At 47.1% G+C, this 142,557-nt stretch overlaps 2 protein-coding genes and 2 long non-coding RNA genes across 15 annotated transcripts in view; 2 read left to right on the top strand and 2 right to left on the bottom strand.

Annotated features, from left to right (window-relative positions):
* ZNF532 (zinc finger protein 532) overlaps positions 1-43,135 on the top strand; it is a 104,403-nt gene extending 61,268 nt beyond the window's left edge. For 8 of the 12 annotated variants that reach the window (XM_032882398.1, XM_032882391.1, XM_032882397.1 and 5 more), the window contains 7 exons: positions 1,503-1,684; positions 5,887-6,063; positions 12,445-12,607; positions 16,279-16,560; positions 37,251-37,363; positions 39,385-39,532; positions 41,073-43,135. In XM_032882398.1, the coding sequence (XP_032738289.1) occupies positions 1,503-1,684; positions 5,887-6,063; positions 12,445-12,607; positions 16,279-16,560; positions 37,251-37,363; positions 39,385-39,532; positions 41,073-41,567 (1,560 nt within the window). In that variant the 3' untranslated portion in view covers positions 41,568-43,135. The remainder of the gene's footprint in view (positions 1-1,502; positions 1,685-5,886; positions 6,064-12,444; positions 12,608-16,278; positions 16,561-37,250; positions 37,364-39,384; positions 39,533-41,072) is intronic. The other 4 variants (XM_032882399.1, XM_032882401.1, XM_032882400.1 and 1 more) reach the window with 4 other exon arrangements.
* LOC116882179 lies at positions 29,509-38,589 on the bottom strand. The gene is made up of 3 exons (XR_004385572.1): positions 38,579-38,589; positions 35,571-35,573; positions 29,509-29,584 (listed from the first exon to the last, which is right to left on the bottom strand). It is a non-coding gene; the product is annotated as an uncharacterized LOC116882179 (long non-coding RNA).
* A 9,729-nt stretch (positions 43,136-52,864) lies between the features above and the next one.
* On the top strand, positions 52,865-116,457 carry LOC116882248 (O-acyltransferase like protein). The gene is made up of 15 exons (XM_032882558.1): positions 52,865-53,018; positions 71,035-71,174; positions 72,514-72,592; positions 81,200-81,341; positions 82,538-82,746; positions 86,776-86,955; positions 87,732-87,834; positions 92,887-92,988; positions 98,481-98,646; positions 100,187-100,266; positions 106,143-106,256; positions 107,778-107,910; positions 110,443-110,629; positions 115,853-115,995; positions 116,268-116,457. Exons 1-15 carry the CDS (start codon positions 52,865-52,867, stop codon positions 116,391-116,393), a joined length of 2,058 nt encoding a protein of 685 aa, XP_032738449.1. The 3' UTR covers positions 116,394-116,457.
* On the bottom strand, positions 90,478-108,703 carry LOC116882249. Its single transcript, XR_004385595.1, has 3 exons — positions 108,694-108,703; positions 100,167-100,171; positions 90,478-90,632 (listed from the first exon to the last, which is right to left on the bottom strand). It is a non-coding gene; the product is annotated as an uncharacterized LOC116882249 (long non-coding RNA).
* Positions 116,458-142,557: the final 26,100 nt, after the last annotated feature.

The raw sequence follows: 142,557 nt of genomic DNA, 5'->3' as shown, positions 1-142,557 counted from the left end.
TCTGAGGTGTGTGTGGACATGCACGTGTTATGATTCACTGCTTGGGATTAACGGCCATGTGGCCAAAGCAAATAGAAGACCTGAGTTCAAAGGAACCAGTGATTACCTGTGATAGCGTAGACATCAACAAGATCTTCGAATGCACAAAGGTGCAGATGGTTTTTTTTTTGTTGTGGCTTGTTTTAACCTTGGCTGTCTGTGTTGTTAGACAAGGAATGCTTTTTTTTTTTTTTTTTTAAATGACGCTGGCCTCATCAAAGCTGCCTGTAATGTTCTTTATTTTATGATTATAATAAACATTTTGTGAGATAACATTTGTATTTAGTCCTTTTAGGAGGAAAACCGGACAGATTTTTTTCAAGCAAGTTTCTGGTTTTCCATAGTTTTAGTTGCTCAGAAGTTTAAGGCCTTAATTTTGGGGACTGGATTCAAAAGCCAGAAGAAAAAGAAATCTTTTAAAAATTTTATAATTCCTCAGCATAAAAGGTCATTTTAAATCTTAGCTAGAGTCTGTATTTTGAGGATTTCTTTAACTGACTTTAGTGTAAGTTAGACATTTTAGAAGGTGATGGATTCTTGTTACATTAATGGCTAACTAGAATTTGAATACATTCTATCTTGTGCTGTGTTAGGTTTATTTTTGGAGTGGATGCAGTAAGTCCTCACTTTATATTTACCTTAAGTTTGCTGTTTCTGTGTTTGAAAATATGCCATGTTTACTGCTTACATTTAAGGGGACGAAAAACAGTGTGTTTCAGTTTTTCCTAATTAGTTAAATGTAGGGCCTTTTCCAAAGAGCATTTCTGTCTTTATTTTATATGGGACTAGACTTTAAGCTTTACAGAGTTTCAGTTTAATATCGAAATTTATGTGTCTGAATTTGAGTTCACTGATTTTATTATAAATCCTACAGTGTCCAGCTCATCCACTGAAAGACCAACTCAAGTAGAAAAACAACAGCTAATTGCTGTGGGTCATTCTTTTGTATTCCTGTATTTTAGAGTTCAGGTAACTGAAGTGACTGGGAAAAGAAAGAAAGAAAAAAACCAACAAATTGGATTAGTCTCTATTTTTTATTATTCTGAAGAAAGTTTTTTATGGGTTGTGGGAACTGGCTACTCTTGAGATAGATGCTTGCAAACATGTAATTCTACATGAAAGCTGACTTGCTAACGTAATTTGCAAGATTACCTCCTCCAACATCCCTCCTCTGCACTGAACAAAATGTAAAAGTTAACAGAATTGAAAGTTGACCTGAAACTGACATTCTCTTTACCTCATGCTTTGGGGTGGACCCTGATTACCTAGTATATTCCAGGGTAAGGGATGTTCGGTTTAAACGTTTAACTTTCAAGATTTGCTTTCTCCTTGGGCTTAGAAGCCACGAGAGCAGTATTTGACATGAGCAATGTGCCGTTAATTGGGGATTTTAACCACGCTTCTTTGCATATTAGAAAGTCCATCGTAGGACCAACCCTGTCTCCCCCCTTTGGTTTATCTAGAAGACTTGCACTATCTGCCAGATGCTGCTTCCTAACCAGTGCAGCTACGCCTCACACCAGAGAATCCATCAGCACAAATCTCCCTACACCTGCCCCGAGTGCGGGGCCGTCTGCAGGTCGGTGCACTTCCAGAGCCACGTCACCAAGAACTGTCTGCACTACACACGGAGAGTTGGTTTTCGGTCAGTATCTTGTTTGCTTACATGCAAGTAAAGCCCGCTCGCTTGTCACCGCGCGGCATTTCGAGTTCTGAGGGGTCCATGCACACCGTTTGCGGGGTCATACAGTGATACCTCAATTAACAGATCCTCTGGGAACCGAGGCCATGTGCAGTGGTGTTGATCTGTTTGGATCCTTGTGGGATTAGCCTTCTGGTCTCCTACTCCAGAGGGTAGATGGAGCCCGTCCTCCTGCAAAACCGTGCATGGGCCAGCGGTCAGCTTGGATGAACTGTTAGAGCTTTTCCTTTCTGCACCCTTTCCAGCAACCTTCTGCTGTCACACTCTCTGCGTTTGAACCCCTCTAAGAACACCATGCATTTCTGTACCTTTTCATACGTCTCCTCTGAGCAAAACAGGATGCATGGTCCCTTTTATTTCGTCCTGTGGAAGGATTGGGTGTTTGCCCTTTCCTAACATCATCGTTCTTTGTGGAAGAACCTTCTACCCCAGGTAATCTTCCTCTGTCCCTTTTTCCTCGTCACCCAAGTCCAGGCGTTTCCCTCGTCTCTGTACATCCTAGCTGTGGCCCCTTTTACTGCGCCTTGAGAATCTCAGATAACATCTGTTACAACATCTGGCAAATCTAATGTTCATTTAGGGAGCATGGAGTGATGATATACTGGAGCTTTGCCTTCCATGTGGTGACCTTCTGAAATGCATTCCTGTGCCTTTTCTATTCTGACCCCACGAAGGTCAGCCAAGAAAGCACGCTGTTGCCACACAGTGTCTTTGTTAATAGAGGTATTACTGTACTGTGTGTGTACCTTAAAATTAAGTGTTTGCTTGCCTATAACTTAAATGTTAGACGGTTAATAGACAGTGATATGTTCTAGTTGCAGAGTTAACGCTATTTTATAAAAATGAAGTCTAGTCAGTATGATTTGATGGTTTTATTTCCATTACATTCAGGTCACAGCAGTATCGATGGCTCTGTCCATTTCTCTAACCCTAAGAGAGACCTCGTTCACGTTCTTATCACATGCCTCCAAGCCTGTGACGCAGGAACGCTTAATGCATTGGGATCCACCCTCATAGGACACGTTCGGTTTGGAAATTAAGGAACTAGAGATTTGGGGTGGTAATTCTGTCCCGTGGTGCCTCTGGCAACGGCGCCGTGGAGCCTGCTCTGGCCAGCACTGAGATGCCCCAGAGAATGCAAGTGCATGCCCGCGGGCTCCAGGTGCTGAGGAAAGTCACACATTGAAGGTGCCCTTGATTCTACAAAGCCCGTACGAGGGTACCTTGGTTCTTACCCCAGGGTTTAAAACTATTATTACAGGGTTCTTTGTTTAGTCATGGGAAGCAGTTCTGCCCCATTTTTCGCTCTGCTCCTCTTTTAACAGATGCCAAACTTTCCTCAAGTGTTTATTTTTTTGAGTATAATGAAAGTAAACTTAGGGGGGAATGAATAAAGGAAGTAGGACTTCTGCAATTCTCACTATTCCTGGTGCCTTTCCTGAATTAAAACAAGCTCTGCACCCAGGCTGCTAAAAGCAGTCAACTTAGTTGGAAAAGCAGATCCCCTGCCCCCCATTTGGCACTTGGAATTTTAAAAAAATTTTGCATTTAGTACAGGTTTTTTTCCCTTGGACTGGGGGCTTAGAAGAGCTATAAAAATGCTTCTGTGTGTGTATTCTGTGTAGTTCGTGTTTACCTCTTTAGTTGGGAGAAAAAATATTTGACCTTAATTTTTTTTTACCTGCTGCTTTAAATAATGCCTGGTATTTGCCAGGGACTTAGCAGCCCCTTGGCCTTGTTATTTCTCCCAGCTCTGTATGGAGAGAAGGACTTCTGGCTCTCTACTCCCATCATTTTCCCTGTGGTGTGTTTTTTTTTTTTTTTTTTGGTCAGAGAAGTCTCTGAAAAAGCTCTCATGCCTCACTTGTCCCTTCATGACTCAGTGAGCCTGTTTCTTTCTCTTCTTGAGCATACTGCCTCTCCCGGATAGTGACAAGTGGTCCCTCCTGGCTCCTGGTCGATGTGGTAAAAGTCCTAGGTTTCTATGAATTTTCCTACTTCTTGATCCATTGGCTTTGCATTTCAAAAGGGCGTCTATAGGATTGTATATTATAAACAGTAAAAAAATATATATATTTTTAACATGAAGAGAAACTTTATTGGTTCCCAGAGCACAAAGGACCTCAGGTACATGAAATATTTATTAATAGATAGGATTTTTGTAGCATTAAGATACTGTGTGACTCCTTCAAATTCTGTCTTCTATTTGTTTGTCGTCTTTCCGTTTCCTGTTGACCTCTGTGCCCCGGAAACCTTTCTTCCATCTGAGGGCAGGTATTTTACAAAACTCTTTCTTTTCTTAACTGGTTTGTGAATTCTCTGCTTTCCTTTCTCACGTTAAGGACGGTTTTCCCTTGGCCATGTTGGTACTTTTTGGGCCTTGTCCTTCCACTGTTGTCTAGATGCTTTACTTTCCTGTTTATTTTCTGTAGGATTAAATCTTCCTTCCCAGTCCAGACAAAATCAGAGAATTCATTCTTTGTGTCTTTCTGCCCTTCCTCATTCTTCGCCCTTTGAACACCACGTTGCGGCCTTTGATGAGAAAATGTTTCTGTGTATGGCGCTGGGGGAGAGGACCCTTCTGTCCATTAGTGACCCATTTTTGTTTGATGGGATCCTCCTCCTAACGTAGGAATCAAGCTTGTAGGGTTGGGAAGAACTAAAAAGTGACTTGAGTTCAACTGTTCTCCTTTTACACATGAGAAACGGACCCAGAGAGGATCCGTGACCTGTTGAAGACAACACAAGTTCAGGTTAACCCAAACTAATTTCATTGTGCATGGGTGGCTTTATTGCCTAAAATATCACTTCAAGTAGATAAGCTAGAGGCGCTTTCCTTAATTATCCTCCTGATACGATTTAGTGTATTTTATAATGTATATGCTGCTGAATATTATGCCTTAAATCATTTAAAATGCTAATACACGAGTTACAATTTATATGGACTGCTGGCAAAGCTTAACAAGGCATGCTTTATGGAACCCCCATGTGTCAGAGAATCCCGCCCCTGTGTGACTTGGGAAGCATTTCCATGAATCCGGAAGGTTCTAGGAATAAAAGTACCTTAAATTCTTGCAGGCTTAATGGAGCACTGCCTACTGGAAGGCGGGCCCTGTCTGCAGTCCCCCTTCCCCAGGTACCCTTTCCCCAATTCCAGCCCCACCTTCACGTCCAGGAACGGCTCCGCTCAGGTGGGTTTCGGGTTTACCTCCACAGACTCCGTGTCTGCAGAGCCCACCCTCAGGTTAGTTCTCAGGTGTGAAGATGGGGCAGTCCGGTCATCAAGCAGTCATGTGAGCAGTGTTGCCCAGAGTCCCTGCAGGAGAGAGAAGAGCTTGGGAAGAAGCACATCTAAGCGTCAGAGCTTGTTTCCCAAGGACTAGATGAGATCCGTTCACGAGCTAATTAAATGATCACACTTTCAAGAAGTAAAGAAGTTAATTGGAAAGATTATTTAGTGATGTTGATATTTCAGGAGTTTATAATTCAGGTTACTTCTTAAAACAAATGTAAGTGTACATGAACTTATTTTCTAGGAGACAGACAATTTAGGTGGTTAACCTTCTCTACCCAACAGGCCCCCTTCATTGCACATCCATTGAACACATCAGTGTGTCCCTGGAGACCATGGCCATGGCTTCGAAGCCAGTACTGATAGGTTCTCTGCGCCCCTCTGTTGATGGCATGTAGGTTGAGGCAGTGAAGAGTTCTTCCATTGGAAATGCCATTTAGGCACTGGGGGGTAGTTAGGAGTCTCAGGGGCTGGGGTTTGAATCCAGCATGTGGGAGTATTTTCCAGAGTCACGAGACATAGGGTCTTGCTGTGTTCCCTGGGCTTGGTACCGCCCCCACACTCCGTCGGTCTCCCCACACGCGGGAGTCTGGGTTTTAACTCCCGGCAGTGTCGACGATGCGCAGGACATGGGGTAGTTGAGTTTTGTTTTCCTTCTCATGGTCTTCCTTCTTAAGTATATAAAAATAATTTTACCTGTTCTAAGTAGAAAACAAAACAAGATTTACTTCCTAAAGGCCATGAGAACCCTCAAGAGGCCATTGACAAGATGCTCATTTTCGCTGACTTTGACAGTGAAGGTGCCCCCGTGTGATGGTCCCGTGCTGACGACCGCGTGTTTGTTTCCTGGCAGGTGTGTCCATTGCAATGTCGTGTACTCTGACGTGGCCGCTCTGAAGTCTCACATCCAGGGCTCTCACTGTGAAGTCTTCTACAAGTGTCCTATTTGTCCCATGGCGTTTAAGTCTGCCCCAAGCACACATTCCCATGCCTACACACAGCATCCCGGCGTCAAGATAGGAGAGCCAAAGTAAGTCCTGCCGCCTTCTGACTTCGTGCCACTGCCTGCTCAGGGATTTAGAGGACGGGGCAGTTCTGCGGAATAAAACTTAAGGTATAAAGAAGGACCCACTGCGAAGAGGTCGCTGCAGCAGGAGGTCTAGCTGGTGGCTTGTCACTCCCGGCACCCTTCGCGGCTCCTTCCGGGGGAAGCCTCGGCCCAAACTGTCACTTCCTGCTTATGTCCTTCAGCTGTTCAGAGCAAGTGAATATTTATCAGTTTTGTCCTTTTCCTGAAGATGATTTTAACAAATTAGTTGAGGGAATGGTAAAATACTGTCATCTTCCCTTTTTGTTTTAAACCTGGTTTCTTAAAGGGTACCAGCGTCCGTTTAAAACGCTGGTCAGTGAATTTAACGTCATAGCCAGTATGTCCTTGATTAGCAAAAGCAAATTTCATTTTTGTCTTAATCTTGCTCTTATTTTAGTCAGTTTTTGCTTTGTGAGTCTTTAATAACAAAGTGGCCCTGGAGCAGACCTGGGCCTCCCGCCTGGGTCACGGGCAGCTTAGCCAAGAGGAGGGAGTGTGGGCTTTGGATCCCGAGGCCTCCCCCCACTCCTCCCCTGCAGCTGTGAGGTCTGGGACTGTCACATGCTCTGTTTCAACATCCATTTTTCTCCCTATAAAGTGAGGGTAGGGCTTACGGCCCAGAGTTTGTGTGAGGCTGAAGGGAGGTGACATTTAAAATGTGTGGCACACAGTCCCTCTGTCCAGAGCACGGAGGGGCTCGGTGACTGGTCCTTTCCACATTTCTTCTTTGTTGTGTACATAGCACTGGGTTACAGCCTCGCGGTGAAGCTCATTTCATTCCCATATCATTTATGGCAACGTGGAATTTGTTGTGTGAGGTTAGTCTGTGCACAAAGCTGTTGATGTGTTTTGCCCGTAACTCCGTGATCACGGAAGTGTTAGAGGGAAGACGTGCAGACGCTCCACGTTATGCGTGCCGGCCTTTTACGGTAACATTTAGTTTGGGGAAATATTAATGACGGAACACTATAGGAGCATTTATTAGAAAATGAGGATAAAGTTTGGAATTCTGTTCTAGGAAGACCTCCCCTCTCTGGTCTCTGTGGATCCTTGGAATTGAAGCAAACTGCAGATCAGGCGACCCGTATATAACCCGGTATCTTGGCCCCGAAGACACACTTGAGTGAGCTCTGAGGTCCTCGCTGTTCATGATAGTAAAGCTTCTAGGTGCTAAGGGGGTATCTTGCCCCATTAATACAGTTTTTAATTGGGTTCTTTTTTTTTTCCTTAAAGATTTTATTTATTTATTTGACAGACAGAGACCACAAGTAGGCAGAGAGGCAGGCAGAGAGAGAGGAGAAGAAGCAGGCTTCCCGAAGAGCAGGGAGCCCAGTGGGGGGCCTGCTCCCAGGACCCTGAGATCATGACCTGAGCCGAAGACAGAGGCTTTAACCCACTGAGCCACCCAGGCACCCCTAATTGGGTTCTTTATTCAAATAAATAAATAAAACTTTACTGACATCTGGAATAGTACTTGTTACCTGGGAATACAGGGCAGCAACTGATTAAGGTAAGCTAAAATGGTATTTTTTCCAGTTTGAGTAATGCATAGGAAGAAATTACTCCAGTATTTTCCTAAAATTATTTTTGCTACAATTGTTCTTTAATAATAAGTACCAGCTCTAAAGATGGGCATCGACTACTGTGTTTTAAATTGTAAAGCCAAAGGGAAAAAAAATTAGGGATAAAATACAGCAAAACTGCCAAACCAGGCAGCTTTAACTCAGCCGCATCCATTCATTGAATGGCAGTGCTTGGCCGAGCCGAGTCGCCACCTGCGGCCTGGCTGGGACCCCAGGTGCTGCTCGTCAGGCTCCGAGTGGCACGACTGTATCACGGGGGGCCTTGAGCTCGCTCTTCCCTGCCACTTTGCCCCGTTCGGCCTCCTGTAAGGCCCTGCTGTGCCTTACTTGGCACCGGACACTTACTTGGCCTGCACGTGATTCAGAAGCTTCCTTTTGACGTTAAATCCGTCTCTGCTCTGTTGATGTAAGCCCCCACCCCCCTCCCAACTCAGTAGCCCTGACTACACTGGAGACTCAGGTGTTGAAATCTAGCAGGATTGGGCTCACAGGTGGTTATGCAAATGACAAGGTTATGCAAATGGTGGGCATTAATTTTTTTAAAGATCAGTATAAAAATAACCCTCCCGCATTTTCTTTCAAGACTATATGAGGTCTAAAAATAGAGCGCCATAGAGTCCTGTTGTCCCAGCACCTCAAACTGAAATGCACAGATTCTGCTTCCATATTTTTTTTTTTTAAGATTTTTGATTTAACATTTATGTAGTGTTTCTTATGTGCCAGGCACTGTTCCAGTGCTGTGTTTCTTGCTTTTCAGTGTGTGGTCAGGCTTGTTACCCTGCTGTCTTAAAAGAAAGCAGTGAGCCCTCTTTTATCCTTTCTGGGTGATTTCCAGTTCATTTTAAAATGCCTTTTCCTGGATTTCATGGTGGTAGAGGTTTGTGTCTATTTTCGTCCTTTCCTTGACGTCTGATGAACAGCAGGGTTTTTGCTATTTTGTGCCTTCCTCTTACTTGCCACTCTAAATGTGTGTGAGTGTAGAAGTGAGACCTCCAAAGTCTAGGATTATGTAAGAGACAGAGTTTCTGAATCAGTCCAGCGTGTACTAAATTTTAAGAGCAGGACGACGGGAGGCTTTGGAGTGAGATGAGGCTGAATTTGAACAGTGGCCCTGGGATCTGTGCAGCATCCAGCAGATTCTCTTCACCCCGAGCCTGTCCGTGACATGGTTCACCTGTTGGAGGCGTGCGGCTGGTCAGTTGCTCAGGACAGTGCTTTGCGCTTAGTTGGATTCAGTCAGTGGTAATGAAGGAGGTGGTTTGTGGTAGGGATTTCTGAGCTTAGCATCTTTGGTTCCATAAACTTTTACATTTGTTTCAAGGGATACGCACTATTCTGGAGAGTTTGGGTTGCTATAAGTTGGACCTGAGTGTGGGTATTTGGTTTTAGCTTTCTTTTTTCTCTTCCTTTCCCTTTTCTTTCCCCTCCTTTCCCTCCCCTTCCCTTTCCTTTCCAACCTTCCTTCCTTCCTTCCATTAGGCGTTTTAATTAAGTTAGGATCCAGCATGGAGCCCAACATGGGGCTGGAACTCGTGAGCCTTCGATCAAGACCTGAGCTGAGATCAAGAGTCATTCAACTGAGGAGCCCACCCAGACTGGTTTTAGGTTTCAGTTTCCTTTGTCCCCCCTCTTCCCTGCCTCTCCCCACTTCTCTCCAGTTCCCTCTGCCCCTGCCCTTAGTCTGGTTACCCACTATACCCTCAGTCTTACAACTAGAGTAGGATTCAGTCAAACATACAGGTTTGGCTTTCAGAGCCCTTTGCAACTCTGCAGGACCTCCCCCACCATTCCCACAGCCTGGGGACCCAGCCACACTCTTTGTTTCTGTTCCCTCACCACGCCTTGCCCAAGCGTTGGCCTGTGTACACGCGGGCCTCACCCTCACCGTCCTGCCTGGCTTCCCTCCCCTGCCTGGCTACGTCCCGTGGTTTTCAGCCATTGTAGTTGGAGAGTTTGCTCGATCTTCATGTCCTAACTCTTGTGTCTGTGAGGTTCATTTATTTGAGCTTTGTTTTTTAACATGAGCACCATTTGAACATTTCTCAGTAGTTTCTGTCCTACGGGAAAGTTGGAAAACTCTACAGAGGATATCCCTTTGCCCACATTCCTGACATTTACTCCCACCATTTCTTTCTCCGTCTCTCTCTCTCTCTCGTTGAAGAATAATGGGGCAGCATGACGTTAAGTATTGGAGTGTGTTCTGCCTCTCCTCCCAAAAAGGTCACCCACGTAGGGCACCCCCTTTTGAGCCCTCCCAGTCAGAAATTGGTGTGATTACATTACTGCTCAATGCGTTTCTCTAATAGATGAGAAAATGCCCCCCCCCCCCCCCTTCAGGTTCAAAATCCTATCCAGGAACATGTTTTGCATTTAATCGCCCTGCCTTGTCAGGGTTCTTCAGCCTGGAACAATTGCTCGGTCTTCCCCCGCCTCTCATGTCTTTGGCCCCTCTCATTCTCAGGAGGACCCCCGTCCGTCGTGCTTTCTTGCAGCTGGACGCAGGATACGTCCTCTTGGCAGGAGGCTTCTTGTGTCCCATTAGGGACAGGCAGTGCCCATGCGTGCTTCTAGCGGCGATGCTGACCTGCGCCGTCTCATGAGGCTGGTGCCCGCCAGACCTCCCCGCCATATGGTCCCCGCCTCCCCCTTGATAAGCGCTAGCAGTTCGTGGAGTAGTGTTCCAGTGTTACACCAGCAAACTGTTCCTCAGAAGAATGCTGAAGTAAATAGTTTTTCTCCTATTTTATACTTTCTTTGCTATTCCGTGGAAAGCAAAAAAAAAAAAAAAAAAAGTCAAAGCAAACAAAACCCCACCCCAAAGGAATGTAGCGCGAGGAAAATGGGCCATGCCAGTTTTCATGCAATAGTTCTTCCTAAAAAATGTAAGAATAGAATCCTGAGAAAAATTCTTAGCCTGGATGGTTAATCTTCATTCTTTCCCTGAGGCTGCCCTTTTTTCCCCTCTTGCTCTGCAGTAATTACAGAAAAATCAAGAAGTGCGGACAAGGCAAACAGTAAGAGCATGTATAGTATCGTCTGGCAGAGATGATGGCAGTCGTGTGACCTTCCGTGTCTTCTCTACGCCCTTGAAAAAATGTGAACGTGTCGTATACACGGTCTTGTTCCCTGTTGTTTGAATTTTCAGGAAAATCTCCCCACGCACTGGCGTGTGTCTGTTGCACGGTCTGAAAAATGCCGTAGCTGTTCTTCCTTCCCTGCTTGACAGGACTGCCGGTTTGGGCTCTTTTCAATTCTAAGCTGTTTTAAACAGTGAGGAAGTGACCGTCCTCGTCACACTTGGTACCGTTCACAACGGCACATCATCAGGGTGCCTCCTTTGAGCTGTGTGGTGACGTCCCCAAGTCCTTGAAAATCCCCTCCTCTCCCCACAGGTGCCTGTGATCTGCGCTCAGTTATTAATATGTCAAGACCTCGTAAAAACGTGTGCCGCTCATCCAATTAGATTTATACATTTTATGTGGGAAAAGGTGAAAAAAAGCTAAGTCTGCCATTTATTGACAGAGAACTGGAAAGCGAGATGGGCTTTCTTAGGAAGAGCCTGAGAGGGAAGACCTGTGGTTTCCAGAAGCTTTCCTTTCTTTGGCCTTGCTGTGCAAGCAGCAAACGGAATCTCCGCTCTGCTCTTTCCGTCTCTGACTTGACCTTCAGTCCAGGTTTGTCTGCCATTTTCCTGAGCTGCTCCCTCGGATTCTTTGTGCCTGTCCTCACAGTGCTTCAGAGGAGGCACAGGTGGTGTCTCTAGGCCTCCGCTGAGGACCAGGAAGACCCGGGGCAGTTACGGGAGAAAGGGGACCCCCGTGGGCGTTCTGAGCGAGCAGTGAAAGCCCCTGTGGGCGGAGGTTGGTGGTTGGGGAGTCTAGTCCTTCCTCTCCAGCCGGAGCTTCAGTGGACGGTGTTAGTGGTTGGAAGGGGTTGTGTGCAGAAGGCTCAGGTCTGAGTTAGCTTAGGGAGGCTGCCTGGCAGCTAACCATGGGTAGGGAAATGGTCTGTAGTGGACGGTATTTTATACCATTTTAAGCTCAGTAGATGTAAATTGAAACAACAGTGGTATGGACTTTCTTTTTTCTTTCTCTTTCCCTCTTTCTGTCTGTCTCTCTCTTTTTGGGGGGTGGGGGGTGTATAATTGTTGACTGTGTAGGGCTTTCTGTGTTGAGAACATGTAGGGAAATACTGCAATCCAAGTGTAAAATTTCCCCCAACTTGAAAAGAAAACTTGGGACAAGTAAGAGCTTGTGCCGGCTTTGGAGTTGAACAGGCCTACTTAGTTCATTATCAAATGCTTTTTCAAGTTAGGGGACCACCTCCCAGCTGCCTTCCTTGTCTTCCCTTAAAGAATACTTAAAAACAAACACAAAAACAAAAAACCAAAAAACCAAGATGCTTTTGCTTTGTGTTAAAGTAACTAACAGGTGAAGGTCTTGTACAAACAGGATCCACTGTAGATCTGTAAGTCGTAAAATGGTCATTAATTTAGACTTCCATGCAGATGTGGTTGAATGCATCTTTACTCGAAATGTTAAGATGGATCTGCCCTTGAGTGATGCTGGTTGCCTCCAAAAGTTTGTTTCACAGCTAAACTGTTTTGTTCTTTTTACCGAGTTTATGTGTTCTCACTGCTCCTGCTGCCTGAATTCTTGAGATGAGATGTAAAGTAGCAATTCCTTTGGCTTCCGAGACGAGGGCTGACTGACATTTCCACACACTTCTTCTGTTTTAGAATAATATATAAGTGTTCCATGTGCGACACTGTTTTTACCCTGCAAACCCTGCTGTATCGCCACTTTGACCAACACATCGAAAACCAGAAGGTGTCTGTTTTCAAGTGTCCAGACTGTTCTCTTTTATATGCACAGAAGCAACTCATGATGGACCATATCAAGGTGTGTGCGCATCTCTCATGTCCTTTAAGTCAATCTCAGACCCATTCATTGATTGTAAGTTAGGGCTGAGCTGCAGGTGAAGAAAAGGCATGCCTGCTCTAGAGGGAAGGGATGGATCCTGGTTGTTGGTACAGAGCAGTTTACAGAACGCTGCCATCATCCACTTGACTGATGCTTTTTATCTGCGTCCTGTGACAGGTCAGTGCAGAGTAACACATGCATGCTGTGGTTCTCAAAGAGAAATAAGCATTAGGGCTCTTCCTGTCCCTGCATGTGAAAATGATGACTGTGAAATTGACTTTTTTTGAGAAGTCCGTGTTGTAATGGACTTAGAAATAGACAGGGACTCTGACGCGTTGTGTTAATTTGTTGTAAATATCGGTGTATTAGAAAAATGAAGGTTTTCCTTTGAAATTATGTAAGCGATTAAATATATATGATAATTGATTCCCCTGGGTCTATTTTTTTTTAGTCTTTTTTTCTATCAAGGTTGCATGCAAATCGAAGGTAAAATGTGTAGGATAGTAGAGTGGCCCCTGGCAAGTGTTCAGTTAACGAAATGAATAAATGTCCAGGTTGGATAATTCTCACCCTCCAAACCCCAAAAGGGGCACCTAAATCTCTTTACAGCCTTTAAAGCTCATGGAGGGCAGTGCTTAGTCTTAGCCTCCTAACGGCCCACTGTGAAAGGGTAAGCAGTTTTATTCCTGTGTGATAAGGACATAATATCTGGGAGCTCTCAGAGTTTAAAGTGACTTGACTTTTTAAAAAGAGAAGGCAACAGTGTCCTGATACCATGAACTCCCATCTCTCTTCCTCTTAGTTCTTCTCTTTTTTAATATGGAATACAAGAAAGGTGGGCCAATCAGGTCTCCCGAGTTAGTCCCGTCTCATCTTAATTAGATGAATGGGCTGTTAATCCTTGAAATTCCCTGTGTTGAGCATATGTGAGCTCACGTAGCATAACTGCCTATTGCAAAGAACCTAACGCCTGCTCGTTGGAGGGTCTGCTCATTGGCGGCCGGGCTAAGGTAGTGGCTCTGTGGCATTTACTACAGTGAATCAGTGCATGGGAGATACATTTCATCATTATCACTTAAAAGGACAGTAAAATCCTCTTAAGATATTTTAAAGGTTTTCACTAAAATCACAAAACTATCTTGACAACAAATACTTAATGATTGACTGGGGGGAAAAAATACCCCAAACCCTAGAAACTGCTCATAAAAACATAGTGACATTGGAATTAGACCCAAATATTTTAGCATACTTTTTACAGGGGGAAAAAAGAAAGAAAGGTTAACTTCTTAAGAGACTTTTAAGGTATTTGCTTTCTGGAACTCATGTTTACATCTGGAAGTGGGGTCCTTGACATTGTGGTTAGGGTCTTCCTTGTGTTAATAGTGAATTTGGAGGAATACAAGATTCCAAGAGTAGAGACTGAGGGGAGTGGCAAAATCCTGTGGCCACAAGGACGAAAGGATTGTTTTTATTCATCTGAACCTTTACAAGACCACATGACACGAAAAACAGTGGGAATATTCACTTATGTTCTCATTTCGAGTATGTCCTATACATTTAAAATATCCTGCCTTTTTGTGTTTGGGGATGGGTAAGAATAAAGATGAAGTTTTAGGGGCACTCTACTTTTGTTTTCAATTTTAAGATCTGTACTAGTTCTTGTGAGTTTATTTATATCACCTGATACCTGTGCTGTTCACTTTTTCGTGAAGAGGAAATTAAGAGAAAGCAGGACAGGAGCCCCCATACATGTTCTTTTCAAGGTAGATCTTTTTTTCGCCTAATTTAATCAGTTTGTAGCATTTCTTCTTCCAGAGTATAGCTTGATTTCCTGTGTGCATGTTGGCATTTCCATAAAAAGCAAACTTTCAAGTTACAGTTGTTCAAGTTACTTGTTACAGGATCTGAGGAAAAATCAGTTCTAAAAGAATTAAGTGGTATTTCTTTTATTTAATAAAGACTTTTGCTTTTAATAAACGATACTATTTTTACTTCATGATGTGAAAATGGAATGAATAAAGTAGAAATTCCCATTGTAGCACCCATGACCTTGCCCTCTTGTCAAGGCAGAACTTTTTGCTGCTTCTCTGTAATTCCTGTAGCACCGCAAGGTCATCTCACCGAAGAATAGTTATTAAATACATGATCCTCTCCTCAACTTTCTAGTTTGTAAAAATGTATTTGCCTAGAAACTTATGAAAAGTTTACTAGAAGATTTTGGGTTTTTGTTTTCTTTGGGTTTTAAATGGTTAAAAAGGTAAACACTTGGCTTCTGTTTTGAAAAAGGCCATTGGAAACCCAAAAGCCTCTGCCCTGTGAGATGGCAGAGAAGCCAGTGCTCGGCTTTTTGGCTGTCCCGAGCTCACGCCTTGCCTCCCTGCAGACCTTCTTGTGCCAAAGAACATTAGACATTTTCCTCCCAGACCACTTTTTAGAGACCAGTTTGAGGGTCCTCTGGATAGACTTAACACCTCTGCTCACGGGAAAATTACAGAACCCTCTCTTTCTTTTTGGGGTAAGACGGTAAGGAGGGTTGGCAAATTCATGGCACCGGTTAGAGGTGATCTTGCCTGGGAAGGTGTGACAGAGCACCCTGAGGGAGCCGCTTCAGACTCCGACACTCAGGAAAGAATATGCAGTGGAGATACACCCAGTGCGAATCTCTGGGACGTAGGAGGCATAGGGCGCTTGGGAAATGTGTGTCACGTTGTGCCTTTCTGTAGGTTTTGTAGGTTCAGGACTCTAGCCTGAAGGCCGATAGCACGAGAAGGCCCGTTTAAAGATAAATTCTACACTGAGGCACAGACTTACTTGCCTCCTTTTTTTTTTTTTCCTGGACTCTGTTTCTAGAACGCAGACGAAAACCAAAGGCACGCTGCTCTTTAGGATCAAATGGCACCTGCTTTCCCTTAGTAGAATTTGGAGTCCTCTGAGTTTGAGTGGGATGGACGTTGTGGCTGTCATGTTAATGACAGTAAAGCTAAGCAATTGTAAAAGGCTTTTTGAGTCTCTGCTGTATACAGCCTAGAAGTCTGGGTGTTGTTGGGAAGACGGGACAGATCAGGATAGGATGTGGGGGTCCTGACGGTACCCCAAAAAACCCCAACGAAAACCCAAACTCTTACACGTGTCCCAAGAATGTGGAGGGTCTGAAAGGGAGGGAGAAGGCCTGCTCTTGTCTCAGGTGTTTGTGGAACAGTGCTTCGCTGGGGCTCTTAAACACCTGCCTGTGCGTCAGCCTAGCCCCGTGTCTCTGGGTAGATGTGAAAGTAAGCATCTCCTTCCCCAGGAAGAGTCTGTTGCAGAGAGAACTCACTGGTTCACTGGGGGAGGACAGAGCCGGGAATAATTTGGACTCAAAGCAGAAGGCTTTATTTTTTAAAGAATTTAAAAATGGCACAAGCAAATAAGCTTTCAGAAGTTACTTGGAACTAGGAATGCATAATTCCGAGCAACCATAAAAGTTAATTCCCCTCTGTCTCTTTTTAAGTGTCTGTTTGCATAGGTTTCCTTTTTGCTCTATTAAGAAATGTTTCTGAATGAATATAAAATCCTATTGGAATATCTGTAACGTGTCAAGAATAGTCCACGTGTGCTTTTCTCCATGGTAACCATTTATGATAGATCTTTCTTTTCTTTTTGTAACATAGTCTATGCATGGAACATTGAAAAGTATTGAAGGGCCTCCAAACTTGGGTATAAACTTGCCTTTGAGCATTAAGCCTGCAACTCAAAATTCAGCAAATCAAAACAAAGAGGATACCAGATCCATGAATGGGAAAGAGAAATTGGAAAAGAAGTCTCCGTCACCTGTGAAAAAATCCATGGAACCCAAGAAGGTGGCCAGTCCCGGCTGGACGTGTTGGGAGTGTGACCGCTTGTTCACGCAGAGAGATGTTTACATTTCCCACGTGAGGAAGGAGCACGGGAAGGTAAGAGCAAGAGGCCACCCGTGGGTGTGAGGAAGAGCACAGGAATGGGCAGACGTCCAGCACTCGGGAGCTTGGCTCTGCCAGTAATTAACAAATAAGGAAGAAAGGAGGAGAAAGAGAAAGTGATGTTTGGAAAACTATTAGTATTTGTATGACTTAATGTGATTCTTTCCTGAGTTTGGTAGTGGGAAGGGATACTGCATCCTTCCTGAAGCTATCCAGGAGAAGCTCAGTAACTCAAAAGTCACTGAAAAATCTGATTTGGAATATTTATATGTATATATGTATATACATATATATATACATATATATATGTATATACATATATACATATATATATGTATATACATATATACGTATATATATATCTTTCTCCTTTTTAAATAATAAGTACACATCTCCAACTAATAGGGATTTTTTTAAGCCCATTATTAGACCTCATGAAACTAGCAAGACAATTTTGTAATATGGTTTCAGGAGTCTTAAAGTTGGATTGTTCCCGTTAGGATCCGGAAAGAAGCTGCATTGTATTTGGTTTTTGTAGACCTGTAGTCTCTTATTCTATAGTAGCCCTCCCTCTATTCTGTTTAACTTTTTAACCTGTTGATTTCTTGGAAAAATTGGGTTACACGTCCTGTAGATTATTGTGCGCGTTTCTGGATGTGGGTAATTGTTTTCTTTTGACATTGTTTAATTTGCTTCTCTTTATCCCATAATTTCTAGAAATTTGATTAGATCCAGGTTGGATTTTTAGATACAAATAGGTGCTACACTGTTTTTGTATCAAATCCTGAGGCACCTACTAGCAGCTTCTTTCTCTCAGTGATACTATGATCCATCTTTGGGTTCCGATGCAGCATACTTTTAAAGAAACCACTTAAATTGCTTTAACTTAAGGCAGTAGAACCAAATCGTTTTCCTTGGGGAACCTGTGTAAAAAGTACCTAGGAATTGGCTTGTGATTAGTACATACTAGATCCTTGAAAAGTTCATTAAGTGAGGGGTGCCTGGGTGGTTCAGTCGATTAAGCGTCTGCCTTCCGCTCAGGTCATGACCTCAGGGTCCTGGAATCAGCCCTACATCAGGCTCCCTGCTTAGCGGAGAGCCTGCTTCCCCCTCTGCTTCTGCCGTCCCCTGTTCACGCTTCTGGGTGCGCAGCATGCACTCGCTCACACTCTCTCTCTCTGATGCATAAATAAAATCTTAAAAAAGTTTGTTAAATTAAGTGTTCAAACATGACTTCATAATCTCATTGATACTGTTTTATTGGAGCGGCTCATGTAGCTGACATGTCTTTATTTGGTCTGACACAATTTATTGTCCCTTTGTGTAAACATTACTTACTTACAGAATATATATGGCTCCAGTAGCACATGGCTTATGTTAATCATCTCACGTCCAAGCGTGCCACGCCGGCCGTCGCGTCTCCGAATTCGCTCGCAAACACCGGGCGTTCTTGAGGGGCAGCACTCGGTTAATCTCCGTATGAATTCGCTGCCCGTAGCGGTCTTGCCAAGCCTGATGTGCTGATTCTGGGAAAAGGCTTTTTTTCCTTGGACCCAAACTGGATTTTACAAATACTAAAACAGGAGCAGACCTCAGTCTAGTAGCCCACGGCTTTCATTACATATACATTTGAGATTTTTGTATCCAGCTTGGAACATTTCAAAATTCTTTCTTTTCTTCTTCTTCTTCTTCTTTTTTTTCTTTTTAACTGCCTTTATCTTGCACATCCAACAATTTTTGGATCTAGAATATAAGTTGAAGGACAGCTCCGAGACAGATGTGGTGGGGGTACATTTAACACTGACTCCGACTACCTGCTCTCGGACGGAGGCCGGTGCTGAGCTGGCCGGGGAGCAGGTACGCTGTGCGCGGCGCGTCTGTTTCCACTGGAGGCAGCCCTTCGTTCTTCCAGAGGAAGTGTTAGGCTTAGTGGGATTTTGGGATTAGCTTTGAAGAAGCTGAGATGCCGCCTTTTGGAAGGAGGCAGATAGATTAGATTGCAGTGTCCATGCTGCTCCCTCGGCCTCTGGAGAGAACTAAAAGGAGGTGGGGAAGGGAAGGAAAGAAATGTCTTCATACAAACCAGTGAAATGAATGGAGGGCTGACCGTGCGTCAGAAACCAGGGACCAAGAGAACCATGTGAGCCAGACCGGAACCCTGCACTCCTGGACAGCCTTCCTACAGACTCCTCGTCTCTGTTCCCGTTCTTTTCTTCTTCCCTCCTGTCTGAATATTCATTTAACCCCACACTTCAAATCTCCTGCCTTCTGCCCTTTCCTCTCTTTCTGATGGCCATGAAGGTACCTTGCCAGCTTCACTTTTCCACTCCTGTTCCTCCCCCACCTTGGCCACCTGTGGGTGTCAGCTCTCACCACACCCACCTCCTTATTGTCAAGGCAACTGGACAAGTTTCGTCTTTACCTTGACCGAAGCCTGACCCTCCCCTGCCCTCACCCCTGCAATATTTCGCATGATTGGCAGGTCTTCCTAAAAGCATCTTCTACCCTAAGTTTGAATACTGCTCTCCCTCCTGGGTTTTCTCACGGTTCCTGGAGTGCCCATCAGGTGTCTGTCCTGGAAACAGTCCCCCCAGCTCTCTCTCGCGGGGAAATTTCGGTTACCCTCGTGGCTTCACTTCCCGTATATATGGGCAGATAACTCCCACATCTCTGTCTCCAGCTGTGGTTTCTTGCCTGCATTCCAGTCCCCCAATCCAGCCACTTTCTCAGCTGTTTCAGCTTCTTGGACAATTCACAGGCGCTCTTGGTCTGCCCGACAGGGAACCCAGGCTTGACCCCAGCCCCCAGCTTCTGCTGCCCAAAGCCTGGTGTCCAGCCTGGCTTGACGCTTCCTTCCATCTTTGTTCAGGCCACTCTGGCTTCAGAGAGACCTCCCCGAAGTGCGTTCCCACTGGCCTCAGCTGCCCGGCGGCTCCCCAGGTCTCCCCAGTCTCCCTCCCTCCAGCCGTGTCTCACGTGGGGTGCACTGGACAAATGAGATTGCTCCACCTGCTTCATTTATTTTTTTAAAAGATTTCATTTACTTACTTATTTGAGAGCGAGCACATACGCGAGCATGTGAGCCAGCAGCGGGGCAGAGGGAGAGGGAGAAGCAGACTTGCTGCGCGGTCCCGGGGCTGCATCCCAGGGTCCCGGGATCGTGACCCGAGCCAAAGGCAGATGCTTAACCAACTGAGCCACCCCGGGGCCCCTGCCCCACCTGCCTGAGACACTGTTCTCCCGTTCGTCTCTGGGGCTTTACAGGAGTGTGCTGCCCTGGTGCTAACTGCTCTTAGTCCTCCCGGTCTCAGCTTCGACCTCACCCCATCTGGAAAGCCTTCCTCGGTCCCTTCCCCTACGTGTTTCCAGGGCAGCCCGTGCTTCCCTTACCCTGACTCATCCCTCTGCGAAGGCTGCCTCTTACCTCTTTCTCCCAATAGCTGCTTCATGCTCTCTTCCTCTCTTCAGTTCCCATCCAGAACAACTGGGGGCCTTCTGCCCCTAGCCCACAGCACACCGATAAATATTTCTCGAATTAATGGATCAAGAATGAGTGCTGACTTGGATGACATCTTATCCCCCGTTAGACTTAATTTCTCTTCTTTAAAATGGGAGTAATCACATATTTAGTGACCGCACAGTGTCGTGTGCTGTAGGTACCTAGAGGGAACTGCTGTGAGGTGATCAGTGGCCTCCAGTCCTTTTGGATTTAAGGTGAGACATAAATATGAAATGATGAGGGATTTGAAAATGGTATCTGGCTAAAGGTCCCAGAAGAGCATAATTTTTTTATTTCCACCAGGCGAGAAATTATTGGAAAGATCTGATTTCATCAGATTATCCAGTGAAATACCATTATGTAAATGTTCTGACCCAGAGCGCTATGAAGGGATACTTCATTTTAATACTGTAATCATGCCTAAAAAAATAAGTGTGTGTGTATATATAATTTTGAGAATAATGTAGCACATTCTGCCAACCACAGCACAGCGGTTTGCTTTAGGGTTACTGCTGCTAATACAGTTATTTTGGAGAAAAGGTGTTGAGTTAGGAGTAAGCCTACTTGGCATAAATTAAAAACTCCTGTCTGGGTAATACACTGCTGCCTCTTTTAAGATGGCCTCTTTTGGTCTCAATAATTGTTTCTGATTTTTTTTTTTCTCTCTACTCAATTCCTATCCAAAAAATTTTTACTAAAAATATTGTATGGAGTTCCACATCAAAACAAAGATCTTCAGGAGCGTTGTCTTCAGGGTTCAAAACCATAGTTCCAGCTGTGCTAGTTACTTATTTTTAGTAGCTAGTTTCTTTATTTCACTAATGTATGTATATATATTTTTTACTAATACACATGCACTATCCACTTCCAGTGGTTTTTAAAATTTTTTTAAAGTAATTTGTTTTAATTAGATAATAAGTCAAATAAATTTGAAAAAATTGGGGGCAGATAATCCATAAAAATCTACAGAGATGTAATAATTTAAGAATAATTTGCCACGTTATTATTTTAGCCATTAAAAAAAGAGTAGTTAAAGCAGCCTGATTGGATGGATGGATTGATTATCTAAGATTTTATTTACTTATTTGAAAGAGAGTGTGAAGCAGAGGGAGAGGGACAAGGAAGATGCTATGCTGAGTGACGAGCCCGACTTGGGGCTCGAACCTGTGACAGGAAGATCGTGATCCGAGCTGTAACCAAGAGTTGGAGGCTTAACTAGCTGGGCCTCCTGCGCGCCCCAAAGCAGCCACATTGAGAAACGATTTTTTTTTTTTTAAAGATTTTATTTATTTATTTGACAGAGAGATCACAAGTAGGCAGAGAGGCAGGCAGAGAGAGAGGAGGAAGCAGGCTGCCCTCGGAGCGGAGAGCCCGATGCGGGGCTCAATCCCAGGACGCTGAGATCATGACTTGAGCTGAAGGCTTAACCCACCCACCCCCCTCTGCCTGCCTCTCTGGCTACTTGTGATCTCTGCCTGTCTAATAAATAAGTCTGCCCTTTGAGAGCACCCCCCCCCCTTTATCCTGTGTGGCAGTAAAACCCCCTAGAGCCCACTGATTTATGCAGTAAACGTTTATTCTTGCACATGTCGTTTGCTGTGAGTTTCGGCACTTCGGTGGGGCAGCTGTCCTTCCACTGATGACTCCGTGATCAAGGTGATTTCTTTCAGCCCCGCCCTCTCCACAGAGGTGTCACTGTGGGGGCGGGGGTGGGGAATCCCATCCCGCCCTTACGCGCCCTTATTATGGATGTGACACGCAGTGCGTCATTGGTCAGAAGGAGTCATGTGACCAGCCCCAGTTGTAGCCAACAGAGAAGTGTGTGGTCCTGTGTGCCCCAAAGGGGAGGGAAGGCCAGGCAGTGTTGTTCACACCTGTACAGTGGCTGCCGAATGATCTGGGGTGCTCAGGGGCCCACCGCGCCCACTTCAGATGGAAAGGAGGCAAAGTCAGCGATGCCGAGAAGGAACTAGGAGATGTGGCACTCTGAATCAAAGATGAAATGACAAGTGGACGACTCCTTCCCATGTCTGAAATTTACTGACGATTCCATGAGGGACAGAAAATGAAGAAAAATAAAATGCTTTTGAGAAAGATTAATTAGTTATTTAGAAAATGTGACTCAAATAAGAATATATTATTCCAATTTTATGGCCAGAATAGATGTTTTTTTTTTTGTTTTGTTTTGTTTTTTTTGGAGTCTTAGGAAGATTTGCTTTTAGGGTGAAATGTCTGTATGCGGTCAGGGGTCTGTTATAGCCATTTTAGGAGGCATTTTTCTATAAAATCACTGGAGGTTTCGCCAAACAAGGCTGAAGGCTGCAAGTACTTACTTGCATACACCTAGTTACCTAGTCTAAGAAAAAGACCTTACTACCACGCTGTGCATGTTTTCTGATTACACTGTGGGACAGGGCATGTTACCACACACCCTGTTGGATGTTAAGTGTAAAACCCCAAATCCGGGGGTGTACAATAAAATTAATAAGACAGAGTGGTAGGTGGGTGTGTAAATGTTTTGAGCCCCAGTAACCGGACCGGTGGGCTTGCCTCTGGAAGTCTGTTAGGATTTAGGCACTGGTGGGGCCTGAGCCGAAGCTGCTGGGGGTACTGGTTGGAGCCCCGGAGCTGATAACAGAGCTTGGAGCTGATAACAGATCTCGCTAGTAGACCCCCACCCAGCTGCGGGCCTGATCTCTTCAGAGTACAAGTCCGTCTGTCCTGCGTGGACCCTCCCTGTGTGTGTTTAAGGTGGAGTCCAATGCCCTTCTCACGTGCAGCTTCTCTATACCTGCTCCGCTGTGCCTCTCCTTGTGGTTCCAGCCATAGAGAGCTGCCCGAGGGCCCTCACGTACACCTTTCTTCCTGGACTCGTTGCCTGGTGTGCTCGGGTAGACCGGATTCAGCTAGTCATGGCCGGTAGAAGTGCCCGAGCCTACTCGGCCCCTTTCTATTTCTCCATGCACCTGTGACTGCTGCGTTCCAGGCCTAACGTGGGAATCCCGTCTTCATTGTGTTCTGCCTTTGACCACTGTGATCTCCTTGAGGGCAGGGGACTCCCGGTGCGGAAAAGGAGGAGCCCGTGGAATGAATGAAAGCGCACAGCGGGCCTGCCGTGGTGTGCTGGTTATCTAGGCTGTTGTGACCCTCCGTGTGGCCCAGTCACGGGCGCTACAGATACCAAGTTGTACCTTTGCACTTGAAGTAGGGCGCCTATGGTGCTCTTCTCAAAAGCCAGCCCCCAGCAAGGTGCGCAAGCAGGTGCTGGTTCGAGCTGGGTGCTGCCCACCACCACGGAGATGTTCGTGGACATCTGGGCCACTGTGGTACGTTGCCCAAAAGGCCTGCTCTCTCTCATTTTGGAGTCTGAGGAGGATGCCTCGGGCTTTTCCTGTTTATCACTAGAGCTAAAGCTCCCTGGAGGCTAGGCGGGTGCTGCTGCTGAACGGGAGAAAGACGATTCTCGGCTTGTTTGCTCCAGGTGCCGGGTGCTGGGAGCTGGGTACCAGGCCCTGCTGGCTTAAGAAGCTTTTTCATGGAAAATATCGCCTGCAGCCAGAGGCTTAATTCCCTCACTGCCACAGATGGAGCAGTTTCCATTCTGTCTGCTTCCACCACCCCAGACTGATGGCCGCCACAACCCTTCCTCTTATCTGTCAAAGCTCCTGTCCCTTCCTGTGCCCATGGGGCTCGGGGAGGAGACTGGTTTCCTCCCAGACTTGAAGTTCCCAGATCTGCTCTGGGGTTAGGTTTCTCCGTCCAATCAGTGCTGAACATGTTCATTAGGCTTTAGAATATTGGTACGATGTTTGGATCTGCTGTATTATGTGGGGAGACTTTTATGTTCCTGTCCAGGATTGCAGCATGGATTTGTAATTTCTTTCTTTCCGAAAAGAAAAAAATCCAAGTGGCAGACCAGATTTTTAGATTTTAAGAATTTAGTGTAGGAGGGGCGCCTGGTTGGCTCAGTCATTAAGCATCTGCTTTGGTTCAGGTCATGATCCCAAGGTTCTGGGATTGAGCTCCGCATGGGCTCCCTGCTGAGTGGGAAGCCTGCTTCTCCCTCTCCCACTCCCCCTGCTTGTGTTCCCTCTCTGCTGTGTCTCTCACTGTCAAATAAATACAATCTTAAAAAAGAAAAGAATTTAGCATAGGATTCTGTGTCTAAGTTAATACTCCCTCCAAGCCCTGAGCAAGCAGAAAACAATTTCTACATACTGTTAAGTGGGGGGAGGTGAAAGAAAGAAAAGCCATTCTAGCCATTATTGACTTCTGAGGGACCCTAAAATGGCTCTAGAAGGTAACTGAGAGCTCACGAAACCTCACTCAGTTCAGTTAGTAGACGGGAAGACTTTAGACCCAGAAGGAGTGGGGCAGTTTTCAGACTAACTTGTGCCAAGGGCTAGAACCCAGCAGCCCCTCCCTCCACCTCAAGGTCGGAGTGTGGGGTCTCCAGGTTAGGGGGGAGAACAGATCTTATTTGGCAGAAGAAGAGCCAGTGCCCCAGGCGAGACTGGAGCAAGGAGGAAGATTCTGCTGCTTGATTCCATAATTCATTAATTCAGCAAGCCCCATGGCTTTCCTGTGTCCACTGCCCGTGCTTGTTGCACGGACGCCTTTGGAAGGGCCGTCAGGGGAGAACGTGGGACTCTGTGTGCACAGAGGCCTTTTCTCTTCAGAGCCCCTCAGAGCCTAGGAATTGTAAGGCTGGAAATCAGCACCAAGCAGGCACCCACAGAGGAGCCTTTCAGGGGCCTCATGACGTTTGTCCTCACTCCGGGACGCTGCGGGGTCACGCAGTCTGGGACCTTCAGCCTGAGCAGTTGATGGTGCCGGGCCGCAGGACCTCATCAGTACACTTCACCAGACAGCCGGGAGGGTTAGCGTGTGCCCGAGGCCTGGAGTCGGTGGGTTTTAGTGGTAGCTCTTGGGATCTTTGTGCTTGCTTGTTGAGCGTATTTACAGATGTCTAACAGATGATCGGATAAAACCCAGTGATTATCTGGAAGAGGGATGTCTGGTTTCTTTTGTCTTCTGATTTGTGGAAATAAATGATCGCAGAGGGAGCCAACTCAAGTCTTCAGACACTATGTTTTAGTATCTTTATTCTGTAGTAACATTTGTACTTTTGTAACAGTGATTGGAGGGGACATATCGTTCACAGTGACTTTTCTCCTACTCAGGTTGCTTTTTAAATCAAAAGGGCCAAAAGATGGTATTAAAAATGTTATTAGAAGGGGAAAAAAAAACCACTATATTCTTTCTTGTGGTCCCCTCTTAAGGACTGGATTCTCTGAGAACAGAGACAATAGAGAAATAATGTGTCCCCCATGTATACGCATGTATCTGAGGAAACAGAGGCTGAGAAGATGGGGCAGACCTTTTTAACTAGGAGATGGGGAGCGAAGCTGGACCAGACCCAGAAGAAGCTGGCAGCAAAGGTTTTCTCGTACTCATGTGGCCTTTGAGTCCTGAATGTCCTAGAGTCGGTGAAATGTCGCCGCGCAGAGCCCACGGCGCCGCTGCTGCTGTTTCTCTCATTGTGAGTGGGAAGGGTTGCCTGGGGAGGACCTTTAATGAAGTGGGTGTAGGAGCGTGGAGGCGAGTGAGTCTGCTGACAGGGAAGGGACATGGGGTCTGTTTGGGTCTGTACACGGGAGCCCCAGAGCTGCACTGCGTGTCCCCACTGGTCACTTGTGGTAGAAGCAGAGGCCCCGGGCTGACAGGTACCCGTGGTGACCCCACGACACCCCAGCAGGCATTTTGGAGTTCCGGCGCCACAATCCTGGCAGCCTGTCAGAGTGTCTGTCATTCGCTTGGCGTCCCCCTTGCCCCCGGCCCCAGGGTCTGATGTGGCTCCGGGCACAGAGACTGCCGTGGGACACGTTTCTTTCCTGTCTGCTCTGGGTTTGGCCTTTCATTACTCTGCCTCAGTCACGGCTCTGGGTTTTCCTTTTCTGGTTGTACGACGTCATCAGCATACCACCTAGTCCTACAACCAGAAAGTTAGAAGACTGGTTTTGGTTTCGTTTGTTGTTGTTTTATGTTTTTATTTATTTGTTTTTAAAGATGTTATTTATTTATTTGACAAACAGAGATCACAGTAGGCAGAGAGGCAGGCGGGGGGGTGGGGGAAGCAGGCTCCCTGCTGAGCAGAGAGCCCGATGTGGGGCCAATCCCAGGACCCTGAGATCATGACCTGAGCCAAAGGCAGAGGCTTTAACCCACTGAACCACCCGGGTGCCCCTTATTGTTGTTTTAAAGCCTTATATATTTAATGAGAGAGAGCGTGTGCACAAGCCTGTGCAAGCCAGGGGAGGGGCAGAGGGAAAGAGAATCGGAAGCAGGCCCCACACCCAGTGCAAGCCTGATACGGGGTTCGATCTCTCCTGCCTGGGATTGTGACCTGAGCTGACATCAGGAGCCCGATGCTAAACTGCCTGAGCCACCCAGGCGCCCCTGTTTGTTGTTGTTTTTAAGCGAGCATAGCAACTAGCTATGGCCGCCGTGGCCTCAGTGACCTAGAGACAGTACTGTGATCCTGGCGGTCCCCAGGACATAGCCTGAGCATGCCGTAGGAAAAACAAACCCTTCTTACTTAGCGTTCCAGCTTGTTGTTTTCCTGGATTGATCACCTACTCTGTTAACTAGATTTGGTTCTGACTTACTGAGACTTGGCTCTGTTTTCTCCAAGAGTGTAAGACTGTGGTCTAAATCGGGGTTCTCAAACTATGGTTCACAGGCTGGCCACCCATTTTGTAAATAATTTATTGAAACACAGCCACACCCACTCATTTATGTATCATTGTGGCTGCTTTTGAACTGCAAGGCACAGTTGAGTAGTTGCAACAGACTTTATGGCCTGCGAAGCTTAAAATATTTACTGTCTGGCCCTTTACAGAAAACGTCTGCCAACCTCTGGTCTAAATTTATACTCTGTGTTTAAATATTTCCCCAAAACCACTCCGTTCCAATTTGTAGAAACTTGGATGGTTCAGTACTCAGAGATTGTTTTTCTTGATGATTTCAGACATATGTAGTCTGAGTTTCCTATGCTGTGCTCAGCTCACTATTCATTTATTTGTATATTCTGGGATGTAGTGAGACCAGAAGATCTCGCTTGTGTCCTAGACATTAAATTCACAGTGAGGACTTTAGAATTTACGACCTACAGTATTCCACACTTAGGGGAAGGCTACCTGCCTGTGTAAAAAAACATTTCTCTAGGACAGTGTGGGTGGCTTGGGTAAGCCGGTTTGCTGCTTAGAATTTATCCTCGGGGTGCCTGGGTGGCTCAGTCGTTTAGGGTTTGCCATCAGGCTCCCTGCTCGGCAGGAGGCCTGCTTCTCCCTCTCCCACTCCCCCTGTTTGTGTTCCCTCTCTCAATGTCTCTGTCAAATAAATAAAGTCTTAAAAAAAAAAAAAACTTACCCTCTATAACTGTAGGTGGTATCTTGTAAATGAAAAGGGAGTGCCCAGTTTTGTGGGTACACAGTGATGATATTTGGATCTAAAATGAATCAATGAAGACAGTGAAATCTCTATGAAGCATTATTTCTTTTATATATATCCTGGTGAAAAGTTTCAGGATCTCTCAGTGAAAATTATACTTTTATTCATGTAATACATACGCTGAGGATGTTACATATTTCTTTAGTGAATTTCTTTTTTTAAAAGCAAGTTTCTTGGGTTGTAATTAATATGCAGTCTTAGTACATTTCTATTCTATTGAAAAGCTCATTTATTTTATGGGAGACGTCGTAGACTCTAGATTTTTTTGGCCTGTTCAGGTTATCACTCTGTACGGTTTCTCTTTTTCAGTCTTTGCTTTGTCTGGGCACTTGCATATTACAGGGGCGAGGCACTATTCTGAAACTATTTAGAACAGGCCATTCCTTCGTATTTTGGGAATGTTTAGCTTTTCATCATGTTTGTTCTTCTGTGTGTACCTTTTTTAAAAAATTCTATAAATATTTACCAAGTCACACAGCATTTGTTATGCTGAAGAAGAAATGATAATAGTTCTTGTCCTACAGATGCTTACAGCTGGGTATAAAAAAGCATAAATATTTTTAAAGCTGCCACTAGTGTGGGCCTTAGAGGAATCACAGGGCGGAATGTAGTTAAAACTAAGGGAAAGGGGCTTCCCATTCAGCTTTCAGCTCAGGCTTTCTGAGGCTCTGACCAGAGCAAGCGATAAAATACAGCAGAGGCTAAAAAGAGGTCGGAGGAAGATGGAGTGAAATTAAAAATTAAAGTTGCATGTGATACGTGGACAAGAAGGATTAGAGTCGCCTCTGAGGCCTACGGAAGCAGGGGTTTGAGCATCACCGTTTCTTGGTGAATTGGCTGGGGCTGGGGGATGCCCGGGAAGGCTTCACAGAAGAAATACTACCTTGCGGGACGCCTGGGTGGCTCAGTCAGTTAAGCGTCTGCCTTTGGCTCAGGTCATGATCCCAGGATCGTGGGATCGAGTCCCGCATCGGGCTCCTTGCTTGGTGGGGAGCCTGCTTCTCCCTCTGCCTGCTGCTCCTCCCCCTGATCATGCTGTCTCCCTCTGCCTCTCTAACAAATACATAAATAAAATCTTAAAAAAAAAAAAAAAAAAGAAAGAAAGAAATACTACCTTGCTACGTACCTGGTGGATGCTTGGGAGGAATTCACCCAGTGTACGAGCGGAGGAGAGGTGTGGCCCAGCCCAGCACGACATCCTAAGTGATGGCTGACAAGTCGTTCCGGAGTGTGACACCCTGGAAGGGCATGGTCGGGGTTGGGGTTGGCGAGGTAGGCAAGTCCAAAGACCTCCGCCCCCGAAGGTATAAAGAAGAGGATTGCTGGCTGAAGGGGCCAGAGGTTTGGAGTGGGCCTGGGGGAGAAGGAAGGCGGTCTTTGAAGGGCAAGGGAGGAAGGCGCCATTGTCTTCAGAAGATGTGATGTGAGTGGCTTTGAACGCAGCATTTACGAAGTTCTAGGAGATGCAGTCAGGAGTGGTGCGCAGAGGATTAGATTGTGGACGGTCTTGAAAGCCAAGAAGTGGGGCACCTGGGTGGCTCAGTGGGTTAAGGATCTACCTTCGACTCAGGTCATGATTCTAGGGTCCTGGGATCGAGCCCCCTATCGGGCTCCCTGCTCCTCGGGAAGCCTGCTTCCCCCTCTCCCACTGCTTGTGTTCCCTCTCTTGCCACGATTCTCTGTCAAGTAAACAAATAAAATCTTTAAAAAATTAAAATTAAAAAAAAAAAAAGGAAAGGAAAGCCAAGAAGTTTGGATTTTGCCTCACACCCAAGGAGAGACAGGCGATGAAAACCCGTTCACCCTGCCCTCTGCGATTACAAGGGTGACTCTGTGGCCCCGTGAGGCCCACCCCTCTGCCTGTGTGCTCCCTCCAGCCCCCTTCTCGGGCCTCTGCAGGGCCTCACCACCACACTCGCCCACTGTCCCCTGCATCTTCACTTTTTCCCAGATTCTCAAAATCCTAAGGTTCGCCATGGTGCCTCTTACCCTGACTGAACGGCCTTCCTGTCGCCTTTTCCCTCTGCTCCGCTTTACAGCCAACATCCCTGAGATGGCTCTGTGTCTCTGCGCTTCCCACCCTCCTCCCGCTGAGGTGACCCTGTTACTGCCCCCACAGAAACTGCTCGACTAGTTCTGCAGGTCGAGGGACTTGGCCCCAGGGGTCTTGGCTTTCTCAGTGCTGTCGTTTGAGTTGAAGCGGTTGTCGGCTAGGTCCTTCTTGAAATGCTTTCTCTGCTAGCTAGGCCTCTGGGTTCTCATCCTGCCTCACCAGTAGCTTTTTTTGGTCTTTTTCCTCTTTCCAGCCTGTAAATGTTGATGTGCCCTTTATTCTCAGAAACCGCTCATCCCGGCCCATGACTTTAAATGCCATCCACAGTCAGCCAGCTCAGAGTTCTGTCTGTGGCCTGGACCGCTCCCCTGAGTTGCATACTTGAATCTAACCACTTAGTTAGCATCTCTGCTTAGATCTCCAATGGGCTTGTTAAATTTAATGTATCCAGAATGTAATTCTTGATTCCTCTCCTTCCCTAAACCTGCTTCTCTCCTATTTTCCTGGTCAGTAACTGGTAACCGTTATGCCAAGTGCCCAGCCAAGGAATTTGAAGGGATACTTGACGCCCTTCTCTCTCTCCTTTGTCATCTACCGTCAGCCCATCCACAGACCTACCTTTGTGATATACACCAAATCTAATCACTTGTCATCACCTTGACTTTCCAAACCCACAGCACTTCTTCTGTCCCCTGGATTGTCACAGATAGCCTCCTCACTGGTTCTTTCCTTCCGCACTTGGCAGCAAGAGTGACCCATATAATTCATTAGTCCTCTGCTCAAACCCATTGGTGTCTTCCTGTCACTCTCATAGATGACCCATTGGTGTCTTTCAGTCACTCTCATAGATGACCCATTGGTGTCTTCCTATCACTCTCATAGATGACCCACTGGTGTCCTCCAGTCATGCATCATGGAGGACGCAGAGTCCCCACGACCTGTGGTCTTGCTCTGACCTCCTCACCTGACACTGTTTTCAGTCTTTACTCTCTAGAAACTGTGGAAAGGATACGGTCGGGACAGTTCACTAGAGAAAGATAAGTGGCTCAGGAATGTATAGATAGATGTCCAGCATCCCCAGGTCTTAAGGAAAAACAAAACAAAGTGCAGTACAGTCTTTTATCTACCATTTTGGTAGAGTCGAATGGTGATCTGTAAGACTTTTGGCAAATAAGCCCTGACTTACAACAATAGGGGGTTCCTTTTTGAGGACAGTTTGGCAAGAAGTGTCGAGCCTTAACATTTTTCATGGTTTCTAGACTAGAAAGACTTTTAAAGAAATTCCTATCACAGAAGTAGTTGGTTGACAACAGAAATTTTTGCCTATAATTACCAAAGATTCGAAACAACCTAAATCATTAATGAGATAGTTAAATAAGTTGTGGCCCATTTATACAACAGAATACTACGTTGTGTTAAGAAAAACACAGAAACATCAAAATATGTGCAGCTGTGTGTGAAAAAAATCACGTTACCAATTAAGATGTATAACATAGACTCTTAAAAGCACATGAATGTGGATTTGGAAGAGAAACAGGAAGGATATATAGCTGGAGATTGACAGTAGTTACTGCAGTCTGTGACATTCAAGGCAGTCTATTCTCATCTATTTTCCAATGTGTAATTTTTATAATTAGCAACAATAAGGGAAAGAAAATGAAGGCTGGGTTACCGGGATGCACCATATATACTTCTCTTTGAAATGGAAGCTGCCGGGGGCGCCTGGGTGGCTCAGCCCATTAAGCGTGTGCCTTGGACTCAGGTCATGATCTCGGGGTCCTGGGATCGAGCCCCATGTTGGGCTCCCTGCTCGGCCGGGAGTCTGCTTCTCCCCCTTGCACTCCTCCTACTTGTGCGCTCGCTCTCTCTCTCTCTCAAATAAATAAATAAATAAAATCTTTAAAAAGGAAAAACGAAATGGAAGCTGGGGCAGGAGTTCCTTCCGTATCCCAGTCCCTTTGTCACCACCCCCCTGGCCATAACGAGCAGTACACCTGTCTGCGGACGGCGCCTTCTCTCCAGTCCCGAAGGAAGACTTGTCCTTCCTTCCTGTCTGAATTCTCCCTGCCCTCTGACCCCTCTCGCCTCTGTCTTCAGTAGCTTAGTTTGTCCACCGGCTCTTATCAGAGCTCGGACTTGCGCAGGTCTGCCCCGGTGCCCCCGCTTGGGGCAGTAAGCCGTGCTGGCTGTGTGTCCAGCACGGGACCCGAAATGTGCTCCTCTAGATTACTTTCTAGAACCTGCTTATATTTTTCCAGTAGATAACTGTGTTTTCAGTTACTCTTTCCTTGACTGATTCGCACGATAAACATTCGCGGAGCACCTTCTGTGGGCCGAATGCCAGGGGTGTAGAGATGAGCGATTTACGGCTTCAGTTTTCCAGGCGCTCGCTCGGCACTGAGATGCCTCCTGAAATAGAAATGAAAAACCAGAAACTCGTGGAGTTCCAGGTTTTTCCTCGGAGGGAGAGGTACACTGTAGAAGTAGGTTGTCTTGTCCACTGAAAGCCTTCCCTTCACACCCCTCAGAGAAACGCACGTTACCCCACAAGGAGGTACTCCTGGCCGCCCTGCAGGACGGCCACGGGGAGGGCGGCAGAGCAGCTGGCGGAAATGCCAGGTGCGGCCGGTCTGGGAAGCAGGTGGACAGTTTTGTGCTTATTTTACCCTGGGGCTCAGTCATCTCACTCCCGGGGAGAAATAAGGGCATATGTTCACACCAAACCCTGTACGGGGTTTGCAGGGGCTCTAATTCCTAAGTCCCAAAAGCTGGAAACAACCGAGACGTCGCTCACCGGGGGAGCGGATCAAAGGCGAGAGCGCGGCGGTCGCGTGGAGCTGGCCCCGCGGTGGGAAGGGACGGGCTGCGCATGCGCCCAGCGGCCCGGCTGGATTGCACGTGTTCTGCCGCCGAAAGGAGCCGGACTCGAGAACCACGTGCTAGAGTACGTGCTTCCATCTGTGGGACGAATGGAAGAGACAAAACGAGGGGAGAGGAAAGAAGACAGAGCAGTGGGTGCCCAGAGCTGTAAAGGGGCACATGGGAATTTTAGGGCTGATGCAGCTGCTCTGTCAACTTTGTATCTCTTTGTCGAAATTTCTAGAATCATATGTGAAAAACAGTGGGTTTTACATTGTATAAGTTATACCTCAGTACACCTGGCTGAATTTTTTTTTTTTTTTTCCTGAGGCAGCAGAAGAATATCTTTTTGCTAGGGGCTATTTCACATTTTCCCACAATCTAAACAATATGAAGGCATCGGGCAAAAAGCCTCATTCCTACCCTTGCCACCCACCAGCGCTAAGTGTCTTTGAAGCGTCTCTGTGCAGGTATCCTCAGAGATGCTTACGTGTTCTTGTTTATATTTCTTTCCCATGCAGAACACAGCTCACGAATCTGATTTTCTGCAGCAGCTGCTTCTCCATGTAGTGTATGTTTTATAGTGCATCAGGATCTGCCATTCTTTTCCACAGCTGCAAGGCAAGAATGTAGCTGTCGGTGTGCATATAATTCATTTAACCAGCTCTCCCTTGGTGGAGCCAGATTTTTTCCCATCTTTCCCCATCATACGCAGTGCTGCCCCAAAGAACCTTGTCCACACTGTCTGTCCTGCTAGGAACAGATCTCATGCATTTGATCTCTCAGGGAACAGTTGGAGCCTAACATGAATTCGCAATTTGCACATGTGTGTTATTACCCTTGAGAAACACTAGGTGAGCGTAGAAAATCATGGAATGGAGTCATGTAGGAATACACAAAACACGCATGCACTCACCTCAGACTGCCATCAGCGACTTCCTCTCCCCATTGAGTCACACTGGTGCACACCCCAGGTTACGCCTTCCCTCCAACCCTCCGATCTCCAGTAACCCTCCTTCCTCCACTTCACAAAAGCCCAGCAAGCCGCAACCCCCGGTGCGTCCTTCCCGGGCATCCTGCTTGAGTCTGTGCTCTGCCATTTTTACTAGGTGTGTCACTGACAGGGTTTGAGTGTTACGCCCCTAACTTCATTTTTGCCAGAAGCCCTGTGGTTTTTCTTGCTTGATTTTGCGAATGACCCATGATACATGTGTGCCGTGTTACACAGAACTGACTGTACCGTGTGCGGGTGTATCTGTAGACTAGATTTCCAAGTGAAGAAGGGCCCACGGTTTTAGTTCTGTCCAGTGGGATTACTGCTATGATAGGCTGAAGTTTGTACAGGTGGTTGGGGTTTTCCTTTTTCATAGGAAGTGTTTATGATAGAGCTGAAGGGTGTGTTGTCATCCTGGCTTGGGAATCACTCTGCTCCCTTTCGTCCTGAATCTGTGGAGGGGTTTGGATGTCTGATGGGAGTTGAGGAAGCTCTTTGAGTGTCGTTGGGAGGCCGATAACCTCGTGGAAACAGGAATCGCAGAACAAGGCCAAGTGCATGTCTGGCCAGCAGAACGTCTCCCTCTACTTTTTGAGAGTCTCCTGAAACAAAAAGAGGGCTTCAAGCCAAGACACAAGGAGGGACTAGCTATCAGAATGGGAAGTGTCCGGTGTGTGAGCCCATGACATTTCAAACACATTCACCAAGTACTACCCAGAAAGAATGGCCTTCAGAGGTGTTGTAAATCCCAGAGCTCAGAACTTGAGCCCAGAGTGAGGGCACTCGGAAGACATCTGCTAAGAGGAGCCGATGCTTTCTTTCCTAAAGAATGTGAAGGCAAAAGAGTCAACAGTCAGAGATTAGGGAGAACATTTAGGAAAGGTACCCAAGTGTTTGTTTTATTTGGTATTTAAAGTTTTCAAAAATTTTCAGGCTCTCCCAGCTATCTTTCCACTACTTCTTCAGAGAGTTCTATTTAAAAACAAAATAATTCATAATTGAGTAGGAAAATCTGACTGCAAGAAGTCCACTCAGGGCCCTGGTTCCTTCAAAATCCGCTCGTACTACTGGAACCGGAGGAGGTAAATGACCTTATCAGTCTTGAAAACTGAGTGACAATAGACTATGCTTTTTCAATACAGTTGTTTTTTCCCCCCATTTTTGTTTGGTTGATAAAATTGCTTTCTGTGTCAGAAAGTGGCTTCAGTATTGTAATACTGAAGAGGTAGAAGTTAGGAAAATAAATTAGATACAGAACCTTTAAATAAGTTAGTATTTAAAATTTAACAAAGAAGGAAGTAATTTGTTTTCTTAGGTAATGGGAATGTGGCAGTCTGATCTGGAGACTGGTGTTTAAGCCTGTGATTTTCTTGTCACCACTGATTTTGAAACCCTGCTCCATTGTTTGGGGATTGCACGGCTCGCTTCTGCATTTTTTTTTTTTTTTTTTCATAAAGACGTTGGAAAAGAAGAGTATCTCACACATTGTCAACTCTTTGAAAATAGTAATTACTGATTCAGCTAAGCTGCTTTCATTTACTGTGTTACCTACTGAGGACTTCTTGACTGATATTTCTCTATTAAAATTTTGATTTGATATTAATATCATGACACCATAACAAGAAATGGAATTTCAAACCCTTCATCTTAATGGAGAATCCATTTGCATTCCTCTGAGGCCTCTTGCCCTGTTGGATGGTTAGAAAGCTTTATGTCAGTTCTCTACTTACTTTATGGTTATTTGCTATAACTGTCTTATTTTTAGAAAAATGTCTTATGTTTTAACTCTTCCAGGATCTTAACATTGTCCATCTTATAGATACAAAATTCTGCAGGAATTAGATATTAATAGATATTTCAGTACCTTCTTTGAAACACAGGACTACTCATGCCTGACTGTTCTTAAAACTCTATTCTTTTAAAAAAAATTTTTTTAAGATTTTTTTTTTTTTAATTTGACAGAGAGAGATCACAAGTAGGCGGCGGGGCGGGGGGGGAAGCAGGCTCCCTGCTGAGCAGAGAGCCCAATGCAGGGCTCGATCCCAGGACCCTGAGATCATGACCTGAGCCAAAGGCAGAGGCTTAACCCACTGAGCCACCCAGGCACCCCTTAAAACTCTATTCTGAAGAACCTGAGTGTGGCTCAGAGGGATTAGCTGGTTATTCCTTTGTTTCCCATCCTCCCTGTCCACCCCCCCCCCGATTATTCTCATAATATCCCAGATCACACGCTTAGGAAAACGATCAAAGCAGTGGTAGGACTCCATCTTAAGCATAGAGAAGAAACTTCCCCTCTGTGTAGGTTTTTGAGCACTTACATACCAATGTGCTTCATTTAAAAGACGTAGTTTCCACTTTTAAAATGAAAGTGGATATGTAACTTTATCGTTATTCATAAAAGAATCCTTATTGAGGATTTCTCTGTGCCCCAAGGACTGTGCTCCCTCTTTCATTCCCCACCCATCCCCCCTTCCCCAGCACCCTCTGAGGAAGGCCCTGGGGCGATCCCCAACTCTAGTTCGGGGAGTGGATGTTTATGGAGAAACTTTCCCAGGATCACACGGTTCGACTTGTGAGCAGTAGAGAGAAGGCGGCAGCCCATTCCTGGATCACCAGAGCCAAGCTCCGGCTCTTAAATAGATAGGTTGGCTTACTAGTTTGAGTTAAGGGCATATCTGTCACGTGATGGGTGTAAAAACATTGTTTAAAAATATTTATCATTTCTTTAATCACTTAGCCCACAATTGCTGCTTACCTCTTCTTATTGTCAAAAATAGTGGTATTATTTCACACGAGACCTTGTTCATTATTCTTTAGCCTGATTTTCCAGGAGGGTCCTGCCAGATGCTCCATTCATGAGGCTGGCAGTTACTTCTTGATCTGATTTCCTTGTGAAACGACATTGTTTGATTCCAGACTGCAGTGCGGACAGTACCCAAAGAATGTGTTTTAGGGTTAAGCTGCCTAATTTTGCTTCAGAGTTTCCTCGTGAGAATCTTTTGAATGAACACAAGTATTATCATAGCCAAAGTCGCTTTTCACTTTGACTTTTGTATCTCTTGAGATCTTTCTCTGGCCCTCTCACCGTCCCTCGGCCCCCGCGCACACTCGGCCTTGCACACGTGCACACACATGCCGCAGACACTAGTTGTGGCTTCCATGAAGTGGTTTCACGTTCTTGTGTTCTTGGAATAACTAAATGGTATTATTCAAGAGGCCTTTTGGAAAACTCTTCTTATGGTAGGAGTCGTTAATCGGTGAGGTGGGCAGGGACTCACGGTGTTGAAAATCAGCTAGAGATTTAAGTGAAAGTGGCGCAGTGGATGAATTAGCATTCTTTCTGGATCTATAGCATTTAATGGTTTTTATCTGGTATTTATTGAAGTGTTCTGCTTTCATATAATGTCTGCTATATGAAATGGTAAAAATAGCATATCTCTTTTGCAAAGAAAATGGGATGTTTTCAAAAATGCAGAGGTTTCTGCTGAATCAACACTGTAACCGTTTTGAGAAAAAAAATGTAATATTTTACTGTTATGATAACGTTTCTCTCATTCTCTAGAAATTAATTAGCCCCTGCGTGGTTACCCCAGCCTTGGCCCTCCTTTTTATTACATTTTAAGAAGAATCTTTTCGTGTTGTTGTTGTATTGCTTAAACGGTGTTGCTTATTATAACTTGAACTATTATGAAAGCGTTCTTAATTTTTAAGGCGATTCGGGTTTTGTTCTCTTAAGTGACCCTGTATCTCTTTTTCTCCTACTGAAGCAAATGAAAAAACACCCTTGCCGCCAGTGTGACAAATCTTTCAGCTCCTCACACAGCCTGTGCCGTCACAATCGGATCAAGCACAAAGGCATCAGGAAAGTTTACACCTGCTCGTAAGTCGTGATTTCTAATGTGGGAAGCGCAGGGAAATTAACAGCGGAAACGTTCAGGTTTTTCAAGTGTTGCCGTTAACTTTCCATTTCTCTGCTGTCGTTTTTGTAGATTTCCATTTTCAGCCGTATTCTCTTGTTTTGACATACGGTTTCTTGACTGGGTTGTAACACTTAAAAAAAAAGTCAAATAAATAGGAGTAGCCTCTTGCCTACCCCGTATGCTCCTGGGGATATACAGCTTTGTTGTCCAGAGCTGTGTATCTCCTATACCTGAGCATCTTGGAGAAGTGGTTGATTTGCAGGCACACATTTGAGTGAGATGCTTTTTGGTCATGAGAGGCCCAGGGAGCTGCCAGCAGTCACTGGCAGGTTGGTTGTCTGGTTGGTTGGTTCACAGCAGACTCTGATAGCGCCTGCTCGTGGAGTCAGTCTGAGGCTGGCCTCTTTCCTCGTGCAGGGCAGCCTTTTCTCAGCACGTGCTTTCGGCAAAGAGACCAAATTCCAGGAATTGAGTGGGCCAGGACACTGAGTGGACGGTAGAGCCGCTCTGGACCTCCACGAGCTCTTTCCTTGTATGTGACTTCTTGTATCCTTAGTGGAAGAGTTTAGCACCTGCTCAGCCAGAGTATGCCTCGAGTGAATTGGTGTAACGTCTCCTAAAAGAGAGGACTGACGGACGCAGAAGCCGTGTGGCCACGTGACGCGTGTGACATGACCAGGCACAGGGTATCGTGTGGCTCGGGACGCTCGTGAAGGTTGGCTGTGGGTTCAGCGGGGCTTCGCTGGTCTCAGTTAGCTAGGGGAGGTTTCTTGGGTAGGGAGACTGGGACACCGACCCGCCTTCGGTGAGATTGAAGCTGGGAGCGATTTTGGTGAGGTGAGAACATCCCGTGACTAAGGCCTGCGCATGTGAGACCGCATTGCTAGGGTCGGAGAATTTACCAGGAAGCCCTGGCCGAGGGGAAGGTGGAAAGGGACTCTGGCGTGGCTTTGTCCTTCCTCAGAGAGGTTTGTGTCTTTCTCGTGGGAGTCACTGTGAGGCTGCGAGGTGCTCGGATTGTCTGGCAGATTTCCTTTATTCTGTGGTGTTGGTGCTGGTTCCCGAGGCTGTCCCAGGAGCGGGCCTCGAATACATGATCATTGGGTGTGGGGCCAGTCATTACAGAATGTCCAGAAGCCTTTTGATTCTGCGTAAGGGCCCAAGGTGCTGTGCACACCCATTCACCGAAGCGGTTTTCTTCTTGTGTGCCTTACAGCATCTGTAGTCACTGTGGCCATTAACTTTGTCTCTTTTTGTCCATTCATTAAGAAAATGGTGACTTCCTACCTTCTAAAGGAAAAACTAGTCATAATCTACAGGTTTGGGGTTTTTTCTCCCACACAAGGGGAAGTGAAAACTTAAAAGAGTGACCTATTCTGGATATCATTGAGTTGCCTACTTTTTAGTCTGCTGAATGAACCCATGAGTTTGAGCCCTGTGACACCGTGTTTGTGTCTTGGTGAGGAATGTGACAGGGCTAGACAGCCTGTCTTCTCTTTGTTACGGCAGCTTGGACAGGAATCCTTAACATCCACATGAAGGAATCAGCGAGGGACTTTTTTCATATTAAAGTATGTCTTACGACATAAATTCTGAGAGAACACTGAGTCATTGTAAAGAAAACTTTTGAAATTTGATATTCTCTACTTCAAAATTAAAGCCCTCTGGAATTATAAATTAAGTACTACCTCAACCGAACCTAGACAGGAAATACTTTATCTGAACCGAATTAGGCCGGTCCCATGAGAACACAAAAAAGCAACAGAAAGCCTTTTACAAAGGCTGCAAAAACTTTTCTCACAAATTGGACACCGAGTCACAGTGAAATCGCTGTTTCCTTTTGGACCGGTGGTGTCCATGCAGATCATCCTGACCCCACGGAGCGTTCCGTTGGCTGGTGGAGGTCTTGCCTCGGTGAGCGGACTCTTGAGCGTGGGTGACTTTCCGGCAGGCAGGTGACCTCCTTGTCTTTGCTCCACAGGCACTGCCCAGACTCCAGGCGCACCTTTACGAAACGGTTGATGCTGGAGAAACATATCCAACTCATGCACGGTATTAAGGATCCTGACTTGAAAGAAATGACAGAAGCCACCAATGAGGAGGAAACAGAAATAAAAGAAGATACCAAGGTCAAACATCGCAGATGTTCTCTTTACAGTGACGTTGTGTTGACTTGCTTTTTCCGTTCATGCTGTCCACTTTAGATTTTTTGAAATCCAAGCCTATGCATGGAGGTATAACATAATAGGTCATCTCCCCGCACACCCATTCTGATCTTTCATCTTGCTCTACGAGCTGTTAAGTTTCTTCTGTCTCTTTCCAGAAAGAGCTTTAGGCATCTCCTTACGTATGTACATTACAGAATCTTGTGTGGACTCACGTAAACGGTCTCTTAGCCAGAGGGAACGTAGGAAGCTAGGTTCTATCTTGTTGGCAGTGTGTCGGTTGTGAAAGGTACCTAAGAAAAGTGAAGAGCTTCTTCTTCGTTTCACTTTGTCATAGTAAGAGAGAACGTCACAGATCTGCCGTGTCCTTAGGTCAGTGGGTAGTGAACTTGACTCAGACAACTGTGTATATGTTAGCCTGCGTGCGCCAAGTGCTATTCGAGGAGGGAGCGGTCCGGCAGACGTGTAGGGAGATCTGCTGTCTTTGGCACTGGCCTGGGTCTGGGATGTACCTGGGAGACAGCTTCTGCGTGCGTCCAAGGAGTTAATCATCGAGTAAAGCCGAGTCAGAGTACAAGCCGGACCGGAGTCGCATTGAATTGTAATCTTTTCCCCTCGACGGTTGGGGTTGGGGGAGGGGGTTGGGCCGGACTTACAGAATCTTTGTTCAGGGGCAGCTTCAGGCCGAGGCTGTGTGAGTGGTGCCCTGTCAACGGGCAGAAAAGATGGGCCACCGAGCAGGGAGGAGGGAGTGTCCCTCTTTCAGAGCTCTGGAAGCGTGAGGGGTCAGAGTTAGAAAGCCAGAAGGGAAGGAGAAAAGCATGGCTGGCAGGTGAGCCGTGTGACCAAGGGCAGTGAGTGTGCAGGGGAGCTCAGGAGCTGGACCAGCTGGGCCTTCCAGTGCCTTCCGTGCCAGTCCCAGAAAAGGCGATAGATACCCTGGCATTTCTCTGCCCGGCCCCTGCCTCCTCTCCGCACCACCTGCTGGCTTGGCTGTCGCCTTAGCTTCCCGGACCCGGCCCCCGGCCCTCCCCACAGCAGGCCTCTGTTGGAGTGTCACGGTCCCTGGGGCCATCCCTGATGGTGCAGGGGAGCCTCCCAAACCCCCGTCTCGTCCCAGCCCCATTCCATGGCCTGCTTTGTCTTCCTGGGGTCTGACCGACGGCCGATCTCCTGGCTTGTGGTTTTCGGTCCCGCTGTGTCAGGGCCTGCACTCTGGGGGGCCAGGGACTCATTTGTCCTCTGTGGGGCCCCACAGCTGCCGTGATGCCTGGGAATGTAGGAGCTCGGGTCCTGTGTGTGCAGCAGGTGAAAGGCAGGAGCCCCAGGGGAGCAGGGTGTGTGTGGGGGGTAGGTAGACACGCAGCTGTAGGAAGCCCCAAATCCTGAAACCCACAGTCCTCGCTGCCCTCGCAGCTCTAAAGCCCGAGGAGAACCGGTCGTGGATCCCCCATGGGGTGGAACGATCTTCACTCGTGTCGTCCCCTTTATTCTTCTCTTCAAGGTTCCCAGCCCCAAGCGGAAGTTGGAAGAACCAGTTTTAGAGTTCAGACCTGCCAGAGGGGCAATTACCCAGCCACTGAAGAAGCTCAAGATCAACGTTTTCAAGGTTCACAAATGTGCCGTGTGCGGCTTCACCACCGAAAACCTCCTGCAGTTCCACGAGCACATCCCGCAGCACAAGTCGGACGGCTCGTCCTACCAGTGCCGGGAGTGCGGCCTCTGCTACACGTCGCACGTGTCCCTGTCCAGGCACCTCTTCATCGTGCACAAGCTGAAGGAGCCGCAGCCCGTGTCCAAGCAGAACGGGGCCGGGGAAGAGAACCAGCAGGAGAACAAGCCGAGCCCCGAGGACGAGTCGCCCGACGGCACCGTGTCCGACCGGAAGTGCAAAGTGTGCGCGAAAACGTTTGAAACTGAAGCTGCCTTAAATGCTCACATGCGGACACATGGCATGGCCTTCATCAAGTCCAAAAGAGTGAGTTCGGCCGAGAAATAGCCACAGCCCTTCCGTAAGGAAGATCCCTGTCCACATTGGAAGAAAAGAGACATTTTTGTTACAGAAAGTTTGCAGTATACTAGAGTTAACAGTACTGTCTAGGCTGTTGCAATATATTCTCTCCGAGTGTCCCTTCCTCACCTGGTCGTGTACATCCTCGATAAGTATTAAAACAGTATTTGAGTTTAAAAGAGTTTGTATATATTTAAATGAATAACTTTTTTATACTCTTTGTTACATGTTTGTATCAGTATTTAGTGGAAGATGTTTTGAGGTCTTTTTTTTTTTTCCCTTTTTTTTGTTTTTTTGGTGGTTTTTTTTTTCCCCTTTATTCTTTTCTGGGTTAGAATTTTTCTTTTTGTACTGTTTTCTTTTAAAACAGAGTTCTTAGTAACAGGGGCAGTTCCTGAATTCAAATAAACCATTTTGTATGTTACCAATTTGAACGGGGGTGACTAACTCCAGGCTAAAATAAGGCCTTTTTTAGTGTTTTTAATTTTTAGAATTCACTACATAAATTGTAGGTATCGTGGGTCTCAAAAACATTAGGGACTTTTAAGTGTCTTAGCACTACCCTCAACGTGCCTGCTCTGAGTCGGCCAGTGCGCCTCTGACCTGTCACCGCACCCCCGGCGTGTCCAGGCCACGCCAGACGGTGTCGAAACCGGCCCGGCGGGTAGCTTCCCTTCCCAGCGGCGGATTCAAAACTTCGGCCCGAACTCCAGGAAGGAGCGTGCATTTCCCTTACTTCCACTGTAGAATGGGGAAGGAAGGGTATCCCCGAGGGAAGAGCCAGAGGCCGGTGGTCTTCTGGGTGGATTTTTGCGAGGCCGGCCGAGAGAGCACAAGGTCGTCAAGTCGCCCAAGGGCTGGACTACTGTAAAAACTTACACATCTGTCGTTAGACCAATAGATTTCTACAGTCGAGTTTTTTTGTCATGTAATTTATTAACTCTTACAAAGACACAACTAAAAATATCAAGTATTTCTCTGGCTCTTGACAGGAAAAAAAAGAAAATCACAGTTGACTTAATAACCCTTTGCCGTCTAAAGAGTTGGCGTTTCCTGTTCTGGGTGCTACTGCCAGACATCCCGGTACTTGGAGTTGGGATGCTCTACTTCCACCGCCGACCTGTCAGTGCAGCAGGGGCGGGGCGCGATGGGCTGGGCGGTCACGCACTGAGCCACCGGGCTCCGGTTCAGTCGTTTCAATAAGCATCTTCAATATCAGTGGTTCTGCTGCCTCAAAACACAGCAGGGCTCCTCCCCTGTCCCTTCCATTTATAGTTCTCTGGGAGAGTTCTATCTTTCCGTTTTGGGTTTTTTTTGTGTGTGTTTTCATTTGCATTTTATATCTTGTATTTATCCCCTAAACACGTTTTGTACTTTTTTTTTCTTTTTTTAAGAAAAGAAACTCGTTTGTGTATATATAGATATTTGCATGATATACTGTAGTCGACGTTTGGTTCCTCAGAAGGTCTTGCTGCTGTCAGGTGTTACGCACTACGTCCGTCATAACTGTATTAAACACATTTCATATGTAAATAAACGTGGGACATTGGCCCTTGCGCTTCTGTGAGAGAGTTATTGATGGGGGGGTGGTCTGGCATCTTCATGAAGTTGAGGAAGTGCTTGATGGCAGGAACAGGCTCCACGATATTGCAGAATTCCTCCTCCTGCCCCACCCCCCCACCTCCAGAAGAACGACATATTCGTTCTCATTGGCAGTCAGCCCTTTGTCACTTTCTCGTGGACTCCATCGATTCATGGTTATAATGCAAGGGCGTGATTAAAGGATTCCTACACTTGAAATTCCATTGCTGTTACTTGTTATATTTATACTTGTATTGCTCTGCATTGTATCCTAGCACTCTCATGTGTTTCTGCATATGAACCTTGCAATAAACCTGTGTGGTGGGTTGCACGGTCTTCATAGTCTAGTTTTACAGTCGAGGAAGCTGAGCTCAGATGCAGTTCTTTGCCTAAGCCCCCACAGCGGGGAAGCGGCTTCACGTATTAGAACCCAGATATTCTTGCTCTAAATCGTAGTGCTCGCTCTATGTGTTTATGTACATATTGACAAATATTCATTTATTCAACAAATAAAAAGTATGTGCAAAACACGATACTAGAATTTTTGTTTGTGGCACTATGGCTTTTTATCAGATAAAGTGGAAGCCTTTCTAAAGCACCCAGAAATGCTTGCCGGTATGAAGTTAGCATCCATAAATGCCCAGTTGGAGCATCCAAGAACATTTCAAAGAATGCCCTGAGATCCAAAATGAAGAAGAAATGGAAATCCAGAGTAGAAAAACAGCACACAAGCCTGTAGCCCTGGGAGGGAACCGGGATGATTCAACTGAAGAGAGAATTGGTGAACTGGAAGATAGGTTGTGAAGAAATGACCTGGAATAAGCACAGAGGTGAGGAGATGAAGTCTATGGAAGAGATTAGAAGTCAAGAAGGACAAAACAACAGAATTCATAGCTGTTTCAGAAAGAGGGAGCAATTAGAAAGACGCTATGTGGAAAAATTCTTGGCCATTAACAAAAGATGTGAATACTTGGGTCAACACAGCGATTGCCGACCAGAAATCCACAGAGGAACTTGTAGTTCTACCCATTCTTCATTAGTGGTAGACCTGGATGAAGTTGTGGATGTGAGCAATGGAGAAACAGTATTTTCAGACCAAAGGCAGAAACTGGGCCATGCTCTGTGAATTCTTAGGAAACCCATTTTCTCTGTGGATGAGCTGAGGCTTTCAGCGTAGGCTCAGGCCAACAGTAAAAAGCCTTGGATGATGGACTAACGCTTGTACTCTTTGACAGAGATGAGTTATTTGGACAGGGGAGTCAATGGCAGTATTTAGGATGGAAGGTGGGGGAGTGTATCAATCAGGACAGGATAGGTTACGCTGTGGTTACAACCCTAAATCTTAACGTCTTAAAACAACAAAGCTTATTTCTTGGTCACATTTAATGTTCATTGTCAGTTGACTAAGGAGACATAACTCCAAACCCCCTTGTCCCCTTATTCCCACTGTCACAGAAATTGCTCATTCTTCTGGCAAAGGGAAGTGCGATTACATGCTCTGGACCAGAAGTGACAGATGTCACTCTTCACAGTTCATTGCCCAAAACCAGTTTCATGATCCTACCTCCGGAAGAGGAGGCTGGAAGTACAACGCTACAGCATGCCCAGAAGACGGAAGGTAGCCCGTGTTTGAATAACATAAATGTCTGTCACAGTAATAACATTTAAATTGGCAAAGCTGCGGTGCTAGCTCAGCCATGGTCACCGAGTAAACGTAACCGGGGTGGTGAGAGCAGTCCTGGAAAGACGCTATGGTTGTTGGCATTTCAGAAGTAGGACCAAGAGGATTCCATGCTGTGGGATACAGAAGGAAGAGAAATGTGACTTCTTAAGGTGATGTCTTAGATTTTACTTTCAAGGTTTAGATTACTTAGAAATAGGAAAGTCAAGATTATAGCTAGATTTGGGGAAGTTTGCACTTTAGACCTACAGACAAGATACGTTTTGGCTGGAGGTTGTGGTTGGATGGTTTTATTTTATCATTAATTGAGTTAACAGTGATGCGTAAAGAAGAACGACAACCAGGGGATGAAGACTAAGAAAATGAGAAAAAAGAGGTCATCTTAGACTACGTGGTGTAGACCACTTCTTCCTCCCAAACACATTTTCTGCCAGTTGTTGGCTCCTGCTCTAGTAAGTACTCCAAGAACAACTGTTCTACCCAAAGCTCCAGGTCAGTGGGCTTGTGAGTTCCATCCCATGATCTCTGGCCAGCAGGGAAATGGACTGTAGAAGTCTTTGGCCAAGGTTAATACATTATTTCATGTTAATGTATTCCGCATCCTGTGAGCACTCTTCTTTTAATGCCTAAGTGGAAGGGGGCATAAAGGAAAGTGTGTTGAAGAATTGCGTAAAACAGGATTTAATGGAACCATTCATCTATCCCAAAGAATGGTCTGAGAATAACAAGGGGTGTGCTAAGTGTGGAAAGCTGCTTGAGACATTTATAAATGTTACACACACACACACACACACGCACACCAGTCACTTGGGAATCAGATGCTGGAAGGGTCCCCTGTTGGCACTCTTCAGTCTAAGTGTACGTTTGCTACATAAGGATCCTAGGTTTTGTTACCTTAAAAACCCGGCTCCTACTTCATACCATTCACTTCTTGTTTACATGGACCCTTGACTCTTCTTTGTTTAGTTGGAGCTGCTTTTTGCAGTTATGAGCTTCATTTCCCTCAAGAGCTCATTGTAAACTTTTGGGATAGGACGGTGGGAACTTAGGTCTCTGTGAGGAGCCTCTCTGCTACAGGAGCCTCTAAACTAGCCAGTTGTAATTCCATCGTCACCAATACCCCCAAACCGTTTGTTTGTTTGACAGCAAGCGTGAACAGTGGGGAGGAGCAAGGGGAGAGGAAGAAGCAGGCTTCCTGCTGAGCAGGGACCCCCCCCCCCCCACCCCCGCTGAGGCAGAGACTAGATCCCAGGACCCCGGGACCATGACCTGAGTGGAAGGCAGAGGCTTAACCCACTGAACCACCCAGGTGCCCCTCTTATTTATTTTATTTTATTTACTTATTTATTTTTAAGATTTTTCATTTATTTGTCAGAAAGAGAGAGAGAGAAAGCACACAAGCAGGCAGAGAGGCAGGCAGAGGTGGAGAGAGAGGCAGTATTTTTTTAAAGATATTATTTATTTGGGACACCTGGGTGGCTCAGTGGGTTAAGCCTCTGCCTTCAGCTCGGGTCATGGTCTCAGGGTCCTGGGATCGAGCCCCGCATTGGGCTTTTCTGCTTAGCAGGAAGGCTGTTTCTCCCTCTGCCTGCCTCTCTGCCTACTTGTGATCTCTGTCTGTCAAATAAATAAATAAAATATTTTTTAAAAAGATATTATTTGAGAGAGTGAGCACGAGCAGGGGAGAGGGGGAGAGAGAAGCAGATTCCCAGTTGAGCAGGGAGGGAGCCCAATGCAGGACATGATCCCAGGACCCTGAGACCACGACCCAAGCTGAAGGCAGATACGTAACCAACTGAGCCACCCAGGCATCCCCCCCACCAACCCCAAATCTCTTATTTTGAATAGTCCAGCCTTGGTCCATGTGATTTGGCTGTGAGGCTCAATCTGAAACTTGGCTGTCAGTCTTCCCTGTAAAAGAGAACATTCTCTTCTCACCCCCATTTTCCCCTTCTACCGCCCTGATAGATTTCAGTGAGCATTTTCCTAGATTCAATACATTGGATGATAAAGCTCCTGTCATTTTGGGCTGTTTCTTTTTCTGGGAGTTTGCTCATTTATATTCAGAGCCTTCATTGGAAAGGCAGATCTGAGAGTACCCGGCGTGAGATCCTTTATAAATGAGGGTCCTAGCAGGACAACCAGCACACTAAGAAACGTCTCACTTCAAAGACATTCAGGAAGGGACTATTACAGAATTGCAGGCTGGAACAAGTGACAGGGAAGCCCCCGGGGACTTAGCGATGGCAGGGAGCCCTTAAGCACCCTCAGGCCAGCTGAGCAGGGAGGAGGGGGGCGTCTAGAGCCATGGAACACGGCCTGGATCAGAGTCATGGCAAAGGCAAACAGGTGTAGGATGAAAATGACAGGAAAGCTGTCTCGACACACTCAAAGATCTCTTGCCCTCATCTTCCACTGGTCAAAGCCAAATAGACATAAGAGGACAAGAAAGCCTAGTGATGTCTCCTATCAGTGTGCTGGGCACAGAGCCGGACAGAGCAGGACGCATAAAGGATCTGGGCTATGGAGACATAACAATCAGACAGACACCTGGCACGGGCTTTCAGAAGCGCCTTCTGTATACTTGTTTTATTGGCCACATGTATTTTATGCCCTCTAGCCTGGCAGTTAGCGGCAGCAGGGTCCTCTGGATTCCACATTTACTTTTCCTTTCTAATTACTTCTCCAGGTTTATCCTGGAATTATACCCTTTCCTTGGTGGTTATTTTTACCGAAGGAAACAGAATAACTTTTCCCAGAAAATATTCTTTGCTAGTTTCCAAATTCAATTTACGAGGTTAGTGCTGACTCAAAACAGCACTATTTATAATGCCTCCCGGTATTTAAAGGAACTGATTATTCAATTTGCTTTGCTATTTTATCGCAAGCTGCATATCCTGGAGCCTTTCTTATAATTGTAATTGTAAATTACACTACCATGGCAGCTCTATTTCTAAAACAGCCTGTTGCAAAACTACGTATTTATCTAGGGGAGCGCTAGAATTACAGTCCACTATCACACCTCTAACTCAGTTCCAGAAAGGGTGGGTTCAGTCCAGGAGGAATTTTATGACCTTCAGGTCAAGTTTCATTGGATTGGTTATTTCTGGAGAATAAACTTTTTTTTTTTTTTTCCTAAGAACAAGGGAAACCTAGATGTGCTGTTTGGAGAGGATGGTGTGATGTTGACAAGAATCAGGAGATGTCAAAGGGAATGACCCCGTCTTGGAAAGGGTAGAAGAGTGTCCCCAAGTAGGACTAATGGACATTTCTCCTTGTTTTGTCAGTTCCACATCTGACCCCTTTCCAGGGTTGCGGAGTCTCCCTTGGCTTGAGTCTTGGCAAGAGAAGGGTCTTACCTCCTCCCCCAGAAACCAGAAGGTCACTCTGACCTCCAGCAGCCAAACCTCAGGCATGGCATGGCCGCCACTTGGCCAGAATGATGCTCTTACTTTGACTTTCAAGCGAGAGACACAAAGAAGCGGGGACGTTTTGAATTTATTCATTCTGGTGGCACGGAGACAATGACATTCCTCGGCCTCTCTCTTCACCCGGGTATCGGTCTGCCGTCAAAGAACCACCGAACGGTGTGGGATCCGGGCAGTGCCCACAGCGTGGTGGGACATCTCAGAGCTTAGACTCTTGCTTCCCTCTGTAGACGCCATCGAAGCAGCATGACAATGTCAGTTATTTTAGAAGAGACTGGACCAAGGTAAACAGAAGCGTGTGCCTATGAATAGCCATGTAGACCCAGCAGCCCTTCTGTCCCCCCATCGCCACAGCCTCACCAGCCTCACATCCTGCCTCATCTCCCTCGCCTCCCGGTTGTTCCTGTCACACCGTGTTCCCGCTCCATTCACAGGGCCTGGCACTGGCTATTTCCCCTGCCTGGAATGTTCTTCCCTCGGTCATCATTCCCAATGGCACCTTTTCCTTTCTATCCTGTTGGTTCAGAAGTCACCTTCTCGGCCTTTCCAGGTCCCCTAGCTTAGGAGGTGCCCAAGAGCACACACCCATGCATCTCTCTCCGCTCCCTTCCCCTGCGATGTAGTTTTCCTCCTGGCACTTGGCACTCGCTGACGTCACACACTGATGTATCAACTGTCATCCCCTGGATGTAAGTGCCGAGCTTCTGCGGGAGCTCTGCCTGCTGAGATCTGTGACGCCGTCCCCTCTCAGCAGAAGTGGCGTCCTTTCCCCAGCCCGAGAGCAGCAGGTTCCGTTTTCCCCATCAGGCTGATCCTTACTCTCGTCACAAATCCTGTTTCCTCAAAGCCAGGGCCGGATGGAGAGCGGCTGACTGCTCTTTCCTGGAGAGCGGGTTGCGTGAATAAAATGACTGTGGCATTAAGAACGGCAGCTGCTGGGCTCCTGGGTGGCTCAGTGGGTTAAAGCCTTGGCCTTCGGCTCAGGTCGTGATCTAGGGGTCCTGGGATCGAGCCCCACATCGGGCTCTCTGCTCAGCAGGGAGCCTGCTTCCTCCTCTTTCTCTCTCTCCCTCTGCCTGCCTCTCTGCCTACTTATGATCTCTGTCTGTCAAATAAATAAATGAAAATCTTAAAAAAAAAAAAAAACAGCACCGCTGACTGTTGCCGCCTCGGGAAACGATAAAGACCTGCTTTCTGGAAGGGAACGTGTTATTTACTTTCAGGTCCTATTTTTACACTCAACATATTGTGTTGCATGAAACAGGTGCCTACACGTGTCTTCATAAGACAACCAAGTCTCCTTGAACTTTGATCGGTCATGATTTTATTTCTCAGGGATGGGGACAAACATTTGAAGGATCCCAAGCTATGAAGTACCCAAAAATCAGATTCTTTTTTTCCTTTTTACCTAAGTGGTATTTTAAAAGTCATTTTAGACGGTTTTTATTCCTAATGATTAAAGCATGGGTGTGTGTTCTGCTCATTATGTTTTTTCTGCCAGTTGACAGAAGGTAGAGTATTTAACACTGAATTCTAAGAGCTGTACCATTCCCAGTTTCAGTGATATAGACCATTGACAATGGAGTTGGAAATCAATTCAGGTGTCAGACGTTTCTCCTTTTTTTTAAGATTAAAACAAATTTTTTTTAAAGTAATCTGTACGCCTAATATGGGGCTTGGACCTACAGCCCCAAGATCAAGAGTCCCAGGCTCCACCGACTCAGCCAGCCCCAGTTTAGTCATTCTTAAATATTCAAATTACCTAAACCTCTAGGGTTGAGACACCTCCCCACCTTTTTTTTTTTTTTTTTTTTTAAACATAGGAAAATCGTTAAGCCCAGGAGATGCATTTGGAGCAGAGAGCTCTGAGATGAGATCCTCTTTGTTTAGGACTCAGGAGGTCTCACTTCATCTTAGGAAACAGCTTCGTGAGGGAGGATGATTTTACGATTTCACAGATGGGGAAACGGAAGTAGTCAACCACTGAACCTTTTTTTCTGGTGCTAAATTAGGTCCCCTTTTTAGTGGAAATTGCTGCTTTCTCTAGGTGGTTCCAGGTTGGATGTTATCTTTCTCTCTCTCTCTCTCTCTTTTTTTTTTTTGTATGACCTTTCCATTTCTGCTTCAATTTAAGAACTACTGTGGAGGGGCGCCTGGGTGGCTCAGTGGGTTAAAGTCTCTGCCTGCGGCTCAAGTCATGATCTCAGGGTCCTGGGATGGAGCCCTGCATCAGACTCTCTGCTCAGCAGGGAGCCTGCTTCCTCCTCTCTCTCTATCTGCTTGTGATCTCTGTCAAATAAATAAATAAAATCTTAAAAAAAAAAAAAAAAGAACTGCTGTGGAGGTGCATGGTGACGGTCTAATGCATTCGTGACAGAAAGTAATTTTGAAGGAAGACTCAGAGGGTTTCAAGGTCAGAGAAGAACTTCAAGGTCATTTGTTTAGGAACCATTTGATGCCGGAGCTCTTCTCTAACAGCCTGATGCAGTGTTTATCCAACACTTGAGCACTTCCAAGGTTGGAAACATCTAGAACCTTTGAAAGAGCCCAGTTCATCTTTGGGTAGGTTTGGCTCCTAGAAAGTTCTTTTTTTATTGTTTTAAGACTTTCCCTTTGTAACTTGGATCTAATGATCTACTTTTTCAAGGACCTACTTGAAATCTTTCTTTAGTCCAATAGACAATAACAGTAAGTGGCCACAACAGTTATTGTTTATTAAGGGTCTACTATAGGCCACCATGAAGTACCCTGGGGTATGCCTTGTCTGGGTGTCTGGTGTATATATTACACCAGGAGTGCGGAGTGGGGAGGCACTTAGAATATAGACTTGTAGCTAATATCTTTTAAGTACTTATGATAGGCCAGATGTTCTCCTAGTACTTTAAATGTATTTACTTGAATCTCAAAATAACTCCAAGAGGTTGAGACTATTGTTCTCCTAATTTTCCAGATGAAGTAAGTGAGGCAGAGAGACTGCCGTAGGTCCCACAGTTAGTTTCAACTTTGTTCTTAGCTACGACATAAATTGCTTCTCAAAAAATTATGGGGGGATGGAAAGGCACAGTGCCTGCCTTCATGGGGCTTCCAGGCTGCAGGAGAGGGAGACACAGAAGTGGACAGTCTTCGGAGGAAGGAGGTAAAATTGTCTATAAAGGCAATGAGGGAGCACAGAGAACAGGCACCTCTCCTCCCCTACGAAGAAGCCCAGGAGGACTTCCTGGAAGAGCCAACACCTCCTTTGGAGCAGGAAGGTAATGCCCAGAAGGGGTGGGCTCGGAGAAGGGCACCGGGGACAGGGAGCCCAGCATGAGCAAAGGAACAGAGGTGAGAGACCGTGGAGTTTATGCAATAGAGGGTGTTCTGGTCTGAGTGTTTGTGTTCCCCCCCAAACCCATATGTTGAAATCCTAAGCCCCAGAGATGATGGTATTTGGAAGGGGGGCCTCTAAGCATGGAGGCTCTGAGGGTGGAGACTTTGTAATGGGATTTGTGTCTTTATCAAAGAGACACCAGAAAGGCCCCTTGTTGCCTCTACCTTGTGAGGTCACAGGGAGGAGGCTCTAGCCACGACCCTGGAAGAGGGTCTTCACCAGAAGGTGATCGTGTTGGAGCCTTGATCTTGGACTTCCCAGCCTGGAGAACCATGAGAAATGAATTTTTGTTCAAAACATGCAGTCTGGGGTGTTTTGTTACAGCGGTCCCAACAGACTCAGACCAAGGGGGCAGGGGGCTGGGATGCTGGAGGTTGTTGTAAAGCCAGTGAGCAGGAAGTACAACTGAGTCACGGCCACCCACACTTGTGGATGTGCGCCGGCTGTGTAAATAAGGTTCACATCACATTTTCAATGTAGTTCGGGAGGTTCCTATTTAAAGAAAGCCTTTCTGGAAGGAGAACATTTACACCAAGAGGAATCCAGAGCTACACATTTGATGTTTTCTTAAAGTAGATGAACACCGTTACCATGGTCTTTTGTCAGCATCATTTCCGTCTCAGGATGTGTGTCTAAGCCCCGACGTGAGGCTGCAGGAGCTCGTTTGTCCTACTGCAGAGCTGACTCTTTCCGTGGGGGAGTTCACGACTCCCACGCCTCCATCACGTTCAAGTCCGGAGGACACAGTCACAGATGCGGAAGATACCCAGATGATCCCGAAGAAGCCCTTCTCTGCTTTTGGTTTATCTGAACGTGCCATAGGTCAGATTCTTAATCATTCCTGGAAAATACCCAGTATTGCCACTTAACATCCTCCGTGTATCTTTTAAATCCAGAGATAGACACAAGACATCCAGCTCGGGACAAACCAGCCCACCCGGGTTAGGCGGCAGCGTTAATCTGCGGAGCTAAAGGAAGCCAGGTGGCCAGCGGCCCCCACATCCGCAGCGTAAGTTTAGTGAACAGTAACAAGTTGTGTATAAATCGGTTTCCATGGTTTGTTCATCTCAGCGGCTTTGCAGGTGGCTGAGGACACATAGCTTATCTCTGCATATTAAGGAGTGAGCCTTGCCACATTGCCCCCCAGCATATTAGAGACGAGGGTTTCATAAATATAAGGCTCTTTGTCTTAGAGGGGAGTTTTACCCTGGCAGGTTAAGGGACAATGATGGTCCTGACTTTATTATTTTGTCTGCTGTCTTTTCTGTCTCAATTACCTTTTGTGTTTCCAGGAAACATTTCTCTCAAATGCATGCGAGACACTGATGAATTCCTTTCCGATTTGAATTCAGTGGAGCCCAAAGAATACGCTCTAAGAAGTAAGTAGGTTTTTCTGTCCTATTGGGTAGGCGAACACGGGGAAATTGGAGGTTTGTGCTGGGAGAATTCTAGAAAAACTCTTGATAATTAAAAACAGAACCAAAGAGGGAAGGCAAGATGAGCCTCAATTTATAAATTGCTCCAGGAATCAAGGAGGGAGGAGGAATTTTTATTGCACAAGGGCAAGGGAGGAAGTGGTATTTAATTTAGGCAGAAGGAATTTCATGAGGACCGACCTCTTAGTAATGAGAACTGTTTATAAATTGTAAGATGCTGTTTACTATGATTGAAGTTGGTAGCATTTTACTGTCATATGAGATAACTTACTGATTTCTTTTTCTAGAAGTTTAGTCTGCTTTAGATAATGATAGGGACCAAGTTTTACCCATTATGTATTTGACAGTAAATTCTGAGAAGTGTGTTGGTGAAGGCACTGGCCCACACTGTAAGAAGTTTGACTCTAGCCAAAGCCCTTTCCATGTCATAGGCCGCCATAATTTATTTTTTGTTAGTTTCCCCGATTTATTCTCATAACTAAAGGAACACATACCTTCCTGCCAAAAAGGGGCAGGAAATCAGATTCTTTTTTCAGTGGGGTGACCTCTCCTGGAAAATGATTCATTGTGGATGCTGAAGGAAACCACTAACAAGAAGCAACAGTAAAAACTCAACTCTTTCCAAAGCCAGAGAAACCATCATAGCAATTTCCATTTGCATTTGAACACATGACTAATTTATTTTGAGTTGGAAAAGAGTAGCAAATACACATCATACAGAGAGATGAAAATTTGCTCTAGTATGGGGGAACTCAAAATCGCATATGATTGGAAGTAATTGCCATTTGACACTGGATTATATGTCCTGACATTTAATGTGACATTGGAAAACATATAAATCCAGCTAATTCAATGGCCGTCTTCAAATCCCATTTTAGAGCTGATGATGTTTTGTTAGAACACTTGCCGAAACCAAGCAGGGAACATTCTGACAAACCCGGGCCAAACATACAGGCCAAGAAAACCACAGGGTGCAGGGACTGGCTGAGACTGCTGGTGATGAGGTGGTGGGGCATGATGTCATTTTTAGTCACATAGCAGTGTTGACACTCCATTCGCCTTACAAGTCACTCTGGTCATGTTCCAAAATATTCCGTCTGTAGTGGCTTGGAAATGGAAAATATTTTTTTTTTTTTGGTGAAAAATGTTTCCCAAAGATGAATGGTCCAAGAAAGAATCAAATGATTTATATAAATGGGACACATGACTATCAGTTAATTTGATAGATGAATACTACGTGTAGTTGTTGCAATCGATTTGCTTTCTTATGCACCAGAAAACACCGATGCTGTTGCTTTTGACATTTTGCCTGAGAATCTTGAGCGCAGAGCATGGTTCTGACCATCCTTCTCAGTCTGGTTTTCCTGACCGTATGTGGATGGAGAAATGAGGAGTTGCTATTTAGAGAGCACTTTTCCGCGGAGGATGACTCCCAGCCTGCGCGAGGGTCGTCCTAATGAGTTCCAACAGCCCCACGCTGAGCAGGGAGTTTCCTCTATTATGAGAAAAGGGAGCCACAGCGATGTAAAATACTTGGCCCCAAATAAGTGGGAGGTAGAATCTGAGCCCAGGTTATTGGATTCCCAAGCTTGCACTTACAATCACTGCCTAAAATAAGCAACGAGACAAATAAGAAAAGAACACGGCCCAAAGGAATAAAGCAGAACCACACAGGCCAATGTCTGTGGGGGGCACTATGCAGAAAGAACAGAGAAAGTGGTAGAAGAATACATGTGGGGTATAAAGGGGTCAGCCGTGAAATCAAGCTGCTGGGTTGCTCAGGGAGACAGGTGTATGTCCGACAGACAGTGGAAAGAGATGCATGAGACCGATGATCTCCAAATCGGGCTGGTCCGGCTCGGGGTATGACTGGGGTCATGAAATGATGAGTCACATTTCACTTTTTAAGCTGGGCGATAGGAACATAGGTGTTTCTTATTTTCTTCTTTATGCCTTTTTAACATATCGAATTGTCATACAAGCATGTGTTAAAGCTCCATTGCCACCCCCAAGCCCAGAGAGGATGGAGGCAGGACCTCAGATAATGGGTGGGGGTCTGAGACATCCAGTGGGGAGAGAGGGTTGGGGGGACTCGGGCAGGGAGGTTTGGTCTTGAGGGAGGGAGTTGGAGTCGTGGCTGTTCAGAGCAGGGGAGAGACTGACCTTAGAGCCAGCTGGGGGGAGGTGGGGTGGGGAGGGCTACGTTAATGATTGTGGACATGGACGTGGCTAGAGGGACAAGTTTGGTGCCCGGATTCTAAACCTGAGTTCCGTCTCTCGCTTTCCGCCGTCCTTTTCCATTTGCTTTCCAATGCGTGTCCTTCATCTTAAAGGGAGCATATCCATCAAACACTATCTGTGTGTTTTGATTTTTGGGTCACTGGATTATATGTCGCGACATTGGAAAACATATAAATCCAACTAATTCAATGGCCGTCTTCAAATCCCATTTTAGAACTGATGATGTTTTGTTAGGAACATCTTGGGTCACCATCTGATCTTATCCCTCTTTTGTTGCTGAAGTCCTCAGGCCAGCATTCTGGCCCCTTTCCCTCTCCTTTTTTTTTTTTTTTTTTTGGTTGTTTCTTATTTTGTTTCTAAACCTCATAATCCACAGCAATCTACATTTAGTCTCCTATCACATACAACCTCACCCCCTAAAAGACCTCTGGCTTCCTCCCTCCTGGCTAATCATTTCCCCTTTTCCATGGCCTTTCTCCTTGAGTGGGATGGTGTTTTCTGCCTTCCTCCTTATATGCACCCATTTCTAACTCAGAGGCGGTCCCTTGTCTGGGATGTCCTTCCTCCACCGCAATCACTCCTCTCTCTCTTCTCAGTTCTCCCTCTACCCGAACCCCTGCACCTACCCACCTGTTTCTTTCATCATTGCACTTTTCTGGTAAATGAGGCACATTTTAGAGACAGGCTGCTGACCCACAGACAGCGTGCTAGGCTGACCGGCCAGCCGCCTGCGTCCGCCCAGAGCCAGTTGTGTGCCTGGCCTCACCCAAGCGATGTTACTTTGCTAAACGACTTACCCCACCTGTGGAATGGGGAGGCTGTGTTTCTCAGATTCTGACAATCTGCAGCAGCTTTAAAGATGTCTTGATTCCTTTGCCCGGGGTCCACTCCAGCCGGTCTGCACAGGCTCGCAAGAGCTGTCTGTTAAATTTTCAAGCTGGTTGTCAAAGGCAGTTACTTTTAAGAGTTGAATCATTGGAGTTGACAAATTACTGTAAGAACAGAAGTAATGACTACTCAAAATTCATCACTTCCTTGTTTTACTACGTTACTTCTATTGGTACTCTTGAAGTTACTAGTGTCGACTGTGCCCGTATGGTGGGAAGGGGGGAAACACGCTGCTGGGCATGTGGTCTGCCAGCCTCACGTTCACGGCCATCAGGCTGGGGGCTGGAAGTCAGCCGTGGCTGAAGTGTATTCACCATGGAAGTTGGCCATCACCCCAGGTCAGGGCTTGATTTAGTGTTTTTGTTGGCTGTCTGGACATCTAAGAAATTGATGGAGAAAACGTTACAAGTGCAAATTCAACTTGAAGTGTCATAGGTCCATGGCCATTACATTGTAAGTAGCGCTTGCAATCTGTCCTCCTACTCTGCAAAAACGTTGCTCATGTCATTGACAGTTGAGTGAAGTCCTGACATACATCCTTCTGGTTTCCCATCCATATTACTCATTAACATGGGATGAAAATATCACCCGATGATCATGCTGGGACTACACTCATTGGTCAATGGAAACCAGGGGTTCGCTATAGATTCGTGAGTTTGCAAACATCAGTGGAAGCCTTCTGGGAGACTCAGTTGGCTCTATGTGGACTTGATAATAAGGAGTATTGTCGATTTCATGACTATTTGTAATTTGCATGTATTATGGGCTTAGTTGTGTTCTCCCAAAATTCACATGTTGAAGTTCTAACCCTAGTACTTTATTTTAGAATGGGACTCTATTTGGGGGTAGGTCTTCAAGGAGATCTTAAATGAGGTAGGATGAGGTGATGAGAGTGGGTCTTAATCTCATCTGACTGGTGCCCTTATGGGAAGAGGACATGAGGACACAGACACACTCACAGAAGGACCAAAGGAAGACACAGGGAGATGATACCCAACCACAAGTCAAGGAGAGAGGACGCGGAAGAAACCTACCCTGTTGACACCTGGCTCTTGGACTTCTGAGTCCAGGACTATGAGGAAATCCATTTCCTTTGTTTAAGCCACTTCATCTGTGGTGTTTCCTCATGGCAGCCCGAGCATGTTAATACAGCGTGCTATACATCGTTTACATCAGTATAACTTATAATAATCTCTCTATATTGTAAACGTACACATTCTTGTTTGGGGCAGAGCGCAGCTTATCAGACGTTTACCCCCACTGCCATAGCCCCCCTCCCCCAACTGCTAGCTGAGCCTCTAGGAGCTGGATCTGAGGATCTGAATTTCAAGGAAGCTTCTTGTATGAATTTTGATCATTGTGATGGTTAGTTGAAAACAGGGCCATTTACTGGTGATTGCTGGTAAAAACGTAAGTCAGACAAGTTACCAAAAGGAGACACAAACTCAACCCCCTGTATTAGTCTATTAGGCCTGCTGTAACAAAGTACACGTATTGAGGGACTTAAACAAGAGGAAATTAATTTTCTCACAGTTCAGGAGGCTGGAAGTTCAAAATCAAGGTGCCAGAAAGGTTGGTTTCCTCTGAGACTTCTGTCCTTGACTTGCAGATGGTAGATGACACCTTCTCCTTGGTGTCACTCTGAATGTACAGATATCGGTGTTATTGGACACTAGTCAGATGGGATTAGGCCCCACCCTAACAGCCTTGTTTTCACTTAATCACCTCTTTTATTATTTTTATTATTATTATTTTGGGGGGGAGAGAGAGAGAGGTGGGAGGGGCAGAGGGACTCCGAGAGAGAGAATCTTCTTTTTTTTTAAGATTTTATTGATTTATTTGTCAGAGAGAGAGAGTGAGCGCACAAGCAGTTGGAGCAACAGAGAGAGAGAGGGAGAAGCAGGCTCCCTGCTGATGCAGGACTCGATCCCAGGATCCTGAGATCATGACCTGAGCTGAAGGCAGACACTTAACCGACCGAGCCACCAGGTGTCCCCAAGAGAGAGAATCTTAAGCAGACTCCACACTTGGTGCGGAGCCTGACACGGGGCTTCATCTCATGACCTGAGATCATGACCTGAACCAAAATCAAGAGTCAGATGCTTAACTGACTGAGCCACCCGCATGTCCCTAACCACCTTTTTTATTGATTGATTGATTGATTGATTTTAAAGATTTTATTTATTTGACAGACAGAGATCACAAGTAGGCAGAGAGGCAGGCAGAGAGAGAGGAAGGGAAGCAGACTCCCCGCTGAGCAGAGAGCCTGATGTGGGGCTCGATCCCAGGACCCTGGGATCATGACCTGAGTCGAAGGCAGAGGCTTTAACCCACTGAGCCACCCAGGCACCCCAACTAACCACCTTTTTTAAAAAAGACGCTAACTCCAAGGATAGTGACAGGCTGAGATATTCAAGTTTAGGTTAGCAGATGAATATTGGGGAAAATATTCAGTTCAACTCATAACACCCTGTAAAGCCCATTTTGGACTTCTAAACTCCAGAACCATAAGATAATACACATAAGTTGTTTTAAGCCACAAAGTTCTGGTAATTTGTTCCAACAGCCATAGGAAACTCCTACAGACCTGCAGGAAGCTTACTTCTATTTGTCTAGCCACACAGCTCAGTGACCACATTGCTTGCTGTTTGTCCTATCCTTTCGCTCTATCACCACTTTCCCTTCTATGCCCCCACATCTCCTTGTTTTCTTGCTGTGTGTTAAATATTGGACTATACTGTGGAATGGTGAATTTATAGAATTTAGGGACTATGTCCTAGATCTAGAATTTAGTGAATAAATCCTTATTAATGTATACCTAAAGATGGAGAGGACTCTATAGATCCATCTATCCCAACGGCTGGGGTCCACGTTAGGAGCGAGGCAGGAATAGAATCTCTCTCAGAGTCTCCAAAAGGGACCACCCCCATGGACCCCGTGATTTCAGACGTCCGATCTCCAGCTCTGTGGCACAACACATGTCTGTTGTTATAAGTCACCCAGTTTGTGGAAGTTAGGACAGCACTGGGAAACGAATACAGAAACCTATGGCAACCCAACACACCCTCCAGATTAAAAAAGTATGCATCTATTCCTGAGATGAAAAGCAAAACAAACAAAATAAGTGGTCTCTGGTAGATCCTGAAACTCGTTTTCTTTGCGATGTACCATCCCGCCCGTGACCATTTCATAAGATCGACCTGGACCATTTATAACACCATCTTTAGCAGAGGCCTTTCAGGGGACGCTATTTATATGGAATTAAAACTGTGTTCAGCAAAGCGAGCCCTCCGCCCCGCCGGTTCACATGATGCCCTCGTGTTCCTGCACTTAATTCCTCAGGGACAAATTGGGGGAGCTCTGGTTCCCAAGCAGCCTACAGGGCTTTTCATTTCCTGTTTTCGCTAATCTCATAACATCCTTGAAATCATCCCCAAGCAGCTATTTATGCTTTAAAAAAATTTTAACCCCTCCATTCCCTTCTCTCTGGTCCCCATGTCAAGTTTCTCAGCCCACCCTGATGGTCGGGCTACTGAGTTTCCTTCTCTGATAAGTTACTCCCTCTGGCTTCATCTTTCATCTCTCAGAATGATTACTTCTTGTCTCCTCCCTGTGTCTCATCTTCTTCCCTGGAAGGCAAGGCCCATGGTTTTATACCCTGTTGTAGGGGGCGAGCTGTAGGCAGGTTCTCACCGCGTAGGCTAGCGGTCACTGGTCCCAGCTGAGCATTTGTTCTCTTGTTATCATTGGAGGATGGACCATCAACTTGATCTGGATTCTCAGACGTTGCCTCTTTTTGTGTCTGGTCGTCAGTCTGGAGAGTATTTTCCTCCCTCTGTGCTGGAGCTAGGCACAGAAAAATTGCCGAAACAAATAAAATCTTATAATAGAGAAAGGGTGACAGAGTGGCATCCACTGAAATGTCTGGCCTGGCTGGATTTCAGACACATCCAGGCTGTGACAGGCTGAAGCATGGCCCCCCAGATGGCATTGACATTCTCATGCCTGAGACCTGTGAACGTGACCTCCTATGGGGGGAGATTAGATACTCAGAGGGGAAGGTGATGTGACCATAGAGGCAGACATCGGAGTGATGAGGCCACAAGCCAAGGGATGCCAGCAGCTGTTAGCAGCTGGAAGGGGCGAGGAATGGGTTCTCTCCTGGAGCCTCCAGAAGGTGTGTGGCCCTGCTGACATCTTGATTTCTGCCCAATGATACTGATTTTGGACTTCTGGCCTCCAAAATTGTGAGAGAACAAATATCTGTGGCTTTAAGCCACCAAGTATGTAGGAATTTGTTATAGCAGTAACAGGAAATGAACACACCTGCTATTCTTGGTCTCCAAGTCCAAGATTAATAGTTGACCAGACAAGGGGGAGTACCAGAAGGTGTTTGTAAAAAGCTGCTTTAGGAACTTCCAATATCAGATTGATAGCGCACACAGATCTCTTACTTACAAGCAAGGAGATCTCCGGCAACAGACGGCTGGCATTTTATGTGTACGCCCTGTAGCATCAGCTGTAGCAAAAGGACTGTTCAATCCTCATTTTAAAAATTCTCCAGTGTAACACAGGGATCTGGTAGGTGCTTCATAAATATTTGCTGATGATGCTGTAGATGATCGTTACTTTCAGGATTTATTTGTGGTTTAGCATTCTAGGAGCTTCTGCTGCCTTCAGCTTCATGGTATCAGGGCATCGATATTTTAAAATACAGGACCCCTGGCCAGGGTCTGTCTTTCCTCCTTTCAAACCCAGAAATTAATCAGCTCCACAGTTTAATATCTGCCTGTTATCCCCATCACATGAGAAAGCCTACCTGTCTGCCAATTAGCCCAGAGGAACTGAAATGAGTTTTCATCTTTTGGAAACAAAAACTTGAAACAACGGCCATGTGATCTGAAGTAGCAGGTGGGATTCGTCCTTCGTTTCTTCTATGCCTCCCTCCCAAGACAATCACGACGTATTCTTATTTGCACGGCGCCTGTGGCCCAGCATCTCAGGTTCCTGACAGAAACCAATTAATGCAGGAGGCAAGGAAAGGGCAACATGTCCATTTGAGGTCATAATCAGAAAGCAAGCAAATGCAATTGAAATTTACATGCATCCAAAATAACCTCAGCCAGAAAACCATAAATCCAATCAGTTTAGAAAGCAGAACACCAACTGGGGAAAAAAAAAAAAGTGGAATTTGATCTTCTCAAGTGAATAATTGGGTATCTCTCTGTATTAGTCCTTTAGAGTTTTATCTAAGGGTAAAGTCAGGCTCAGTATTGACATTGTTCTTGTTTTTATCTCCTTGGACTCTTATAGTTCCAGATCCTTAAACTTCAGGCTACAGCATTTGGGATACTCAGTGACAGAGAAAGGAATCAGGAATCATGTAGCTTATCTCTAATAAATACACTCAGTTTTTTTAAGTTGTTCCTGGGTTTCTTGACACATGGAGGACCTCAAAATACATTCATGGAGCTGGATTTGGGACATTTCAGTTTAATTTTTTCAAGGTTTAACTCAATCCAACTAATGTTTTCTGAGCTCCTCCTCTGAGATATCCGTTAATGGAAACAGGACTCGTCCCTCATGTGGGAGACGGACAGGTGAACCATTACACTCCTTTTAGCGTGATAGACCAAGGCAGAGTCTAGATTACTTCCCAGGGGAGACCATCCTTCTGCCGAGACACAAAGGATGATTCAACATTTGCCAGGCAGACAGGAAGGAAGGATATTCCAGGCAGAAAAACAGACAAGTGCAGGCCCGGTGCGTTCTGTATCATGGAGCAGAGGAAATGGGTGTGGGTGTGGGAGGATGAGCCTGGAGAGGCAGGTCCGGTCACGAAGGACCTCTTAATCCACCCTCAGGAGTCTGGAATTAATGCTAAACATCAGAGAAATTGAGCCTGGCTGTACAGAACATCACCTGGGAAAATTTTAAAAAACCAATTAATGCCCAAGCCACACCCCGACCTCATTCTTTGTTAGGGTGAAGCCTGGGTCTTAGTGTTGTTTAAAGATGCCACGGGGTATTCTCATGTCTGCCCGGGCTTGAGAATCACAGCTCTAGATAAGAGGTCTGAAGTCTTCAAGGACCAGATAACAAATACTTCGGTTTTGTGGGCCGCACAACCTCTGTTGCAACCAACGAACCCTGCCTGTATCCAGAACGCAGCACTAACAACATGTAAGCAAAGGACATACTGTTTTCCTAGAAGATTTTACTTACAAACACAGGACCGCAGTGTACCAACTTCTACTCTAGATAATGAAAAACCACTGAAGAAGTTTTTTATAGTAAATATATATATAAAGTAAATATATATTGATTTTTAAAATTTTAAATATTTTATTGTTTGTGTATTATATTTACTAAATAATATATTAATCTATCCTCACTGTAAAAGAATCAAAACAATCCAGACCAAGTTTAAGTAGTTTTTTTTTTGTTCCCTCAATTCTCAGTCCCCTTCTTGGATAACAGCAGCTATCACTGGGTGTATATCCTTCTAGAAATTTCCAGAACATTCTCCTTGCATTTTTATCTACTAGAAAGATATTTTGTTTTATAAATTGAAAAATATACTTATTGTTCTTTTTTAAAAAAAGATTTCATGATTTATTTGAGAGGAGAGAGACTATTCGAGCAGAGGGTGGGGAAGAGGGAGACAGAGAGAGACTCTCAAGCAGACTCCCCACGGAGCATGGAGCCTGACATGGGACTCGATCTCACGACCCTGAGATCATGACCTGAGCTGAAATCAGGAGCTGGCCACTTAACCGACTGAGCCACCCAGACACCCCTGTATTTATTGTTCTTGAACTTCTTTTTTTCCCACAGAATAGTGTGTCTTGGAGACTTTCCCACAGCAACAAATATAGGTCTATCTCATTTTCATTGTCACAGAGCGTTGTAAAATATGAAAGTACCACAGTTCATTTAACCTTTTCCTGACAGGGGTTGAACTCTCTGAGATGTCTGACATTAAACAGTTTTCATCCCATAAAATGGAATTTTCATGTGGTTCCACCTAACAGTGTGTGTCTACTTTTTGGCCTTTAGAGGCATTACTGCCATGACCATCTTGCCACTGCGGCTTGTGTGAGTTTCCCGGGGCAGATTCTGAGATGCTGAATGGCTGGGTCACTGTGGATGGGGATATCAGTTAGGAAGGAGTCTTCAGTTAGACCAGAGCCACCAACTCTGGCGAGCTTTGGCTAAAGAGCAGCTTGGTGGCGGACTGAGAGGCAGCTCACAGGATGGAGAGGAAGGCCAGTGAGCTGCTGAGCTCAGCACAGGCCTCTGTCAGGTCCATTCCACGGCCTCCTGGCTGACCACTGGTACACCAACAAAGCCCAGGCTTTGCTTTGGGCCTTGACTTCCTCCACACCAGTGCTGGGAGAGATTGGACCTCATGTCACAGGGAGTGGGAACATAGAGTGACAGCAGCGTCTACAGACCCTGTCAGTGTCTGCGGTGACAGGAAATAGCACCTTGACTTCCTGTGAGGACTGTACACGGGGAGCAGTAATGCTCAGGCATCTAGTTTCTGTTCGCAGGGAGGGTAACTTCTAGGAGGCCACAGTGAGAGAACTATTTCTTTATATTCTTACTAATACTGAATTCTACCAACTTTATAATTTTTTAGCCATCAGAGAGGTAGAAAAGAATGGTGTCTAATTGTGGTTTGCTGGGGAGATTGAACTCCTTTCTCATATTTATTGGTTCCTGGGATTTCCTTCTCCAAGAGTTGCCTGTTCATGTCCTTTGCAGATTTTAAATCAGCTTCTTTGGCTTTTAAGAAATTGCTGATTTCGGGGCGCCTGGGTGGCTCAGTGGGTTAAACCACTGCCTTCGGCTCAGGTCATGATCTCAGGGTCCTGGGATCGAGTCCCGCATCGGGCTCTCTGCTCAGCGGGGAGCCTGCTTCCCTCTCTCTCTCTGCCTGCCTCTCTGTCTACTTGTGATCTCTCTCTGTCAAATCAATAAATAAAATATTAAAAAAAAAGAAATTGCTGATTTGTAAGGGTTCTTTTTATAATCTGAATACAGTGCTTTATCCAAGTGTTTGATAACAGTGAATATGTCCTCTTCTCTGAGAGTTACGTTTAACTTTGTTCATTGTGCCTGGGCACAATTGTTAGGAATGGAGGGATGTGGTCAGTGTGTAATTCGGACAATTTAGCTTCAAAGAGGGTTGTTGGCTACGATGACCAAGTAGATGCTGGCTCCAGGGTTCTGCGCATGGTGGGAGACAGAGAGTCATACCCAGGCGAGGGAAAAAGGGAGGCTCAGTTATTGTCATTACAGCAACAACCCGGAATACTTAGAATCCCTTAAAAGAGGCGAGTGATCCCAGGCACCGGCTGGCCGAGCCCCAGTGGCCCGAGCAGCAGAACTGACCAGAAGAGTCAGGGGCGCAGGGCGGAAGTCAGGTTACCCCCGCTTGCTCATCAAACACTGTTTATCCAGTTCTGGCTGGGAGGTTTTAAAGTCATATATCCATATATGGATTTTTTTAAAGGTACACATGTGAGCAGAAGACAGTTCCTTCCATCTAATTTATAGGTTAGCTCTCAGAAATCTAATTATTAATAAAGACAGACACAGAAATGCAGGAAGAGATGCTAAGCTGTACGTGGAGATTTTCTCCCCACTCGTGCTAAGGAATATCATTATCTTCAGTTACAGATAAGAAATTCCATACCAAGCTGACAAATTTTAAAAAGGGTATTTTTGTGTATTTTAGAGGGCAAGAGGTATGGCTTCAGGTCAGGATGGATTTGAACACACAGCTCTGATCCTTACTGGCTAGTTTATTTATTTATTTATTTATATTTTTTAAAAAAGAGTTTATTGATTTATTTGACAGAGATCACAAGCAGGCAGAGGCAGGCAGAGAGAGAGAGAGAGAGAGAGAGAGAGAGACAGGAGAAAGCAGGCTCCCTGCTGAGCAGAGGGCTGGATCCCAGGACTCTGAGACCATGACCTGAGCAGAGGCTTTAACCCGCTGAGCCACCCAGGCGCCCCTTTGCTGGCTAGTTTAAACACCCAGCTCTGATTCTTGTGAGCAATTAAGAAGGGGGCAGAATTTACGTTGCTGTTTACATTATTTATGAACTTTCGCTTCCGTTTATGAATCTGTAAAAGGGAAATTGAAATGATTACTCATAATCTCATAGGATCGTGTGAGGAGTAAAGGAGAGAATGGACCAAAGGCATTCAAAACAGTGCCTGGCACATAATAGGCGCCATATGTTGGTTGTTGTTGGCATAACGTGAGGGTCTGGCTCTGGCAACATAGATCAGACCAAGTAATTTTCAGGGAAAGTGATCAACTATGCCATATATATTAATCAAACTTTAAAGAAAATCCAACTGTATCATAAGTCCTATATTCTTGGCATTAAGGACACTGACTTGAAAAAATATGTGGACCACACGAAGCTGAATTATTGGAACAGATGGTCATCAAATACTGGAATCCAAAGATACCTAGGAATAAACCTAACCAAAGAGGCTAAGAATCTATACACAGAAAACTATAAAGTACTCATGAAAGAAATTGAGGAAGACACAAAGAAATGGAAAAATGTTCCATGCTCCTGGATTGGAAGAATAAATATTGTGAAAATGTCTATGCTACCTAAAGCAATCTACACATTTAATGCAATTCCTATCAAAGTACCATCCAGTTTTTTCAAAGAAATGGAACAAATAATCCTAAAATTTGTACGGAACCAGAAAAGACCTCGAATAGCCAAAGGAATATTGAAAAAGAAAGCCAAAGTTGGTGGCATCACAATTCCAGACTTCAAGCTCTATTACAAAGCTGTCATCATCAAGACAGCATGGTACTGGCACAAAAACAGACACATAGATCAATGGAACAGAATAGAGAGCCCAGAAATAGACCCTCAACGCTATGGTCAACTAATCTTCAACAAAGCAGGAAAGAATGTCCAATGGAAAAAAGACAGCCTCTTCAATAAATGGTGTTGGGAAAATTGGACAGCCACATGCAGAAAAATGAAATTGGATCATTTCCTTACACCACACACGAAAATAGATTCAAAATGGATGAAGGACCTCAATGTGAGAAAGGAATCCATCAACATCCTTGAGGAGAACACAGGCAGCAACCTCTTCGACCTCAGCCGCAGCAACATCTTCCTAGGAATATCGCCAAAGGCAAGGGAAGCGAGGGCAAAAATGAACTATTGGGATTTTATCAAGATCAAAAGCTTTTGCACAGCAAAGGAAACAGTTAACAAAACCAAAAGACAACTGACAGAATGGGAGAAGATATTTGCAAACGACATATCAGATAAAGGGCTAGTGTCCAAAATCTATAAAGAACTTAGCAAATTCAACACCCAAAGAACAAACAATCCAATCAAGAAATGGGCAGAAGACATGAACAGACATTTCTGCAAAGAAGACATCCAGATGGCCAACAGACACATGAAAAAGTGCTCCATATCACTCGGCATCAGGGAAATACAAATCAAAACCACAATGAGATATCTCACTCCAGTCAGAATGGCTAAAATTAACACGTCAGGAAATGACAGATGCTGGCAAGGATGTGGAGAAAGGGGAACCCTCCTACACTGTTGGTGGGAATGCAAGCTGGTGCAACCACTCTGGAAAACAGCATGGAGGTTCCTCAAAATGTTGAAAATAGAACTACCCTATGACCCAGCAATTGCACTACTGGGTATTTACCCTAAAGATACAAACATAGTGATCCGAAGGGGCACGTGCACCTGAATGTTTATAGCAGCAATGTCTACAATAGCCAAACTATGGAAAGAACCTAGATGTCTATCAACAGATGAATGGATAAAGAAGATGTGGTATATATACATAATGGAATACTATGCAGCCGTCAAAAGAAATGAAATCTTGCCATTTGCGACGACGTGGATGGAACTAGAGGGTATCATGCTTAGCGAAATAAGTCAGTCGGAGAAAGACAACTATCATATGATCTCCCTGATATGAGGGAGAGGAGATGCAACATGGGGGGTTAAGGGGGTAGGAGAAGAGTAAATGAAACAAGATGGGATTGGGAGGGAGACAAACCATAAGTGACTCTTAATCTCACAAAACAAACTGAGGGTTGATGGGGGGAGGGTGGTTGGGGGGGGGTGGGGTTATGGACATTGGGGAGGGTATGTACTATGGTGAGTGCTGTGAAGCCTGTAAACCTGGCGATTCACAGACCCGTACCCCTGGGGATAAAAATATATTATATGTTTATAAAAATTTTTTTTTTTTTTTTAATACTGGAGTCCATGAAAACACAGACTCAGAAGGGCCCTGGGTCTCTCGTGTTCCTCCAAATGGTTGCATCGGACATAATTACAGCGTAATATAGAGAGAATTGCCATTGGTACAATGTGGGTGGCTAGCTCTATGTCATTTTAATGCATGTGTAGATTGTGTAACCCACACTACAATCAGGACACAGAACTGCCTCTCACCACAAAGATCTCCTTCGTGCTGCTGATGTGCGAAACCCCTCCCTCTACTATTGCCAACTCCTGGCAACCAGTTTTATCCACGGTTGTTCCATGGTTGGTAAGAAGTGTGAAAGCTGCCCAATGCACTTTATGAATTTGATTATAATTTTTATTCCAAAGCTAGAAAAGGGGGAAAAGCGATATAAGAATTGATGAAGAAGAAATAAGTTTTCAATCCTAGTAAGAACGTTTAGCAAATGTGCCGGATTCCGGAGCCTATTACAGAAATCGAGCGCATTTTTCCATGCCAGCAAGAATCAATCAGAAAATATAATTGAAAATAAAACATCAAGGAAAACAGCCAACTGTATGCTATCTAAGAATTGTTTATACAATTTAAGATTACCAAGGGAAAATGTAAAATTTCACATAAGGACACAAAAAAAGACTGGAGTAAATTGCATTGACATCTAATGATGGCTTAATACAAAAATGATGTCAATTACCCTCATATAATCTATAAATTTGAAGAAATTTCAATCAGTATCCTAGTTGGATGTTTCAAGGAGCTCAATAAAGTTTTTCCGAAATTTTCTGAATACAAATTTTCTGAAATGTATATGAACCCTTAATGGTCTACAATTAACTACCTCAACTTGGAAAAGAAGACTGAAGGCAGGGGGAACCTGGGTGTTTCAGTCAGTTAAGCGTCTGCCTTTGGCTCAGGTCATGATCCCAGAGTCCCAGGATCTAGCCCGGCTTTGGGTTTTCCCTGCTTTGTGCTCTCTCTCACTCTGCGTGCTCTCTCTCTCTCTCTCTCTCAAATGAATAAATAAAATCTTAAAAAAAGAGAAGACGACTAAAGGCAGATATGCAATATACTACAAATCCACAATAATAAAAACCATATGGTTCTGGTGTTAGAACCAGGACTGGCTTCATAGGCCATGTGGCCTTTGCGGTCACACAGGTCCCACACTTCAAAGGGCCCCACATTTGCTTTAAGTGTGATTTGCTGCCACCATCTTGATATTCTTAATAATTTTGAAACAAGAGGCCCTGCATTTTCATTTTGCATTAGCCCTGCCAATTATGTAGCCCATCTTGACCAGAACAAAAGTTGTTGAAAGCCTGGAACAGAAAGCGCAGGCTTAGAAGAATGAATTTCTGTCCAGCAAAGGACGCCATGGGTAAGGAACCCCCAGATAACCCACTGAGTCTAAGTGTTTTGAACCCACTGAGTCTAAGTGTTTTGAGTCTAAGTGTTTTCAGTGACTCAGGTAGATAAGGACCCGTATTTAGAATGACAAGGAGCTCTTCTGCCTCAAGGAGCAAATCCAAAACCAAAACAAACAAACAAACAAAACAAAACAAAACAAAAAAACCCCAAAGAGAAAATCCATCAAAAATGGGCAAAGGAGGGGCGCCTGGGGGGCTCAGTGGGTTAAGCCTCTGCCTTCAGCTCAGGTCATGATCCCAGGATCCTGGGATTGAGCCCCGCATCGAGCTCTCTGCTGAGCAGGGAGCCTGCTTCCCCCAATCTCTCTCTGCCTGCCTCTTTGCCTACTTGTGGTTTCTGTCTGTCAAATAAATAATAAATTTTTTTAAAAAATGGGTAAAAGAAACACACGGGACTTGAGACAAGAGGAGATGTCAATGGCGGGCAATAATATCCTGAGTTCTTTGTAATTAAAGAAATGAAAGTTAAAACAACTGGATAGCATTTTATATTTATTTTTTAAAGATTTTATTTATGTATTAGAGAGAGAAAAAGCATGTGCAAGCACAAACGGGGACGGGGCAGGGGAGGAGGAGCAGAGGAGAAGCAGAATCCCAGTGGAGCAGGGAGCCTTACATGAGGCTCCACCCAAAACTCTGAGATCATGACCTGAGCCAAAATTGGCCCTTAAGCGATAGAGCCACCCAAGGGCCCCTGGATAGCATTTTAACCCTCTTCCCCCCTGCCCCTCAATAAGCTCTACACTCAACCTGGGTCTTGAACTCACGTCCCTGAGGTCAGGAGTTGTATGCTCTGTTAACTGAGACAGCTAAGCGCCCCTGGAGAGCATTTTATACCCATTCATTGTCAAAAATGACAAAGTTGGATCATGCCAAGAAGAGCTAGGGCTCAGCATCTCTGGGGAGGGTACACTGGGGGAGTCACTCTGGAGCATAGTCTGATGGGACTTACCAGTATTTGTCTACTCTATGACGCCGCAGTCCCACTGACGGTCGTGTATATGGTGCGCATATCTGAGCTAAAGCCTCACATAGGTCCGTATGGGGACACCCGGGAGGTTCCTGTGGGTTGGAGGCCATCTCTGTGTCTACCACCCAGGGAACAGCTAAGGCTAAGATTCTGATGCATTATTAAGGGTAGTTAGAAGGTCTGAGCATAATGACACCATAAATATAACTTGAATAACATCACAAATGTAGCTCTGAGTGACATGTGTAGAGACAGGAGATCTGAAGCCCAAAATCATTTATATAAATTATAAATACATTTACACAAAACAAGAACGCCTACGAATGAGAGGACAGATGTCAAACGCAGGGGGTGGGGTAATGGGGAAACGAGAGAGGAAGGGAGAGATGAAGAAAAATGAAAGGAGGGGCACCTGGGTGGCTCAGTCCGTTAAGTGTCTGCCATGTCATGATCCAAGGGTTCTGGGATCCAGTCCCACATCAGGCTCCCTGCTCAGTGGGGAGTCTGCTTCCCCCTCTCCCTCTGCCTGCCACTCCCCCTCTTTGTACTATCTCCCTGACAAATAAATAAATAAAATCTTAAAAAAAAAAAAAACCGAAAGGAAGTGAATTATTTTAAGTGAAGGACACGAGAACACATTGGAGCACAAACAAACAGAAAAAGAGTTTTGCGGTACCAGGGTGAAGAGTGCCATTAACCGTGGAGCCTGGTGACTGCTCGGTTCCGCTCCTGAGGGAGGGAAAAAAAAATTTAACTGTCTATAACAAGGTCCCACAAAACTGGATAAAAAATTTTAAAGGCTGAGTATTTTCTCCTGGCTGTATGGGGGAGAAAGAAAAGTTACCAGTTTTTCGCTACCTCTGCTTACTCCCTCAAAGCATGTGTTATTTAAAAGCATTCAAATGCCTAATTTTTTTTTTCAGCGACAGACCATGTGGCCAACTTGAGAACATACAGCGTTGCTCTCCCTCAGGGAGGGCAGGGGCCGTGGGTACAAGACGTGGACTCCCAGAGTGGCATCTAAATCATTTGTCTCTCTTCTTTTTCCGTCATCTCAGACTGATTGCTTTAGGAGGTGGAACTGAGTGCCTAGAAATTCAGTTGAAAGTAATACAAGGAAGCTAACCTTGCCTGCTTGTTTTGCTTTGAAATTCAGTGTACGACTCCGCCGGGAAGCTTGGGAGCAACGTCCTGAACGGAAACGTGGACAGGCTGGGATCTTACAGCGAGTGCCTCTCCACCCGTGCTCCCTCTGGGAGTTTCCAAGGCCACTACTGCAAGCTTCACATCCTGCAGGTGAGCGAGGCAGGGATCTGCACTCCGGCTGTCGGGGCACGGCTGAACTTGGTGATAGGGAACCCTGCACAACTCCATCGGTTGCTTTCCTTAATAAAACAAAAAAACAAAAGAACAAAAACCCCTGAAACTCTGAAGATGTTTGACAAAATGTTAAAACTAAATTGCAAACAGCTGCACTTGCATGTTCTAGGTGTGGGATGTTACAGGGGGCCGCTGTCCACAAATGGCCTAAGACTTCAGACATTTCCCCTGCCCCATTGTAGGGGGCAAGCCCTCTGGACAAACTTCTTGTGGAATCCAAGGTCAAGTCCCAGCCAGTGTTTCTGGCCATTAACTCCTGACTCACCATCCGATTTTGGAATACCAACAGGAGGGTGGACTTCCCATTGCCTATAATCCCGTCCCAGAAACAGAGCTCAGAGAGAGGAATTTGGGGCTATCTTAACTGGTAGGCCCGGACTTCAATGAGCATCACTGCATCTGCCTGAGGTCATGGGGCTCATTACCGTCAAAGCACATTAGTTCTTTTACTGCTGGAAAATAAAACCAGGAGCAGCGGAGCCTTCTGTTCAATAAAAAAATAGACTTAATGACATCACATCACACTAATAGAAAAATAATAGGTTGGCTAGAAACCGGCATATAAAATAGCAAGAAGAAATCCAAGATCTCTAAGATTCATGCTATAAAACAGACTTGCAATGGTTAACCATTGGAGATAGAGAAATTACGACCCAGTTCCTCTTGCCCCACTGAGGGTTAGGATAATTGTTGTTTGAGGGTTTAATCCAGGTGTACAAATGTCATATCTTTTTTTGACCAGGTAAATGGTTTTGATATCAGAGCAAAAGGTCAGGCCTGCACAATCATGTAAGTTACATGTTTAGAAGTAGCGTTCTGGAAATTTTCATTTATGATTTATCTTTTCTTTATTGGGACAGGCATTCTAATCATGGGCTTGACTGATGAATAAAATCTTTACTTGAGATGTTGTGTCCTGTCACAAAGAAGTCACCACTTGGCAATTCTGTTGAAAATCATAGGACCGTCAAATCTTAGCATGACCCGTACTGTGGGGGACAGGAGAACCGGGACAGAGCCCACATTGTCACGGCTTTGATGTGAAGACGAGTGCATCTGATCTTAGGTAGATTTAACTCAAACCGCTCTGTAATGGGATAGCCATCTCCAAAGACATCAGCAAACTTCTTCCAATACCTTTCTCTCCCCTGTCCTAATCTAATTCTCGGGGAGCACACAGTGCAGCCTTAGAAATGAGGGTGCATGGATGCCAAGAACATGAAATGAAAAAACGTTGTGGCATTGTGTTTTTCAGGACGGAGCCGAATACAGGGTAGGCGTGTGTGTCCCTGATTCTTGCGCGGAAGAGGATGTGACCGTGATGTCTCAGTTGGGTAGGTCCGGAATATACCCAGGGAAACTACTGTCTCCTTGGAGTCAAGAAAGGTCATTCCTTCAGGAAGGAACCAACCTTTCCTCCTGATAAGTACAATACATGGAGAATACTAGCATTTTGGGGATTTGGGAATGGAGGCGGTGGGATAGGAAGGGAGTAGGTAGGAAGGAGGAGAAAGAATAAAGAGAAGATTAGGGCTGAGTCTCTACACAGTCGAAGTTGAAATGGAAACAATTTTCTGTCACCCTCAGTGGCCTGATTAGGCTTGAAGAGAGGAGGTGGGCCGTGTCCGGTTTCCGTACTGTGCGTGTGCTGGCCGTGGCCCGTGTGTGGGAATCTGTCACAAATCCGGAAGGCCATTCTGAACTGGGACTGTGGGCAGCCGATGTGTTGTCCTGGATTAGTGTCAGGAGTCCCGTGTTTGGTCCTGGTTGTCACTTCCCAGCTGCATGATCCTGGGCGAGTCACTTAATCGCCCCACATTTCCGTTACGTCCTCCACACGGAGACGGGTGGGCCACGAAGACCAGTGCGCTTCTAGCTCTCTGTGGCCTTTTAGGCTCTTCTGACCGTCGTCGCCTCACAGGATGAACACACTCCAGTCCACGTGGAAACTGGTTTGGCTTCTTCTCTATCTCTTTCAGAATGTTCAAAGAAAGAGTTTTAAAGCCCAGAAGTTTTACTGCTAGCGTCTTTTGTATTTATTCTGGTCATCCAACTAAGAGCTAGCACGACACTTTAAAAGGAAGACACTATTTCTCTACTCACAGAACACTTCCGACACCGAATGTGTGGGTTTTCCCCTCACATCACACAATTCTGACACTAACTACTTGAAGAGAGTGTTGACTCCACAGGTTAAGGGCTCATTCCCACAAGCCCACCCCCCCACGAAAGACACCAATCCCATATGGTGAGTCCCAAAGGTTACCCACCCTTCTGTCTGACGTGGCTACAAATCAGGGGTTCCCATCGTATCTTCCTCACCTTTGAAAATTCGCTCTCATGGCTCACAGAACGCAGAGAAACACTTTGCTGTTACTGCCTTATTATGAAGGAAGAGCCAAATACAGGAGACACACATGGCAAGCTGCAGGGAAGGGACGCAGAGCTTCCCCTCCCCCCCAGCTCAGGGTGACCCTCCATCCAAGCATCGCCCTGTGTTCACCAACCCAGAAGCTCTCAGAACCCCTTTGTGTAGGGTTTTCATGGAGGTTCCATTGTGTAGACACACAATGGATTAAGTCCCCGCCCCTTGGTGATTGACTCGATCTCTGTCCCTCCCGGAGGTGGGGGATGGGGCTGGAAGTTCCAAGACTCTAATCACAGGGTTGGTTCCTCCCTCAACCAGCCCCTTCCTCCTGGAGTCATCTTGTTAGCATCAACTCGAGTCTGGTTGAAAGGAGCTTATTATGAATGAGAGCACACCCTCCTCCTACCCCTGTCACTCAGGAAATTCCAAGGGCTTTACGAGCTCCGTGCCAGGAACCTGGGCTGAAGACCAAGTATAGATTTCTTATTATATCACAATATCACGCACATATTAAACATCTTCTTTTAAGTGTTGATAGGGCGGTTAGTTTTCAATAACCTGACACCATCCTCTGAATTTATGATGATCCCTACAGATTCAGGTCCAGTATCTGCCTCTCTAGGCAAATATTGTACTTGCCGTTAAAAAGAAAACTGAATGTTATGAATTAAATTTCAATTTCAGTTCGGGTTGGCGAGGCCATCCACATCCTAGCAACGAAGATGAATGTGCTGGGTTGTTACTAGATTAGCATTTCAAGTGCATAAATGGCTCACTAAGCCTGAGTTAATGTTCATTATTATTTAAGAGATTTATCAATTAGCTTAGTTTTCCTGGCTAATGCTAAGCTGATTAGCCAGAGTTGACATTAGAATAAAGTGGAAGGTGAGATGTTATTATCAGTACAAAGATATCTTGAGGATTGTCTTTGAGGACCTGGGAAGAGGAAGGGCCCTGCCTGGGGTGAGCAGGGCTGACAGGGGTGGATGTAGAAAGGGAGCTTCTGTTCCCTAAAGTTTTTGGTGGCGTTTTCTGTGCAGGCCTGGCTTCCCCAGAGCAGGAGAGCGGGGAGTTCACAGGTGGGGACTGTCACAGACAGGCGGAGAAGAAATGAGCCCAAGATTGCAGAGAGAGGGAAGACGACGATTCTGGGCAGGGCGGAAGGCAAAACACAGGCAAAACACCCTTCCCTATGTGGTTGCCATAGGATCTTGTAACATTTCAGTCACCCGACCTCCCGTGAGTTCTTCAGAATGAAAATGTGTCACATAGGGGTGTTGGGAATGTGGACCGAAATGAAACCAACCTCAAAGCAGGTTAATAAACACTTCATTCGTCGTCTTCCCGAGGACCGTGGCCCAGGGGACAGTATTTCAGGTTGCCCTGAGGACCCGTGGCTAGAGGGGATCCTATATGGGAAGCAAAAGGGGGACACGTGCTTGCAAGCAGTTCTGCAAATACGTGTGAGTCACAAGGCGTCATTTATTTGGTTGTAAAAATCAAGGTTTTCTGATTTCCACACAGATACATGAAAGACCCTAAGTCAAATACGTTATATTTCTGGGGCACCTGGGTGGCTCGATTGGTTAAGCATCTGCCTTCTGCTCCAGTCATGATCCCAGGGTCCTGGGATAGAGCCCCAGGCTGAGCCCCATTTTGAGCCCCATGCCGAGCCCCGTGTCAGGCTCCCTGCTCAGTGTGTTTCTCCTCTCTCTGCTCCGCCCCACTGCTCACTCTCTCTTGCTCTCCCTCTCTAAAATTAAAAAAAAAAAAAACAAACAAAAAAACCTTTTAAAAAATACATTCTATTTCTATCATATCTGATTGTTCCAAAGTATTGCCTTCGTGCCTCTGCGGAACCCATTTTCTGGTTCTTCTTGTTTCTTAGATCTCTTTGCCAGCACTTGAGAGGGTCAAGGGGGCTGACAGTCACCTCCTGAAGCTTTAGTGCACACGAGTCTAGATCAAATTTGGGTGTGATGATCACGAAGGCAGTTATCGGCTCTTTCCCTGACACCACACGTCACCGTGTGTCAGCCTTGCTCGCAGTGTTCGGTTTGGCTCCCGGAACAAGAGCCACAGACAAGGGGGCCCGCCCCTCCCATCTTTACCTCTGTGGTCCCACGGCCTTCCCCCTGTGTGTGTCTCTCTGTTAAGGAATTTTCCCTGTGTATATAAAGACACAGGATTTATGGCCCACCTATATCCTAACTTAGTAGGACCTTCTCTTGAGTTGATTACATCTGCAAAGACCCTATTTCCCATAAGGTCGCAGTCACAGCCCCGGGGAGGGCGGGGGATGGTTAGGGCTTGGACCTTTTGGGGGTGGGGGAGGGAGAGACACAATTCAAGCAGGGCTGTGTTCAACCCAGAACACGACCTAATGCCTGGTTCCTAGTTTGCCTAGATATCAGACGTCCCTTAAAGGCCACAGGGGATCAGGAACATGGTGACTCACAGCCACCAACGCTGAGGCCCTGCCCTTAGAATGCGCTTGAGAGAGAGACGTCAGGCAAATCTGCGTGGAGTTAGCTGGAGAGCAGTTGGGTCTGGTCACAGGGACAGCGCAGAAGATGGACAAGAAGGGACTGGGGTAAGGGTCTGTGAACACCGAGTTAGCAAATTTTATCCAGACTCAGCTCTGAAGGGCTACGTATTTCCATTCTTAGGGACTCACACTCAGTCCATCTCCTGTCCTCATGGAAATTTTATAACATGTTATGGTGGCCACTGTGTCTGTTGGCAGTGGCCCAAAGCAGTGAGAGCCAGGCTGCCATCGCTGTGTCGCCAACCCTGATATGTGTCCCCGTTCCTGTGCCGTTAGGCTGACTTCATCTCACCCTGCCTAGTGTAATCAAGATTACGAGGCCACACAGAACAACGGTGCTGGCACCTCGAAGGGCGACCTCCGCCCCCACCCCCTCTCGCAGGGATTCCCAGAGCACCTAGTGAGAAAATGGAGCTATTTTATTTTATTTATTTTAAGACTGTATTTATTTATTTGAGAGAGAGAGAGAGAGAGAGAGAGCATAAGCAAGGGGGAGGGCCAGAGGGAGGAAGCCGGCTTCCTGTTGAGCAAGGAGCCCAATGCAGGACTCGATCCCAGGACCCTGGGATCATGACCCGAGCCGAAGGCAGCGGCTAACCAACTGAGCCAGCCAGGTCCCCCTAAAATGGAGCTATTTTAATAATGCTTCCCTGAACGGCCCACAGAAGGGTCTCAAAAGTACTCAAAAGGAATCCAGGGCACCTGGGTGGCTCAGTGGGTTAAGCCTCTGCCTTCAGTTCAGGTCATGATCTCAGGGTCCTGGGATCGAGCCCCACATCGGGCTCCCTGCTCAGCAGGGAGCCTGCTTCCCTCTCTCTCTTCCTGCCTCTCTGCTTACTTGTGATCTCTCTCTGTCAAATAAACAAATAAAATCTTAAAAAAAAAAAAAAAACAAAAACAGAATCCAAAACATTTCACAGAATACCATTTTCTGTTCTCAGGTTAATTCAGGAACCATGTCTTGAGCGCCTTTGCCTCTGGCCTCTGTGTGAGGTCCCGTGTGCGTGCCGAGGGGGGCAGAATCGGAGGCATCAGGAGTCCCTCACGTGTGGGGCCCTCCAATTTAGAGAGCAGGAAAAGCACGTGTGCCCAGAGTGAAAGGGGTCAGGAAGCACTCGCGGGTGTGCACGTGGAGAGCTGGGGACAGGCGGCCACGCAGAGGAGCTGGGGGGAGCCGTGGGGTCGGAGGGAAGGACCGCACTGGAGGGGCTGAAAGGAGCCGCGTGGGCTTGAGCTGGCCTGGGTTAGCAAAGGCACCGCTGATGGCGCGTGGCCAGATATTGGTGGGAAAGAGATCATACAGAGCTCTCCTATTCCCTCGTGTAGACCTAGAGTGCGGCTGTGTAGACGCTTCACTTCAGTTGAATGTGCACAGGCTGCCAACTGGCTTTATTTACTAGGGTAGGATTTAGCACGGGGTGTTGGGGCTTCTCCTCGGTGCTGCTAAGACCGAGGACATTGAATCGGTCTCTCCTGGGCTTGCTCCCTGGGCGTGTGCTCACACGTGTGTGTCCAAACTTCCTTTCACACAAGGACACTGGCTGGATCAGGTACTGTGATGGCCGTGTTTTCCCTTAATCCCCTCTCTAAAGGCCCTACCTCCAAATACACTTGCACTCTGAGGTCCTGGTGGTTAGGGCTGCAACATAGGAATTTGGGGAGTTGTGGGGGGCACAATTCAGTCTGTAAAAGTCTCTTCGCAGAGGCCCTTTGATTTTAGAACCTCCAAGGCCAAATTCTATTTGACTCACTCTTCCTTTCCTGACTCTTGGCCCCTGGAGTCCTGTGATCGCCCTCAGAGGGGGGTGGGCACCTTGGGAGCTGGGGGAGTGGCGTCTGCCGTGCAGCCCTCAGACCTAGGCCCCTCACTTTAGGGACCACGCTTCCTGCCTTCTTCTGGCCATGTCCTCCCCGATGAGATGTCTGTGGGGTCAAGGGGATGTGACCACCTTCCGCTTCTCTTCCAGTCACACTCCGAGTATCTAGAACCCCAGAATTCCCCGCCCAGTTGGCTGCCAACCCCGCTCTAAGGGGGGAGTGTGGGGGAGGGTCAGGAAGGTGGGGCTTCTGTTGTCCACAATCTGCAGGTAAGGCACTTGGTATAGGAGCAGGGAGAAGGGGGGAAGAGAAAAGCGGTGGGCCGGGGGCCGGGGGCCGGAGAGGCCATCCGTCAGAAGCCCTCACCATGTACTCTTATCCCTGAGGGAGTGGAAGGGATGGGCCTGTGTGTCTGCAGGCCAAAGCTGATGCATGCACACGCGCGCGCGCGTGCACACACACACACACACACACACACACACATTGTTTTGGCTTCTTGGCTAGGCCTGAGCTATCCCGTGGTTGACAAGTGCAAGCATCCAGTAGCCTGGAGTGTCTTTGGGGTCACGAGGCAGTGTTAACCGTCCTCCCTCCTTCAGGGTCTGGACACTGTCGTTCAATGCTTCAGACTTCATCCGGGGGCAACCGCTGACCTCCGGAAGGGATTCCCCTGGGGCAGTGGAGGTGAAGTTGGTCAGAACTTGCTTTAATCAGCTTTGGGGTCTGTGAGGCAGCTCCCCTAGGACTCAGATGCAGGAAGACGATCATTTGAGACAACGGGGAACCTTTTCCGGCCGCCGCTAAGCCTGTGCTTCTTGAGACAGGAAGAGTCAGACCTAAGGAAAAGCAGACTTTTAAAAAACACATGGAAGATGACAGGTTTCATGGGGAAGCCCAGATGCACACTTTATCATTCTGTTCCTAATTCTGTTGTATTGTACTGCTTGTTACAATCAGGGCCCTAAGTCACATTTTTAAAAAAAAGATTTTTATTTATTTATTTGACAGAGAGAGAGAGAGACAGCAAGAAAGGGAACACAAGCAGCGGGAGTGGGAGAGGGAGAAGCAGGCTTCCCGCTGAGCAGAGAGCCCGATGCGGGGCTCGATCCCAGGACCCTGGAATCATGACCTGAGCCAAAGGCAGATGCTTAAACAACTGTGCCACCCAGGTGCCCCCCTAAGTTACATTGTTTAAAAAAGGTTTTTAAGAGTACAGATAAACTATGAAGCTTTTTGACATCTTGATTTGGATGTCCCTGTGGCCTCCTGTCTGTGCTGTGCAGTTAAGGCGACAAAGGAAGGTTCTGGCTGCTGTGGTCTCCGAGGGTGTCTGCCGGTCCCCTCAGGGACGGAGCTGGGATTTGCCTTGTAGGTCTGGGAGGCTGACTTTCTCAGGGCGTCCGGGGTCGTCAGGCTGGAGGGCCTGGTTCACACGGACCAGAGGCTCCGCAGTGGTTCATGGATCAAACAGAAGCCAGTGAGGACAGACGTGGCGGCTGATCACTTACGCTTCTGTTTCAGTGGAAGGTTTGTTTGGTAAATTCATGTGGAACCAGGCTGTAGCCTGGGGATGGGGCATTGATTCAGAGCAAATGGAATTGGATAATGAGGAAACTGCTGCTGTGTCCCCTTTGGGGACCTACTTAATGGGGCACTCTCACCCTCGACTGTGCTGAGGACACGTGGACACCTCCTCCTTCCTAGTTCCACCCTTAATAGGTTACGATTTAGAGTCATAATTAACACATATTGTTAATATTACAGTAGATCCCAGTGATCTATTGGGACATTTCAGAAACCCTCACACTCATGGGAATAATGGGTATTGGCCATAGAAGGAACATTAGAAGATGTCGTGTCCAACCCACACTTCCTCATTAGCCAGAGGAGGAAATGAGACCCAGAGAGGGGAAGTAACTTTCCCAGGGTCACACAGCAAGCAGGCTCCAACCCAGGCCTCCTGAATGCAAGTCTAGGCCATGCGTTGCGGTGAACTAAGGTAGAGTGAGGGAATAAAAAGTCCACACTCTTCAAGTTCACACAGATCTGAGCAGGTTCTGTCCCTGCTCCTGACAGCAATAATAGAAACAGCTGATGTTTACTGAGCTCTGACTGTACCAGGCACTTGCTAAGTCCTTTATAGCCATTGCTACATTTGGTTCTCACAACAACCCTATAAGGAACTGTTAGCTCCATTTTACCGAGGGGAAACTGAGGCACGGGGCAAGGAAGTAACTTGTCCGTGGTCGTATTATAAAGGATAGATCCAGGCCCTCAAACTGCAGAACCTGTGTTCTTAACTGCTATGCTTAAGTGCATGAGCTTATCTGAGGAGAATTTTCCTTGTCTAAAATAAGGTAAATAGTAGTTCGTTGTAGGTTTTTGGTGAATTGAAGATAATAACCGAAACATGTCTCATACCTAAATGGACACTTAAGACTATATTTTTTTGGTATTCCTCATTGCCATTGCTATTTAATGAAAACATACTGAGTTCCCAAACTTTGCTGGAGTTTTGGAAGCTCCCTTGTCCTGTGGTGCTCAATGAGTGTGCCCTGATCAGTGGTACGAGCTCCTGGTTTCTTTTTAGAAATGGAAACTCTCAGGTCCCACGCCTGACCTACTGCATCCAACTGCAGGGAGGGGAGGGAGGGAGCCGTCCATGGATCAACCCTGCAGGTAATTTCTGGGGCACGTGAAAGTTCAAGACCACGGCCCTCGTCTTACCACTAATATCCCTACTAACTACTGACAGTGACCATGAGCTGTGCCCTGAGTTGGTGTTTCTGAGTTTCCATTGTAGACTGCAACTTTCCCCGGCCTGTGGGCTTCTGTTGTATTTTTTCATCTCATATCGCATTTATCTCTCTCATGGGAACCTGTTTGCCAACAGATTTGAGCTGGCAATGGTGCCTTTTATGATTGTCCTTCCCAGTGCTGTGCTGGGAAAGGATGTGGGAGTCTGGGCAGACCACGGGTTCTGGAGAGCGTGGTCCACATTGCGCTGGGCTGAGTTCCCCCTTCTGTGACTCTCAGCAACTTCGTGCCTTATTTTCCCCATCCCCACATCAGATATATGAAAAGCCAGCTGCCCTTTTTAATGTCAAAGTTTTATTTTGAAATAATAGTTATGAAAACTCTTGGAAAAGTAGATGTATTGCAAAATAAAGCATTACTAATACAATCTCTTTTTCCCTCCCTTGGTAGATATTTTAAGATACAGAAATACTTCATTTCTGGCCCCTTCTCTCTCTCTCTTTACAACAAATTCTTCCTCCTCGTCTGGCGTGGCTGTGGCTAGATGCGCTTCTGGAAAGTTCCCCTTTGACACCTTTGTCGCCGTGTGTCTGTGAGTATGGGCATCCTAGGTGCCTGGCTGGGATGTGTATGTTGGGGCTATGTTATCACCTTCCACTCTCCAATGACATGTCATCATTTAATTTTCATTCCCGAGGGATGTCTGGCCAGGGCTCCACAGGAGATCACCATGTACCTTTAGCAAGAAACTTAGGACGTGTTCGAGAGGAAGGCTGGCCACACCCACATGTGATTGAGTCCCAGAGTCACTGAGAAATGTGTCCTGTCCCCAAATAGTCCTGTTCTTAGGGTGTGAGCTCTGAAAACTAGTTTCTTTTGTCTGAGGCAAGGCTTCTCCCACGAACACCTCAACAATCCTGCTTCTAACTCTTTGTTTGCATCATGCATTGTCCTCGGGACAAACTAATAGAATTGCTGGCCTGTGGCTGGAAAGGTTGGTTAAGAGGCTTTCCTGAAAACCTCACTTAAATAACTACCCCGCTGGGAGACGTCCGTGTCTACACCACCACCCCGTCACCCGCATCAGAGGCTACCTTTATAAAAGCCAGTGCCGATTTGATAGATTAAATAAACTGGTTTAAGGAACATTTAAAAAAATTGGTAACAAGGAGTTTCCCCCCAATTTTATCTGCTATTCCTACGTTTCACTCCTGTTTCTATGCGTGTGTGTAAGCTGGGTTCTTACTGATCTTGAAACTACATAATGCAAGTGAAAATACAAACCCTTAGTCCTACCAGCTGCAAGTAGCTCCCTCTGTGTTTCGGTTGCTTTTGTTTATGATTATTTTTTTACAATTATAATAAGGAATTTAGTGAAATCCATTCATCTTTGACTTTACCATTTCTTTTCATTTTTAAAAAAAGATTTTATTTATTTATTTGACAGAGAGAGGGATCACAAGTAGGCAGAGAGGCAGGCAGAGAAAGAGGGGGAAGCAGGCTCCCTGCTGAGCAGAGAGCCCGATGCAGGGCTCGATCCCGGGACCCTAAGATCATGACCTGAGAGCCAAAGGCAGAGGCTTAACGCACTGAGCCACCCAGGCACCCCATTTCTTTCATTTTTTTTTTATTCTAGAACACCACTCCCACCCCTTAAAGCTGTTAGGTATTTATCTGTATTTTGGTGGGGGGGCTTGAGTGGTTTGTTTTCCCCTGGGCTGTTTTCTCTCATGTTCCTGTGGCCCTGGTGTGGCGTGAGGCTTTGTCACACTTGTCTTCTCCCTGCAGGTGCGTCACCTTGCTGGGCATCTCCTTGCCCCTGGCTGGAACCGTCTACGTGGCAGCCAGGGAGCGGGGGTCTGACGGCAGGTCGTCACCTGTACCTCCGGCCACCGACGGGAGTCTGCCTCTGAGAGAGACGCAGACGGGTGAACCAAGAAGCAGAACGGCTTGCCCGGCCCATCTCTCACTATCAGGCGCCCCGAGCAGAGGAAAAAGTAGGCATTTTAAGAACCCAAGACCACTCACGAGAGGTGACTGAGATGAGTCACAGTTGGAAAGTAAAGCCTTTGGTGCTGGAATCTGGTGAATGCCCCAGAGCTTCCAAATGCCAGTGTGGAGGCTGGGTCTCTGCTCCTTACAATTTGGTCTTTGTTTGCTATCAGAGTGTTAAGGCGAGGTCGCTGAAAATGCTGCTTTCTTCCTCGGGTACAATTATCCAGTGTGTCTTCGTACTACCCAGCGACTAGGTCAGAACGGAGCTTGGGTCGCACTGGGTAATCCTTTAGAGAACAATTCCATGACCCCAGTGTCTATTTTCACTGTCGCAGCTATGCACATGACTCACAGAACGTTCTGGCATCACTAAGGTAAAGGATTTACATACAGACCGAAGCCAGGGGAGTAAGTGCACAGATGGTTAAAGGCTGGTGGAGGGCAGCCGGCCCCGGAGCTAGATAACCTGCTTCGGGAAGGGAGAGCTGGACGGCAGTAAGCGGTTGGTCACCTTGTGTTGTGTTTCAGTGAAAACCAAGAGCATTTCCTTCATTTCTACCTGCCCATGTGGCAAGGCAAAGACCACACACACACACACACACACACACGCGCGCGCGCAAACACACCGCGTCAGACAAGAAGAGCATCCTCGTGCCGACACATTTAGAACATGGGGACTCGTGCCTGACAGCCCCTGCAGGTGCGTATAATTGACCTTCCCTTCCTCCAGCTCAGGGGATAAAAAATAAGACAAGAGTTTCAGTGAATGGCCCAAAAGATTCGGAGAATGTGATCGAGTAGCTTCGGGGAGTACCTTCACTATGGAGGGTGCAGTGATGATTTGATCGAATCCTGTTTGGATCTTCAGGCAAAACCAAAAGCAAATGTAACCCCAGTGCAGACTCCCAACACTAGGAAAGCAGCACAGAGCATTTTTGTGTCCGGATGGTGTAGCAGAAGAGCCGAGAATGCTCGCCCTTCTTCCCCAGTCAGAAGGCGCCTGCTGGCCTGGTGGTGCCACCGCACCCGGCGTCCTCATTGTGGGAAGCGTTCATCGTTGGGCTCCTACACGGAGTCTGTCCCTGCTGCTTTGTAATTCCTACTCTCAGGCCCTGGTTTGGCTGTTCGACCTCGTCTCTTGTTTCTATTCCCCCATATCAGATACTGGGGACAGTTATAATGGGCTCCCCCAAATCTCAGAGCCCCTCAGCGTCTCCTTGTGGGAAGTGGTTCAAGAATTCGACTCCCCAGCTGCCACGTAGAAGGTTCCTTGGGTGTGGCGGAAAGACCCCCTGCTTAGCAATCCCAGGTCAAACCTGCCTCGGTTTGGAGCTCTGCCCTTGATCAGATTGTTTGACCTCTAGGAAACTCAGTCTCCACGTGCATAAAATGGGGGCATACAATGGAATTTGTCAAGGGAATTAAATGAGATACTGTGAACTGTCCTCCTGATTCATTGCTCTTTTCCTCATTCTCTTCCTTTAAGCCAGAAGGGGACAGGGAGGGGGGCAGCTTTAACTGGCCAAGACCTCTCGCTAACACTGACCTTGCCGAGGCCAGCCTGGTTCCAGGCACCTGCCACATGCTTCTAGTTATCACACTGAGGGTGAGCCTACAGCCCCCCACATTCACCATTGCTTATCATCAGTTGGAAGGCCGAGCCTTGGAGCTTGGCATTTTAAGGCCAGATCACAGGATTTTAGGCAGACACCGCTGGCATGGAGTCAGCAATCAGCCACTGAAACGTTAGGGTTTTAGCCCAAAATAGGACTCTCTGGGATCAGGATACAAAGGTTATGTTAGCTTTTTCAGCAGCTACACTCAAGTGTGGCTTCAGGAATGTGTGTGGGGGTGGGGGTCCCATGTTCTGTTGCTGTAGCAGTATATCTTGTGTTTATACTGTCAGAGTAAAATGTCATATCCTCAATGGTTGGAAATGAAAATCGAGATGGAGAGAGCCCTAGGCTCAGCGTCTTTTTCCTTCTCCACTTTTCCACTCACTAGCGAGTCAAATCAACATAAGACTACCGTGTCTTCTAGAAGTTTAGAGCCAAATTGGGCATTTCAGAGTCCTGGTTCTTTATCCTCCAAATAATCACGGCATTTGCTTAGAGCGGTTTCCTGTTACATGAGCCTGTCATTTCCTACTTAGATGAGAAAAATATGAGAGCGTGTTCGAGGAAGTTTCCATGAAATAAATAGCTGTGGATTTCAGCCTCTGGAAGTCAGGGCTCTTAATCTGTGGTCAGGCGCTTGAAGGGAGCTCACAGTAATAATCACTGAGAAAATCCAAAGGGGTCTCGAGGTTTTCCAACACATCGTCATACCCCGTGGTTCTCCAACCTTGGTGCGCCTTGGAAGCACCCGGAGGGCTTGTCACAGCCCAGTTTGCACGGCTGGAAAGATTCTGAGTCAGTAGGTCTGGGGTGGGACCTGGGCATGTGCCTTTCTAACAGGTTCTCGGGTCATGCTAAAGCTGCTGGACTGGGGCACCGCCCCCCAACTGTGAGAACCACTGATGCATCATTTCAACCTATCCTCCCCAGGCCCCTTCGGCTTCTTTCCATTTACAAATGAGTACAAGGTGCTCAGAGAGGCTGTCCTCCTCCCCACAGAGCAGTTATTTTCAGACACTGGTATAAGCCGCTACTAGTTAAGCTTACCCGCTAGCAGAATTTAGATGGAAAGAAAATCAAATGGTAGCAAAATGTATTCAGTCCTCGCTTGCCAATGTAGACATCAGGCTGGATGTTTGACAAACGTGCTCACGTGCTCCCAGGAGCCCGGCCAAAATACCTGCTCAGTTTAAAAGTGAGGGAAGAGGTCCCGGGAGGCAGAAGACTGGGTAATACTGGGTAGAGCCCGTGGCCGCCTCTCTCCACGTGGCAGTGGCTTCTCAGGAGCCGAGGGGAGCCGGGACTTGGGGCGTGGGACACGGCTGACTGTGCCGTGCCAAGCGCTGGTGAGCTCCGTGCCTTCAGGCGGGCACACTGGAGAGTGACTCCAAGGGAAAAACTCATATTTACAGCTGGAACCTCAAAAAGTTGGGCAATTACATTCTCCCATCAAAGAAGCTGAGTTAGGTTTCTAGTGCCTGTTACACCAGCTCTCATCTGGAAGCCTCAGTTCTGCAGCCTTGTGCCCGCGGTGTTTAAGCCCAAGCCACATCCAAGAGAAAGCACGAGTTTCTCGGAGTGGCTTGAGCTTTCCTTCGAGGGTCCTGGTTCCCAGTTCCAACTGTCTGGCGTTAGTCTACGTGAGTCCAATTGAAATTTTTTAGAAATTAGAAGGAGTAAGCGAAGTGGAAGGGATGAAAGCGATCGGGCTTATCGTAGTGAGCAGAGCGGCTGTGATGTCACCTCGTTTGTCCTTCATGGTAACCCTAAGATTGTGGGATCTACTTTGATTCCCATTCCGTAGATGCGGAAACACAGGCACAGAGGGGTTAACTGACCCGCCAGAGGTTACAGAGCGTCTAGGAAAGCACAGGGGGATTCAGAGCCAGGAGCATTTAACTGTAAGGCCGGGCTCCTTAGCGGCTGTCCTGCCTGCCTCTCTGTTTGCACCCCTGCACTTGACAGGCAGGGGTGTTGTTTGCAAACAGTTCTTTCTTGGGAAGACAGAAGGAATGCCATTCTGAGTGGAACGCTGGCTTTATGGAGCCGGTGGTTCCTGAATGATCTCTAAGTACCCCCGCCCCCCCACTTTGTAAAACAGGACAGGGGTCAGGTGCTGGCATTCCTGGGGCCTGAGCTCGGTTAGCGTAGTCTGTGCGTGGCAGTGTGGGCACCGGCCTCGGGGCAGGCATGCTGGGGCAAGTCAAGGTTTACAGACCACATCCGAAGCTGCGCAGACAGAGCAGGAGGGGACCACGGAGAACGGGGCTGAGCAGCCCGGGGTCCCAGCGAAGGCGTGTCTGTGTGACAGCCAAGATCACCAGTGTGTGTGTGTGTTTCAGCTCTTATTTGTGGGGCAGTGTGTGGACCGATCTGGCTCTCAGGGTGGATGGTGACACCTGTGTTCTTGTCCAGGACTTTCAGGAGCCATGGAGCACGCTCTGAAATGCTTCTCTTGGCAGAAGACCGTGCCGGCCATCTGGACGCTGGGGACACCAGGACGCACGTGCTCTGCGCTCAACGGCATCCGGGTTCTGAGTCTCCTCTGGATCGTGTCGGGGCACACCGGTCAGATGACCGCGTGGCTGTCTTTGGGTGAGGAGAACCAACGAGCTCTCACGAGCAGTCGAGGGAGAGAGAAGCTTCCACGCGAGGGGAGCCTGTTGGGCGGGGCCGCGAGGCTGCACCTTCCCCCAGAGCGGCCTTCCATTTTAGACACATAGCCACGACCTCCTGCAAGCACGTGTCCCAGGCCAGCGCCCGGCTGTCGCTTGACCTCCACCTGGGTATGAATTGGGCCCCTGAAGGACAGGAGGATTTCGTAGTCACTGTCCAAAGAGCTGGATTCCTTCTAGTAACGATTAAGGAATCCAGAAACTAATGTTTCTTTCTCCTGGAAACATAGTCATGCGTAAATGTGTAAATAAATACTGGGCACTGGTGTGAAATTAGTGTTTCTCGGCCTTCTGCCTCTTGCCTCCCTCCCAATGCATGCCAGGACGATCAGCCCCTTATAAGTGGGGCCAACACATGGGGCAGAGTTGAGGGGAGGGGCCAGCCTGGGGTGGTTTGAAGAAGCTGCCCGGCCATCTGCACCGGCCGTGGTGGGGTGACGCTGCCGTGGCCCCCGTGGAGCTGTGGGCCCTGGGAGAGCAGGCAGCCGCTCAAAGCCTTGGTTACCGCTCCGTGGTGGACACTTTGAGGTGCCTAATTCTTAATCCAAGACACCGTCTCCTCTCAAGCTGTGGGGCTGCCCGAAATCCTCTTGAGGCTAAGAAAGTTGAAGGCATTATTCTTGCTTGTTCTGAAACCACAGATCCCGTGACTTTCTTCTGGGAAACAAAAAGACACTGTTTTCGTGTTTGTTGCAGATAATGTGCTCGAGTGGAGAAAGAGAGTGCTTAAAAACCCCCTGTACCTTTATTCTCGGAGTGGCCCCTTCTACCTGGGGGTCGACACATTCTTCCTGGTCAGGTAACGGGGTGTTTTCTCCGCTGTTGTATGCACGTGGCTGTTCGGGGATGTGTGCGCGGGTGTGATGCCATCGTCACTTTAGTGAGAAAAACGGAATGCCTCCCATTTATTTCGTGCCCTGGCCTCCCTTCGGCCGGGCTGTGGGTATCACTGCTGTCCTTAGCTCCCCTCTTTTGTCTACTCCGTGTGTAAAATGAGTTGGGATGGCTGTCTGAGAAGTTTTCAAAGATTTTATTAATGTAGTCGAGAGAGAGAATAGGAGCTAAAGAGTGAGAAAGAGCAGAAGCAGGGGGAGGGGCAGAGGGAGAAGCAGACTCCCCGCTGAGCAGGGAGCCCGATGAGGGACTCAATGCCAGGACCCTGGGATCACGACCTGAGCCGGAGGCAGACACTTACCCCACTGAGCCACTCAGGTGTCCCTCTAAATTTTTTTTTTTTTTAAACGAAAGGAGATTTTATCTGAATCAAAATAGTTTATTTCAGTGGTTCTCAAATTCTGGTCCATGGACGGATGCAAATCCATGATGAACTTGGCGGTTCTCACTAGAGTGAACCGTGAACAAATCTGAAAATGGTGTGACATTTCCTAACGCTTTCTTTATCTACACAGACGACTGAGAGGCCCATTGTCTTGATCATGTGATGAATGTCAGGCACTGTGTTAAGTGCTACAGCTTTACCTCACTTAATCCTAACGATGCCCCCAGAACAGGGGACCACAAAGTCTCCATTTTTCATTTTTTGCTGTTGCTCAGGTGAAATCCACATTAACACGAAACCAAGACCCTCGAGTGAACCATCCAGTGGCACTTAGTACATCTCCAGGAATGGGCCACCACGCCTTCTAACTGGCTCCAAAACACGTTCAGCAGCCCCACCAGAGCCCTCATACCCACTGAGCAGTTCTTCCCCATTCCCCGCGCCCCTAAGTCCTGGAAATCTACTCTCTGAATCTGCGGATTTACCTCTTCTGGTTATTTCGCATAAATGGACCTCACAGCTTCTGGCCTTTTAGTGCCTGTTTCTTTTAGTTAGTGCGCAGTTTCTGAGACTCATGACCGTTGTGGCACAACAACTTCATTCTTCTTTATGGCTGAGGACTATTCCGTTGTATGGATAGATGACAGAATCTCTACCTTATTTATTTATTTTTTTAAGGATTTTATTTATTTATTTGACAGACAGAGATCACAAGTAGGCAGAGAGGCAGGCAGAGATGGGGGGGGGAAGCAGGCTCCCTGCTGAGCAGAGAGCCCGATGCGGGGCTTGATCCCAGGACCCTGAAATCATGACCTGAGCCGAAGGCAGAGGCTTTAACCCACTGAGCCACCCAGACACCCGAGAGTCTCTACTTTAAAGGAAAGACTCCTGAGCCTGAGGGAGAGCGTCCCAGTGTGGAACCACCATTCACACCCAGACAGGCTGACTCTGGAGTCCACATTCTCTGTCACGGTGCTGACTGCCTCTACCTCTTTTGGGTTAAATGTCTCTTCCTTCGCAGGGACATGGTGACAGTGGACGGCAGCTGTTTTTGTCACGTGCTAGGCAGTCATCCATCCCACCATCATCTACTGAACCCCTGCTGGCAGGGCCTCGTTCTAGGCCCTGAGGCTACAACCATGGATAAAACAATCAAGGACTTCTTGTGGTCCCATGAGTTTGTGTGTGCATCCAGCCATAAGCAAACAAAGAAATAATTTTAAAAAATGTGGTCATAGCAAATACTAGGAAAGAATACAACCGTGGCTTGTCCAAAAGTGTGATTTAGAGTCGTCAGAGAAGGCTTGTCTGTTGAGGGGCTGTTGGATCTGAGCGGCAAGGAGCCAGCCATGGGACAATCCAGGATGGGAAAGCTTCAGACAAAGGGAGCCACTAGTGCAGACAAGCTAAGGGGGGTGGGTGGGAGAGAGAGAAAGAGGGAGCATTTGTTCAAATACTGCCTTACCCACCTTGTCCTGCTGGTCCCCCTGTTTTAAAATGGACCCACCACCACTCTTAACTTCCTTTTTCCTGGTTTATTTTTTCTCTTTATCTAACATACTTAGAGATGCCATTTATTTATTATTTCTGTATTTATTGTCTGTGTTATTTATTGTCTCCACGGGAATATAAGGTAGGACTTTCCTCTGCTTTGGGTCCTGCTGTCACTGACCTAACGGAGGTGCTAAGGCTATGGTGTTGCTCAATAATGATTTCTTTCTTTCTCTTCCTTTCTCTCTCTCTCTCTTTCTTTCTTTTTTCCTTCCTTCCTTTTTTGAAAATGGTTTCTTAATTGTTTTAGCTCAAGCCTCTGGTGTGATCATTTCTCGGGGGAATGCAGAGAAAGTAGGGTACAGAATGAGCTGAGACCTGGCCGCCAGGGCTAGGAGGTAGCCAGGGTGACCGCTGAGTGGTCCAGACAGGCAAAGGTCAGAGGCCACCATCTGCAGGGCTAGGGGAACCATCAGGCACCAGACTTTCCAGGAGGGCACAGCTGGGCCTAACCAGCCAGGCAAAGCCCAACTATGGGAGACCTGGGCCAGACCCTTGAGGGTGGAGAGGTCGGCCCAAGGGACAGCATTCGAAGTCCAGAACTCTGTCCCCTGCAAGAGGACTAGTAAGAACAAGGCAAAAAAAAAAAAAGACACCGAATGCTGGATGGGGCTGATTGGCAGAGCTCCAAACCGAGGGAGGGAGCTGGCAAGGACGGATCAGGATGGCTGGAACCCGAGCCAGAACGCAAGCTGGAGGACTGCCACCAGGAGGGAAGAATGAAGGCCTGAAAAGCCACTGGTCATGCCTGGACTATTGGTGCGAATCTCCAAGACAACAGAGACACCACTGGGTCAACCCCGAGGTACCCACAGCACAGGCCAAGGCTATGAAATTTCAGATGTCAAAGAAAACGACGCAGGGGCGCCCCTTTATTGTAAGGACGGCATATCCGACCCCCAGCTCGCTCCGGGGAGTGCTGGGCCTCTTCTCAGTGGTTCTGAGAGTCTGGTCCCAACGCAGCTGTACTAGTCTCATCTGGAAGGTTGTTACAAATGCAGATTCCCGGACCCATCCCAGGCCCACTGAATCACACTGCCCAGGCTGGGAAGAATCCCCTGGGGTGCCGTTGCCCCCTGCCTGAGTCCAAGAACCACAGCGTGAGCCCCGGCGTGAGGAGCTGAGGATGGTGGGTGCAAGCCGGCAGCTCCTGACTCAGCCCAGGAGACCACGACATCCGTCTCTTTTCTCTTTATCCCTACTTGCTTCTGCTTCTAGTTGCCTGTCTCGGGAACGGTTTCCTTCCCCTCCTGTATTCATTCTGTTTACTTTAGAAAGGGCACCTTGGGATGCCAGAGTGGCTCGGTTGGAAGAGCAGTCAACTCTAGATCTCGGGGGTCGTAGTTTCGAGCCCCACGTGGGGGGTAGAGAGGACTTAAATAAATAAACTTTAAAAAAAAAGAAAGGAAGAAAAAAGAAAATGTACGAATTCCCTTAAATAAAATTTTCATTTGAACAATGGGACTATTACTAAGTGATTCCTAGTATTGCCATCATGCTAAGAGACTACAGTCTTTTATTCCACACACAGTGAACCCAGGGAGTCGGAACCAATGTCACGCCCATTTTTACAGCTGGGAAAGTTGATGTGCGGAGACGGAATAACTTGTCCCGGTCCCCCCGGCCAGGAAAGTTAGAATTAGAACTGAAAACATAGTGTTTGTTTCAGGCCCAAAGCGCGGCTTACCCACCATGTCACTCATACGTTTGTTTAAGTGGTAAAACTAAAGACTCCTATCGCCAGGGACGGTCGGGATCCCTTTCTACCACTCTAGAACCTCCGCGTGTCTCTACCGCAGGACTGTCCTCTTCCCCGCTGGGGTCGGGTCTCTGGGTCTTCCCAGCATCCCATAGAGACGTCTCCTGCTCACAGCCCGTTTTCCCTGCCAGCCTTTCTCTTTGGCCCCTGGAAGAAGGGAACGGCAGGATGGTGCTTGCCCGCACACAGAGATAGACCCTGATTCATTCTTTCCTGAAATGGAGAGGAGGCCGGAATTGGAATTGGCTGTCCCACTTCCACAACTCAGCGCTCCTTTCCACACGTCTCTATCAATTGTGTTCCTATTCTAGTGACTCTGACTTGCTGTGTTTCAAAGGAAAGTCATGCTGGCAGAGAACAAAGACGTTCTCTAACCCTTCCTGAGCCCTTCTAACACACACACAGCCCTCTTTTGCAATAGAAAATGCATTTGTTCCTTAGGGAGACACCCACAAGGATCATTGGCATCCATGTCAAAAGGTCAGGAAACTCCCTCCCAAACTTGCTTATCGTCAAGCTAGAGCTCAGAGATGTGGCCTGTTTCTTTAGCGGAGCGTTCTGGGTAACAAATCATCATCAGGATGTGTTGGTGGAGAATCTTGGGCAACCCGCTGAGTCTTTGAGCTTCAGTTTCCCTATTAGGAAAGCAGGGATGGTAATATCTTCTCTTTTACCAACCACTCGCTCCATAAACACTTATGGCAAAGGACTTTGGTATTGCTCTTGAAGCCAAAACAACACCGTTAGCAAAAGTATTTTGAAAACAACGTGGCTTTGGATGTTATCGTTTCTAAAGGCTAATGTTGTAGCTCGTTGAGCTGTTCAAATACTTCTGGTTTTCTTCCCTCCAGGCCCTTGGTCTGCTTCCTGGCCACGTGGCAGTTGGGTGGGAACTAGGTCTGCCAGGGAGGGGCACCTAGTGTTGCCAATATGCTAAGAACTTTAAACAGGTCCCTTTGGGCTCGAGCATTTAATTGCTGGTTTGAAGCCCTCCAGCATGCTTTGTTCTCTGCTGTGGTCCCTGGTGACTTTTCAGAGAGTGGCTGCAACCTCAGCCTGGGTCTCCTGGTGGGGAAGATGCTGAGCTCAAGGCGATGGGCATGGCATGAGCGAGGAAAAAAACTGTTACTGTTTTAGTGTTGGAGATAATCCCATCACTACAGCATCACTTCTTGGACCCCGATACAGACAACCAAGTTAATCATTAGATGCACTGTATCACTGGTAAGCAATTCCCGTGACTAGTCTTCTCTCTCTCTCAGTGGCTGGTTAAGTGCAAGGTCATTTTTAAAGCTACGTGAGAATTCAGACAAAGGAACGACCCTCAGTGTCATACTCAGATTCGTCCTCAGCCGCCTTTTGAGGTAAGTCTCTTTGTCTCATCCCTTAATGCATTATTGCTGCATAATCATTCATTACTTTTGAGTCTTTAGCCCTCTTTTGAAATAATTTTCAAAGAAAAATAAACCGAGAGACATGTTTTTCTTCATAAAGTTGATTTTTGCTGGCTTAATGGCCGTTGGCAGTGGAAGATACCAATTTTCATGGCGTTCATCCAAAGAGAAACTGAACTATATTAAACCAGCAAAAACATCCTTATTCTTCAGCTCATGGGCATCAGATTCCAATAAACGTACGGTCGGCTTTCCCTGGAATGTGTACCCAACGGGAGAATGTGTATGGCTCTTATAAATTGGTAGGAATTGGCTGCCGTAACTCAGAGTACTAAGGGTAATGATAAAAATAAAATAAGATCCAACAAGGAGAGGGGCCAGTGATGCTTGCGATGATGGTGCTTCTGCTCATGGGGAGGTGGGGAGGCTGTGGTCCTCTTTACGAATGTGTGGATGGTTGGGGCAGGAGGGGACCGATATTGGGACGGGGTATGAAATCTGTGGGACAGGAGACAGGCTGTGATGCAATGAGACACACGCGGCGTGGGGAGAAGAGGAAACTTCCACTCAAGTAGCCCAGCACTCCTTTTGTACCTTCTCTAAATCATGGTTTGTTGCTGGCTAGGCTGGAGCTGCTTTCTTTGCTTAGGGTCACCTTGTTATACTTCATTGTCATGGAGCAGGAAGGAGAGTCTTGAAACAGTCTTTTGGGCTAGGAAAAATGGAGTGGGCGAGATCTGCTTGGAGTGGGTCCACCTGGGCTTGCGTTCTGGCTCAAGCCTCTGCCAGCTGTGTGACCTCGAGATGTTGTCTCAACCTTTCTGTGCTTGAGTTTTCTCATCTCAAGAAGGGGAAGCACAGTGACAGTCACTGGACCCTTGTGCAGATGAAGTGAGAGGATGGGTGCTAAGAACCTAGAAATGCATGGGACACCTAGTTGGCCTTCTGTAAGTACAAGCTGCCATTATTACTGTTGTTGCTTCTTATACCCTGTAACTTTTCCAGTAAATAGGTTAAGAATGAGTCTGAGCCAGGGAATAGACCTCTGTTGATTTCTTTTCCCATGACCTTTGTAGTGTCTTCCAAACACTATCAAATCTAGCTCTTGTCTGCCATGCTGGACAGATTGCTTATTCTTTCAATATCTTCTGGGTACTTGGCACTGGGTTTGACCTATTCTACCCTGTGGTCTTCTGTAGCGGGACTGGCACTCAGACCAGGGTTTCTTAGTGAGAGATGCTGATGGGTTGTTAGGGGGTGGGTGTGGGATCCAATGGCATGGTGGGTTCTGCTTGGGAAACCTGCTTCAGAAGAAAAATCCTAGAGCTGGGGATTGAGGAGTGGGACGTGTTTTAGCAGGCAGATAAAGCAGTAGTGGGGGCAGGAAGAGTCTGTGTTTGGGGGGGGGTGTGGGTGTGAGGTCTTCTGGGGCAAGATGGCAGTGAGGATCCCGTGAGTAAATTATTACAATATCTGGTCAGGACAGCAGGTCTGGACTAGTGATTGGCATTGGGAATGGAGAGAGGGCAAAATCAAGGACACTCATATCTTCCAGGCTGAACGACATGGCAGGATGGTGGTGATGTTTTTGAGATAGGGAGCTCTGGGAAAGTGGCAGATCAGAGCCAGGAAGAGAGAGTCCAAAGTGGGACAAAACTTTGTCGAAAAATCAGAGAAAGCATCACCAATCGAGTTTGAACTCACTCTCTAAGGTAAACCCAGTGAGAAAGCAGCCACGTTCCTAGCCACTTTGCTATTCTCATTCTTGTGGGCAAAACCCGCTGTTATTACACAATTATGATTGATTGCTTGCCTGCTTGGTGCCAAGAGCACTGGAAGTAAGATCATTTGTTCACTCACTCTTTCTGTCTTTGTTGAGGGCCCCCTGTGTGCCAGGCACTGCTGTAAGCTCTGGAGACTCAGTACTCCGTAGCCAAGCAGGTGTCTTCTGGCCTGGGGGTTATGTTCTAGTGAACAGAGATAGGCGATCAACAAATAAATATGTAACATTAAGTTGCAACATGCAAATACATTTCTAACAGGTCAGGATGATAAGTGTCAGAAAGTGCTAGATGCGGTCTTCCTCTGGAAGCGTAGTCAGGGGAGATGACATTTGTCAAAGGAAGTAAAAGAAGTTTCAAAGCAGAGAGAATGCTGTGAGGGAAGAAGGGCCCATGCGGGAGTGGGTGCAGAGAAGGGAACATGGTTGGTGTGTTTGGAAAACCACAGAGAGCCCGCAGAAGTGGGGGAAGCCGTAGACTTGGAGAACAGAAGGGAGTGGGTTCGGGGAGATGGGGCGGGAGCTCCATGGCCCAGGCTTACAGGAGCCTTTAGCTGGTTATTCGGAGACAAAAAGCCTCTGGGGGGCTCCGGGAGGGAAGTGGTAGGGTCAGATTTAACCTTTCCAAGAATCACTCTGAGACTAGACTGTGAGAGGACAGGGCAGGCGCTGGGCGACAGCTGGGAGCTACCCCATCTTTAAGAAAATGAGAAAACCCAGCTTCCCAGGGTCAGTCAGAACAAAGACTACATAATAGGAAACAAGGAGAGTAGAAGTTCCAAACCCTTAAAATGGTGTGACAATTCCAACCAGGAGCCACATTTTAAAAATCAGGGGATTTTATAGATATGTGTAAAAAATAATTACTGATAAAAATGTCTAACAGAAGGTTATACACTGAAAGTAGGGGAACCCATCCCAGCCTCACTCCCCACAGGACACCTTTGTTAAGAGTTTCTTGTGAATTTTTGCAAATACTTTCCATCTATTTACAGGCATTGGGTGTTTTTTTTTCTTCATGAGTAGGATTATACTATCTGCTGCGCTATTTTGCACGTAGCTCTTTTGCACTTAATGATTAATGTTGACATGTCATGTCTCTCTGCATGAAAGAACCTACCTCACTGACTTCAAACGTTGCCTGGACGGTGATGTGTTCATGGAGTATCAGGAGTTTAACCTGTCCCCATTAATGGGCATGGTGGTAATTCTAAATTTTTGCTATCTTAGGCGATCGTTCAACGTCTATATATTTTTGTGCACTCTTGTGAACATGTTTGTGGGTAAATTCCCACCAGGAGAATTGGTAGCTCGGTGCATGTAACATTTTGACGGACGTTTTCCAATTTACCTTCCTGCCTCCCCACGTATGAGAATGCCTGCTTCTCACCTTTCTTACAACAGCCGAAGTAGTACTTTCTAATTTTCGAAAACCTTGACTCTAAGTCTTCCAGAAGCTTGGACAAAAAGGGAGAGCATTTACATTTATCTGATGCTTTCAATGTTTCCCACTGTTTTCTTACTGATCTCATTTGAGTCTCAAAGAATCTCAGGAGGCAGGAATCATGATTCTCCTTGGATTAAGGAATTATCATTCTCCGTCTTCCACAGAAGAGGGAAGAGAGAAGTTCTATGATGATCTCAGTATGAAAATGTAGATAAAACTGGAACACCCATTTCTGTAGTTTTGCTCTTCAAGGTGAGACCCACCCCCGTAGCCTCTGCCCCTCCCCCATGTACCCCAATTCAGAGGCCATGCTGGGGGGCAGTGCCTGGACCTTGCTCCCTCCCGAGGGCATCTGACCTGAACTCTGGTTCTGAGGGGAGCAGGGGGTTGACTTACTCTCCCGAGGGAGGTGACAGATGGTGGGAAAGGGGGCTTGGGAGGCCTGTGGGAGCAGCTGCAGGGCAGCCTGGTCATATGGCTGATGTGACGAGGCCTGGGCCTGGGGAAGGCTCCGTGGCTGTTGTCTGAGCTGATCTGGGGAAACACGTCTTGGCACCGTTGGTGGCCCTTTCTGACTGACTGTGATCTGCAAATCCCGCCTGTTCCCTGCATGCCCACAGCTCTCCAGCCTACTAGACACATGCCAGGAAGGATGCTATCATTGTGGGAAGGACAGGAGGCCAACAGGTCTGGGGACTGGTGCTGACCAGGCTGGGTGCTGCCCACCCCCCAGCAGCCCTGCCCTTCCCATCTGTCAAAGCCCACCCCAGGCGCTGGCGCCCCCACTGAGATGTTCGGAGATGCGGTTGGGCCATGTGCCCTGCTCTCAATATGTTCTTTTAAAAGATGGCTGGAATTATAGCTCACCCAGAATATATGCCAGGATTGCATCCCTCTCCCAGCTACAACCTCACCTCTAAACTCGAGGCCAGGGAAGTCCGATAAGTAACCACCAGACAGGTGGCCCACAGACGTGTGGGCGAGTATTAAATGTATACACTGGTTTTGAAAGAGGTAGTCAGGGCCCCTGAGTGGCTCAGTCATTCAGTGTCTGCCTTCAGCTCAGGTCATGATCCCAGGGTCCTGGGATCGAGCCCCACATTAGGCTCCCTCCTTGGCAGGAAGCCTCCTTTCTCTCCCACTCCCACTGCTTGTGTTCCTGCTCTCACTGTCTCTCTCTCTCTGTTAAATAAATAAATGAATAAAAAATCTTAAAAAAAAAAGAATTCGTAAGTAAACTTAAAAAAAAACTTGTCAAAGAAGAAAGGATGTAAATTAGCTCACTAATTTTTTAGATTGATCACCTATTGAAATGATATTTTGAATACACTGAGCTCTCTAATGTATAGTATTAAAATTCATCATAGCTCTTTCTTTCCTTCCTTCTTAAAAGATTTTATTTATTTATTTGTCACAGAGAGAGAGAGAGAGAGAGAGCGAGAGTGCACAAGCAGAGGGAGCAGCAGGCAGAGGAAGAAGCAGTCTCCCTGCTGAGCAGGATCCTCCTGACCCCAGTGGTAGGAAGGTAGTCGCTCAACTGACTGAGTCCCCCAGGCGCCCATAGTAGCTGTTTCTTTTGACTGACAAAGTGGCTTCTAGAACGTAAACACTAGTGGTAGATGTGGCTCGAATTCTGTTTCCAGAGGACACCTGTGCCTTTTTCCCCATCATCTTTGTACCTGCTTCCAGTCCTGCTCGGGAGGAGCTAGGGTAGGAAGGAAGGGAGGGAGAAATAACTCTAGGAAGGGAGGAAGGAAAAGAGGGAGGGAGGAAAGTTCCCGTCCTCCAAGGGGGCCGGGGGCGGGGGAGGGAAGAACAGGACCAGGTGTCTGATCTCAGCACTCCCGCGAGGCTGGGCCACCTTGGACCAGTCGCCCACATCTCAGAGCTGTAGTTTCCCCGTCAGTAAAATAGAGCTGGTGTTTCCCCAAAGGAGAGTTCTGAGGTTTGGAAGTATCTGAGAAGCTCCTAGTGCACCCCCTGCTCCATGACTAACGGTATTTTTGCGTCCACAACACGGGAACCGGCTCACGGTGGCCGCTCACGATTTTTCACCGGGGAATGTCGGAGTGTTTGAGGTGTTGCCGGGGAGCTGGTCGCCCACCCAGACAACCCGCTTTGGAGCGTCTCTCTGGCCCACCCAGGGGACCGCGTGGACCCACTGCCGAGTCACATTCTCTCCCCCGCCCCCGCCCCCAACCACCCCCCACCCCCCACCCCCCACCGCCCCGCCAGGTTGCAGCCTCTTCACCTGTACTCGGTGAGCTTGCTGGTTGGATTGTTCTCTCTTGTTCCTTGGGGACCCGTCTGGGACCTGCCCAAGCTCCACCTGGATAACTGCCGGCAGGCATGGTGGGCAAATGTGCTGTTGCTCAACGATTTCCTGGCGGTCCCAAACGCGGTGAGTCAACAGGCAGGGGCGTGAGCCAACCCCGGGTCTCACTTCATGTTCTGGCATATTCTCTGGAGTAACAGTGAGGCCCTAGTAAGGTGGGCTGCGGGCAGGGAGGCTAGCCCCTAAGGATGGGTGAGCATAACCACACCAGTCCTGGCAGGGGGAGCTGCTGGGAGCAGCAGAGGGAGGGAGCAGGGGAGTGGGCATCGCCAAGCAGCCATCTGGGTGCCCGGATGCAGCCGGCCTTGCCCTGTCAGGGTTCCTGTTCCAGTCCGTGTCACCCCCGTGGAGAAAGGGCAGTTTCTTCACCTCCCCACAGACAGCCTGTGACTGGGATGGAACGTTGCACTGCCGCTTGGCCATCATGAGTTCTTTTCCACTTCAAGCTGGATCTGACAGTCGCAGCACCTATATATATGGCTGGGGGCTTCCTCAAAGCCCTCACAGCCTCGTAATGACCTTGGAGTAAAGGAAAGTGAAATCTCTCTAAGGACATCATGTCACTGATGTTTGCACAGGACACGGACAGCCTTGGAAGCAAGGCTGGAAAGAGAATGGCCAGCGCGTGGCCACTCACAGCACAGAACTGCTTACCAGCTAGACGGCTGCCTTCCACCAGCCAGTGCTGGCGGCTCGGAGGGGGCGTTCATGGCCACCTAACTGCCTTCAGATGGGCCCAGGCGGGGACAGGGCCCGCGGAAGACAGGCAGGGCTGTTGGCCCCATGCAGACAGGCTTGGCCCCTATGCGGGCTTCAGGGGCAAGGACACGAGCCAGCCGCCTCTTTGAGGCAAAACCCACCTTAGGTCCTCGGAAGCACAAGTGTGAGGGCTGGGCAGCCTCGGGTCCTCGAAGATTTCCCCATGACGGGAAATTCTTTCTAACGGGGACAAGGAAAGCTGTCATTTCCCCTGGATAAGTCTGGTGTCCCTTGGACTGTGGGGAGTTGGAGGGAACAAGGAGAAGCCCTTTATCTCTGAAGCCCAGGCATTTCCTCACATTGAAGAAGAAACGCAGGTGACTGGCTCACTTCGCACAAACGTGGGCAGCCCATACCATCCTGCTGCTTTGGCCAGATGATCACCTGCCAGTCATACGTGGGAACTCTGGGGCTTCCCACAAAAGCTGGTCTGCGGCCAGGCCTCCATTCTAGGTGAACACACTCGGCCCCCAAAGGCGGGGAGGGCTAGCCAGGCAGGGAAGAGAGCACAAGGTGGGATGTCAGGATGTTCCTTACATTGGGTCGTGGGATGGAACTGAACTCCCACAGGGGTTCTGGGAGCTTAGCTATGATTGCTTTTTTCAACAATCGAGAACGCTTGTCTGCGTTTCCATTTCGTGAGCGAGCTTCATCGTTCCCACTGTCTGGGCTTGTTACCAGATTAAACAAGTTGAAACACCTGGAACTCGGAATTCCTTTCTCTTCCCATGAAGTCCCTGCCCCCTGCCCCGCCCAGGGAAGTCTTTCCCCAGCTCTGGGAAGCTGAGACCCTGGGGGGTGCCCGGGGAGCGAGGGAAAGGAGTCACCTCTGCTCCTCTCGTTTCAGTGTAATGGCTGGACGTGGTACCTCGCCAATGACTTTCAGTTTCATCTCACCACACCGGCGATCGTCCTCGTCCACGGAAAGTGAGTTTCCCCGGGACAGGTGTGTCGCCCCCTGGGCCGTCTCCCCTGGAACTCTCAGCAAGCGCTGCCGTTCTGGGCAGAGCAGCCTTCACAAGTTAGGAAATGAGCTTCTCAGAAGCATCCGGACACTGAGTCCTCCTCCCCTGTTTGCCTTGCTCCGCATCCCCGATCTCTGTCCTGCCCGCGTCCCTCGGTGCTTTTGCAGAGTTGTAATCTGTGTGTGTTAATATCCAGTCTCAGCCCTTTCCACTAATGGTCTTTGTAACATTTCCGCATCGGGACATGATCCGCATACTCGTCTGTTTTCGAAGTTCTGCACCAGTTTTGTGGTTGGCCATCCAGGTTAGTTCCAGGTTGTCCTGACTCCAAATGATACCTCCAGGACAGTCTCGGAACATACCCCTTTTCCCCCTTCATTTCCTTGGGGCCCTATTTTGAGGTGGAATTACTAGGTGAAGGGGTAGGTGCTTGTTACATATTGTATGATTCTTCTGCGGAAAGAGGTAATTTACAGTGCCCCAAGCAAGGTATCAGTGTACCTGTTCCCCACTTCGGATATTTATTACCTTAATTTCTGTTAGTTGTAGAAAAGCTGAAGGTCTTAATAATTCACGAGGAGACTTACAGCTTGTGGATTATCCATGACACACACACAAAAAAACCACTTTTTGCCATAAAAAGTAACTTTTTATAATAATTTTTAAAGATTTTATTTGTTTATTTGAGAAAGAGAGAGTGAGAAAGAGCACAAGCCGCAGGCCGAGGGAGAGGGAGAAGCAGGTTCTCGATGAGCAGGGAGCCCAACGTGGGGCTCGATCCCAGGACCCTGGGATTGTGTCCTGAGCCAAAGGCAGACGCTTAACCGACTGAGCCCCCGCCAGGCACCCCTCTATGCCATATTTTAAGAGATATTTCTTTTTTTTTTTTAAATACATTTTCGGGGCGCCTGGGTGGCTCAGTGGGTTAAGCCTCTGCCTCTGCTCAGGTCATGATCTCAGGGTCCTGGGATGGAGCCCCTCATGGGGCTCTCTGCTCAGCGGGGAGCCTGCTTCACCCCCCTCCGCCTGCTTGTGATCTCTCTCTGTCAAATAAATAAATAAAATCTTTATAAAAATACATTTTCAAGAAACATTGCAAGATAATAGGATGAAGAGGGGAAAGCCATCCCGGACCCATCCCTCACTCAAGGAGAAGGGAATTCCCTGTCAATATCATGTTTATTTTTATGATCTTTTTTCTGCACAACTTTTTATACATGAAGGGATTCTCTATCCACATGTTAGTATCTTTCTCTTAGTAGTTTTCTGACATAACCAATTTCCTATATTATTTTACTTCCAAGTAAACATAATTTTAATGTGTGCATAAGATTGCATTCCATGAATGAACTCTAGTTTACTCATACCTTCAACTGTTGTTAAATACTTGGATTATTTCTGATTTTATGCTTTTATAAATAACAGTCTGATAGATACTTTTATGATACGTATTTGTCTCCAACTCTGATATTTCTTTAGAATGCATATCTTTAAGGGGAATTACTGGGTCAAAGGGCATGAATGTCATCTAGGCTCTTGAAGCATAATGACAAATTGCTTTCCTTAACGGTCTATCAATATTCAGTCTGCTGGCCATCTAATTACACTGTTGCCAATATGGAACGTTAATAATAATACAAAACAAAATACAAACTTTGTTATTTTGGAATGTAAGAGAACATTCATTTTTCACATCTGACTTGCAAGACTTCAATTACTAGGGGTGTCCCTGAGTTCCAAATAAGTATTGACCAGCCCTGCGTCATGGTTACCTGTTAACACTCTATGCAGGACAGACCTTTAAATCACAGGCTGACCCAGGATGTTGCCCATTCCATGCAAACACTCAAGCCTCCCGAGTAAGAGAAATGCATCCTCATTTTTTAAAAAGATTTATTTATTCATTTTAGAGTGAGAGGGAGAGAGAGAGAGAGAGCACATCTCATTTTAATTTAATCTAAGAATGAAGCACCTTAAAGAAAAAAAAAGGAAAATCTGCTTTTTTCATACATCTTAAATACACACTGCTTTCTAACTTTAAATGTAAAGAGGGGTTTTGTTTGTTTGTTTGTTTACTAACCATTAAAAAAATGTTCCATGGCTTCCACTAAGCACAAAGGCAGTTTGCTGGGATAGTGAGTTGGAGTCAGAAGACATGGATTCAAATCCTGACTGGTAAGTCACTAGCTAGGGAACCTAGGGTACGTTGCAAGGCTCTCAGCTTCAATCTCCATCTCTATAAAATGGAGACGGTAGTGCTTCACATCAGGGTTGGAGGACAAAGGAAGATCAGACACATGGGAACCAGCCCAGGGCCTGCCTATAAGTAACGTGTGACCCCATGTCACTCAGCTACCTGTTATTTGAGACACCATGTCATCACCATTGTCCCCAGCTGCTGTCACCAAGTGGTCCCCTCCCAGTCTCGCAGGGACTGGGGGAGGGTGGCTGGATGAGCCACTGTGAGCATCTGCTCCTCCCCTAAACCCATTCAGGGGGGCCATCTCCCTAATCTCTGTGCTGTCCCTATTCCACAGAGGGTCTCCTTATCTGGGCAATGAGTCTCCTTCCTTGGCTTCCTCTCTAATCACCCTTTCCAGAAGGCACTGGTGTGGAGGAGATGTTAACAAAGGCTTCCCAGACTGAAGGGTCCACGTTGCTGTTGCTCAGCCTCACCCCTTCCCACACACTTCCTGCTTCACCCCTTACTCATTCTGCTCCTCCGAGGTGGGGGAGGGGGTGTGCAGACAGGAGCAAATGCCCGACACTGGGGGGGTGTCTCTCCCTGTATGCCTGCTGTGGGAGAGCCAAGAGGTCCAAGTGTCCGCCCCCACCCACTCTCCCCAAACAAAAGCATCTGAATCGAATGGCTTATTTTCTCAGATGGGTGTTGAGGGGTGGGGAGTACAATTTTTGATATCATAACAGAACTGATAAAAGCATATGCGATTGAAATACAATCAGGTAATGAGATGGAAATGAGATCTAATAATCATATTGCTATTTATTTTGACAATGGAGATTAAAAAAAATAAGCTCTCCTACCTTCACCCTAACCACGGATCAGGCAAGGAAGGTGGAGAGGAGGTAACGGTGGCTTTGGGCTCCTGACCAAGCTCCCCACCCCCACCGCTGGCCCCTTAGAAAGGGTGGGCTGATTCCCCGAACACTCCTGGGTTACTGATCTCTCCTGCTGCTAAGGGAGGGGCTCCCTGAGCAGGAGCTGAGACCTGCTCAGGCTCACAGGGCCTCCCCTGGTGTGGACTCTCCCTCCCACAAGGCAGTTAAACCCTGAGAGCTCCCTCAGGGGAGAGGGGGCACAGCTGGGCCGACCCATTCTCTGGCACCGTCACAGACCTCGGCTCTGTGCTGGACTGTGGCTCCTTGAAGGGCTCTGGAGAACTTGGCAAGTGCCTGCGGGAACAGGTGGGTCGGGTGTGAGGCCTCAGCAGGCCCAGCAGCCCTGGCAGAGGGGGAAGGGCAAGCCTCCTCAGCCTTCCTCAGAGGCGGCCTTTGCAGCACCATGTGCTGATTGCTGGTCTAGGTGTTTAGTGAGGAAAAAGCAAGAGAAATCCTGTAGGGAATCCTGGCCAGGATGCTGGGGGCTGACAGGCTTACAAGGACGACATTCTGTTAGTCCTTCCTCCTCTTGGGCTATGGCCCCTGACTGGACCTTTTTGATGGATCATCCCTCTTGGGGGAATGGGGATTGTGGTTGGTGCTTGAAGCTCCGGGACTTTCTCAATCCCGTTGTCCCAGTTGTCGTCCCCTCAGAAAGCCAGAAAATATAACCACTAACCTGAGCTGGCAGAGGGAAGCCTTTGGCACTGGGCCATTTGTGCCGTGGTCAAAGGCCCCAATTAGTGGCTCAGAGCTCCAGAGGACAAAGGACTAACAGGAGGTAAGGCGGGACATGGGTCACTATCTCCCTGTCTGTTTGGGCCCCTCTGTGTATTCGCTTACTTGGGCTGCTGTGACAAAGTACCATGTAAGTGGCTTGAACAACAGAAATTTATTTCCTCATGGTTCTGGAAATTAGAAGTCAAAGATCAAGGTGTCAGCAGGGCCAGTTTCTTCTGAGGCCTCTCCCTGTGTCTTCACATGGTTTAGAAACGCACTGGTCAGATTGAATGAAGGCCCATCCCAATGACCTCATTTTACCTTAACTATCAATTTAAAGACCCTGTCTCCAAATAGAGCCACATTCTGAGGTGCTGGAAGTTGGCTTTTGCGGGGGACAAAATCCAGCCCATAATAGTCTATGTCAGGAGGCTTTATTAGTTTTACTTATATGGATGGTTAGCCAGGGGAGACTCTCGGATTCCTGAGAGGGGGTGCCACAGATTGGGCTCAAGTCCCCTAGGGAGTTAAACAAATACTTACTTGGGTGGATGTGGGTTTTTATTGGACGGCCTACTACCCACCTAAGACGATGAATTCTTACTACCTCCCAACTCCAGACCTACTGGGGTCCTGCTTGAGTGTCCCTGTGACTTAGGACCCCCGGCTCCAATGTCAGCATCTTTCCTAGAGGCTGTCGTGGAAGGCAGATTTCAATCCCTCAGCTAGAAACCAGCCCTATCCAACCATGTGGCCATGCAACTACATTTAGCTTCTAAATGGTGCGAGGTATAAAAGGTAGGGCTCTTTTCTTTAGAGAACACACTCATCTATAATGCCAGTAATTCAGGGAGGGCAGAACTAGATGGTCCAGCAAAAGGCATTGTAAATAGACATCATTGTTGTCATAACTCCCCAACCCATGCTCACAGCAGACATTACTAATCAATCACAGCACCACTGAGCGAACTAACACTCCTCCATTGCAAACATTAACACTAAACTAGAATTGGCACCCTGGATGAAAATCATTTGCTCCCTGCCTCACTCATGATATAGGAATGGTACCTTATCCCTTCCGCGTGAAGGACCACGGCAACTTCAAGCAGTGGAACGGGCTTGTCAGAGGCATCATCCTGGCAGGGTTGTGCCTAGACAGTCTTGCACCTGTGTTTGACATTTTTTTTGTACCACTGCAGATCGTCTTGGACCCAGCCTTGCCTTGCTCTGAGCCTGTGTCCCTAAATCTCATTTCCTGCCCCAGAACCTCCCATATACTACAGCTGGGACTCCTTCAGGACTCCTCTTGGCCTTAAACATGCGTAGTCCCAAAGTGTGGCTGCTTTGGCTTTTGTGGGCCCACCCTTGACGCAAAGGGGATGGAAGACACTAGAAAAGGCTTCTTTCTTTCACCTCCCAAGACAGTTTTCAGGTGCATTTCAGAAGGCTCCGTAGCACATTCTGGAAGAATGGAGCATTAGCCACCTTGATAGCACATCCTTGTATTAGCTTTCCCTGCTTCCCTGTTTCACACCCCATCCCTCATTCCTAACCCCATATCAAAGACCAACACCCAGATATTTGTCTCAGATTGCATCTGGGAGGGAGAAGAACCCCTGGATTCCCCTCTTCTGCTATCTCCCTGTGTCTGACTGTTATTTCTCTCCTAAATCAACCACCTCCTAGGTCCATAGAGTGCCTCGTGGGTGGCGAGGGACATTCCCAGGCTCGGTCTCATGTTGAGCTGAATTATAAATTTCAGGGTGAAGATGCGGAAATTCAAGTTCCAGGTCCCAGCCAGTAAATGGTCAAGTTTAAAGGCTAACCCAGTTGTCTAACTCCAGCCCACTTTGCCAGGGCTGCCCCCACATCAGCCTCCCTCAAAGGCAGCCCCAGCAGGAAGTGCCTCTGATTGCCAAGCTTTCAAATCTTTCCTAGCCACAGACTTTGCAGTGACGGAAACTGAAGGGAGCCTCTGTCCATGTCCTCTCTTTGCAGAAGTAAACATGTCCTTGTCCTCCTCGGGGCCATGCTGTTCTTGGCATCTTTCACTGCCACAGCTCTGCTCACACTGGCTTATGCCCTTCCGGTCGCAGCTCCGTCAGAAGCAAGGTAACCCCCAGTTTCCAGCCTGCTGCTCTCACGAGCCTGCCCTCCGGAGGGCCAGGACCTCCCAGGAAGGGCTGCTCAGCCAGTGCCAGGCAGTCTGTGCTGTGTGCATTGGCTTGCGGGAAAACTGGGTGGGAAAGTTCAGCCTGGATGGGAAAGCTGATGGCGTTTTTGTTTCCAAACTTCCGAAGCTTTCAAAGGGCGCTGGGTGGGGGCGTCTGCTCTGAAAGCACCGGAAACACACTGCTGCCCATTGAAATGCTTCTCGGAGGAAAGGAGCGCCCCCACGTGGTCGTATTAGGTTTCTCCTTCGGTGGCGAACTTGGGCTTGGAAGTTATGATCCGCTGGAGAGACTGAAATTTAAGGAAGTTGGGGTTACCCCTCGAAAGTCACACCGCCTGTAAGTGGCATACTTACAGGTGTGAGTGGAACCTAGGATCTTACCCACGATGCTATTTTGCCTCCCCAGTGAGGAATATATAACATTCTTCCTTATAACCACCCTGTGTATTAAATGGGGCGGGCGGGGGGGGGGGGGGGGGGGGAAGTGGTCTGATATCCCACTCATCTCTTCTCAGTGCAGCAGGTGGAGTGATACAGATGGAAATCAGATCCTGTCAGTCACCTGCTTAAATTCCTCCAATGGCTGCCCAGTGCTCTCGAAGTAAAATCCTTGTCTGACCTCCTCTATCACTCCCCAGATAGAGTGTGGACTCTGGACCAGTCACACTGGTCTTCCTACATCTGCACACCCAGCCTGCTCCCTCTTCAGGCCTTTGCACTTGCGGTTCTCTCACACTAGAATGCTTTTCCTTTAGAATCCAGGTCTTGGCAGGGTTTTCCTAAAGGTGTCAGGGCAAACATCATTTCTTGACATAAAATAGCCTCAAGCCACATCTGGCACAGGGCGTGTTATGTATTTCTTAGGGGAATGAATGAATGAAGACACCCAGGTTTTTTGACCAGGGGAACACCATGCCCTTCCTGTCATGTCATGTCTTCTGTGGGCAATGCCAGGTGACAGAGGAAGAGGCTCGTTCCTGTCTAGCTCTGGGGTTCTCAATTCTGGAAGCACGTGAGACTCACCTGGGGAGCTTTTAAATCCACCAATGCTTCCAGAAACCACCATCTGAGACCACCTGAATCCCAGTCTCCAGGGATGTGGCCCAAGCAATCAAATTCTCTAAGAGCTTCCACGAAGAGGTTAACTCCTGAGAACCAGATTTTTAGAGCTCTCCTGATGTACCCAGCTACCAGAAACAACTTCTTAAAAGGAACACGGTCATCATAGTTCCTTGGGATCTGGCGGGGGGGTGGGGTTGCTGAAGGGAATTTGGAATTTTAGCAAGCCAGCTGTGACCTAAGACAAGGTTACTGTTTGGGGACCATTACTGAGGAAACGAACAAATGTTCCCCACATTTTCCATTGGATTTGCCAGTTGTAGCAGTGGACATCTGAGAGATTCCTTTTTTCAGCTCCAGATCAAAGAGACCCTTTTGCCTTCCATTCTTGTGTTTTTCAGTGAAAATGTGACTGTGTTATATTTCTCCGAATATTACACTAAGCCCTACTGCAGATATGGGCCGTTCCTCGTGGGCCTCTTTCTGAGCATTTTCATGCATCAAAACCATCAGGCAAACATTCTTAAAACCAAGGTAAGCTTGCCCCATATCTCACTGTAAGGGCTGGGTCTTCTTGGGACTGGAGTGGCCCGTTTGGCCAGACTTGTCAAAAGTCACAGCCAGGAGTCAGACTGCTCAGTACTTTATTGGGCTGTGGTGTGTTAGCAGTGTTTCCTGGTGCTGGAGAATAAGAGTGACCTTATGTTTTTGCCGGAGCCTGATTCTCTACTTTCCTCACTGAGCTGGTGTTCTACCTGTAGGAGGCTTGGTACAGACCCAGAGAACTCACCGATATTGGAAAAACCCACCCATTGAGTTTGCCCTGGCAAGGTCCTCTTCTGGAAGGGCATGGTTATGTTTAATAGCACAAGCTCCTTGGTTTCTATAGACAGGATTCTTGGTGAAATTCAATGGCTCCATCTGGGCATCGGGACACAAGGTATCTAAGGGGAATGAAGCTGTCACTTTGTCTTCCAGGTAAAATTGCTTCCCTGGCTGCTTTGTAGTTAATTGTTCTGGCTTGCTGTCCAACCTCATTACTCAAGCCAGAATCCTGTGTTCATCTTTGATGTGTCCTCCTCATTGAACCCTCCTCCCAGGCAGTCCTCCACCAAGCCCCTTATTGTTTTTCCTGTCCAGCTAAGCTCGCTGAAGCTCTTCCATCTCTTGCCTGGACTTCTTGTCTTGTCCATCTCAAATCCACCCTTGGGGCAATCTGTTTAAAACACTACCTTGGTGTTGCCCTTGAACGGTGCAAAAGCTCTTCATATGGCTTTTCATTGACCCACAAGACCTTGAGGGTAGACCATGTCTTACTTGCCTCTGAATCCCCAATGTCTGGTTCTGAAATCATTGAAGGCACTTAGTAAACACTTCATAAAATAAATTAATTGATTTATAAATAATAAATTAAAATTAATTAACAATTAAAATCACTTAATAAACAAATGAATGAAGGATAATGTGCTTTTCAGTGGATGAAGGGACAAGAATACCTTTTTGAACTATTAGGGTACAGTGATAGCCCCAAATCTCCTCTGTTAAGCCCTACCTTTGTTTGCCTAGGTCTTGTGGGTCCCTCACCTAGATGCTCTGGAGAAGAGGCCCTTGTCCTTGGAAGATCTTGTGTTGCTCACAGAAGGAACAGGAGATAGGGCTTCACTAGAGAGAATGGTTGTAACAAGGGCTATGTGACTTTTCCTATAGTTTGGAGTTTCCCCTGAAAATGCAGGGGATTTTGTAGATTACAACAGAGTGCCATTAAAGAGATGCTTCGGTGTCATCCAGGTTCCAGGGTGTCCAGGGAGCTGAGGGGAAACCCAAGATGACACAGAGCATTTGCAAACACTCCGGACCAAGGAGTGTGGAGCAAGAGCACAGGTCAAGCTAATCTGGAGAAACAAGGTAGAAGGGATGTGTAGACCAAATTCAAAACTCTAGAAGCCAGAAAATAAGAACACAGAGTCCAAGCTGGAGGCAGCCGGGGCCGATATCCTGTGCTAGGAATGAGATGAGGTAGGGTGCATTATCAGTGAAAGAGTGAAGGGCATCCCAGCCCAAAAGACGGGGCTTGTGGAGAGCTCCCTGACCCCCCAGGAAATGCCTTTCCTCCTATGTAAACAGAGCCTAGTGCAGCAATCAGAGGCCAAGGAGGGGAGAGCTTCTCTTTAAAGACTAGACTGTGGACTGAGAAGATGCTAGTTTGGTTCAATGGAGAGGTCATCGTAGCAACTTGGGAACTGGAACAGAGAAGCAAGAGAGATTCTTGGAAGACAGGTGTGAGTCTAAAAAGGTCAAGTGAGGTAACATAAGATCTAAGATCTTGAATTGGGCCTGGCAATAGAATTTGACCCATGAGGCTCTTCTCTGAGCTGGAAAGTTCTCCATTCTCCCACTCCTGCTGCCATTTCATGGCCCCGATGACAAGTTTACAGCCCAGGCACAGACCGTGTGCCGGAAGCCTTGCCTTGTTGGCGGGCACAGGACCATTCCAGGAACCTTTTTAGGTTAAGGAACAGAATGGGAGGTAAGGAGTGGGTTAGAACATTATCTTTTCTTTTTTCCCTTCTTTCATTTAATAGTTATTTGAGATTCACAGCAAGTTACAAAAATAGTACAGAAAGTTAAAAAAAAAAAGTACAGAAAGTCTTGTGTACCCTTGACCTAGGTTTTTTCACTGGTACAAGGCAACCAAGAAATGGACATTGGACGTTGGACACTGGACAGTGCATAGGTCTTGGAGCCACCAGTTTTATGCTCACTCATTTGTGTGTATATAGTTTTGTGCAACTTTAGCACAGGGAGAGTTGTGTAACCTTGATCACCAACAAGGTACACAACTCTGCTGTCACCACAACGATCTCCCTTGTGCTAACTCTTCATGGTCACGTGCCCCAACCTCCCCTACCCCGCCCCGAACCCCAGGCCCTCAGAACCGCTAGTCCAAACCTTCTATAATAGACACCTAAAGTGACACTAACGAGAGGAAAAACTGAATTTGCATAAGAGGAAGTAAATACGCAATGTCCAGAACGGGCTTGATCCGCGTCTCTCCCTTCCTCGTAGGCTCAGGCCGTGCTGGGGTGGATTTGCGCCCTGTCCACCCTGTTCATAGTGGTCGCTCTGGCGTATGTGGTGGATGACAGCCTGGCCACCTCCTCGCCCGCCGTTGCTCTGTACCAGGCCCTGCACCGGACCCTGTGGGCGGCAGCCGTGGGCTGGGTCATGCTGGCGTGTCAGGAAGGCTATGGAGGTATGATGCCGCTGGGGCTGTTCTTAGGGGCTCACGCTGTGTTCCTTTAAAGGCGACACACGCGAAAACACGACGTACACAGAAGGGCTTTCTTATTTGCTGGAGTGGCTGGTACGGACAATTTGTTCATATCCTGGGGGGAGAAATGCTTGCATATTCTATATTTTAGATTTTTACCCTGGTTTATGTACAAATGCAGGTTCCGAAAGGAAAATCTGCAGCCTTTCTCCAGATTAGAAATGTATATTCAAGTCACCTGACATTTTCCCCCTTACTTTTCTGCTTGGCACGAGGTAGGAGCTGGATGCTTGAGTGTCAGAAAATGGCAGGAGAACACCTAGCAAGAATCATCCAGAAAAGGTTAGAAGTCCTAAAGCGATGGAGGTAGAGCCAGGGGGAGCCATGACCTCTTTCTAACCTAGTGAAATACTCAGGAGGGGTTTCCAGGTGGGCCTGTGAACCTGACCCAGTTAGCCTCAGCAGAAGTGTTTGGAAATCATCGTTTAAGGAGAAAAATGATCAATTGATTCCAAGAACTGCAGATTGAGCACAGGCTTATGCCGGGCCTCATGGAGAACTTCACCCACACGATCCTGGGTGACCCTGGCAGTACCGTTGTGGGCAGAACTATCAGGAGCTGTTTCTCGGTGAGAAAGACAGCGCCTGGCGATGAAGGAACTCACGAAGGTCACACAGCTCAGTAGTGGCTGAGCTAGAAAATGAAACCCTGACCAAGTGCAAAGCGAACGCCCAAAGCCCATGACCTTCATATCTGTGCAACATACCCCTCTTAGATGTTTGATTGGTAAATTTGTTTTTGAATTTGGTGAGTTTATAACGATGAGGTATTTGTCCCTTAATACTTAATAGTAAAAGCTTTTCCTTATATGGAGAAATGACATTAACAAAGAAATAGGCTACATTTTCTCTGACTGATGGATTTGCATTTCTGGCAGTTGTTTGAATCACATGACCACACCTAACACGGTTCTCATCCAGTGACAATGACCCTAAGCTGTCGACAGAGCCTCGGAACACAAGCAGTTAGTCCCCCCTGGCCGTGATCGGGGGGCCAAACATCATAGCATTCCTGTCTAATGTAAGAAGTCATGCTAAATGAAGGGTTAACCTGCTAGAGGGAGTGACTCGGGTCAAGTTAGAAGATTAATAGAATGTGCGGCATTATCGTCACGGTGGAGCTAGAAAATACTACTGGTCATTAGGCTGAGTGTGGGTGATACCTGCCTTCATCCAGGGAACAGACAAGCCCTTTGGTCATTCTTGGGCGATATTATCTCTTCAAAGTGTGTTGTCATTAGCTGATCACAATTATCTAGGTGTGACTGGCGTTCTAGCTTTGCACCTCTGACACTATTTTAAGATCTCAGGATTGGTTAGTAGGTGAAGGTAGGAGGTGATAGGCAAGATACAATTCTAGAAAATATGTATCCACCTGGTGACCTTTAGAAAAATATGTCTATAAAGGAACATTTGAAGAAGCGTTTTGCTGAGACTCTCGTGGCGTGAGAGGATCCCGATGGCTCAAATCATCTGTCGCCATCTCAGTCAGAGCCAGTGTAGACCACAGGGTCTGGTTGCGTGCAAAGCCATGTTCTGTTGAGTTGCCAGAGTCATCTTCTGACATTCGCTCCTCCAGTTAAAACCTTTCAGGGCTGCCCTCTCTCCTCCAGCAATGGTCCTCTAACTTTAATAATATATGGACTCATCTCAAAGGAATAAATAGCCTTTAAAACCCTTGTATTGGCTTAAATTAGATTTTAATTCTAATTTTACCTAAACATGAACAAACATAAAGCTAAGACAAATTTTTATGGCTTTTTTTTTTTTTTTTTGACAGAGATCACAAGTAGGCAGAGAGGCAGGCAGAGAGAGGGGGAAGCAGGCTCCCTGCTGAGCAGAGCGCCCGATGTGAGGCTCGATCCCACTACCCTAGGATCATGACCTTAGCTGAAGACAGAGGCTTTAACCCACTGAGCCACCGGGCACCCAAATTTTTATGTTTAGAGCACACAAATTTATAAAGCCAAAACAAATTTATAAAGTAACCATAAAAATGGGCACCTGGCTGGCTCAGTCTGTAGAGTGTGTGACTCTTGATCTTGGGGTTGTGAGTTCAAGCCTCAGTGGAGATTACGTAAAAATAAAATCTTAAAAAAAATAATAGAGTAACCATAAAACTATAAAACCAATAAAATCTGAATTAACAGCATTAATTTAATGTGATTAAAAATTGACTAGAGCTTGTGACATGAACAGGATATTTTTTGCTTTAGAAATGTACTTTTGGGGGCACCTGGGTGGCTCAGTGGGTTAAGCCTCTGCCTTCGGCTCAGGTCATGATCCCAGGGTTCTGGGATCGAGCCCCGCATCGGCCTCTCTGCCCAGCAGGGAGCCTGCTTCCCTTCCTCTCTCTCTCCCTGCTTCTCTGCCTACTTGTGATCTCTGTCTGTTGTATAAACAAGTAAAAATCATTAAAAAAAAAAGAAATGTACTTTTGTGTTGGGTTTACCTGGCTCTTTGCTGACTTAATTTTTCTACAACTATATTGTTAATTCCCCAGTAATATCTTGGTTGATCTTATCCCCTGGCATTCACTTGGGGGCAAATGAGTCTGGTCTGTGAGTCCACTTCTATTTATTCACTCGATCTCATAAAATACTTACCAAATGCTTGATTTATGTCAAGCACTGAGATGCAGGGGCTATAAGCAACAGACAAGAAAACAAATATCTCTCTCTTGTAGGAGATCACAGAGGGTAGGGGAAGTAGAGAGACCAGGAGACTCTAGTGAGCCGGATAATGGTCCCCAAGATTTGAGGTCTTATTGGAACCTTATAGATATGGCGGCAAACATGAGATTGGAAGATGGGGTGATCGTGCTGGCTTATCCAGGTGGGCCCGAAATGCAGTCACATGTATCCTTAAAAGAGGAGAGCAGAGGGAGATTTGACAGACACACAGAGGAGACAGGGATATGGAGATAGAGCAGAGCGTTGAAAATGCTGATGTTGACGAGAGTGGCCACAAGGCAAGGAGTGCCAGAAGCCACGGGAAGCTGGAGGCGACAAGGAGTGGGTTCTCCCCTAGAGCCTCCAGAGGGAGAGTGACCGTGTCAACACCATGATTACAGCCACTGCTACTGGTTTTGGGCTTCTAGTCTCCAGAATGACACGAGAATCTATATTGGTTGTTTCAAGCCACCATGTTTTTGCGATTTGTTATAGCAGCCATTGGAAACAAATCCAGAGCCATAGTAAGTAAATACATTTATAATATAATTCAAGTGCAGATGTATGTAGGATTAAGAATAAAGCAGGACTCAGAGCGTGACTGGAGTCGGGGCGCATTTGCAGGCATCGTGGGCAGAGGGAATGGTGTGGCGGAGGTCTCAAGATGGGAATGAGCTCAGTGGGCAGGGGAACAGCCAGAAGGCCAGGCAGATAGCAATCAGGATCAAGGTGGGAGAGAGTTGGGAATGAGGACACAGAGGAAGGCAGAAGCCAGGTCTTGCAAGGATCTTCACGGCCATGGGGAAGAATCTGGATTTTATTTTAAACGTCACGTAACATCATCTGACCTGTGATTTAAAAGATTACTCTAAATGTTGCGTGGGGACTTTAGGTCAGCAAGAAGAGCAGAGAGACCAACAGATGTGTTAGGAAGCTACTGTAGAGGTCCGTGGAGGAGGGGTCCGTGGTGGATTTGATGAGGGGGTTGCAGAGGAGATGGGGAGAAAGGGTCGGATTGAGATAGATAGTTTCAGAGATAGAATGGCTGTGCTCTGTGGAATATGGGAGAAAGAAGAGAGTCTGGGATGGCACCAAAGATTTTGTCCTGAGCAACTGAAACCACTTGATTCATTACTGAGCACTCAAGATGAGGCGTGTGGAAAAGAAAGAGCTTCTTTTCTTTTCTCTTCTCTCTCCTTTCTTTTCCTTTCTTTCTTTTCTTTCCTTCCTCTTTACTTCTTTCTTCCTTCCTTCCTTTCTCTTTCTTTCTTTTTTCTTTCTTTCTTTGTTCTTGGCTTAAAACAACAGAAATGGATTCTCTCATAGTTCTGGAGACTAGAAACTCCAAATCAAGGTGTTGGCAAGGTCCTTCCAGAAGCCCTGTGGGGATCTGTTCCTTGCTCTCTCCTGATCCCTCCTTCCCCTGTGGCTGCCGACAAGCCCCAATGTCCCTGGCCTGGGTGTGGGTCACTCCAGTCTCTGCCTCTGTCTTCACATGGCTTTCACCCAGTTCCTCTCCTCTGTGTGTTTGTGTCTCCTTTTCTGTCTCTTATAAGGACACTCATTTCTGGATTTGAGGCCCACTCTAATCCAGGATAATCTCATCTCGAGTTCCTTACCTTCGTTCCATCTGCAAAGACCCTCGTTGCAAATAGAGCAAGGTTCCAGATGGACATAGCTTTGGGAGAACACTCTTCAACCCCCTGCAGAGAACAGGAAGTCCTGTGCAAGAGGGATGTATCCTTGCACTTAATTTTAATTAATTTAAATTAAATAACCCAAAGTGGGTCACGGCTATCATGTGGGACAGCACAGTTCCGGAGTTAGAGCAGGTTATGGAATATTTGTCCCAAAAGGGACTAGAAGCTGACCAAATGCAAGCCTATGACAGATGACAAGTCTGGGGCCTGGCAATGCCACTGCCTTGTCCCAAGGCCCAGTGGCTCCTGTGTTGCCCCTGGAGCCAGAACCAAAGCTGGGGGAAGGACTTTGCACCTCGTTTTACACATGCATGTTTTGTGCTCCAGGCGATTGTAAACTCTATATTAGCATTTCTCATTTTTCTCATACTCCTGCAAAGGGAAGTGCTTTTTGTTTTTTGTTTTGTTTTCATTTGGTGCTCATTCCCTTAAAAAATGAGAAGAATAGGGGTGCCTGGGTGGCTCAGTGGGTTAAGCCTCTGCCTTCGGCTCAGATCATGATCTCAGGGTCCTGGGATCGAGCCCCGATTTAGGCTCTCTGCTCAGCGGGGAGCCTGCTTCCTCCTCCCTCTCTGCCTGCCTCTCTACCTACTTGTGATCTCTCTCTCTGTCAAATAAATAAATAAAATCTTTTTTAAAAAACGAGAAGAATAAAGACTTTCTTAGAGGACATTCACACCCTTAGGAGTGGAGTCTCGAGGGAGCGGGGATGGCCCCACGGAGCAGGAGAGACGCTCCCCGGGCCCGTGAACCGCGCTGCTGTTTCCCTCCAGGTCCAGTGAACCGGCTGCTGTCTTGCCAGCTCTGGACTCTGCTGGCCAGCATCAGTTACGCCTGCTACTTGGTGCACCCTATCCTCATCGTGCTCTACAACGGGCTTCAGGAAACGCTGATTCACTACACCGACACCAACATGGTGAGTGAATCCCTACTCGTGGCTTGGGGTATGACTCTCTGGTCTCTTCTCTGCTGGAGCCCCAGAGCCACCCACTGGCTTGGGGAGAAGCATGTTGCATTGTTGCCAGGAGCCTGATGTCTTTTGTTTTACTGGAGGGAGGGCTTCAGAAGACTATCTTTGATTGCATTTATTCTAGTTTTAATGCTCAGGGTAGTCTATTACAGATCCATTTCGTACAGCCAGGAGTCTGGTAGTAAGATTGTATCCCCTCTGCCCCTTTTTCTCTCCAGTTCTATCTTTTCTCCGGACACTGTTTGCTGACCTTCATCGCTGGGCTGGCCCTGACGCTGTGCATAGAGAAACCGTGTCAGGAACTGAAGCGGCACCTGCTGGGACCAACACCTGCAGGGCCGTGAACGAACATTCTGGTAAAACCGGGAAGAATGGATGGGTTTGTTCTGCTGGTGATGAGCAAAAGCAGGCGTGTTACATTTATGTAACAAATGCTTGTCCCCCTGGCAAGGAGTGTGAATCTGATTTTGTGACTGTTTAAGATATACAACTTTTCTGTGCTTAACTCATGAAAGAGTTTGAGTGTTTGCTATATAAAAGAGTTCTGTGACAGCCTATTTACTAGCATAATAATCACCCTCTGATGTACCTTTTCAGAAAAAAAAAAAAACCAAAACCTGGACTTTTGGGGTCTCGTCCTCCATGTATTTTTTCTACTAGTGATCACAGGAAAATAGCAAACCTCGTGAATTTAATGTCATTTGGGTTATAATGTTCCCTTTTCTTGGTAAAATCACAGCATGTAGTTTTTCATGTCATAATTGTGTTATCATGACACCTTTGTAGACTTGTAACTTTATCCTGGAGCCTCAGGATTGTATGACCCACTGGAGTGTCCAGTTCATGAGTGCATGGTGACAGGCCTTCCAAACATTATCTGTTTTACAGTGTGGTCCCTGTTAGGGGTTGAATGTGTCAACTGAAAAAGATACAAAGTCTGAATCTTCTAGCATCTTAGAATGTGACCTGTTTGGGGGTTCGGGTTTTACAGAGGTGATCAAGTTAAAGGGAGTTCATGGGGGGAGGCAGCCCTAATCCAAGGTGACTAGCATCCTAATAAAAAGGGGGAAATCTGGACATAGGGACAGATCTGCACAAATGGAAGAAAGGGTGAAAACGTACAGAAATAAGGCGGCCCCCACAAGCCAAGAAACACCAAGGATTGCCAGCAGACACAGAAGCTAGAGGAGGCAAGGAAGACCTCTCCCCCAGAGCCCTCAGAGAGAGCACAGCCCTGCTGAAACCTTGATTTAGGACCTCAGCTTTCCAGAACCATGAGGGGGTACACATCTGTCGTGGTAAATCAGCTAGTGTGAGGTGCTTTGTTACAGTAGCCCTAGGAAAGGAACACAGTCTCTCAACAAAACTCCTAACAGAGAAGGACGAGACCCTGGTGAATGGCTTCCATACCCCTCGGTTTCCAGCAGCGAGGCCTAGAAATGGAGAGCTTTATAAGGCTAGGATGCCCAGATTGTCAGACTTGTGTTCCTCCCCGGGTGTGTGATTTCACGCTAACTGTCCCTACTCACATAGGCTTAACGTCATGTTTAACAACCCTCTCGTTGTGTACTTAAGTATCAAAGGATTTGTTAACCATCATGGGCTACAAGGAGCTAATGAGCACGGAATGCTCCCCATCTGTGTGCGCTATTTCTCTCCAAGAGGATCTGTTAGGAGGACCACTGGGGGTGAGGAGGGCTGCTAACCTCAAATCCTTCAAAAGGGCAGTTGACAGCTAACCTTGTCATTTTCTGGCTCACTCTGGGGACCCACATCTCCCGGAGGCCTGGTCTAGTCTGCTGATAGCATCTGATGCCAGCGAAGAGACAAGCCTGGCGTGTTCAGGGTCTGTATTAGAAAGCACCAAGTTGGCTCTCTGGGTAACCCCTGAAGTTCATGGAGCTCCTTGGGAGCCCCCTGGTGGCGGACTTGGCACATGACCCCCTCAAACTTAGACCTCAGAGATCTTGAGGGTGGGTGGAGTTTACAGCAGGAACACTACAATCTGGACAGACCCCAGTGAGAAATGACTCGCCTGCCAACGTAGCTGGGCAGTCAAATTGCCCAGTGCTTCTAGTTATGAGGCTAGCAACCTGGGGCCCATGGGGAAAAAAAATAACCTCTCCACTATTGCAATTTCATAAAATATAAAGTAGGGACAGAGAAATCCAATTTTGTTCTAGCTTTTGTTTTGATCTGGAATTCCCTAGGAGTTTAAGATTTATAGAATGTGGGGGCCTTCTCTGGATTCTGAAACAAGCTGTAAAAGAGCATATGACATTTATGAGACAGTTGGAAATTTGAACACCGCCTGGATATTCGATGATATTAAGGACTTACTAATTTTTTAATGTGATGGTGGTATTGCGGTAATTTTTTTAACAGTCCTTATGTTTTAGACACATACTGAAATATTTGCAGGCAAAATGATAAAATCTGGCATTTGCCTCAGAATAATATCAGAAGGAAATGAGATAGATAAAACAAGATTGGGCATGTAGTGATCATTTTTGAAGCTGGGTGATAGATATGTGGCACCTCATTATACTTTTTTTTTCTACTTTTGTATAAAAAACTCAAGCAAATAATAATAATAATAAACTCACACAAATTTATAGAGACAGCAACATTAGTATAGAGTAAGTAAGCATCACCTGATGGGGGCCTCCTCTAATTCTCCCTAAATTCTGAAATCTATGTTTCATCCCCACATACCAGCCCATGGATAAAAATAGGTCATGTTGACAGTATAGTCACCCGCAGCAGATCCAAAGGAACTCCAGCCCCCCTTAAGTTCCTCCTGACTGGTCTTGGGAGAGTCTAGGAGTATCTTGCTTGTCTTGTAAACACTGGACTCTAAGTCCTTTTTAAATGGTGCAGGCTCTCCTTCGAGCTGTGCCCTCCCCAACCTTGCCCTCAGACTGCTGAGAGCTGGGGGGCGCGGGGGGCAGTGCCTCCTACACCTGCTGTCCCCACTCCACTCTCCAAAGCATGCCGCCTTCTCCTCCGCCTTCTCTGGGCAAGAGGTGGGCCGGGCTGGTTCTGTGCTCAGGCCACTGTGTCCATTCACGGCACAAATGATCTCCACAAGCGGCACAAACAGGTAAGTCCCCTCTGCCCGCCTTGTGCCGTCTGTGTCGTCTCGTTCAGGTGTTGATGCAGTGCTGCTAACGGCTCGGGGTGTTTTTATAGAAACTGCTCTTGCAGATTTTCCTTGTTGTAATAGAGGTCGTTCTCCCTTGGATACACTGAGTCTGTGGGCGCTGGGACGGAGGGTGACCAGAGTGGCAATTTCCTCCTCTTTGCATTTCCACCCTGTTCGCCCTGACCGCCACGGCCGGCACGCAGCAGGTGTTCAGTACATGGCCGCTGAAATAGTGACGGAATCAATCCCTTGACTTTTTAAGGGGAATTCTCTTCCAGGAGGCTCCTCGCACATACAGGTGGGCACCTCTCAACCAGGTCTTAGATATGTTCGGTTTTCGAAGAACCTTTCCCCCAAACGGCCCAACCAGACCCCAGTTCCGAGGTGCCAAAGTACTTAAAAGGGTGAGAAGCCTTTACTACAATAGTCCATACACCCCAAGTGGAACTAAAACAATGCTGTGCTCCTATAGACTCGGAGGCAGCCATTTTTGGTGGCCCACCGACCTTCACGTCCCCGCCTCCCTTCCTAAACCAACTCTGACGTTCTAGCACTGCCGTACCCAGACACAGGAGAAGACTCATACTCAGCAAAAGCCAGCTTTGGGCCCCTTGGTGCTTCGGCCCGTGATTGGCCCAAGTGTGGTCATGTGACCCAGCTCTGACCAGTGAGGCCTAAGGAGCCATGTGCGGGGGCCTTCTGGGAAAGATCGAGATGGGCGGGGCTTGGGGGCGTGAAGGAGGAAGCGGTTCTGGTCTTCCATCCTTCAGTGTGGGGAGGGTGTGGTGCCGCTGGGAGTTGCGGCCGCCTCCTGTGAGAAGGGAGGCGGCAAGGGGACAGGCTGAGGTTGATGCAGGGACTGGGGGCTGCCTGGCCCCGCCGAGGACGAAGACACTGTGCAGCCGCGCGGTGTCGGGGTGTGTGTGCTGAAGGCTCCCGAACCGCAGCACGCAGGTCTCCACCGTCCAGGGAGGGGACTGGAAGTTGCTTCCTGCAGGATTCTGACTGGCCTAAGACGGAACCCCTAAACATATGGATATAAAGGCTCTCCCCCAGATGTCCTCGCCAGTGAGGCTCACTGTGGACGCGTTCAAACCATAGGCTCGAAGGAGGGTGACCACCTCGTCCCCATTTGCCTGGGGTTTTGTCAGTGTTCGCACCGATCTCCCGTCCCCGCACACACCGCTCTGTCCTGGGCAAACAGGAGTGAGCGGCCCCTGAGCGCGTGTCCATCTGCTTTCTATTTTATTTATTTGTTTTTAAGATTTTATCGATTCCAGAGAAGGAGGGGCGGAGGGAGAGGCAGAGAATTCCAAACAGAAGCGGGGCTGAGCGCGGAGCCCCAGGCCGGACGCCCTCTCAGCGCCCCGAGATCATGACCCGAGCCGTGGCCTGAGCCAAAGCAGGACCCGGACGCTGCACCGGCTGAGCCGCCAAGGGGCCCCTCCAGCGGCTTTCTACTTCCTCGCTGTTAACGGTGAGCAGAGAACCAAGGTTCCCGCAAACCTGGGAAAGGGCTTTCACACCTGGAAGACTGAGTCTAAGCGGAACACGCAGAGCCAAGGAATTTGGAGGGAACGAAGAGGTTTCTCGGGGAAAAGCAAAGCTTCCGGAACTATCGCTGTCGTCGAGTGGAGGGCAGAGGCTGCCCCCGGGAGACAGGCCGAGACAAAGAAGTGATTGTTCTTTCTGTAACTCATTCAGTCCGTAACCAAACATTTCCAATAACTCCCTGTTTTATTTATAAGGACTTCAGGAATATTAACAGGAATGTCAGAAATCCTGTTTGGAGGGAGCTCTCCTGTCTTCGGGCAGCCAGAGCCGGGAAGAACGGCCTGGGGCTTCGTTTTGCTTTGGATTAAGGGACAAAGGGCTGGATATTTCAGCAGATTGTGGAGTATGGATAATAATGTTTTCATTACTTAAAATGTTAATCAAATTTTTAAAATATATTGATCATGCCTAGAAATGTATTAATATACGCTTTTAAGTAACAAGAGAAGTTTATGTAGTATTTCGTTTTTATTAGATGAGCTCACAAAATCATGTGTGATCCTGCACCTTTTGTCCCTATGCTTATCAGATGAATTTTTTCTTTTTTTTAATTTTAATTTTTTAAAGATTTTATTTATGTATTTGAGAGAGAGAGAGAGAGAGAGAATGAGTGGGGAAAGGGACAGAGGGAGAGGGAGAAGCAGGCTCCCCGCTGAGCAGGGAGCCTGATGTGGGGCTTGATCCCAGGACTCCGGGATCATGACCAGAGTCAAAGGCAGACGCTTAACGACTGAGCCATCCAAGCACTCTCTTTTTCTTTTTTTAAATTGAGGTTATAATTTATAAAAACTTATAAAATTGTACCCTTTTGTGAGTTTTGACAAATGCAGTCTGTCATCACCACCATGAGCAAGGTATTGAATTCCATGACTCCACAAAATTTGGGGGGCTTCTTTATTGTCAGTCTCTATACTTACCCCCAGCCCTTAGCAACCATCCATTTTCCATCCCTACACTACTGCCTTTTCCAGATGTATTTATTTTTAAGGTTTATTTTTTATAAATATTAAATATTTCAAACATTCCAAGGAGTCTAAAGAAATGAAAGAATTGATAGCACGCATACCCATCATCCCTAATAAACACAGGGTAACATTTTGCCATTTTTCTTTCTAATGTGTTTCTGTTTAAAGAATAAAATATTGTAAACACAATGTAGACCTCCTGCATCCCATTTCCTTCCTCTCCTCTTACCCAAGTTTCATCCATGTTTTTATATTTTTATTGATAACATCCATATATCTATAAATGTTATATAGTATGTTGTTTTTAAGCACTGTGTGATTGGTTCCATGCTGTAACAGCCTTTCAAAATATGATTTTCCCCATTAAACATGGTCCATATAGCTGGCAATTCGTTTCTAATGTTCATAGTGTTTTCCTGAGTGCTTGTGTGCCTTAAATATTAATCCATTAACCATTGGTAGGTAGAACTTGGTTTTTCATTTTTGCAGACGTAGTTGTAACAAACTCCTTGTGCGCGTTTCTTCGCGGAGATGTGTGAGTTTTCAGGGTATAGAGTCAGGAGAGTAATTGTAGGGTTATCAGGTGTATGTATATTCTGATAATGTTACACAGCTTTCCAAAGTGATTTTGCCAGTCTACACCTCCACTAGTGGAAGAGGGGAGCAGACACCATTAGTCAAGACCTTCCCCAACACTTGGTTCTATCAACTTGTCAATTTGCTATTAAATCCCTGATGAGTATAAGGCAGGGTCTGATTACTTCTATTTTCATTTCCCTGTCTACCAGTCGGGTTGAGTGTTCTCCATGTGTGTAATGGCCCTTGAACCTTCTCTTTCAGACACTATGGCCCTTGGACCTTCTGTTTCAGAGACTGCCTACCATATCCTTTGCCCATTCTTCTATGAGTATTTTCCTTGTTATTATTGCTTCTAAGATGTCCTTTCTGTATTGTTACCTACTTGTGTTGCAAATACTTTCTCCCTATCTGTGGCAACATTGCAAGTGATAAATGCTTTACATTTTAATGTAGGCAAATTTACCACTCTTTTCCTTTTGGCTGGCGAGTTTTGGGGTTTTGTTCACGAAATCCATAAAAATCTTTTTTTTTTTTAAGATTTTATTTATTTATTTGATAGAGATCACAAGCAGCAGAGAGGCAGGCAGAGAGAGAGGAAGGGAAGCAGGCTCCCTGCTGAGCAGAGAGCCCGATGTGGGGCTCGATCCCAGGACCCTGGGATCGTGACCTGAGCCGAAGGCAGAGGCTTAACCCACTCAGCCACCCAGGTGCCCCCATAGGAATCTTTTAAAAATATTTTCTCCATAGGGGAAAAGGCTCCAGTAAAAATTCCCAATTGAATGCTACAAGTCCTTGGATTCATTGTAAGGTGGTTTTGTAAGGTTATAAACAATGTAATACATTTGTAAGGTTCTATAAAAAAATAGTGCTCCATGGGGCAGAGGGGATGATTTCGTCTTTCCTGGGGAGCTTTGGCAACGTCTGCATTTTTGTTGTTCTTCGGCGGCCAGAAGCCATGGACGCCGCCGGGCAGCATACCACAAGGCAGAAGCCGCTGGGTGGCTCCCTTGGTTAAGTGTTGGGATTCTTGATCTCAACGCAGTTCTCTGTCTCAGGGTTGTAAGTTCAAGCTCCACAGTGGCTCCATGCTGGGTGTCGAGCCTACTTAAAAACAAAGCAAAACAAAAAACAAAACCCCCCAAAACGAAACATACTACAGTGTACGAGATAGCTACGCCCTCCCCCATCAAAGAATTATCTAGTGAAAGTCAAAATAGCAGCGCCCAGGTTGAGAAAGTCTGAGTTTGGAATGATCGCTTTGATGACTGTGTTCTCACAAGGCAGGAACAGTGAGGTACAGAGCCGCTACATGGAGGGACTTGGCATTGTGTCTGGGGCCGTCGGTACTTAGACAAGTAACCCTGGGTCATTCTGTGTTGAACTTGGCAAATAAACGGCAGCCGAGTGTGGCAAGTCTACTGGTGGAAACTTGGCGGAGGCTGCCAGACAACCTAATATCTTTGCTCAGATCACAATGCGGGGGGGCTTGGGGTGCCGCCCAGACTTTCTCCTCAGGGCCTTATAGCCATGCTGATGAACCCTAACATGCATTATCTGTATTATGCACTTTCAAAAATCGCACCACACTTTCTGTTCTCAACCAAATTCTGTTTATTTCATGGTTCATTAAAAAAATCACGTTATCCATTCTGACACGGTCGAGGTGCTTCTGCTTCTTTCTCTGTAAAATGATGGAATTTGGCAACAGGAGGGGTTCTCCAATGCTGGTCCGTGCGGGCTGCAGAATCACCTGAGGAACTTTTAACAAACACAGGTTGCCAGGATAAACCCCGGAGGATTTGCGGGTGGGGTGGGACTCAGCCATCTAAACTCTTCTCAAAAATTCCTAAAGGATTCTAGTAAGTAGCCAACCGTGTTTTTGAACCATCAGACCCACTGAGTGATGAATTAATGACACTTAGGTGCAAACAGCAACTTCTCCAAGACACGTACAATCTTTGGCTCCAAGTGAACTTTCCTGTGCCCAAAGGGACTCCCGGGGTCATAGTCTGTCAAGCTACTGGGTAGCCTTTGGCCAAAGACGTCTTCCATAGCGACTGTATCCAGGGATTTGGGGCACTGGCTCGTGAGGCAGCCTCCATTCGTGCGCCCATTCCTTTGGGAATTACATGTTCAACAAAGGCTTACTTGCTCTTGTCACTGCCAGGCACTCTGCTACGCACTGGGAATACAATATTGACAAAAACAAAGGCAATTTCCGCTCCCTTTGGTCCTTCAGTATCCCAGGTGAGGGTGATAATAAGAAGCAACACCACAAATACCTTTTTACAACTTAGGTGAGAACTATGAAAACCTGACTCTGACTGGGAGCCTCAGGAAGACATTTCTGAGAAACTAGCCTTAAGTTGAGATTTGAAAGACAATGGCTGTATTTATGGAGGGCTATTACATGGCACATACTGTTCTAGGCCAAGGCATTTAATCCTAACACAGCACCCTGAGGGGAGTTCTGTTCTCATCCTTACTTACACACACACAAAAAGGAGGCACAGGATAAGTCATTTGCCCAAGGTCACGGCCAGGTGGGGATCCCAAGATATAAACCTGGACAGTGTGAGTCCAGAGCCCACACTCTCAGGTACCATGTTCTGGGGCTTTCGAGATGAGGAGGACTAATCAGGAGGGGCCTTTATGAAAAATTCCTTCCAGAAGTTTGACTATGAGGGGAGGAGAGAGCCAAAGGGGAGCCGGAGTGTCATAGGACTTGTGAGGATAGAAAGAAAGCACATTTGCACTCTTTGCAGATTCTGAGAGGACCTTCTCCTCAACACTTGAAGGAAAATGGGAACCAAGTTTAAGGAAGAGTCTCACAGCCAGACCTGGCAACTCAGGGCTCCTTCTCTGCAGCCTCACTCAGTCTCCCTACCTCTCCGCAGAAGGCCCCTTAGCTCCCCCCAGGTTCTGCAAACATGCTCAGGAGCTTCACAGAAACTGTTGAGACCCTTCCAGAAATTGGCAGCCTTCCACATCCATTCAGGGAATGGGATGGACCTGCGCACTGAGCGCAGGTAATTCTTCTGGCATCAAATGAAGCTCGTGGCCTCACAAAGCCTTCTGAAGCATGGAGATGCCCCCCCCTTTTTAAAGATTTTATTTATTTATTTGACAGAGAGAGATCACAAATAGAGAGGCCAGGCAGAGAGCAAGGGGGGGAAGAAGGCTCCCAGCTGAGCAGAGAGCCCCACGCGGGGCTCGATCCCAGGACCCTGAGATCATGACCCGAGCTAAAGGCAGAGGCCTAACCCACTGAGCCACCCAGGTGCCCCAGAGACGCCCCTTCTTGGGAAATGTCTTAATTTACAGAGAGGGACCTGAGACAAATGTGCTTCAAGCCTGTCACGTGTCTTCATATTCTACCCTTCAGTGCCTTCTCTTAGGAATGTTGGAGAAATACATCAGCCACTCATTACATTCAAAAAATCCCAAATATTGTGCTCCGTCGTAGGCCTCATGTCTGGACACTTGGTTGGCGAAGTAACTGGCCCAGGTCCCGAGATCTGATTTGGAGTTGCTGCTTGGTATAAGGCAAGGAAGCAGGTGTAGTGATCGCCCTGACGAGGATAACGAGACTGAGCGTATCTGGGTCTAAGCAAATAGCAGCAGTGTTTCACCGAGGAGCAGCAGAAAAGGTGGTGACAGAGGGACCGGATGGGAATGGCGGCAGCTGCCTCTGCCTGCGAGGCTGCTGGGAGGCGCCCCTCTTATGGTGAGAACGTTTTCAAGGTCTCTTCAATTTAGCAATTCTCAAATATTCAGTCCAGTAACAGATGTTTCTTTCCTCCCAGTTCTGGAAGCTGGAAATTCAAGATGGAAGGGCGGCCGGACTGGTTTCTCCTGAGGCCTCCCCCTCAGCTGTGGCTTGTGGGCAGCCATCTTGCCAGGCTCTCACATGGCCTCTCTCTGTGCGTGCACACCTCTGGCCTCGCTCCCTCTCCTTGTAAGGATACGAATTCTACTGGATGAGGGCCTCGCGCTGATGACCTCACACAAACTTAATTACATCTTTAAAGCCCTGTCTCCGAATGCAGTCCCACGAGGGGGTTAGGGCTTCAACCTGTGAATTCTTGGGAACGTAATTCAGCCCCTCCGAGGACGCTAGCTGCAAATGAAGCAAAGGAAGGTAACGTTTGGCTTTCTAGACTCCACAGAACAGTAGCTGGAGATGGAGGAGGATCATTCTGGCCACAGCTGTCTCTCACCCACAGCTGCTGGGAGGAATCACCGGTCAGGAGCCTCCAGCCAGTGAGCCTGGAGCCCCACCTGGGTCACAGTGCATCAGCATCCCATCTGGAGCACTTCCAGGCACCCCCAGCTTTCTCCAGGCTCTGCACAGATGTGATGCAAAGCAGCCTCATTTTTCCTGGGCTCAGGGAGAGTTCAATGGGACCTAAGAACATCCTTGCAGCTACCAGTGTTGAACCTAACCTCCTTCTCCACCCTTCGGAAGTAGGTAAGTGGACTGGGAACCATGCTAACCCTCTCCTCACGTTTCCTGTCATGCCGCTGGGGCTTCGGGTGCACCTCCAGGGATCCAGGGTCTAACTTCTTGTCTCTTTGAAGGAGATACTATTCCTAGCCCTGTTTTTGGTCTCAGGAGGCCTCTACACCTTCAAAATTACTTGGGACCCCACAGAGCCTTTGTTTATTGTGTAGGTCCTAGCCATTGATATTCATTGTGTTAGAAACTAAAACAGAAGGAAAATTTAAACACTTTACTAATATATTCAAACGTAACATATTACATGCCGACATAACATATTTTTATGGAAAATATCTATAATTTCAAAACCAAAAGGAAGCGTAAGAGGAATGTCATTGTGTTTCAGTTTTGAAATCTCTCTAATGTCCAGCTTGATACATCTGTTTCTTTTCTATCTGCCACTGCTTTCCATCTGCTGCAATATGGTACATCGTGGAGATTCTGGAAATCTCCAGTGTTTACTCACAAGGGACTGAGAGAGTAAAAAAAAAATGATGTCTTGCTATTAAAAAATAGTTTTGGCCTTGTGGGTCCCCTGGAAGGCTCTCAGGGACTTGGGGAGTTGTGGGGGGGGTGGTAACCAAATTATACTGTGAGAATTACTGCCCAAAGTCAGCATGTAAATGAAAGCAATGAATGCCTGGTGTGTAGCCGGCCTAAAAGAGGAGCTCCGTGGTGAAGCCCGACCCCAACAGCTTCCAGCAGGAATTGCTCATTTACAACAATGAAGAACGTGGTAAGATACCCACCCAAGGTTTAGGGGAGTGTGAAAAGTAGAGAAAAGGAGAGACCAGACAATTGGAGTACCCTTGGGTGAGAATCAAAAAGAAAAATGGCACTTTCCTACATAATATTGGAAAGCTCAAAAAGAGGACAACACAGAACTGAACCAGAATGACAGCATCAGAAGCTCTCTGCTAGAGAATGCTGGAAGGAAGGAAGGCAAAGGGGAGGCAAGGTGTATCAGCTGGGGCGTCTGAGATGAGTGAAGAGAAGAGGTTTGTCTTCCATTTTTTTTTTTAAAGATTTTTATTTATTTGACAGAAAGATCACAAGTAGGCAGAGAGGCAGGCAGAGGGGGAGGCTGGGAAGCAGTCTCCCCACTGAGCAGAGAGCCCGATGTGGGGCTCGATCCCAAGACCCCAAGACCATGACCTGAGCTGAAGGCAGAGGCTCAACCCACTGAGCCACCCAGGCGCCCCTCCGTTTTGTTTTAAGTAGTTTCAGAGTTCATAACCGGAGGGGACTGCAGTGGTTATCTCTTCCATGAAGGCATCTTACATCGAGACAGCTGAAGGTCAGAGAGGTTGTTACCCCTCCAGGTTCACACACCTGTCATCACAGAGCCAGCCCCAAAAGCTTTCTTCCTGCTCACCCGTATGAGCAGGACAAAAGAGCAAAATAATCCCTCTGTCTCTCTCCCTCTCTTTCCTTGCATGTACTCATACGCAGACAACATACACCTGTTCATGTTTTGTTTTGTTTTGTTTTTCCATTACTTTCCAAATTTCCTATTAACGAAGTCTAGGGAAATCAGTATGGCCTGCCTCGGTTTCTCTTAGCTCCTTTGTGCACACAACATGATGCAGCGACAGCCGTAGCAACAGTCTGAGGCCTGTAGAAAGCATCAGAAAGAAAGTGTAGCCGACTTCCAACCACCCTTCCCCCTTTGGTGAGAAAAGTGAGTTCTGGTCTCTGCTCCCTTTAAGGAGAAGGAAGAGATGTGCAGATGTCAAAGTTTTAGTTTGCTTGCGTTCAGGAGGCCACAAGAGGGCAGCACCTGAAAGGGCGGTGCTGGGTCCCTTGGCAACTCGCCAGAAGCTTCCTAGGAAAACTGTAGCCTTGCTCAACCGCTGATTAGAAGGGTCGAGTATTCATGGTTTCCTCTTAAATGGCCTCCTACTAGGAAAATTAGACCATTATCCTGAGGACCGGAATAAGGTTGCCACTGGATCCTTTTGGAAATGTATCTGTTATTTCTAATCTAATCTACTTGTAATTTTCAACTGAAAATAACATAATCTTAGTGATTTCCATTGCCTTGTTTCTGAGGAAGTTGAAATGAACCTTACATTTCATTTATTTTTCCAATTGTTAAGATGAGGACTGCCTGACCTCAGAGTTCTGGATAGTTAACACCCAGTGCTTCAGACAAATGCCCAGATGTGCCCTCTCCACCTCCCCCCACCCAAGCTAAGGGATGATGCTGGCTCCTTGGTGACAGAACTCCTTGGCAAGCACTGGCATTCCTGGATCAGAGGGCAGCTGGGCCGACTGCTCAGCCCCAGGCCGGTCTGGGGGTTTCAGGACCTGTGGTCCATTCCGACTGTGGGGCCGGCCCAGAGATATCGAGAACCTGAGGACAGACCTGGAACCCGACCCCCTTGGGAGTGAGGGAAGGTCTCAGTGCAGAGTGACTTGGTGGCCCTGGCTGAGGCAGAGCCCAGGGAGGTTTCTGTAAGTCTTTATCTCCAGCGTCGCCCCCAGACCCGCAGCACCTGGGAGCTTGTTAGAAACTCGCAGGCTCTGTTTCTACCCCAGACCAGCAGCGCTGGAGCCTAGGCGGCTGGGGCCCGGCAGTCAGCGCTGCAGCGAGGCCTCCAGATAATTCTGATAAACGCGCAAGCTTGAGAAGCAGCAAAACAGCATTTCAGTGGCAATGTTCATGGTTGCCAAGCCAGGGGAAGCTTGAAGTAAATTCTGGAGGAAACATGCAAGAGAATATAGGAAAAAGAATAAAAACAGGAGAGAGACATTCTCAAGCAGGCATAGAATGGAAGGGCTTCTCCTACCCTGCCAGGGTGTGTGAGAGAGGCTAGTTGCACCTGCTCCGTGGTATGGTCAGAAACTTCTTACCTGTCTAGAGCTTTCCACTCTCTTATGTCAAATTCATTTGGCTAAAAACAACTTTTGTGGCAGTGACCTTTTATTCAGCTAATATCACTCCCCTCACTGCCTCCAAAGCACACAGAGAAATTGGAGGGCTGATGAAAATCTTTCAAGTCCACTAAATACTAAAGCTTTCCCAAACACTGTGTACTTTTCAGAGAGAGTTTCTTTTTTTGGGATTTTGGATTATTGAAAGGTTATCTGTGTCCTGTTCCTAGAGGCATCAAAATAAAACAAAAGAGAGAGGAACATATCGTGATATGCGTTGTATGCTGTCCTCCCTCAGCTAGCCACACTTGTCCGACCACTGTGTGGGCCGGAAGAATCTGAAGTCATTCCAGAAAGTACCACCATGAGCCCGGGAGGCTGAAGCTGTTGCACTGGGTTGCTCAGCAGCTCTCCCCCGAACGAGAAAGTTCTCCCGTATGAAGTGATTCCTTCCAGATTTCTGCAGCTCTAGCTGTGGGAGGTGCATGTGATGGCCTCGTGCCTCAGTTTCCCTTTCTGGACAATGAGAATTTCAAGGCCTCAGTACCTCTGACAGCCATATGGCCCTTCTGCCCAACTCTTCATTCTCTCTTATCCTGTTGCCCGCCTTGCTTTATTCTGTGCCATGGCCATCTCTGCTCCTTGAAATTTCTGCTCTAATCCACATATTTTGTGCTATTCCACTATGTTAAATTAATATTCATTCAGTCCAGCAAGCTGCTTGCCTGTCTTTTTTGAACCCCATGAAATCTCTGCCTTGAGGTATAGAGGTAGAAGTTAGAAGTCCCGGTTTTCAATCTCTAAGCAAGGCACCCGAGTTGAGCCTTAGTTTCCCCGTCTGTAAGGTGCTTACTACATGCCAGACAGGAATACCTCCTTAATCCTCATAACAACCCTTTGACCTAGGTAGTAAACAGCTCTTTGAAGTAGACACTCTCAATATCCTTGTTTTGTAGTTGAGGGAAATGAGGTTCAGAGAAGTTGAGTGAGTTCCCCAAGATCACACAGCTCTTAAATTGACAGAGGCAGGGTTCCCAGTCAGGCAACGGACCCCAGAGGCAGTGCCCTCAGTGAGTGTCATTATTAACACTGGCTCTTCCTGCCTTGCAGTTTTGTTATAAGAAGGAAAGGAGGGATGCCCGGGTGGCTCAGTCAGTCAGGTGGCTGCCTTCGGCTCAGGTCATGATCTCAGGGTCCTGGGATCGAGTCCCTCATTGGGTTCCCCGCTCAGCGGAGAGTCTGCTTCTCCCTCTGCCTGCCGTTCACCCTGCTTGTGCTCACTCTCTGTCTCTAATAAATAAATAAAATCTAAAAAAGGAAATGAGACAGCATCTGTAAGAAAATCTGAAAAAGTTAAACCGCATAAAAAGGGAAGGAAGTGTGCTCTATTTTTTTCGAGCTAGTAGGAGACACCACAACCATCCTCCCTGTCCAGTTTCTGTTCCCGTTCAAGTTGTCTCATTGTACAACTTAACCAAAGTGGTCAAATAAGAGGGAATGAAAGGAAAATGATTTTAGAAGCCTGAAGCTCACAGACAGCAGCCGCGGGGCAAATGGAACTGCAGGCCGGTGAGGGGCCGAACGATAAGGCAGGCGTCCCTCCCCACGGAACCTCGGGCCCCACCCGCAGAGGAAAAGCCAGAGCCTGCAATGCCACAGGGACGCAGCAGAATCTGTCCCCACGGCTTTCCCTCAGCCAATGGGGCTGCTTCTCCCCCTTAGAGTTCTTCTTCTCCATCCGCATCTCTCTCACTCTGATTCCCTCCTCTAGCTTCATGCTTTCGTCCCCTCGTTGTGTGAGAGACTGCTGTCTGTGCCCCCATATCCGCTCTCTCCTTCCTCCGTAACCGCGGACACTTAATAGCCCGGCACGTGGCTGCCCATAGGGATGCCGTTTCCCAGCCTCCCTTGCGGGTGGGTCTGGATGTGTTGCTGTGGGTTGATCAACTGACCAACGTTCCACCCTGGTGGGGGACCTTCATAAAGGGGGGCGGGGGGCTATACACGTGTAGGGAAGGGGGTGTGTGGGCGTCTCTGTCTCTTTGCTCAGCATTGCTGTGCATCTGGAACTGCTCTCATGAAGTCCTTTAAAAGAAGGAACACACATTCTCAATTCAGAAAACAGACTAACGAGGGGAAAGGAAAAGAAATGAAACAAAGAAGGAAAATCACTCATAATTCTACTTTCCTAAGCCAGGGAAAGAGGACTCTTAACATTTTGGAGTATAAACCTCCAGGATTTTTTTTTTTCCTATGTACATGTTCCCTTTTCCCTCTACACAAATTTAAATGTTTGAATCGACTTCCAGAATAACTTCATTACTTCGTGTCTTAATGTATCTGTGTTGTCATTGTTGATTTTTACATTACAAATGATAACTCTGAAAGCCCACGATAAGAAGTTTTTCCTTTGGTATTTGAAAAAAAAAATGTGGGTTCACATAAAAAAGAAAAAAAATCCCTCAGTAATGGCATGCATATAAGAAAAGGTTGCTATCTAAAAAAAGCCTTTTAATGTAGTTTACCGGAAATTCACATCTATTTATGTGCCAGTGCACATATTACTTTAAAAAAATGATTTTTTAAATTTATTTATTTGAGAGAGAGAGAAAGAGATTGAGAGAATGAGTGGAGGGGCAGAAAGAGAAGCAGGCTCCCTGCAGAACAGGGAGCCCAACTTGGGACTCGAACCCAGGACCCTGGGATCATGACCTGAGTTGAAGGCCAGTGCTTAACCCAGGTGCCTCCAATATACGTATTTTGTATTCCTGACTCAACAATTGGAGACAGACATGTTGTTTGCCTTACAAAATCCAGGCAGAGGCTGCCTGACGGCTGGCCCTGTGGGCAGAGATGAGCTGGGTGCTTGTGAATGCGGCAACGCTGACCTCATCTCTTCTGTTACTGGACTCCTCCCAAATTCAGACACAAACCAGCTCTGAAAGAATGCAGTTTCCCAGCGCTTCCCTGGCTGGCGAGCTTACATTACTTCTATGCCATGTCCTCTTAAAACGTACGTATGCTCTCTGCATCACAGAAGGACAAGACACCTCTCTAACGTGTAGACCAGCAGGGACCTGTGCCTGGACCTCAGATGTGGGCAGAGGGAAACACTATTTCCTTCCATCCCCCTCCTAGAGTGTGATCAGTAGCTAATGATCAATTTCTGATGCGGCCTGTTCTGGTTCACTGCTACAGAAGGAGAACTTTAACTTGCTGCTGTGAACAGGGACAGTGGGTTTAGTTAAGCCGGCTGGGGGATGCTTTCCAGAGGGGAGGGGGGAAGGTGGCAATTTAATCAGGTGTGGAAGTGAGCTTGTTTAAGGAGTTGACATGGACTGAGGACACACCGTATACCCGAAGATGTGTTAATCCCTTTAGATGGATTTTTTAAAAGATTTTATTTATTTATTTGACAGAGATCACAAGTAGGCAGAGAAGCAGGCAGAGAGAGAGGGAGAAGCAGGCTCCCCGGCGAGCAGAGAGCCTGATGCGGGGCTGGATCCCAGGACCCTGAGACCATGACCTGAGTTGAAGGCAGAGGCTTAATCCACTGAGCCACTCAGGTGCCCCTACATGGATTTTTTTAAATAAAAATATTTATTTATTTACTTAAAAGAGAGAGTGGGAGCACAGGGGGAGGGGTACATGGAGAGGGAGACAAGCAGACTCCCTGCTGAATAGGGCGCGATTCCAGGACCCTGCGATCGTGACTTGAGCTGAAATTGAGAGCTGGATGTTTAAATGACTGAGCCTCCCAGGTGCCCCTAGATGGATTATTTTACTTGACCGAACCTGAAGACACTACTATTAATTCCATGATATCGTTGAGCAAAGTGATACTCAGGTTAAGTGACTTGCCCAAGGTCATACAGCTGGTAACTGACAGGTAAGTGGATGAACCAAGGTCAGCTGATTCCTGGGCCTTTGCCCCTCATCAGCACTCAAACAAAGAATAGAATGCGGTCGTTGGGCAGGGACTCCAGGTCCTGACAACAGAAATGCAATGATGGAACAGAGGCTGCGGCCCTTTGAGTAACCCTGGTCCACCCGATACTTGCCCCTTGGCTAGAGGGATTTCGCCCTCCCTGACCCCCTCCCACGGCAAGCTCACAGGGCTCTCTGAACCCTTCCGTGGCCTGATGCTCGCTCTCCTTGGTGTTCCAAAGAAAGGGCTCAGAGCAAGTGACCAGTGCAGGACCGGGCCCCTGGGGAATGTCCGACAATGAACATGACAAATCCACTTGAGCTCTCCCTTCCCTGCAAATGTCTCCAAGGAGAGTGGGAAAGAGGGGAGCCTTCCACACAGGCCGGGGGGCTCTTCGTGACCTCAGAAGGCTGCTGCTGGGACACTGACCATTGGTTTTTGGGCCAGGGGACTTAATCCACATGGGGGAAAGAACTAGGAACCAAAACTTGAGACTTGACATCATGATGGTGCAATTTTTTTTTTAAGGACATGAACGCTGAAATTGGTCCGTGTCCCAAGCCTTGAATCCTGGACGCATGTCTTACTCCTCTAGTGACAGAATACACTCCTAGAAGGTGAACTATTTCTTCTCCTTCAGTTATATGCTCTCACCCCCTCTCAACACCCAGAATCTCTCCAGTTCATTAAATGGCACTGGGCAGCTCCATTCAAGTTGGTCTTTATCTTCTACATGCGCATCAGCGCCTTCCGTATGAGCATCATAGGGCTGCTGTAACAAATGCGCCCGGGGGACTTCAACACCGGAAGTTATTGTCTCAGTCCTGGAGGCCAGAAGTCCAAGATCAAGGTGTCCACAAGGCCTGAAGGTCGTGAGGGAGAATCTGTTCCGTGCCAATCTCCTTGCTCCTGGAAGTGCGCTGGCTATCTTTGGGGCTCTTGTCTTCTGCTGGGTCACCCCAATCTCTGCCTTCATCTTCACAAGGCATTCTTCCTGCACGCATGTCTGTGTCAAATTTCCCCAAATGTATAAGGACATTAGTCCTATTGGATTAGGGACCAACCCAACTCCAGTGTTCTATCCTCTCATCGTGATCCCATTTCCAAATAAGGCTGCATGCTGAGGTCCCGGGGTCAGGACTTCAACATATGAATTCATGGGGAGCGAGAGAACACCTTTCTTTTTTTAAAGATTTTTTAGGGACGCCTGGGTGGCTCAGTGGGTTAGGCCTCTGCCTTCAGCTCAGGTCATGATCTCAGGGTCCTGGGATTGAGCCCCACATCGGGCTCTCTGCTTGGCAGGGAGCCTGCTTCCTCCGCTCTCTCTGCCTTCCTCTCTGCCTACTTGTGATCTCTCTCTGCCAAATAAATAAAATCTTTAAAAAAAAAAAGATTTTTAAAAAAAGATTTTAATTTTAAAGTTTTTTTTAAAGGAAGGGATTCTTTTTTTTCTCTTTTTAAAGATTTTATTTATTATTTATTTGACAGAGCACACAAGCAGGAGGAGGAACAGAAGAGGGAGAAGCAGACTCCTTGCTGAGCAAGGAGCCCGATGTGGGGTTCGATCCCAGGACCCTAGGATCATGATCTGAGCCAAAGGCAGAGGCTTTAACCCACTGAGCCACCCAGGTGCCCCAAGATTTTATTTATATATCTATTCATTTGAGAGAGGTAGCGTACAAGCAGGGCAGGCAGGAGTAGAGAGAGAGGGAGAAGCAGGCTCCCCACAGAGCAGGACCCTGCGATCATGACCTGAGCTGAAGGCAGACATTTAACCGACTGAGCCACCCAGGTGCCCCCAAAATACGTTTCTTTTTTTTTAAAGATTTTATTTATTTATTTGACAGAGATCACAAGTAGGCAGAGAGGCAGGCAGAGAGAGAGGGAAGCAGGCTCCCTGTAGAGCAGAGAGCCCAATGTGGGGCTCGATCCCAGGACCCTGGGATCATGACCCGAGCCGAAGGCAGAGGCTTTAACCCACTGAGCCACCCAGGTGCCCCCCAAAATACGTTTCTAATAAGGCACTTCCAGAGGCTTTCTGGGAGAGTATTATCCACTGTGGAAGAGGATGTCATAAAAGCTATCTTTAACAAAAATGAAGGGACTGCTATCCAAAAGACAGTTGCCATTCAAGACAGTGATGTGCAAAACTATCCCCCAAGCGCACCATTCTTCTCACATTGAGAGACCAGGGACCCGAGTGTGCCTTCATCCTCCAAGCCCACCATTATTTCAGTACCTTTTGATAAGGTGGTAGAAACCGCTGCTGTGGTGAGAATTTGCTTCCCCCCTTCACTCCAGCTCCATTGTCTTCAAGCCAGCAGCATGAAGGCCCTTGTCTCCTTTCCCTGTTGGTAAGGGCCGGGTCTCAGCACCTCCACCTCGGACCTACTCAGGTGTGCAGCAAGGCACAGCAGAGCCCTACAGAGGGGAGGCATTCTCATCGGGGGCACAGCTTCTCCAGTATGTCTCACAAGGGATTTCTGACCCACTCTGTCGTTTGGATGTCCTCCGAAATGCAGTGCGCCTGCGGCAAAACAGGCCCATGGGATGGAACATTGCTGACGTTTCCTGGAAATGCCCCTTTCTCAAAATCCAATCAGTGGAGCTGTTGGGGCCCAATGAGAGATGATCTGAAAGTGGCTGGGACCCCGTGGGTGACCAAGAGGCTTATGAACATGAGGCTGCTTCCAACTCCACCCATATGGGCTGGCTGAGTGCTAGAGATGGAGGGAACCAAGGAGAAGGCTGTGTCCATCGCCTCCCAGCATCTCTACCTGTGCCCTCCCTGCCAGGCAGGCGCACTTACCCACCTCCCATCTCCAGCATCTTGACCATTCCCCAAGAAAGAGCTCTAGAAAAGTTCCTCCGAGGGCCTCAATGTCTACCTTAGGGTCAAGGCTTTCTTGTTTTTGACTTCCAAGGGTCATTTGTCTTTGACAGCAATGCATGCAGTATTGCATTCGGGCTGTGGCCAGACTTCTCCTCGATTCCTGACCTGCTTTTCCTGATCCTCTAGGAAGTCCAGCTGGCCTGCTTATCCAGGATGACTATTGTTTCTCAATCCCTGATGGCCCTGCCTTCCTCCCCGAAGTCCATGTTCTTCTCTAGGTTCTTTCTCAGCTTTCTGTCTGGTTTGCCTCAAACCCCCTCACTTCCCATGGAGCCCTCGTTGCTAATCTGATTTTAACCATCCCATTGCTCAGGAAAGAGTCTTTCTAGAATCCATATACTGACCAGAAATATTGAAGCTAGGGGCGCCTGGATGGCTCAGTGGGTTCAGCTTCTGCCTTCGGTTCAGGTCATGATCTCAGGGTCCTGGGATCAAGCCCTGCATTGGGCTCTCTGCTCAGCAGGGAGTCTGCTCCCTCCCCCCCAACCCGCCTGCCTCTCTGCCTCCTTGTGATCTCTCTTTCTCTGTCAAATAAATAAAATCTTAAAAAAAAAAAAAGAAATATTGAAGCTTGGAAGAGACACCAGTGCCGATTCAGACATGAGAAGACAGATTGAAGAGTCAAGCATGGGTTGGAGGAAGGACCTTGGTCAGGAAGGAAATGTCAACAATCAGTGATGAAATCTGAGCCAAAGAAATGGGAAAATCCCGAGTCTGAGAAAAACCCAAGATAAGAGACAGCTGGGGCTGGTGTGGGTGTAGGCAAGAAACCACACGTGCTGAATCAGGATTAACTAGGTAGAGAGATGTCTGCTGAAGCAGAGTGGTTTCTGAGGGCTTCCGGTGGTGCTTGAAGCCTGGCTTCTGATCCGCAGGTGTCCTTATTTCGAGACCATTCAACGGACGCCCGAAGACTGGAGCTGCCTTGGCTCCCTCTTCCCAAGGCTCTTATGGATCCACCTAGGTCGTGGTTGAAAAAGACATCTGATTTACCAGCTGGTTTGGCCTTCTCCATGTAACATTTTGGTTGAATTGTGTCAGAACTGGGTTTCTTTTCCTTGGAGTGTCTTTGTCGGTGGTTACAAGGAGGCTCTGGGCAGGAAAAACTTTGAAGCACTGGGGGGTCACGAATCCCATAATCCCCCAAGCTCCGGAACCCAGTGCTGATCAACGGAGTCCCAGAGCCTTGTGTTGACTTCTCTTGACATTGTTCCCTGTCTTCTGCTCAGCCTCTGTTCTCACTTCTGATACAACAGGACTGAATGGCGGGCTCTGGAACGTGGCTTACTTTATGGGTGTGGGGCAGAGTCTGAAGCCTTGATTTTTCCTGAAACGTTTATTTAGTTATCTATATAAATTTATTTATTTATTTTAAAGAGTGAGAGAGGGTAAGGGAGGGAGAGCGAGAATCTCCAGCAGACTCCCTGCTAAAAGCACAGAGCCGGATGCAGGGCTCCATCTCACGACCCTGAGATCATGACCTGAGCGGAAATCAAGAGCCAGCTCCTGAACCGAATGGGCCACCCAGGTGCCCCTCTGGAATTGTTTAGTTCAGAGAGAATAAATGTCTGTTGTTTAAGCCCAACAAATACATCTGCCATGGGCTGGAGCCAGGCAGCAAATCCAGGCAGGGCGCCAGTGTCCCTGCTTCAGACCGTGAGGACGAGCCATGCCATCAGCCTGCTGGGAAGATCGAGTCCAAAACAACACATTAAAAAATATACTTCCGAGCGTATTAGAAGAACCCCTAGGGATGAGGAGAGGCAGTGCTGGGCAAATTGACCTACAAGGCTTTGTTTTCCACATCCTCTGTGTGCCTGGCACAGGTGGTGAGAAGATGAACGGCCACTGCCAAGGTTGGTGACGGACGCCAAGAAGGGCAGCAGGCACGCGGGGAGGGTCCTCTCCGCCAAGCTCTCCCCAGAGATTTCTGGCCAAACAGGTAATTACAAAACACGCTTTCTTCCCTGCTTTTCACCAGCTGGACTCTGCTTGCTGTTCGCAAACGTGGGTTCCTGTTAACCTCCACGCTTCAAGTCAGGAGAACACTTCTGCTAATAACACTCCTGCGGCTCCAGGATCTGCTTTATTTGCCAGAGAAGTCGCTGGAAGGCCACACTAGTACAGAGACCTGTACGCAGCGGAAGTGATGGGAAATACACCATTTTGTGAATTAAAGTACCGTTCAGCTGATGAGAGGCGCTGGGGAATCAGCCATTGGGGGCGTGTGTGGACTTGATCCTCGTCCCAGCGGAGATCACCTGTCATCATTCGGAGGAAGGCGCCCCATCACCAGCAAAGCTGCAGGGAAGGGTCTAAAAGCAACATTACTATGATAGTACTTTCTCGTGACTTCTACCCCATTCCTTGTCAATGGTGGGACACCCAATTTAAGTTATGCCAGGTTATTTTTATATGCAGCTCATTTGGTAAGAACCCAAACAAACCCAAACCAAAATAATCACAACATTCTCCCAAATCATTCTTGAACGGAAGAGAACATTTTTTTTTTTTTTATTTTGCTGGATGGGGTGGGTGGATGGCGAATGAGCAGGTGTTCCTGACTGTGTTCGGGCATGTGACTGAGGCCAGGCCAGGCAGAGCTCTTCCTGGGGTAGCAGAACTTGCACCGAGGAAAAGGGCCAGGCTCTCTTCTGCTGCTGCTGGAGCTGGGAACACGGCTCAAGAACTCTCAGCAGGTACATCTGTGGCATGTGGAGGAAGCTGGTCTGCACCAAGAAGGGAGACATGAAACTCCTCCTGAGAGAAGCACAGACCCAAGAGAGAGAAGGAGAGAAAGTGCCGGCCCTATCGCTCTGTCAGTGAAGTTCTGAGAGAAACTCTTTATTTCTGGGTGTCATCTCAGCAGCCCACTGAGAAAGCTCTCTGTTTCTCATATATGCTGGAGTTCGGTCTTCTGTCATTTCCAGCCAAACACTGTGGAGAGACCAAGATGGCGACAATCCCTTGAAGCCAGGACTAAGTCAGCCTGAAGCACCAGTGGAATGGAAGGAAGAGAGTGGGAGAAGGAACGCTCCAGAAAGGACAGTCTGCTGCCTGGAGAGAAACCTTCCCAGGCCTCTACCGTGTTCCAGGGAAAGGGGCAGCTAATTCGTCAAATGGGGAGTCTGTAAACTCTTCCAACTGGCCTTGCTCCCCAGAAATCCCCCCTGATCTCTCTGAGGTTACTTATAAAAGCTATGGGTCACTCTGCGCCATTTGTTGGGTCAAAGTACCTGAGAACTTGAGCTTCTAGGCCAAAGGACAAACGTGGGCAGATCACCACTGAGCTCCGCTGGGGCTGTCCCTGTCTCTGCGTCCAAACCATGTGTGGCTTAAACAATCCATGAGGAAGACGATTAAAAAAAAAAAAAGTAATCTCACATATCAGGTTAAGTGCAGAGATAAGGCACACTCTAGGGTTCCAGGGTGCAACTCAGTGATGTCACTACACACCCAGGTTCTCAGGTTCTTTCCATCCTACCTAGATTGTATTACGGTTCCCCAGTAGTTACTGCTCCCTTGAGTGAAGCCTGCCATCCTTGGTATATCGTCTTCCTTCTCAGGGTGGTCTTAGATCGCTACAGCCCTGCCGGGCCTCACCTCCTAGCATGACAACATCCAGAGGTAGTAGAGACCCTCTGGTCTGGGGGTTTCCTCTAAGAACGAGAGACTTTTCAAGGAGGCCTCAGGAGACTTACCCTCGTGTCTTATTTGCTGCGTGGGGAAGATGAATACTTAAAAAAATCTAGTTCTAGTCTAGTTTCTGTTAGAAAGGAAAAGCCATGAGGGAGTGCTCCCAGTGGTGGTGGTGGGAGCTCATCCCAGGCAGAGCAGAAGGTGAGGCCGATGGTCCATGGCCTGCCCAGGGCTGCCCAGGATGCCACACTCCCCCAGCAGGACTCCCGTGAGTGGCCTGAAGGATCTCCCTGTTCAGTAGATGGGTCAGTTGTGGAACATCTATTAGTATTAAGAACACTAATTAAAAATAATCCATAATCCCCCCAAACCCCACTAATCCACAAAACTCCGTGCCTGAACCCCCTTGTTCCCAGATCACATTCCTGTCTAGATTCGGGGGGAAACATTTGTAAAGTTGTCCCCGAATTATGTATTTATACAGGCATTCTAGTCACTGAAGAAATGTAAGGCATAGACCCAACCCTCGGAAGTCTAGTTAGGCAGAGAAAGGAATCACAGTGGAAATATTCAAAGAACAGAGCAAGTCCAGGCGGCAAAAGTCTCCCGCCTGAGTTGCAAGGATAGCAGGAGCAGGGAGGGATTGCGGACCTGAGTGGCTTTTCTCCCATCTGCTAGAGGGTGCTGGGAGGGGGGGGTGAGAAGAGTGGGTGGAGGAGAAGAGCGGGAAGTCTGCTCTGCACCATCATTCCCAGTGTGTGGCAGGTGTTCAGTGTTTCCCCAGATTATTTAAGGGGCGTCTGGAAAGTTCTGCTACCTCACTCTTCCTCCCTTGGATTATTTTCATGCTCATTTTTTAAATGTCTTTGTGTATGAAATACATTGCGTCCTCAATGGTGTGTATAACGTACCTTTTTTTAAACTTTTGTTCTTTAAGTAGGCGCCACACCCAGCATGGAGCCCAACTAGGGGCTTGAACGCACAACCCTGAGATGGAGATTGAGCTGAGATCAAGAATTGGACATGGAACTGACTGTGTCACCCAGGCACCCCTATCATGTACCTTTAAAGTTAAAAAAAAAAAAAACCCATGTGGCCACCAAACATTTTAAGAAATAAAACACTGCCCCAGCCCTTGGATCTCCCAGGGGCCCCACATTTTGCTCAGAGGTAAACGTGTGTCTCAATGTCCCTCTCTTGTCTCACTTTCGAGTTTTAAACCGCAAATGCCTGCATACCTCCCTACACAGTACACTTGAGCATAATTCACTATTTGCTTATATTTAATATTTCACTGTTTGAATACAATGCAATTTATTTGTCTGTTTTCCTGTGGATGGACATTTTGGTTGCTTGAATTCTTGTTATTCTGAATAATGCAACAATGAACTTGCATGTGTATGCACATCCCAGACATACCTGAGACATTCTCTAGGACTCAAGCCGGCTGGCATTGCTGCCTCACAAAGTGTGCACATCAGTTGTGCTAGCCCATGCCACTTTCTTTCAAAAGAACTGCAGCAATGTTCCCTCTGCCTCACAGTCCTTGAGAGTTTCTGTTACCCCACTTCTTCATCCCTCCTTGTCCTGCAAGACTTTTAAATCTGTATCCATCTCAGCCGCAGGGAATCCCATTACCAGTTTTGGTTGTATTTCCTCCCTGGTTACTGATGAGGTTAGGAAATGTTTCCTATGTTTCTTAGCTATCTGTGATCCTTCTGAGAGCGCCACTGTAAAAAAATAAAAATTCTTTCAGTCAACTGTTTTACTTTTATGGAGTCTTCTCACATTTTGCAGCCATGGAGTGATCTACACAGGTTGGACAAAAGTATGTCCTCTGTTTTCTTATTTTTAAACCGGGATATGACTGGACACACCACGCAACCTAGGTCAAGGCCGGAGCGTTCTACCTGAAAATCCATGTCTCTGCATCTAGTATGACGAGCCCACCAGCGAACATGCCTCATGTCACTGTCATTTTACGGCATTGTCTGACGAGTTTCATCAAGGTCATCTGACTCTCTGGATAGGGGAATGCGACTTTGTTCCTTTTACTATTTTCTATTGATTAGAAACCCGAAAGCTTACAACTCTGTCAAGTTAGATGTTCATAAAAATACTTGCTGGTGAGATGCAGAAGATTTTGATCTGGTAAAGGAGATAATACTAAAGTTATGACTTGGGGCGCTTGGGTGGTGCAGTTGGTTAAGCGTCTCTTGGTTTTAGCTCAGGTCGTGATCTCAGGGTCCTGGGATCCAGCTTGTTGGGGCTCTGTGCTCAGCAGGGAGTCTGCCCGGGACTCTCCCTCCCTCTGTCCCTCCTCCCCGCCCCCCCATCTGCACTTTCTCTCTAATAAATAAATCTTTTTAATAAATAAATAGATAAAAGTTGCAACCTTTCTTGTCCTGCAGGATATTAAGCCATTTA

The sequence above is a fragment of the Lontra canadensis genome, unplaced genomic scaffold, assembly GCF_010015895.1.
Source record: "Lontra canadensis isolate GAN:19392208 unplaced genomic scaffold, GSC_riverotter_1.0 scaffold82, whole genome shotgun sequence".
Taxonomy (NCBI): domain Eukaryota; kingdom Metazoa; phylum Chordata; class Mammalia; order Carnivora; family Mustelidae; genus Lontra; species Lontra canadensis.
Note: the sequence above shows the minus strand (reverse complement) of the source record. Positions and strands in the feature narration are given on the sequence as shown.

Bases quoted from the DNA above. Each gene is read 5' to 3' on its own strand.
- LOC116882248 (XM_032882558.1), top strand. From the start codon at position 52,865: ATGATGGTCCTGACTTTATTATTTTGTCTGCTGTCTTTTCTGTCTCAA. The intron at 81,342-82,537 runs GTGAGTATGGGC...TTCTCCCTGCAG, and splicing joins ACCTTTGTCGCCGTGTGTCT to GTGCGTCACCTTGCTGGGCA. The intron at 107,911-110,442 runs GTAAGCTTGCCC...CCTTCCTCGTAG, and splicing joins CAAACATTCTTAAAACCAAG to GCTCAGGCCGTGCTGGGGTG.